Source organism: Phyllobates terribilis, unplaced genomic scaffold, assembly GCF_046119375.1.
Source record: "Phyllobates terribilis strain yellow unplaced genomic scaffold, ASM4611937v1 Scaffold_13__5_contigs__length_258822181, whole genome shotgun sequence".
Lineage (NCBI taxonomy): Eukaryota > Metazoa > Chordata > Amphibia > Anura > Dendrobatidae > Phyllobates > Phyllobates terribilis.
The window spans coordinates 13,463,969-13,608,147 of record NW_027362773.1 but is presented as its reverse complement, the minus strand read 5'-3'; positions in this window follow the sequence as shown (position 1 = coordinate 13,608,147).

Here is a 144,179-nt window from a genome sequence, read left to right as displayed (position 1 = left end):
AGAAGATATATCCCACGGGGGTAAAATTGAAAAAAGGTGAAAAAAATTTTTTTTGGACTTAGTCATTTTTCCGGCGTTTATCAGACTTTCAGATAGGGGAAATGTCAGTGAGCGTTCCGATTTCAGTTCCAGAGCGATTCGCCCGATGAGTCCTTCAGATTTAGTCGTTTTCGGCCAATTTTCAGAATTTTTGAAAATTTCACTTTTTTGTGAAAATATCCACTAAATGAGGGAATGTGTGAGGGTACCCCAGGAGAGTTCCAAATGTGTGTGGGTAGAATATATATCCCACGAGGGTAAAATTGAAAAAAGTTGAAAAAATTTTTTTGTTAGACTTAGTCATTTTTCCGGCGTTTAGAAGACTTTCAGATAGGGGAAATGTCAGTTAGCGTTCCCATTTCAGTTCCAGAGTGATTCGCCCGATGAGTCCTTCATATTTAGTCGTTTTCAGCCAATTTTTCAGAATTTTGAAAATTTCACTTTTTTGTGAAAATATCCACTAAATGAGGGAATAATATGTGTGAGGGTACCCCAGGAGAGTTCCAAATGTGTGTGGGTAGAATATATATCCCACGGGGGTAAAATTGAAAAAAGGTGAAAAAAATTTTTTTTGGACTTAGTCATTTTTCCGGCGTTTATCAGACTTTCAGATAGGGGAAATGTCAGCGAGCGTTCTTATTTCAGTTCCAGAGCGATTCGCCCGATGAGTCCTTCATATTTATTCGTTTTCAGCCAATTTTCTGAATTTTTGAAAATTTCACTTTTTTGTGAAAATATCCACTAAATGAGGGAATAATATGTGTGAGGGTACCCCAGGAGAGTTCCAAATGTGTGTGGGTAGAATATATATCCCACGGGGGTAAAATTGAAAAACGTTGAAAAAATTTTTTTTTTAGACTTAGTCATTTTTCCGGCATTTATCAGACTTTCAGATAGGGGAAATGTCAGTGAGCATTCCGATTTCAGTTCCAGAGCGATTCGCCCGATGAGTCCTTCATATTTAGTCGTTTTCAACCAATTTTCAGAATTTTTGAAAATTTCACTTTTTTGTGAAAATATCCACTAAATGAGGGAATAATATGTGTGAGGGTACCCCAGGAGAGTTCCAAATGTGTGTGGGTAGAATATATATCCCACGCGGGTAAAATTGAAAAAAGTTGAAAAAAAAATTTTGTTAGTTAGTCATTTTTCCGGCGTTTAGAAGACTTTCAGATAGGGGAAATGTCAGTGAGCGTTCCGATTTCAGTTCCAGAGCGATTCGCCCGATGAGTCCTACATATTTAGTCGTTTTCAGCCAATTTTCAGAATTTTGAAAATTTCACTTTTTTGTGAAAATATCCACTAAATGAGGGAATAATATGTGTGAGGGTACCCCAGGAGAGTTCCAAATGTGTGTCGGTAGAATATATATCCCACGGGGGTAAAATTGAAAAAAGGTGAAAAAATATTTTTTTGCACTTCGTCATTTTTCCGGCGTTTATCAGACTTTCAGATAGGGGAAATGTCAGTGAGCGCTCCGATTTCAGTTCCAGAGCGATTCGCCCAATGAGTCCTTCATATTTAGTCGTTTTCAGCAAATTTTTCAGATTTTTTGAAAATTTCACTTTTTTGTGAAAATATCCACTAAATGAGGGAATAATATGTGTGAGGGTACACCAGGAGAGTTCCAAATGTGTGTGGGTAGAATATATATCCCACGGGAGTAAAATTGAAAACAGATGAAAATTTTTTTTTTTGACTTCGTCATTTTTTCAGCGTTTATCAGACTTTCAGATAGGGGAAATGTCAGTGAGCGTTCCGATTTCAGTTCCAGAGCGATTCGCCCAATGAGTCCTTCATATTTAGTCGGTTTCAGCCAATTTTCAGAATTTTTGAAAATTTCACTTTTTTGTGAAAATATCCACTAAATGAGGGAATAATATGTGTGAGGGTACCCCAGGAGAGTTCCAAATGTGTGTGGGTAGAATATATATCCCACGGGGGTAAAATTGAAAAAAGGTGAAAACATTTTTTTTCGGACTTAGTCATTTTTCCGGCGTTTATCAGACTTTCAGATAGGGGAAATGTCAGTGAGCGTTCCGATTTCAGTTCCAGAGCGATTCTCCCAATGAGTCCTTCATATTTAGTCGTTTTCAGCCAATTTTTCAGATTTTTTGAAAATTTCACTTTTTTGTGAAAATATCCACTAAATGAGGGAATAATATGTGTGAGGGTACACCAGGAGAGTTCCAAATGTGTGTGGGTAGAATATATATCCCACGGGGGTAAAATTGAAAAAAGTTGAAAAAAAATTTTTTTTAGACTTAGTCATTTTTCCGGACTTTATCAGACTTTCAGATAGGGGAAATGTCAGTGAGCGTTCCGATTTCAGTTCCAGAGCGATTCGCCCGATGAGTCCTTCATATTTAGTCGTTTTCAGCCAATTTTCAGAATTTTTGAAAATTTCACTTTTTTGTGAAAATATCCACTAAATGAGGGAATAATATGTGTGAGGGTACCCCAGGAGAGTTCCAAATGTGTGTGGGTAGAATATATATCCCACGGGGGTAAAATTGAAAAAAGTTGAAAACAATTTTTTGTTGGACTTAGTCATTTTTCCGGCGTTTAGAAGACTTTCAGATAGGGGAAATATCAGTGAGTATTCCAATTTCAGTTCCAGAGCGATTCGCCCGATGAGTCCTTCATATTTAGTCGTTTTCAGTCAATTTTCAGAATTTTTGAAAATTTCACTTTTTTGTGAAAATATCCACTAAATGAGGGAATAATATGTGTGAGGGTACCCCAGGAGAGTTCCAAATGTGTGTGGGTAGAATATATATCCCACGGGGGTAAAATTGAAAAAAGTTGAAAAAAAATTTTTTTTAGACTTAGTCATTTTTCCGGCGTTTATCAGACTTTCAGATAGAGGAAATGTCAGCGAGCGTTCTTATTTCAGTTCCAGAGCGATTCGCCCGATGAGTCCTTCATATTTAGTCGTTTTCAGCCAATTTTCTGAATTTTTGAAAATTTCACTTTTTTGTGAAAATATCCACTAAATGAGGGAATAATATGTGTGAGGGTACCCCAGGAGAGTTCCAAATGTGTGTGGGTAGAATATATATCCCACGGGGGTAAAATTGAAAAAAGGTGAAAAAAATTTTTTTGGGACTTAGTCATTTTTCCGGCGTTTATCAGACTTTCAGATAGGGGAAATGTCAGTGAGCGTTCCGATTTCAGTTCCAGAGCGATTCGCCCGATGAGTCCTTCAGATTTAGTCGTTTTCAGCCAATTTTCAGAATTTTTGAAAATTTCACTTTTTTGTGAAAATATCCACTAAATGAGGGAATGTGTGAGGGTACCCCAGGAGAGTTCCAAATGTGTGTGGGTAGAATATATATCCCACGAGGGTAAAATTGAAAAAAGTTGAAAAAAATTTTTTGTTAGACTTAGTCATTTTTCCGGCGTTTAGAAGACTTTCAGATAGGGGAAATGTCAGTTAGCGTTCCGATTTCAGTTCCAGAGTGATTCGCCCGATGAGTCCTTCATATTTAGTCGTTTTCAGCCAATTTTCAGAATTTTGAAAATTTCACTTTTTTGTGAAAATATCCACTAAATGAGGGAATAATATGTGTGAGGGTACCCCAGGAGAGTTCCAAATGTGTGTGGGTAGAATATATATCCCACGGGTGTAAAATTGAAAAAAGGTGAAAAAATTTTTTTTTGGACTTAGTCATTTTTCCGGCGTTTATCAGACTTTCAGATAGGGGAAATGTCAGTGAGCGTTCCGATTTCAGTTCCAGAGCGATTCACCCAATGAGTCCTTCATATTTAGTCGTTTTCAGCCAATTTTTCAGAATTTTTGAAAATTTCACTTTTTTGTGAAAATATCCACTAAATGAGGGAATAATATGTGTGAGGGTACCCCAGGAGAGTTCCAAATGTGTGTGGGTAGAATATATATCCCACGGGGGTAAAATTGAAAAAAGTTGAAAAAATTTTTTTTTTAGACTTTGTCATTTTTCCGGCGTTTATCAGACTTTCAGATAGGGGAAATGTCAGTGAGCGTTCCGATTTCAGTTCCAGAGCGATTTGCCCGATGAGTCCTTCATATTTAGTCGTTTTCAGCCAATTTTCAGAATTTTTGAAAATTTCACTTTTTTGTGAAAATATCCACTAAATGAGGGAATAATATGTGTGAGGGTACCCCAGGAGAGTTCCAAATGTGTGTGGGTAGAATATATATCCCACGGGGGTAAAATTGAAAACGTTGAAAAAATTTTTTTTTTAGACTTAGTCATTTTTCCGGCGTTTATCAGACTTTCAGATAGGGGAAATGTCAGTGAGCATTCCGATTTCAGTTACAGAGCGATTCGCCCGATGAGTCCTTCATATTTAGTCGTTTTCAGCCAATTTTCAGAATTTTTGAAAATTTCACTTTTTTGTGAAAATATCCACTAAATGAGGGAATAATATGTGTGAGGGTACCCCAGGAGAGTTCCAAATGTGTGTGGGTAGAATATATATCCCACGGGGGTAAAATTGAAAACAGTTGAAAAAAAATTTTTGTTAGACTTAGTCATTTTTCCGGCGTTTAGAAGACTTTCAGATAGGGGAAATGTCAGTGAGCGTTCCGATTTCAGTTCCAGAGCGATTCGTCCAATGAGTCCTTCATATTTAGTCGTTTTCAGACAATTTTTCAGAATTTTTGAAAATTTCACTTTTTTGTGAAAATATCCACTAAATGAGGGAATAATATGTGTGAGGGTACACCAGGAGAGTTCCAAATGTGTGTGGGTAGAATATATATCCCACGGGGGTAAAATTGAAAAAAGGTGAAAAAATTTTTTTTTGTACTTAGTCATTTTTCCGGCGTTTATCAGACTTTCAGATAGGGGAAATGTCAGTGAGCATTCCGATTTCAGTTCCAGAGCGATTCGTCCAATGAGTCCTTCATATTTAGTCGTTTTCAGCCAATTTTCTGAATTTTTGAAAATTTCACTTTTTTGTGAAAATATCCACTAAATGAGGGAATAATATGTGTGAGGGTACCCCAGGAGAGTTCCAAATGTGTGTGGGTAGAATATATATCCCACGGGGGTAAAATTGAAAAAAGTTGAAAAAATTTTTTTGTTGGACTTAGTCATTTTTCCGGCGTTTAGAAGACTTTCAGATAGGGGAAATATCAGTGAGTATTCCAATTTCAGTTCCAGAGCGATTCGCCCGATGAGTCCTTCATATTTAGTAGTTTTCAGCCAATTTTCAGAATTTTTGAAAATTTCACTTTTTTGTGAAAATATCCAGTAAATGAGGGAATAATATGTGTGAGGGTACCCCAGGAGAGTTCCAAATGTGTGTGGGTAGAATATATATCCCACTGGAGTAAAATTGAAAACAGATGAAAAATTTTTTTTTTTGGACTTAGTCATTTTTTCAGCGTTTATCAGACTTTCAGATAGGGGAAATGTCAGTGAGCGTTCCGATTTCAGTTCCAGAGCGATTCGTCCAATGAGTCCTTCATATTTAGTCGTTTTCAGACAATTTTTCAGAATTTTTGAAAATTTCACTTTTTTGTGAAAATATCCACTAAATGAGGGAATAATATGTGTGAGGGTACACCAGTAGAGTTCCAAATGTGTGTCAGTAGAATATATATCCCACGGGGGTAAAATTGAAAAAAGGTGAAAAAAAATTTTTTGGGGACTTAGTCATTTTTTCAGCGTTTATCCGACTTTCAGATAGGGGAAATGTCAGTGAGCATTCCAATTTCAGTTCCAGAGCGATTCGTCCAATGAGTCCTTCATATTTAGTCGTTTTCAGCCAATTTTCAGAATTTTTGAAAATTTCACTTTTTTGTGAAAATATCCACTAAATGAGGGAATAATATGTGTGAGGGTACCCCAGGAGAGTTCCAAATGTGTGTGGGTAGAATATATATCCCACGGGGGTAAAATTGAAAAAAGTTGAAAAAAATTTTTTGTTAGACTTAGTCATTTTTCCGGCGTTTAGAAGACTTTCAGATAGGGGAAATGTCAGTGAGCGTTCCGATTTCAGTTCCAGAGCGATTCGCCCGATGAGTCCTTCATATTTAGTCGTTTTCAGCCAATTTTCTGAATTTTTGAAAATTTCACTTTTTTGTGAAAATATCCACTAAATGAGGGAATAATATGTGTGAGGGTACCCCAGGAGAGTTCCAAATGTGTGTGGGTAGAAGATATATCCCACGGGGGTAAAATTGAAAAAAGTTGAAAAAAATTTGTTTTTTCGACTTAGTCATTTTTCCGGCGTTTATCAGACTTTCAAATAGGGGAAATGTCAGTGAGCATTCCGATTTCAGTTCCAGAGCGATTCACCCGATGAGTCCTTCATATTTAATCGTTTTCAGCCAATTTTCTGAATTTTTGAAAATTTCACTTTTTTGTGAAAATATCCACTAAATGAGGGAATAATATGTGTGAGGGTACCCCAGGAGAGTTCCAAATGTGTTTGGGTAGAATATATATCCCACGGGGGTAAAATTGAAAAAAGATGAAAAAAATTTTTTTGGGACTTAGTCATTTTTCCGGCGTTTATCAGACTTTCAGATAGGGGAAATGTCAGTAAGCGTTCCGATTTCAGTTCCAGAGCGATTCGCCCGATGAGTCCTTCATATTTAGTCGTTTTCAGCCAATTTTCAGAATTTTTGAAAATTTCACTTTTTTGTGAAAATATCCACTAAATGAGGGAATAATATGTGAGAGGGTACCCCAGGAGAGTTCCAAATGTGTGTGGGTAGAATATATATCCCACGGGGGTAAAATTGAAAAAAGTTGAAAATTTTTTTTTGTTGGACTTAGTCATTTTTCCGGCGTTTATCAGACTTTCAGATAGGGAAAATGTCAGTGAGTATTCCAATTTCAGTTCCAGAGCGATTCGCCCGATGAGTCCTTCATATTTAGTCGTTTTCAGCCAATTTTCAGAATTTTGAAAATTTCACTTTTTTGTGAAAATATCCACTAAATGAGGGAATAATATGTGTGAGGGTACCCCAGGAGAGTTCCAAATGTGTGTGGGTAGAATATATATCCCACGGGGGTAAAATTGAAAAAAGTTGAAAAAAAATTTTTGTTAGACTTAGTCATTTTTCCGGCGTTTAGAAGACTTTCAGATAGGGGAAATATTAGTGAGTATTCCAATTTCAGTTCCAGAGCGATTCGCCCGATGAGTCCTTCATATTTAGTAGTTTTCAGCCAATTTTCAGAATTTTTGAAAATTTCACTTTTTTGTGAAAATATCCAGTAAATGAGGGAATAATATGTGTGAGGGTACCCCAGGAGAGTTCCAAATGTGTGTGGGTAGAATATATATCCCACTGGAGTAAAATTGAAAACAGATGAAAAATTTTTTTTTTTGGACTTAGTCATTTTTTCAGCGTTTATCAGACTTTCAGATAGGGGAAATGTCAGTGAGCGTTCCGATTTCAGTTCCAGAGCGATTCGTCCAATGAGTCCTTCATATTTAGTCGTTTTCAGACAATTTTTCAGAATTTTTGAAAATTTCACTTTTTTGTGAAAATATCCACTAAATGAGGGAATAATATGTGTGAGGGTACACCTGGAGAGTTCCAAATGTGTGTCAGTAGAATATATATCCCACGGGGGTAAAATTGAAAAAAGGTGAAAAAAAATTTTTTGGGGACTTAGTCATTTTTTCAGCGTTTATCCGACTTTCAGATAGGGGAAATGTCAGTGAGCATTCCAATTTCAGTTCCAGATCGATTCGTCCAATGAGTCCTTCATATTTAGTCGTTTTCAGCCAATTTTCAGAATTTTTGAAAATTTCACTTTTTTGTGAAAATATCCACTAAATGAGGGAATAATATGTGTGAGGGTACCCCAGGAGAGTTCCAAATGTGTGTGGGTAGAATATATATCCCACGGGGGTAAAATTGAAAAAAGTTGAAAAAAAATTTTTGTTAGACTTAGTCATTTTTCCGGCGTTTAGAAGACTTTCAGATAGGGGAAATGTCAGTGAGCGTTCCGATTTCAGTTCCAGAGCGATTCGCCCGATGAGTCCTTCATATTTAGTCGTTTTCAGCCAATTTTCTGAATTTTTGAAAATTTCACTTTTTTGTGAAAATATCCACTAAATGAGGGAATAATATGTGTGAGGGTACCCCAGGAGAGTTCCAAATGTGTGTGGGTAGAAGATATATCCCACGGGGGTAAAATTGAAAAAAGTTGAAAAAAATTTGTTTTTTCGACTTAGTCATTTTTCCGGCGTTTATCAGACTTTCAAATAGGGGAAATGTCAGTGAGCAATCCGATTTCAGTTCCAGAGCGATTCACCCGATGAGTCCTTCATATTTAATCGTTTTCAGCCAATTTTCTGAATTTTTGAAAATTTCACTTTTTTGTGAAAATATCCACTAAATGAGGGAATAATATGTGTGAGGGTACCCCAGGAGAGTTCCAAATGTGTGTGGGTAGAATATATATCCTACGGGGGTAAAATTGAAAAAAGTTGAAAAATTTTTTTTGTTGGACTTAGTCATTTTTCCGGCGTTTAGAAGACTTTCAGATAGGGAAAATGTCAGTGAGTATTCCAATTTCAGTTCCAGAGCGATTCGCCCGATGAGTCCTTCATATTTAGTCGTTTTCAGCCAATTTTCAGAATTTTGAAAATTTCACTTTTTTGTGAAAATATCCACTGAATGAGGGAATAATATGTGTGAGGGTACCCCAGGAGAGTTCCAAATGTGTGTGGGTAGAATATATATCCCACGGGGGTAAAATTGAAAAAAGATGAAAAATTTTTTTTTTTTACTTAGTCATTTTTCCGGCATTTATCAGACTTTCAGATAGAGGAAATGTCAGTGAGCGTTCCGATTTCAGTTCCAGAGCGATTCGCCCGATGAGTCCTTCATATTTAGTCGTTTTCAGCCAATTTTCAGAATTTTTGAAAATTTCACTTTTTTGTGAAAATATCCACTAAATGAGGGAATAATATGTGTGAGGGTACCCCAGGAGAGTTCCAAATGTGTGTGGGTAGAATATATATCCCACGGGGGTAAAATTGAAAAAAGTTGAAAAAATTTTTTTGTTGGACTTAGTCATTTTTCCGGCGTTTATCAGACTTTCAGATAGGGGAAATGTCAGTGAGCGTTTCGATTTCAGTTCCAGAATGATTCGCCCGATGAGTCCTTCATATTTAGTCGTTTTCAGCCAATTTTCAGAATTTTGAAAATTTCACTTTTTTGTGAAAATATTCACTAAATGAGGGAATAATATGTGTGAGGGTACCCCAGGAGAGTTCCAAATGTGTGTGGGTAGAATATATCCCACGGGGATAAAATTGAAAAAAGGTGAACAAAATTTTTTTTAGACTTAGTCATTTTTCCGGCGTTTATCAGACTTTTAGATAGGGGAAATGTCAGTGAGCATTCCAATTTCAGTTCCAGAGCGATTCGCCCGATGAGTCCTTCATATTTAGTCGTTTTCAGCCAATTTTCAGAATTTTTGAAAATTTCACTTTTTTGTGAAAATATCCACTAAATGAGGGAATAATATGTGTGAGGGTACCCCAGGAGAGTTCCAAATGTGTGTGGGTAGAATATATATCCCACGGGGGTAAAATTGAAAAAAGTTGAAAAAATTTTTTTTAGACTTAGTCATTTTTCCGCCGTCTATCAGACTTTCAGATAGGGGAAATGTCAGTGAGCGTTCCAATTTCAGTTCCAGAGCGATTCGCCCGATGAGTCCTTCATATTTATTCGTTTTCAGCAAATTTTCTGAATTTTTGAAAATTTCACATTTTTGTGAAAATATCCACTAAATGAGGGAATAATATGTGTGAGGGTACCCCAGGAGAGTTCCAAATGTGTGTGCGTAGAATATATCCCACGGGGGATAAAATTGAAAAAAGGTGAACAAAATTTTTTTTGGACTTAGTCATTTTTCCGGCGTTTATCAGACTTTCAGATAGGAGAAATGTCAGTGAGCGTTCCGATTTCAGTTCCAGAGCGATTCGCCGATCAGTCCTTCATATTTAGTCGTTTTCAGCCAATTTTCAGAATTTTGAAAATTTCACTTTTTTGTGAAAATATCCACTAAATGAGGGAATAATATGTGTGAGGGTACCCCAGGAGAGTTCCAAATGTGTGTGGGTAGAATATATATCCCACGGGGGTAAAATTGAAAAAAGATGAAAAAATTTTTTTTTTGACTTAGTCATTTTTCCGGCGTTTATCAGACTTTCAGATAGGGGAAATGTCAGTGAGCGTTTCGATTTCAGTTCCAGAGCGATTCGTCCAATGAGTCCTTCATATTTAGTCGTTTTCAGCCAATTTTCAGAATTTTTGAAAATTTCACTTTTTTGTGAAAATATCCACTAAATGAGGGAATAATATGTGTGAGGGTACCCCAGGAGAGTTCCAAATGTGTGTGGGTAGAATATATATCCCACGGGGGTAAAATTGAAAAAAGTTGAAAAAAATTTTTTGTTAGACTTAGTCATTTTTCCGGCGTTTAGAAGACTTTCAGATAGGGGAAATGTCAGTGAGCGTTCCGATTTCAGTTCCAGAGCGATTCGCCCGATGAGTCCTTCATATTTAGTCGTTTTCAGCCAATTTTCTGAATTTTTGAAAATTTCACTTTTTTGTGAAAATATCCACTAAATGAGGGAATAATATGTGTGAGGGTACCCCAGGAGAGTTCCAAATGTGTGTGGGTAGAAGATAGATCCCACGGGGGTAAAATTGAAAAAAGTTGAAAAAAATTTGTTTTTTCGACTTAGTCATTTTTCCGGCGTTTATCAGACTTTCAAATAGGGGAAATGTCAGTGAGCATTCCGATTTCAGTTCCAGAGCGATTCGCCCGATGAGTCCTTCATATTTAGTCGTTTTCAGCCAATTTTCAGAATTTTTGAAAATTTCACTTTTTTGTGAAAATATCCACTAAATGAGGGAATAATATGTGAGAGGGTACCCCAGGAGAGTTCCAAATGTGTGTGGGTAGAATATATATCCCACGGGGGTAAAATTGAAAAAAGTTGAAAAATTTTTTTTGTTGGACTTAGTCATTTTTCCGGCGTTTAGAAGACTTTCAGATAGGGAAAATGTCAGTGAGTATTCCAATTTCGGTTCCAGAGCGATTCGCCCGATGAGTCCTTCATATTTAGTCGTTTCCAGCCAATTTTCAGAATTTTGAAAATTTCACTTTTTTGTGAAAATATCCACTAAATGAGGGAATAATATGTGTGAGGGTACCCCAGGAGAGTTCCAAATGTGTGTGGGTAGAATATATATCCCACGGGGGTAAAATTGAAAAAAGATGAAAAATTTTTTTTTTTTACTTAGTCATTTTTCCGGCATTTATCAGACTTTCAGATAGGGGAAATGTCAGTGAGCGTTCCGATTTCAGTTCCAGAGCGATTCGCCCGATGAGTCCTTCATATTTAGTCGTTTTCAGCCAATTTTCAGAATTTTTGAAAATTTCACTTTTTTGTGAAAATATCCACTAAATGAGGGAATAATATGTGTGAGGGTACCCCAGGAGAGTTCCAAATGTGTGTGGGTAGAAGATATATCCCACGGGGGTAAAATTGAAAAAAGTTGAAAAAATTTTTTTGTTGGACTTAGTCATTTTTCCGGCGTTTATCAGACTTTCAGATAGGGGAAATGTCAGTGAGCGTTTCGATTTCAGTTCCAGAATGATTCGCCCGATGAGTCCTTCATATTTAGTCGTTTTCAACCAATTTTCAGAATTTTGAAAATTTCACTTTTTTGTGAAAATATTCACTAAATGAGGGAATATGTGTGAGGGTACCCCAGGAGAGTTCCAAATGTGTGTGGGTAGAATATATCCCACGGGGATAAAATTGAAAAAAGGTGAACAAAATTTTTTTTAGACTTAGTCATTTTTCCGGCGTTTATCAGACTTTTAGATAGGGGAAATGTCAGTGAGCGTTCCAATTTCAGTTCCAGAGCGATTTGCCCGATGAGTCCTTCATATTTAGTCGTTTTCAGCCAATTTTCAGAATTTTTGAAAATTTCACTTTTTTGTGAAAATATCCACTAAATGAGGGAATAATATGTGTGAGGGTACCCCAGGAGAGTTCCAAATGTGTGTGGGTAGAATATATATCCCACGGGGGTAAAATTGAAAAAAGTTGAAAAAATTTTTTTTAGACTTAGTCATTTTTCCGCCGTCTATCAGACTTTCAGATAGGGGAAATGTCAGTGAGCGTTCCAATTTCAGTTCCAGAGCGATTCGCCCGATGAGTCCTTCATATTTAGTCGTTTTCAGCCAATTTTCTGAATTTTTGAAAATTTCACATTTTTGTGAAAATATCCACTAAATGAGGGAATAATATGTGTGAGGGTACCCCAGGAGAGTTCCAAATGTGTGTGGGTAGAATATATCCCACGGGGGTAAAATTGAAAAAAGGTGAACAAAATTTTTTTTGGACTTAGTCATTTTTCCGGCGTTTATCAGACTTTCAGATAGGGGAAATGTCAGTGAGCGTTTCGATTTCAGTTCCAGAGCCATTCGCCCAATGAGTCCTTCATATTTAGTCGTTTTCAGCGAATTTTCAAAATTTTTGAAAATTTCACTTTTTTGGGAAAATATCCACTAAATGAGGGAATAATATGTGTGAGGGTACCCCAGGAGAGTTCCAAATGTGTGTGGGTAGAATATATCCCACGGGGATAAAATTGAAAAAAGTTGAACAAAATTTTTTTTGGACTTAGTCATTTTTCCGGCGTTTATCAGACTTTCAAATAGGGGAAATGTCAGTGAGCATTCCGATTTCAGTTCCAGAGTGATTCGCCCGATGAGTCCTTCATATTTAGTCGTTTTCAGCCAATTTTCTGAATTTTTGAAAATTTCACTTTTTCTTGAAAATATCCACTAAATGAGGGAATAATATGTGTGAGGGTACCCCAGGAGAGTTCCAAATGTGTGTGGGTAGAATATATATCCCACGGGGGTAAAATTGAAAAAAGATGAAAAATTTTTTTTTTTGACTTAGCCATTTTTCCGGCGTTTATCAGACTTTCAGATAGGGGAAATGTCAGTGAGCGTTCCGATTTCAGTACCAGAGTGATTCGCCCGATGAGTCCTTCATATTTAGTCGTTTTCAGCCAATTTTCAGAATTTTGAAAATTTCACTTTTTTGTGAAAATATCCACTAAATGAGGGAATAATATGTGTGAGGGTACCCCAGGAGAGTTCCAAATGTGTGTGGGTAGAATATATATCCCACGGGAGTAAAATTGAAAACAGATGAAAAATTTTTTTTTTTGGACTGTCATTTTTTCAGCGTTTATCAGACTTTCAGATAGGGGAAATGTCAGTGAGCGTTCCGATTTCAGTACCAGAGCGATTCGCCCGATGAGTCCTTCATATTTAGTAGTTTTCAGCCAATTTTCAGAATTTTTGAAAATTTCACTTTTTTGTGAAAATATCCACTAAATGAGGGAATAATATGTGTGAGGGTACCCCAGGAGAGTTCCAAATGTGTGTGGGTAGAATATATATCCCACGGGGGTAAAATTGAAAAAAGTTGAAAAAAAAATTTTGTTAGACTTAGTCATTTTTCCGGCGTTTAGAAGACTTTCACATAGGGGAAATGTCAGTGAGCGTTCCGATTTCAGTTCCAGAGTGATTCTCCCGATGAGTCCTTCATATTTAGTCGTTTTCAGCCAATTTTCAGAATTTTGAAAATTTCACTTTTTTGTGAAAATATCCACTAAATGAGGGAATAATATGTGTGAGGGTACCCCAGGAGAGTTCCAAATGTGTGTGGGTAGAATATATATCCCACGGGGGTAAAATTGAAAAAAGGTGAAAAAATATTTTTTTGGACTTCGTCATTTTTCCGGCGTTTATCAGACTTTCAGATAGGGGAAATGTCAGTGAGCGTTCCGATTTCAGTTCCAGAGCGATTCGCCCAATGAGTCCTTCATATTTAGTCAGTTTCAGCCAATTTTCAGAATTTTTGAAAATTTCACTTTTTTGTGAAAATATCCACTAAATGAGGGAATAATATGTGTGAGGGTACCCCAGGAGAGTTCCAAATGTGTGTGGGTAGAATATATATCCCACGGGGGTAAAATTGAAAAAAGGTGAAAAAATTTTTTTGGGGACTTAGTCATTTTTCCGGCGTTTATCAAACTTTCAGATAGGGGAAATGTCAGTGAGCATTCCGATTTCAGTTCCAGAGCAATTCGCCCAATGAGTCCTTCATATTTAGTCGTTTTCAGCCAATTTTTCAGATTTTTTGAAAATTTCACTTTTTTGTGAAAATATCCACTAAATGAGGGAATAATATGTGTGAGGGTACACCAGGAGAGTTCCAAATGTGTGTTGGTAGAATATATATCCCACGGGGGTAAAATTGAAAAAAGGTGAAAAAAAATTTTTTTGGGGACTTAGTCATTTTTTCAGCGTTTATCAGACTTTCAGATAGGGGAAATGTCAGTGAGCATTCCAATTTGAGTTCCAGAGCGATTCGCCCGATGAGTCCTTCATATTTAGTCGTTTTCAACCAATTTTCAGAATTTTTGAAAATTTCACTTTTTTTGTGAAAATATCCACTAAATGAGGGAATAATATGTGTGAGGGTACCCCAGGAGAGTTCCAAATGTGTGTGGGTAGAATATATATCCCACGGGGGTAAAATTGAAAAAAGTTGAAAAAATATTTTTTTGGACTTCGTCATTTTTCCGGCGTTTATCAGACTTTCAGATAGGGGAAATGTCAGTGAGCATTCCGATTTCAGTTCCAGAGCGATTCGCCCAATGAGTCCTTCATATTTAGTCGGTTTCAGCCAATTTTCAGAATTTTTGAAAATTTCACTTTTTTGTGAAAATATCCACTAAATGAGGGAATAATATGTGTGAGGGTACCCCAGGAGAGTTCCAAATGTGTGTGGGTAGAATATATATCCCACGGGAGTAAAATTGAAAACAGATGAAAAATATTTTTTTTTGGACTTAGTCATTTTTTCAGCATTTATCAGACTTTCAGATAGGGGAAATGTCAGTGAGCGTTCCGATTTCAGTACCAGAGCGATTCGCCCGATGAGTCCTTCATATTTAGTCGCTTTCATCCAATTTTCAGAATTTTTGAAAATTTCACTTTTTTGTGAAAATATCCACTAAATGAGGGAATAATATGTGTGAGGGTACCCCAGGAGAGTTCCAAATGTGTGTGGGTAGAATATATATCCCACGGGGGTAAAATTGAAAAAAGGTGAAAAAAAATTTTTTTTGGACTTAGTCATTTTTTCAGCGTTTATCAGACTTTCAGATAGGGGAAATGTCAGTGAGCGTTCCGATTTCAGTTCCAGAGCGATTCGCCCAATGAGTCCTTCATATTTAGTCGTTTTCAGCCAATTTTCAGAATTTTGAAAATTTCACTTTTTTGTGAAAATATCCACTAAATGAGGGAATAATATGTGTGAGGGTACCCCAGGAGAGTTCCAAATGTGTGTGGGTAGAATATATATCCCACGGGGGTAAAATTGAAAAAAGGTGAAAAATTTTTTTTTTGGACTTAGTCATTTTTCCGGCGTTTATCAGCCTTTCAAATAGGGGAAATGTCAGTGAGCATTCCAATTTCAGTTTCAGAGCGATTCGCCCGATGAGTCCTTCATATTTAGTCGCTTTCATCCAATTTTAAGAATTTTTGAAAATTTCACTTTTTTGTGAAAATATCCACTAAATGAGGGAATAATATGTGTGAGGGTACCCCAGGAGAGTTCCAAATGTGTGTGGGTAGAATATATATCCCACGGGGGTAAAATTGAAAAAAGGTAAAACATTTTTTTTTGGACTTAGTCATTTTTCCGGCGTTTATCAGACTTTCAGATAGGGTAAATGTCAGTGAGCGTTCCGATTTCAGTTCCAGAGCGATTCGCCCGATGAGTCCTTCATATTTAGTCGTTTTCAGCCAATTTTCAGAATTTTGAAAATTTCACTTTTTTGTGAAAATATCCACTAAATGAGGGAATAATATGTGTGAGGGTACCCCAGGAGAGTTCCAAATGTGTGTCGGTAGAATATATATCCCACGGGGGTAAAATTGAAAAAAGGTGAAAAAATTTTTTTTTCGGACTTAGTCATTTTTCCGGCGCTTAGAAGACTTTCAGATAGGGGAAATATCAGTGAGTATTCCAATTTCAGTTCCAGAGCGATTCGCCCGATGAGTCCTTCATATTTAGTCGGTTTCAGCCAATTTTCAGAATTTTTGAAAATTTCACTTTTTTGTGAAAATATCCACTAAATGAGGGAATAATATGTGTGAGGGTACCCCAGGAGAGTTCCAAATGTGTGTGGGTAGAATATATATCCCACGGGGGTAAAATTGAAAAAAGTTGAAAAAAAATTTCTTTTAGACTTAGTCATTTTTCCGGCGTTTATCAGACTTTCAGATAGGGGAAATGGTAGTGAGCGTTCCGATTTCAGTACCAGAGCGATTCGCCCGATGAGTCCTTCATATTTAGTCGCTTTCATCCAATTTTAAGAATTTTTGAAAATTTCACTTTTTTGTGAAAATATCCACTAAATGAGGGAATAATATGTGTGAGGGTACCCCAGGAGAGTTCCAAATGTGTGTGGGTAGAATATATATCCCACGGGGGTAAAATTGAAAAAAGGTAAAACATTTTTTTTTGGACTTAGTCATTTTTCCGGCGTTTATCAGACTTTCAGATAGGGGAAATGTTAGTGAGCATTCCAGTTTCAGTTCCAGAGCGATTCGCCCGATGAGTCCTTCATATTTAGTCGGTTTCAGCCAATTTTCAGAATTTTTGAAAATTTCACTTCTTTTGTGAAAATATCCACTAAATGAGGGAATAATATGTGTGAGGGTACCCCAGAAGAGTTCCAAATGTGTGTGGGTAGAATATATATCCCACGGGGGTAAAATTGAAAAAAGTTGAAAAAAAAATTTTGTTAGACTTAGTCATTTTTCCGGCGTTTAGAAGACTTTCAGATAGGGGAAATGTCAGTGAGCGTTCCGATTTCAGTTCCAGAGCGATTCGCCCGATGAGTCCTTCATATTTAGTCGTTTTCAGCCAATTTTCAGAATTTTGAAAATTTCACTTTTTTGTGAAAATATCCACTAAATGAGGGAATAATATGTGTGAGGGTACCCCAGGAGAGTTCCAAATGTGTGTCGGTAGAATATATCCACGGGGGTAAAATTGAAAAAAGGTGAAAAAATTTTTTTTTCGGACTTAGTCATTTTTCCGGCGCTTAGAAGACTTTCAGATAGGGGAAATATCAGTGAGTATTCCAATTTCAGTTCCAGAGCGATTCGCCCGATGAGTCCTTCATATTTAGTCGTTTTCAGCCAATTTTCAGAATTTTTGAAAATTTCACTTTTTTGTGAAAATATCCACTAAATGAGGGAATAATATGTGTGAGGGTACCCCAGGAGAGTTCCAAATGTGTGTGGGTAGAATATATATCCCACGGGGGTAAAATTGAAAAAAGATGAAAAAAATTTTTTTTTGACTTAGTCTTTTTTCCGGCGTTTATCAGACTTTCAGATAGGGTAAATGTCAGTGAGCGTTCCGATTTCAGTTCCAGAGCGATTCGCCAGATGAGTCCTTCATATTTAGTCGGTTTCAGCCAAGTTTCAGAATTTTGAAAATTTCACTTTTTTGTGAAAATATGCACTAAATGAGGGAATAATATGTGTGAGGGTACCCCAGGAGAGTTCCAAATGTGTGTAGGTAGAATATATATCCCACGAGGGTAAAATTGAAAAAAGTTGAAAAAAATTTTTTTTTAGACTTAGTCATTTTTCCGGCGTTTATCAGACTTTCAGATAGGGGAAATGTCAGTGAGCGTTCCGATTTCAGTACCAGAGCGATTCGCCCGATGAGTACTTCATATTTAGTCGGTTTCAGCCAATTTTCAGAATTTTTGAAAATTTCACTTTTTTGTGAAAATATCCACTAAATGAGGGAATAATATGTGTGAGGGTACCCCAGGAGAGTTCCAAATGTGTGTGGGTAGAATATATATCCCACGGGGGTAAAATTGTAAAAAGGTAAAAAAATTTTTTTTTAGACTTAGTCATTTTTTCAGCGTTTATCAGACTTTCAGATAGGGGAAATGTTAGTGAGCGTTCCGATTTCATTACCAGAGCGATTTGCCCGATGAGTCCTTCATATTTAGTTGCTTTCATCCAATTTTCAGAATTTTTGAAAATTTCACTTTTTTGTGAAAATATCCACTAAATGAGGGAATAATATGTGTGAGGGTACCCCAGGAGAGTTCCAAATGTGTGTGGGTAGAATATATATCCCACGGGGGTAAAATTGAAAAAAGGTAAAAAAAATTTTTTTTAGACTTAGTCATTTTTTCAGCGTTTATCAGACTTTCAGATAGGGGAAATGTCAGTGAGCGTTCCGATTTCAGTTCCAGAGCGATTCGCCCGATGTGTCCTTCATATTTAGTCGTTTTCAGCTAATTTTCAGAATTTTTGAAAATTTCACTTTTTTGTGAAAATATCCACTAAATGAGGGAATAATATGTGTGAGGGTACCCCAGGAGAGTTCCAAATGTGTGTGGGTAGAATATATATCCCACGGGGGTAAAATTGAAAAAAGTTGAAAAAAAAATTTTGTTAGACTTAGTCATTTTTCCGGCGTTTAGAAGACTTTCAGAGAGGGGAAATGTCAGTGAGCGTTCCCATTTCAGTTCCAGAGCGATTCGCCCAATGAGTCCTTCATATTTAGTCGTTTTCAGCCAATTTTTCAGAATCTTTGAAAATTTCACTTTTTTGTGAAAATATCCACTAAATGAGGGAATAATATGTGTGAGGGTACCCCAGGAGAGTTCCAAATGTGTGTCGGTAGAATATATATCCCACGGGGGTAAAATTGAAAAAAGGTGAAAAAAAATTTTGTTGGACTTAGTCATTTTTTCAGCGTTTATCAGACTTTCAGATAGGCGAAATGTCAGTGAGCATTCCAATTTCAGTTCCAGAGTGATTCGCCCGATGAGTCCTTCATATTTAGTCGGTTTCAGCCAATTTTCAGAATTTTTGAAAATTTCACTTTTTTTGTGAAAATATCCACTAAATGAGGGAATAATATGTGTGAGGGTACCCCAGGAGAGTTCCAAATGTGTGTGGGTAGAATATATATCCCACGGGGGTAAAATTGAAAAAAGGTAAAAAAATTTTTTTTTAGACTTAGTCATTTTTTCAGCGTTTATCAGACTTTCAGATAGGGGAAATGTTAGTGAGCGTTCCGATTTCATTACCAGAGCGATTTGCCCGATGAGTCCTTCATATTTAGTTGCTTTCATCCAATTTTCAGAATTTTTGAAAATTTCACTTTTTTGTGAAAATATCCACTAAATGAGGGAATAATATGTGTGAGGGTACCCCAGGAGAGTTCCAAATGTGTGTGGGTAGAATATATATCCCACGGGGGTAAAATTGAAAAAAGGTAAAAAAAATTTTTTTTAGACTTAGTCATTTTTTCAGCGTTTCTCAGACTTTCAGATAGGGGAAATGTCAGTGAGCGTTCCGATTTCAGTTCCAGAGCGATTCGCCCGATGTGTCCTTCATATTTAGTCGTTTTCAGCTAATTTTCAGAATTTTTGAAAATTTCACTTTTTTGTGAAAATATCCACTAAATGAGGGAATAATATGTGTGAGGGTACCCCAGGAGAGTTCCAAATGTGTGTGGGTAGAATATATATCCCACGGGGGTAAAATTGAAAAAAGTTGAAAAAAAAATTTTGTTAGACTTAGTCATTTTTCCGGCGTTTAGAAGACTTTCAGAGAGGGGAAATGTCAGTGAGCGTTCCCATTTCAGTTCCAGAGCGATTCGCCCAATGAGTCCTTCATATTTAGTCGTTTTCAGCCAATTTTTCAGAATCTTTGAAAATTTCACTTTTTTGTGAAAATATCCACTAAATGAGGGAATAATATGTGTGAGGGTACCCCAGGAGAGTTCCAAATGTGTGTGGGTAGAATATATATCCCACGGGGGTAAAATTGAAAAAAGGTGAAAAAAATTTTTTTTGGACTTAGTCTTTTTTCCGGCGTTTATCAGACTTTCAGATAGGGGAAATGGCAGTGAGCGTTCCGATTTCAGTTCCAGAGCGATTCGCCCGATGAGTCCTTCATATTTAGTCGTTTTCAGCCAATTTTCAGAATTTTTGAAAATTTCACTTTTTTGTGAAAATATCCACTAAATGAGGGAATAATATGTGTGAGGGTACCCCAGGAGAGTTCCAAATGTGTGTGGGTAGAATATATATCCCACGGGGGTAAAATTGAAAAAAGGTTAAAAATTTTTTTTTTAGACTTAGTCATTTTTTCAGCGTTTATCAGACTTTCAGATAGGGGAAATGTCAGTGAGCGTTCCGATTTCAGTACCAGAGCGATTCGCCCGATGAGTCCTTCATATTTAGTCGCTTTCATCCAATTTTCAGAATTTTTTAAAATTTCACTTTTTTTGTAAAAATATCCACTAAATGAGGGAATAATATGTGTGAGGGTACCACAGGAGAGTTCCAAATGTGTGTCGGTAGAATATATATCCCACGGGGGTAAAATTGAAAAAAGTTGAAAAAAAATTTTTGTTAGACTTAGTCTTTTTTCCGCCGTTTATCAGACTTTCAGATAGGGGAAATGGCAGTGAGCGTTCCGATTTCAGTTCCAGAGCGATTCGCCCGATGAGTCCTTCATATTTAGTCGTTTTCAGCCAATTTTCAGAATTTTTGAAAATTTCACTTTTTTGTGAAAATATCCACTAAATGAGGGAATAATATGTGTGAGGGTACCCCAGGAGAGTTCCAAATGTGTGTGGGTAGAATATATATCCCACGGGGGTAAAATTGAAAAAAGGTTAAAAATTTTTTTTTTAGACTTAGTCATTTTTTCAGCGTTTATCAGACTTTCAGATAGGGGAAATGTCAGTGAGCGTTCCGATTTCAGTACCAGAGCGATTCGCCCGATGAGTCCTTCATATTTAGTCGCTTTCATCCAATTTTCAGAATTTTTGAAAATTTCACTTTTTTTGTAAAAATATCCACTAAATGAGGGAATAATATGTGTGAGGGTACCACAGGAGAGTTCCAAATGTGTGTCGGTAGAATATATATCCCACGGGGGTAAAATTGAAAAAAGTTGAAAAAAAATTTTTGTTAGACTTAGTCATTTTTCCGGCGTTTAGAAGACTTTCAGATAGGGGAAATGTCAGTGAGTGTTCCCATTTCAGTTCCAGAGCGATTCGCCCAATGAGTCCTTCATATTTAGTCGTTTTCAGCCAATTTTTCAGAATTTTTGAAAATTTCACTTTTTTGTGAAAATATCCACTAAATGAGGGAATAATATGTGTGAGGGTACCCCAGGAGAGTTCCAAATGTGTGTCGGTAGAATATATATCCCACGGGGGTAAAATTGAAAAAAGGTGAAAAAATATTTTTTTGCACTTCGTCATTTTTCCGGCGTTTATCAGACTTTCAGATAGGGGAAATGTCAGTGAGCGTTCCGATTTCAGTTCCAGAGCGATTCGCCCAATGAGTCCTTCATATTTAGTCGGTTTCAGCCAATTTTCAGAATTTTGAAAATTTCACTTTTTTGTGAAAATATGCACTAAATGAGGGAATAATATGTGTGAGGGTACCCCAGGAGAGTTCCAAATGTGTGTAGGTAGAATATATATCCCACGAGGGTAAAATTGAAAAAAGTTGAAAAAAATTTTTTTTTAGACTTAGTCATTTTTCCGGCGTTTATCAGACTTTCAGATAGGGGAAATGTCAGTGAGCGTTCCGATTTCAGTACCAGAGCGATTCGCCCGATGAGTCCTTCATATTTAGTCGGTTTCAGCCAATTTTCAGAATTTTTGAAAATTTCACTTTTTTGTGAAAATATCCACTAAATGAGGGAATAATATGTGTGAGGGTACCCCAGGAGAGTTCCAAATGTGTGTGGGTAGAATATATATCCCACGGGGGTAAAATTGAAAAAAGGTAAAAAAATTTTTTTTTAGACTTAGTCATTTTTTCAGCGTTTATCAGACTTTCAGATAGGGGAAATGTTAGTGAGCGTTCCGATTTCATTACCAGAGCGATTTGCCCGATGAGTCCTTCATATTTAGTTGCTTTCATCCAATTTTCAGAATTTTTGAAAATTTCACTTTTTTGTGAAAATATCCACTAAATGAGGGAATAATATGTGTGAGGGTACCCCAGGAGAGTTCCAAATGTGTGTGGGTAGAATATATATCCCACGGGGGTAAAATTGAAAAAAGGTAAAAAAAATTTTTTTTAGACTTAGTCATTTTTTCAGCGTTTCTCAGACTTTCAGATAGGGGAAATGTCAGTGAGCGTTCCGATTTCAGTTCCAGAGCGATTCGCCCGATGTGTCCTTCATATTTAGTCGTTTTCAGCTAATTTTCAGAATTTTTGAAAATTTCACTTTTTTGTGAAAATATCCACTAAATGAGGGAATAATATGTGTGAGGGTACCCCAGGAGAGTTCCAAATGTGTGTGGGTAGAATATATATCCCACGGGGGTAAAATTGAAAAAAGTTGAAAAAAAAATTTTGTTAGACTTAGTCATTTTTCCGGCGTTTAGAAGACTTTCAGAGAGGGGAAATGTCAGTGAGCGTTCCCATTTCAGTTCCAGAGCGATTCGCCCAATGAGTCCTTCATATTTAGTCGTTTTCAGCCAATTTTTCAGAATCTTTGAAAATTTCACTTTTTTGTGAAAATATCCACTAAATGAGGGAATAATATGTGTGAGGGTACCCCAGGAGAGTTCCAAATGTGTGTGGGTAGAATATATATCCCACGGGGGTAAAATTGAAAAAAGGTGAAAAAAATTTTTTTTGGACTTAGTCTTTTTTCCGGCGTTTATCAGACTTTCAGATAGGGGAAATGGCAGTGAGCGTTCCGATTTCAGTTCCAGAGCGATTCGCCCGATGAGTCCTTCATATTTAGTCGTTTTCAGCCAATTTTCAGAATTTTTGAAAATTTCACTTTTTTGTGAAAATATCCACTAAATGAGGGAATAATATGTGTGAGGGTACCCCAGGAGAGTTCCAAATGTGTGTGGGTAGAATATATATCCCACGGGGGTAAAATTGAAAAAAGGTTAAAAATTTTTTTTTTAGACTTAGTCATTTTTTCAGCGTTTATCAGACTTTCAGATAGGGGAAATGTCAGTGAGCGTTCCGATTTCAGTACCAGAGCGATTCGCCCGATGAGTCCTTCATATTTAGTCGCTTTCATCCAATTTTCAGAATTTTTTAAAATTTCACTTTTTTTGTAAAAATATCCACTAAATGAGGGAATAATATGTGTGAGGGTACCACAGGAGAGTTCCAAATGTGTGTCGGTAGAATATATATCCCACGGGGGTAAAATTGAAAAAAGTTGAAAAAAAATTTTTGTTAGACTTAGTCTTTTTTCCGGCGTTTATCAGACTTTCAGATAGGGGAAATGGCAGTGAGCGTTCCGATTTCAGTTCCAGAGCGATTCGCCCGATGAGTCCTTCATATTTAGTCGTTTTCAGCCAATTTTCAGAATTTTTGAAAATTTCACTTTTTTGTGAAAATATCCACTAAATTAGGGAATAATATGTGTGAGGGTACCCCAGGAGAGTTCCAAATGTGTGTGGGTAGAATATATATCCCACGGGGGTAAAATTGAAAAAAGGTTAAAAATTTTTTTTTTAGACTTAGTCATTTTTTCAGCGTTTATCAGACTTTCAGATAGGGGAAATGTCAGTGAGCGTTCCGATTTCAGTACCAGAGCGATTCGCCCGATGAGTCCTTCATATTTAGTCGCTTTCATCCAATTTTCAGAATTTTTGAAAATTTCACTTTTTTTGTAAAAATATCCACTAAATGAGGGAATAATATGTGTGAGGGTACCACAGGAGAGTTCCAAATGTGTGTCGGTAGAATATATATCCCACGGGGGTAAAATTGAAAAAAGTTGAAAAAAAATTTTTGTTAGACTTAGTCATTTTTCCGGCGTTTAGAAGACTTTCAGATAGGGGAAATGTCAGTGAGTGTTCCCATTTCAGTTCCAGAGCGATTCGCCCAATGAGTCCTTCATATTTAGTCGTTTTCAGCCAATTTTTCAGAATTTTTGAAAATTTCACTTTTTTGTGAAAATATCCACTAAATGAGGGAATAATATGTGTGAGGGTACCCCAGGAGAGTTCCAAATGTGTGTCGGTAGAATATATATCCCACGGGGGTAAAATTGAAAAAAGGTGAAAAAAAATTTTGTTGGACTTAGTCATTTTTTCAGCGTTTATCAGACTTTCAGATAGGCGAAATGTCAGTGAGCATTCCAATTTCAGTTCCAGAGCGATTCGCCAGATGAGTCCTTCATATTTAGTCGGTTTCAGCCAATTTTCAGAATTTTTGAAAATTTCACTTTTTTTGTGAAAATATCCACTAAATGAGGGAATAATATGTGTGAGGGTACCCCAGGAGAGTTCCAAATGTGTGTGGGTAGAATATATATCCCACGGGGGTAAAATTGAAAAAAGGTGAAAAAATTTTTTTTTGGACTTAGTCTTTTTTCCGGCGTTTATCAGACTTTCAGATAGGGGAAATGGCAGTGAGCGTTCCGATTTCAGTTTCAGAGCGATTCGCCCGATGAGTCCTTCATATTTAGTCGTTTTCAGCCAATTTTCAGAATTTTTGAAAATTTCACTTTTTTGTGAAAATATCCACTAAATGAGGGAATAATATGTGTGAGGGTACCCCAGGAGAGTTCCAAATGTGTGTGGGTAGAATATATATCCCACGGGGGTAAAATTGAAAAAAGGTTAAAAATTTTTTTTTTAGACTTAGTTATTTTTTCAGCGTTTATCAGACTTTCAGATAGGGGAAATGTCAGTGAGCGTTCCGATTTCAGTACCAGAGCGATTCGCCCGATGAGTCCTTCATATTTAGTCGCTTTCATCCAATTTTCAGAATTTTTTAAAATTTCACTTTTTTTGTAAAAATATCCACTAAATGAGGGAATAATATGTGTGAGGGTACCACAGGAGAGTTCCAAATGTGTGTCGGTAGAATATATATCCCACGGGGGTAAAATTGAAAAAAGTTGAAAAAAATTTTTTGTTAGACTTAGTCTTTTTTCCGGCGTTTATCAGACTTTTAGATAGGGGAAATGGCAGTGAGCGTTCCGATTTCAGTTCCAGAGCGATTCGCCCGATGAGTCCTTCATATTTAGTCGTTTTCAGCCAATTTTCAGAATTTTTGAAAATTTCACTTTTTTGTGAAAATATCCACTAAATGAGGGAATAATATGTGTGAGGGTACCCCAGGAGAGTTCCAAATGTGTGTGGGTAGAATATATATCCCACGGGGGTAAAATTGAAAAAAGGTTAAAAAATTTTTTTTTAGACTTAGTCATTTTTTCAGCGTTTATCAGACTTTCAGATAGGGGAAATGTCAGTGAGCGTTCCGATTTCAGTACCAGAGCGATTCGCCCGATGAGTCCTTCATATTTAGTCGCTTTCATCCAATTTTCAGAATTTTTGAAAATTTCACTTTTTTTGTAAAAATATCCACTAAATGAGGGAATAATATGTGTGAGGGTACCCCAGGAGAGTTCCAAATGTGTGTCGGTAGAATATATATCCCACGGGGGTAAAATTGAAAAAAGTTGAAAAAAAATTTTTGTTAGACTTAGTCATTTTTCCGGCGTTTAGAAGACTTTCAGATAGGGGAAATGTCAGTGAGTGTTCCCATTTCAGTTCCAGAGCGATTCGCCCAATGAGTCCTTCATATTTAGTCGTTTTCAGCCAATTTTTCAGAATTTTTGAAAATTTCACTTTTTTGTGAAAATATCCACTAAATGAGGGAATAATATGTGTGAGGGTACCCCAGGAGAGTTCCAAATGTGTGTGGGTAGAATATATATCCCACGGGAGTAAAATTGAAAACAGCTGAAAAATTTTTTTTTTTGGACTGTCATTTTTTCAGCGTTTATCAGACTTTCAGATAGGGGAAATGTCAGTGAGCGTTCCGATTTCAGTACCAGAGCGATTCGCCCGATGAGTCCTTCATATTTAGTCGCTTTCATCCAATTTTCAGAATTTTTGAAAATTTCACTTTTTTGTGAAAATATCCACTAAATGAGGGAATAATATGTGTGAGGGTACCCCAGGAGAGTTCCAAATGTGTGTGGGTAGAATATATATCCCACGGGGGTAAAATTGAAAAAAGGTGAAAAATTTTTTTTTTGGACTTAGTCATTTTTCCGGCGTTTATCAGACTTTCAGATAGGGGAAATGTCAGTGAGCGTTCCGATTTCAGTTCCAGAGCGATTCGCCCGATGAGTCCTTCATATTTAGTCATTTTCAGCCAATTTTCAGAATTTTGAAAATTTCACTTTTTTGTGAAAATATCCACTAAATGAAGGAATAATATGTGTGAGGGTACCCCAGGAGTGTTCCAAATGTGTGTGGGTAGAATATATATCCCACGGGGGTAAAATTGAAAAAAGTTGAAAACAATTTTTTGTTGGACTTAGTCATTTTTCCGGCGTTTAGAAGACTTTCAGATAGGGGAAATATCAGTGAGTATTCCAATTTCAGTTCCAGAGCGATTCGCCCAATGAGTCCTTCATATTTAGTCGTTTTCAGCCAATTTTCAGAATTTTTGAAAATTTCACTTTTTTGTGAAAATATCCACTAAATGAGGGAATAATATGTGTGAGGGTACCCCAGGAGAGTTCCAAATGTGTGTGGGTAGAAGATATATCCCACGGGGGTAAAATTGAAAAAAGGTGAAAAAAATTTTTTTTGGACTTAGTCATTTTTCCGGCGTTTATCAGACTTTCAGATAGGGGAAATGTCAGTGAGCGTTCCGATTTCAGTTCCAGAGCGATTCGCCCGATGAGTCCTTCAGATTTAGTCGTTTTCGGCCAATTTTCAGAATTTTTGAAAATTTCACTTTTTTGTGAAAATATCCACTAAATGAGGGAATGTGTGAGGGTACCCCAGGAGAGTTCCAAATGTGTGTGGGTAGAATATATATCCCACGAGGGTAAAATTGAAAAAAGTTGAAAAAAAATTTTTGTTAGACTTAGTCATTTTTCCGGCGTTTAGAAGACTTTCAGATAGGGGAAATGTCAGTGAGTGTTCCCATTTCAGTTCCAGAGCGATTCGCCCAATGAGTCCTTCATATTTAGTCGTTTTCAGCCAATTTTTCAGAATTTTTGAAAATTTCACTTTTTTGTGAAAATATCCACTAAATGAGGGAATAATATGTGTGAGGGTACCCCAGGAGAGTTCCAAATGTGTGTCGGTAGAATATATATCCCACGGGGGTAAAATTGAAAAAAGGTGAAAAAAATTTTTTTTGGACTTAGTCATTTTTCCGGCGTTTATCAGACTTTCAGATAGGGGAAATGTCAGCGAGCGTTCTTATTTCAGTTCCAGAGCGATTCGCCCGATGAGTCCTTCATATTTATTCGTTTTCAGCCAATTTTCTGAATTTTTGAAAATTTCACTTTTTTGTGAAAATATCCACTAAATGAGGGAATAATATGTGTGAGGGTACCCCAGGAGAGTTCCAAATGTGTGTGGGTAGAATATATATCCCACGGGGGTAAAATTGAAAAACGTTGAAAAAATTTTTTTTTTAGACTTAGTCATTTTTCCGGCATTTATCAGACTTTCAGATAGGGGAAATGTCAGTGAGCATTCCGATTTCAGTTCCAGAGCGATTCGCCCGATGAGTCCTTCATATTTAGTCGTTTTCAACCAATTTTCAGAATTTTTGAAAATTTCACTTTTTTGTGAAAATATCCACTAAATGAGGGAATAATATGTGTGAGGGTACCCCAGGAGAGTTCCAAATGTGTGTGGGTAGAATATATATCCCACGCGGGTAAAATTGAAAAAAGTTGAAAAAAAAATTTTGTTAGTTAGTCATTTTTCCGGCGTTTAGAAGACTTTCAGATAGGGGAAATGTCAGTGAGCGTTCCGATTTCAGTTCCAGAGCGATTCGCCCGATGAGTCCTACATATTTAGTCGTTTTCAGCCAATTTTCAGAATTTTGAAAATTTCACTTTTTTGTGAAAATATCCACTAAATGAGGGAATAATATGTGTGAGGGTACCCCAGGAGAGTTCCAAATGTGTGTGGGTAGAATATATATCCCACGGGGGTAAAATTGAAAAAAGGTGAAAAAAATTTTTTTTGGACTTAGTCATTTTTCCGGCGTTTATCAGACTTTCAGATAGGGGAAATGTCAGTGAGCGTTCCGATTTCAGTTCCAGAGCGATTCGCCCGATGAGTCCTTCAGATTTAGTCGTTTTCGGCCAATTTTCAGAATTTTTGAAAATTTCACTTTTTTGTGAAAATATCCACTAAATGAGGGAATGTGTGAGGGTACCCCAGGAGAGTTCCAAATGTGTGTGGGTAGAATATATATCCCACGAGGGTAAAATTGAAAAAAGTTGAAAAAAAAATTTTGTTAGACTTTGTCATTTTTCCGGCGTTTAGAAGACTTTCAGATAGGGGAAATCTCAGTTAGCGTTCCGATTTCAGTTCCAGAGTGATTCGCCCGATGAGTCCTTCATATTTAGTCGTTTTCAGCCAATTTTCAGAATTTTGAAAATTTCACTTTTTTGTGAAAATATCCACTAAATGAGGGAATAATATGTGTGAGGGTACCCCAGGAGAGTTCCAAATGTGTGTGGGTAGAATATATATCCCACGGGGGTAAAATTGAAAAAAGTTGAAAACATTTTTTTTTTAGACTTTGTCATTTTTCCGGCGTTTAGAAAACTTTCAGATAGGGGAAATGTCAGTGAGTATTCCAATTTCAGTTCCAGAGCGATTCGCCCGATGAGTCCTTCATATTTAGTCGTTTTCAGCCAATTTTCTGAATTTTTGAAAATTTCACTTTTTTGTGAAAATATCCACTAAATGAGGGAATAATATGTGTGAGGGTACCCCAGGAGAGTTCCAAATGTGTGTGGGTAGAATATATATCCCACGGGGGTAAAATTGAAAAAAGATGAAAAAATTTTTTTTTTGACTTAGTCTTTTTTCCGGCGTTTATCAGACTTTCAGATAGGGTAAATGTCAGTGAGCGTTCCGATTTCAGTTCCAGAGCGATTCGCCCGATGAGTCCTTCATATTTAGTCGTTTTCAGCCAATTTTCAAAATTTTTGAAAATTTCACTTTTTTGTGAAAATATCCACTAAATGAGGGAATAATATGTGTGAGGGTACCCCAGGAGAGTTCCAAATGTGTGTCGGTAGAATATATATCCCACGGGGGTAAAATTGAAAAAAGGTGAAAAAATATTTTTTTGCACTTCGTCATTTTTCCGGCGTTTATCAGACTTTCAGATAGGGGAAATGTCAGTGAGCGTTCCGATTTCAGTTCCAGAGCGATTCGCCCAATGAGTCCTTCATATTTAGTCGTTTTCAGCAAATTTTTCAGATTTTTTGAAAATTTCACTTTTTTGTGAAAATATCCACTAAATGAGGGAATAATAAGTGTGAGGGTACACCAGGAGAGTTCCAAATGTGTGTGGGTAGAATATATATCCCACGGGAGTAAAATTGAAAACAGATGAAAATTTTTTTTTTTGGACTTCGTCATTTTTTCAGCGTTTATCAGACTTTCAGATAGGGGAAATGTCAGTGAGCGTTCCGATTTCAGTTCCAGAGCGATTCGCCCAATGAGTCCTTCATATTTAGTCGGTTTCAGCCAATTTTCAGAATTTTTGAAAATTTCACTTTTTTGTGAAAATATCCACTAAATGAGGGAATAATATGTGTGAGGGTACCCCAGGAGAGTTCCAAATGTGTGTGGGTAGAATATATATCCCACGGGGGTAAAATTGAAAAAAGGTGAAAACATTTTTTTTGGGACTTAGTCATTTTTCCGGCGTTTATCAGACTTTCAGATAGGGGAAATGTCAGTGAGCGTTCCGATTTCAGTTCCAGAGCGATTCGCCCAATGAGTCCTTCATATTTAGTCGTTTTCAGCCAATTTTTCAGATTTTTTGAAAATTTCACTTTTTTGTGAAAATATCCACTAAATGAGGGAATAATATGTGTGAGGGTACACCAGGAGAGTTCCAAATGTGTGTGGGTAGAATATATATCCCACGGGGGTAAAATTGAAAAAAGTTAAAACAATTTTTTGTTGGACTTAGTCATTTTTCCGGCGTTTAGAAGACTTTCAGATAGGGGAAATATCAGTGAGTATTCCAATTTCAGTTCCAGAGCGATTCGCCCGATGAGTCCTTCATATTTAGTCGTTTTCAGTCAATTTTCAGAATTTTTGAAAATTTCACTTTTTTGTGAAAATATCCACTAAATGAGGGAATAATATGTGTGAGGGTACCCCAGGAGAGTTCCAAATGTGTGTGGGTAGAATATATATCCCACGGGGGTAAAATTGAAAAAAGTTGAAAAAAAATTTTTTTTAGACTTAGTCATTTTTCCGGCGTTTATCACACTTTCAGATAGAGGAAATGTCAGCGAGCGTTCTTATTTCAGTTCCAGAGCGATTCGCCCGATGAGTCCTTCATATTTAGTCGTTTTCAGCCAATTTTCTGAATTTTTGAAAATTTCACTTTTTTGTGAAAATATCCACTAAATGAGGGAATAATATGTGTGAGGGTACCCCAGGAGAGTTCCAAATGTGTGTGGGTAGAATATATATCCCACGGGAGTAAAATTGAAAACAGCTGAAAAATTTTTTTTTTTGGACTTAGTCATTTTTTCAGCGTTTATCAGACTTTCAGATAGGGGAAATGTCAGTGAGCGTTCCGATTTCAGTACCAGAGTGATTCGCCCGATGAGTCCTTCATATTTAGTCGCTTTCATCCAATTTTCAGAATTTTTGAAAATTTCACTTTTTTGTGAAAATATCCACTAAATGAGGGAATAATATGTGTGAGGGTACCCCAGGAGAGTTCCAAATGTGTGTGGGTAGAATATATATCCCACGGGGGTAAAATTGAAAAAAGGTGAAAAAAATTTTTTTGGGACTTAGTCATTTTTCCGGCGTTTGTCAGACTTTCAGATAGGGGAAATGTCAGTGAGCGTTCCGATTTCAGTTCCAGAGCGATTCGCCCGATGAGTCCTTCAGATTTAGTCGTTTTCAGCCAATTTTCAGAATTTTTGAAAATTTCACTTTTTTGTGAAAATATCCACTAAATGAGGGAATGTGTGAGGGTACCCCAGGAGAGTTCCAAATGTGTGTGGGTAGAATATATATCCCACGAGGGTAAAATTGAAAAAAGTTGAAAAAAAATTTTTGTTAGACTTAGTCATTTTTCCGGCGTTTAGAAGACTTTCAGATAGGGGAAATGTCAGTTAGCGTTCCGATTTCAGTTCCAGAGTGATTCGCCCGATGAGTCCTTCATATTTAGTCGTTTTCAGCCAATTTTCAGAATTTTGAAAATTTCACTTTTTTGTGAAAATATCCACTAAATGAGGGAATAATATGTGTGAGGGTACCCCAGGAGAGTTCCAAATGTGTGTGGGTAGAATATATATCCCACGGGTGTAAAATTGAAAAAAGGTGAAAAAATTTTTTTTTGGACTTAGTCATTTTTCCGGCGTTTATCAGACTTTCAGATAGGGGAAATGTCAGTGAGCGTTCCGATTTCAGTTCCAGAGCGATTCACCCAATGAGTCCTTCATATTTAGTCGTTTTCAGCCAATTTTTCAGAATTTTTGAAAATTTCACTTTTTTGTGAAAATATCCACTAAATGAGGGAATAATATGTGTGAGGGTACCCCAGGAGAGTTCCAAATGTGTGTGGGTAGAATATATATCCCACGGGGGTAAAATTGAAAAAAGTTGAAAAAATTTTTTTTTTAGACTTTGTCATTTTTCCGGCGTTTATCAGACTTTCAGATAGGGGAAATGTCAGTGAGCGTTCTGATTTCAGTTCCAGAGCGATTTGCCCGATGAGTCCTTCATATTTAGTTGTTTTCAGCCAATTTTCAGAATTTTTGAAAATTTCACTTTTTTGTGAAAATATCCACTAAATGAGGGAATAATATGTGTGAGGGTACCCCAGGAGAGTTCCAAATGTGTGTGGGTAGAATATATATCCCACGGGGGTAAAATTGAAAACGTTGAAAAAATTTTTTTTTTTAGACTTAGTCATTTTTCCGGCGTTTATCAGACTTTCAGATAGGGGAAATGTCAGTGAGCATTCCGATTTCAGTTACAGAGCGATTCGCCCGATGAGTCCTTCATATTTAGTCGTTTTCAACCAATTTTCAGAATTTTTGAAAATTTCACTTTTTTGTGAAAATATCCAATAAATGAGGGAATAATATGTGTGAGGGTACCCCAGGAGAGTTCCAAATGTGTGTGGGTAGAATATATATCCCACGGGGGTAAAATTGAAAAAAGTTGAAAAAAAAATTTTGTTAGAGTTAGTCATTTTTCCGGCGTTTAGAAGACTTTCAGATAGGGGAAATGTCAGTGAGCGTTCCGATTTCAGTTCCAGAGCGATTCGCCCGATGAGTCCTTCATATTTAGTCGTTTTCAGCCAATTTTTCAGAATTTTTGAAAATTTCACTTTTTTGTGAAAATATCCACTAAATGAGGGAATTATATGTGTGAGGGTACCCCAGGAGAGTTCCAAATGTGTGTGGGTAGAATATATATCCCACGGGGGTAAAATTGAAAAAAGGTGAAAAAAATTTTTTTTGGACTTAGTCATTTTTCCGGCGTTTATCAGACTTTCAGATAGGGGAAATGTCAGTGAGCGTTCCGATTTCAGTTCCAGAGCGATTCACCCAATGAGTCCTTCATATTTAGTCGTTTTCAGCCAATTTTTCAGAATTTTTGAAAATTTCACTTTTTTGTGAAAATATCCACTAAATGAGGGAATAATATGTGTGAGGGTACCCCAGGAGAGTTCCAAATGTGTGTGGGTAGAATATATATCCCACGGGGGTAAAATTGAAAAAAGTTGAAAAAATTTTTTTTTTAGACTTTGTCATTTTTCCGGCGTTTATCAGACTTTCAGATAGGGGAAATGTCAGTGAGCGTTCCGATTTCAGTTCCAGAGCGATTCGCCCGATGAGTCCTTCATATTTAGTCGTTTTCAGCCAATTTTCAGAATTTTTGAAAATTTCACTTTTTTGTGAAAATATCCACTAAATGAGGGAATAATATGTGTGAGGGTACCCCAGGAGAGTTCCAAATGTGTGTGGGTAGAATATATATCCCACGGGGGTAAAATTGAAAAAAGTTGAAAAAAAAATTTTGTTAGACTTAGTCATTTTTCCGGCGTTTAGAAGACTTTCAGATAGGGGAAATGTCAGTGAGCGTACCGATTTCAGTTCCAGAGCGATTCGCCCGATGAGTCCTTCATATTTAGTCGTTTTCAGCCAATTTTCAGAATTTTGAAAATTTCACTTTTTTGTAAAAATATCCACTAAATGAGGGAATAATATGTGTGAAGGTACCCCAGGAGAGTTCCAAATGTGTGTGGGTAGAAGATATATCCCACGGGGGTAAAATTGAAAAAAGGTGAAAAAATTTTTTTTTGGGACTTAGTCATTTTTCCGGCGTTTAGAAGACTTTCAGATAGGGGAAATATCAGTGAGTATTCCAATTTCAGTTCCAGAGCGATTCGCCCAATGAGTCCTTCATATTTAGTCGGTTTCAGCCAATTTTCTGAATTTTTGAAAATTTCACTTTTTTGTGAAAATATCCACTAAATGAGTGAATAATATGTGTGAGGGTACCCCAGGAGAGTTCCAAATGTGTGTGGGTAGAATATATATCCCACGGGGGTAAAATTGAAAAAAGGTGAAAAATTTTTTTTTTTTGGACTTAGTCATTTTTTCAGCGTTTATCAGACTTTCAGATAGGTGAAATATCAGTGAGCGTTCCGATTTCAGTACCAGAGCGATTCGCCCGATGAGTCCTTCATATTTAGTCGCTTTCATCCAATTTTAAGAATTTTTGAAAATTTCACTTTTTTGTGAAAATATCCACTAAATGAGGGACTAATATGTGTGAGCGTACCCCAGGAGAGTTCCAAATGTGTGTCGGTAGAATATATATCCCACGGGGGTAAAATTGAAAAAAGTTGAAAAAATTTTTTTGTTGGACTTAGCCATTTTTCCGGCGTTTAGAAGACTTTCAGATAGGGGAAATATCAGTGAGTATTCCAATTTCAGTTCCAGAGCGATTTGCCCCATGAGTCCTTCATATTTAGTCGTTTTCAGCCAATTTTCTGAATTTTTGAAAATTTCACTTTTTTGTGAAAATATCCACTAAATGAGGGAATAATATGTGTAAGGGTACCCCAGGAGAGTTCCAAATGTGTGTGGGTAGAATATATATCCCACGGGGGTAAAATTGAAAAAAGTTGAAAAAAAAATTTTGTTAGACTTAGTCATTTTTCCGGCGTTTAGAAGACTTTCAGATAGGTGAAATATCAGTGAGCGTTCCGATTTCAGTACCAGAGTGATTCGCCCGATGAGTCCTTCATATTTAGTCGCTTTCATCCAATTTTAAGAATTTTTGAAAATTTCACTTTTTTGTGAAAATATCCACTAAATGAGGGAATAATATGTGTGAGGGTACCCCAGGAGAGTTCCAAATGTGTGTGGGTAGAATATATATCCCACGGGGATAAAATTGAAAAAAGTTGAAAAAATTTTTTTGTTGGACTTAGTCATTTTTCCGGCGTTTAGAAGACTTTCAGATAGGGGAAATGTCAGTGAGCGTTCCGATTTCAGTTCCAGAGCGATTTCCCGATGAGTCCTTCATATTTAGTCGTTTTCAGCCAATTTTCAGAATTTTTGAAAATTTCACTTTTTTGTGAAAATATCCACTAAATGAGGGAATAATATGTGTGAGGGTACCCCAGGAGAGTTCCAAATGTGTGTGGGTAGAATATATATCCCACGGGGGTAAAATTGAAAACGTTGAAAAAATTTTTTTTTTAGACTTAGTCATTTTTCCGGCGTTTATCAGACTTTCAGATAGGGGAAATGTCAGTGAGCATTCCGATTTCAGTTACAGAGCGATTCGCCCGATGAGTCCTTCATATTTAGTCGTTTTCAACCAATTTTCAGAATTTTTGAAAATTTCACTTTTTTGTGAAAATATCCACTAAATGAGGGAATAATATGTGTGAGGGTACCCCAGGAGAGTTCCAAATGTGTGTGGGTAGAATATATATCCCACGGGGGTAAAATTGAAAAAAGTTGAAAAAAAAATTTTGTTAGAGTTAGTCATTTTTCCGGCGTTTAGAAGACTTTCAGATAGGGGAAATGTCAGTGAGCGTTCCGATTTCAGTTCCAGAGCGATTCGCCCGATGAGTCCTTCAGATTTAGTCGTTTTCAGCCAATTTTCAGAATTTTTGAAAATTTCACTTTTTTGTGAAAATATCCACTAAATGAGGGAATGTGTGAGGGTACCCCAGGAGAGTTCCAAATGTGTGTGGGTAGAATATATATCCCACGGGGGTAAAATTGAAAAAAGTTGAAAAAAAAATTTTGTTAGACTTAGTCATTTTTCCGGCGTTTAGAAGACTTTCAGATAGGGGAAATGTCAGTGAGCGTACCGATTTCAGTTCCAGAGCGATTCGCCCGATGAGTCCTTCATATTTAGTCGTTTTCAGCCAATTTTCAGAATTTTGAAAATTTCACTTTTTTGTAAAAATATCCACTAAATGAGGGAATAATATGTGTGAAGGTACCCCAGGAGAGTTCCAAATGTGTGTGGGTAGAAGATATATCCCACGGGGGTAAAATTGAAAAAAGGTGAAAAAATTTTTTTTTGGGACTTAGTCATTTTTCCGGCGTTTAGAAGACTTTCAGATAGGGGAAATATCAGTGAGTATTCCAATTTCAGTTCCAGAGCGATTCGCCCAATGAGTCCTTCATATTTAGTCGGTTTCAGCCAATTTTCTGAATTTTTGAAAATTTCACTTTTTTGTGAAAATATCCACTAAATGAGTGAATAATATGTGTGAGGGTACCCCAGGAGAGTTCCAAATGTGTGTGGGTAGAATATATATCCCACGGGGGTAAAATTGAAAAAAGTTGAAAAAAAATTTTTTTTAGACTTAGTCATTTTTCCGGCGTTTATCAGACTTTCAGATAGGGGAAATGTCAGTGAGCGTTCCGATTTAAGTTCCAGAGCGATTCGCCCAATGAGTCCTTCATATTTAGTCGTTTTCAGTCAATTTTCAGAATTTTTGAAAATTTCACTTTTCTGTGAAAATATCCACTAAATGAGGGAATAATATGTGTGAGGGTACCCCAGGAGAGTTCCAAATGTGTGTGGGTAGAATATATATCCCACGGGGGTAAAATTGAAAAAAGGTGAAAAATTTTTTTTTTTTGGACTTAGTCATTTTTTCATCGTTTATCAGACTTTCAGATAGGTGAAATATCAGTGAGCGTTCCGATTTCAGTACCAGAGCGATTCGCCCGATGAGTCCTTCATATTTAGTCGCTTTCATCCAATTTTAAGAATTTTTGAAAATTTCACTTTTTTGTGAAAATATCCACTAAATGAGGGACTAATATGTGTGAGCGTACCCCAGGAGAGTTCCAAATGTGTGTCGGTAGAATATATATCCCACGGGGGTAAAATTGAAAAAAGTTGAAAAAATTTTTTTGTTGGACTTAGCCATTTTTCCGGCGTTTAGAAGACTTTCAGATAGGGGAAATATCAGTGAGTATTCCAATTTCAGTTCCAGAGCGATTTGCCCCATGAGTCCTTCATATTTAGTCGTTTTCAGCCAATTTTCTGAATTTTTGAAAATTTCACTTTTTTGTGAAAATATCCACTAAATGAGGGAATAATATGTGTAAGGGTACCCCAGGAGAGTTCCAAATGTGTGTGGGTAGAATATATATCCCACGGGGGTAAAATTGAAAAAAGTTGAAAAAAAAATTTTGTTAGACTTAGTCATTTTTCCGGCGTTTAGAAGACTTTCAGATAGGTGAAATATCAGTGAGCGTTCCGATTTCAGTACCAGAGTGATTCGCCCGATGAGTCCTTCATATTTAGTCGCTTTCATCCAATTTTAAGAATTTTTGAAAATTTCACTTTTTTGTGAAAATATCCACTAAATGAGGGAATAATATGTGTGAGGGTACCCCAGGAGAGTTCCAAATGTGTGTGGGTAGAATATATATCCCACGGGGATAAAATTGAAAAAAGTTGAAAAAATTTTTTTGTTGGACTTAGTCATTTTTCCGGCGTTTAGAAGACTTTCAGATAGGGGAAATATCAGTGAGTATTCCAATTTTAGTTCCAGAGCGATTCGCCCGATGAGTCCTTCATATTTAGTCGTTTTCAGCCAATTTTCTGAATTTTTGAAAATTTCACTTTTTTGTGAAAATATCCACTAAATGAGGGAATAATATGTGTGAGCGTACCCCAGGAGAGTTCCAAATGTGTGTCGGTAGAATATATATCCCACGGGGGTAAAATTGAAAAAAGGTGAAAAAATTTTTTTTTGGACTTAGTCATTTTTTCAGCGTTTATCAGACTTTCAGATAGGGGAAATGTCAGTGAGCGTTCCCATTTCAGTTCCAGAGCGATTCGCCCAATGAGTCCTTCATATTTAGTCGTTTTCAGCCAATTTTCAGAATTTTGAAAATTTCACTTTTTTGTGAAAATATCCACTAAATGAGGGAATAATATGTGTGAGGGTACCCCAGGAGAGTTCCAAATGTGTGTGGGTAGAATATATATCCCACGGGGGTAAAATTGAAAAAAGGTGAAAAATTTTTTTTTTTTGGACTTAGTCATTTTTTCAGCGTTTATCAGACTTTCAGATAGGTGAAATATCAGTGAGCGTTCCGATTTCAGTACCAGAGCGATTCGCCCGATGAGTCCTTCATATTTAGTCGCTTTCATCCAATTTTAAGAATTTTTGAAAATTTCACTTTTTTGTGAAAATATCCACTAAATGAGGGAATAATATGTGTGAGGGTACCCCAGGAGAGTTCCAAATGTGTGTGGGTAGAATATATATCCCACGGGGGTAAAATTGAAAAAAGTTGAAAAAATTTTTTTGTTGGACTTAGTCATTTTTCCGGCGTTTAGAAGACTTTCAGATAGGGGAAATATCAGTGAGTATTCCAATTTCAGTTCCAGAGCGATTCGCCCGATGAGTCCTTCATATTTAGTCGTTTTCAGCCAATTTTCTGAATTTTTGAAAATTTCAATTTTTTGTGAAAATATCCACTAAATGAGGGAATAATATGTGTGAGCGTACCCCAGGAGAGTTCCAAATGTGTGTCCGTAGAATATATATCCCACGGGGGTAAAATTGAAAAAAGTTGAAAAAATTTTTTTGTTGGACTTAGTCATTTTTCCGGCGTTTAGAAGACTTTCAGATAGGGGAAATATCATTGAGTATTCCAATTTCAGTTCCAGAGCGATTTGCCCGATGAGTCATTCATATTTAGTCGTTTTCAGCCAATTTTCTGAATTTTTGAAAATTTCACTTTTTTGTGAAAATATCAACTAAATGAGGGAATAATATGTGTAAGGGTACCCCAGGAGAGTTCCAAATGTGTGTGGGTAGAATATATATCCCACGGGGGTAAAATTGAAAAAATTTGAAAAAAAAATTTTGTTAGACTTAGTCATTTTTCCGGCGTTTAGAAGACTTTCAGATAGGGGAAATGTCAGTGAGCGTTCCCATTTCAGTTCCAGAGCGATTCGCCCAATGCGTCCTTCATATTTAGTCGTTTTCAGCCAATTTTTCAGAATTTTTGAAAATTTCACTTTTTTGTGAAAATATCCACTAAATGAGGGAATAATATGTGTGAGGGTACCCCAGGAGAGTTCCAAATGTGTGTGGGTAGAATATATATCCCACGGGGGTAAAATTGAAAAAAGGTGAAAAAATTTTTTTTTGGACTTGGTCATTTTTTCAGCGTTTATCAGACTTTCAGATAGGGGAAATGTCAGTGAGCGTTCCAATTTCAGTTCCAGAGCGATTCGCCCAATGAGTCCTTCATATTTAGTCGTTTTCAGCCAATTTTCAGAATTTTGAAAATTTCACTTTTTTGTGAAAATATCCACTAAATGAGGGAATAATATGTGTGAGGGTACCCCAGGAGAGTTCCAAATGTGTGTGGGTAGAATATATATCCCACGGGGGTAAAATTGAAAAAAGTCGAAAAAAATTTTTTTTTAGACTTAGTCATTTTTCCGGCGTTTATCAGACTTTCAGATAGGGGAAATGTCAGTGAGCGTTCCGATTTAAGTTCCAGAGCGATTCGCCCAATGAGTCCTTCATATTTAGTCGTTTTCAGTCAATTTTCAGAATTTTTGAAAATTTCTCTTTTCTGTGAAAATATCCACTAAATGAGGGAATAATATGTGTGAGGGTACCCCAGGAGAGTTCCAAATGTGTGTGGGTAGAATATATATCCCACGGGGGTAAAATTGAAAAAAGTTGAAAAAATTTTTTTGTTGGACTTAGTCATTTTTCCGGCGTTTAGAAGACTTTCAGATATGGGAAATATCAGTGAGTATTCCAATTTCAGTTCCAGAGCGATTCGCCCGATGAGTCCTTCATATTTAGTCGTTTTCAGCCAATTTTCTGAATTTTTGAAAATTTCACTTTTTTGTGAAAATATCCACTAAATGAGGGAATAATATGTGTGAGCGTACCCCAGGAGAGTTCCAAATGTGTGTCCGTAGAATATATATCCCACGGGGGTAAAATTGAAAAAAGTTGAAAAAATTTTTTTGTTGGACTTAGTCATTTTTCCGGCGTTTAGAAGACTTTCAGATAGGGGAAATATCAGTGAGTATTCCAATTTCAGTTCCAGAGCGATTTGCCCGATGAGTCATTCATATTTAGTCGTTTTCAGCCAATTTTCTGAATTTTTGAAAATTTCACTTTTTTGTGAAAATATCAACTAAATGAGGGAATAATATGTGTAAGGGTACCCCAGGAGAGTTCAAAATGTGTGTGGGTAGAATATATATCCCACGGGGGTAAAATTGAAAAAATTTGAAAAAAAAATTTTGTTAGACTTAGTCATTTTTCCGGCGTTTAGAAGACTTTCAGATAGGGGAAATGTCAGTGAGCGTTCCCATTTCAGTTCCAGAGCGATTCGCCCAATGCGTCCTTCATATTTAGTCGTTTTCAGCCAATTTTTCAGAATTTTTGAAAATTTCACTTTTTTGTGAAAATATCCACTAAATGAGGGAATAATATGTGTGAGGGTACCCCAGGAGAGTTCCAAATGTGTGTGGGTAGAATATATATCCCACGGGGGTAAAATTGAAAAAAGTTGAAAAAAATTTTTTTTTAGACTTAGTCATTTTTCCGGCGTTTATCAGACTTTCAGATAGGGGAAATGTCAGTGAGCGTTCCGATTTAAGTTCCAGAGCGATTCGCCCAATGAGTCCTTCATATTTAGTCGTTTTCAGTCAATTTTCAGAATTTTTGAAAATTTCTCTTTTCTGTGAAAATATCCACTAAATGAGGGAATAATATGTGTGAGGGTACCCCAGGAGAGTTCCAAATGTGTGTGGGTAGAATATATATCCCACGGGGGTAAAATTGAAAAAAGTTGAAAAAATTTTTTTGTTGGACTTAGTCATTTTTCCGGCGTTTAGAAGACTTTCAGATATGGGAAATATCAGTGAGTATTCCAATTTCAGTTCCAGAGCGATTCGCCCGATGAGTCCTTCATATTTAGTCGTTTTCAGCCAATTTTCTGAATTTTTGAAAATTTCACTTTTTTGTGAAAATATCCACTAAATGAGGGAATAATATGTGTGAGCGTACCCCAGGAGAGTTCCAAATGTGTGTCGGTAGAATATATATCCCACGGGGGTAAAATTGAAAAAAGTTGAAAAAATTTTTTTGTTGGACTTAGTCATTTTTCCGGCGTTTAGAAGACTTTCAGATAGGGGAAATATCAGTGAGTATTCCAATTTCAGTTCCAGAGCGATTTGCCCGATGAGTCATTCATATTTAGTCGTTTTCAGCCAATTTTCTGAATTTTTGAAAATTTCACTTTTTTGTGAAAATATCAACTAAATGAAGGAATAATATGTGTAAGGGTACCCCAGGAGAGTTCCAAATGTGTGTGGGTAGAATATATATCCCACGGGGGTAAAATTGAAAAAATTTGAAAAAAAAATTTTGTTAGACTTAGTCATTTTTCCGGCGTTTAGAAGACTTTCAGATAGGGGAAATGTCAGTGAGCGTTCCCATTTCAGTTCCAGAGCGATTCGCCCAATACGTCCTTCATATTTAGTCGTTTTCAGCCAATTTTTCAGAATTTTTGAAAATTTCACTTTTTTGTGAAAATATCCACTAAATGAGGGAATAATATGTGTGAGGGTACCCCAGGAGAGTTCCAAATGTGTGTGGGTAGAATATATATCCCACGGGGGTAAAATTGAAAAAAGGTGAAAAAATTTTTTTTTGGACTTAGTCATTTTTCCGGCGTTTATCAGACTTTCAGATAGGGGAAATGTCAGTGAGCGTTCTGATTTCAGTTCCAGAGCGATTCGCCCAATGAGTCCTTCATATTTAGTCGTTTTCAGTCAATTTTCAGAATTTTTGAAAATTTCACTTTTCTGTGAAAATATCCACTAAATGAGGGAATAATATGTGTGAGGGTACCCCAGGAGAGTTCCAAATGTGTGTCGGTAGAATATATATCCCACGTGGGCAAAATTGAAAAAAGGTGAAAAAAAATTTTTTTGGACTTAGTCATTTTTTCAGCGTTTATCAGACTTTCAGATAGGGGAAATGTCAGTGAGCATTCCAATTTTAGTTCCAGAGCGATTCGCCCGATGAGTCCTTCATATTTAGTCGTTTTCAGCCAATTTTCAGAATTTTTGAAAATTTCACTTTTTTGTGAAAATATCCACTAAATGAGGGAATAATATGTGTGAGGGTACCCCAGGAGAGTTCCAAATGTGTGTCGGTAGAATATATATCCCACGGGGGTAAAATTGAAAAAAGGTGAAAAAAAATTTTTTTGGACTTAGTCATTTTTTCAGCGTTTATCAGACTTTCAGATAGGGGAAATGTCAGTGAGCATTCCAATTTCAGTTCCAGAGCGATTCGCCCAATGAGTCCTTCATATTTAGTCGTTTTCAGCCAATTTTCAGAATTTTGAAAATTTCACTTTTTTGTGAAAATATCCACTAAATGAGGGAATAATATGTGTGAGGGTACCCCAGGAGAGTTCCAAATGTGTGTGGGTAGAATATATATCCCACGGGGGTAAAATTGAAAAAAGGTGAAAAAAATTTTTTTTTGACTTAGTCATTTTTCCGGCGTTTATCAGACTTTCAGATAGGGGAAATGTCAGTGAGCGTTCTGATTTCAGTTCCAGAGCGATTCTCCCAATGAGTCCTTCATATTTAGTCGTTTTCAGCCAATTTTTCAGAATTTTTGAAAATTTCACTTTTTTGTGAAAATATCCACTAAATGAGGGAATAATATGTGTGAGGGTACCCCAGGAGAGTTCCAAATGTGTGTGGGTAGAATATATATCCCACGGGGGTAAAATTGAAAAAAGGTAAAAAATTTTTTTTTTAGACTTAGTCATTTTTTCAGCGTTTATCAGACTTTCAGATAGGGGAAATGTCAGTGAGCATTCCGATTTCAGTACCAGAGCGATTCGCCCGATGAGTCCTTCATATTTAGTCGCTTTCATCCAATTTTCAGAATTTTTGAAAATTTCACTTTTTTGTTAAAATATCCACTAAATGAGGGAATAATATGTGTGAGGGTAGCCCAGGAGAGCTCCAAATGTGTGTCCGTAGAATATATATCCCACGGGGGTAAAATTGAAAAAAGTTGAAAAAATTTTTTGTTGGACTTAGTCATTTTTCCGGCGTTTAGAAGACTTTCAGATAGGGGAAATATCAGTGAGTATTCCAATTTCAGTTCCAGAGCGATTCGCCCGATGAGTCCTTCATATTTAGTCGTTTTCAGCCAATTTTCTGAATTTTTGAAAATTTCACTTTTTTGTGAAAATATCCACTAAATGAGGGAATAATATGTGTGAGCGTACCCCAGGAGAGTTCCAAATGTGTGTCCGTAGAATATATATCCCACGGGGGTAAAATTGAAAAAAGTTGAAAAAATTTTTTTGTTGGACTTAGTCATTTTTCCGGCGTTTAGAAGACTTTCAGATAGGGGAAATATCAGTGAGTATTCCAATTTCAGTTCCAGAGCGATTTGCCGGTGAGTCATTCATATTTAGTCGTTTTCAGCCAATTTTCTGAATTTTTGAAAATTTCACTTTTTTGTGAAAATATCAACTAAATGAGGGAATAATATGTGTAAGGGTACCCCAGGAGAGTTCCAAATGTGTGTGGGTAGAATATATATCCCACGGGGGTAAAATTGAAAAAATTTGAAAAAAAAATTTTGTTAGACTTAGTCATTTTTCCGGCGTTTAGAAGACTTTCAGATAGGGGAAATGTCAGTGAGCGTTCCCATTTCAGTTCCAGAGCGATTCGCCCAATGCGTCCTTCATATTTAGTCGTTTTCAGCCAATTTTTCAGAATTTTTGAAAATTTCACTTTTTTGTGAAAATATCCACTAAATGAGGGAATAATATGTGTGAGGGTACCCCAGGAGAGTTCCAAATGTGTGTGGGTAGAATATATATCCCACGGGGGTAAAATTGAAAAAAGGTGAAAAAATTTTTTTTGGGACTTAGTCATTTTTTCAGCGTTTATCAGACTTTCAGATAGGGGAAATGTCAGTGAGCGTTCCAATTTCAGTTCCAGAGCGATTCGCCCAATGAGTCCTTCATATTTAGTCGTTTTCAGCCAATTTTCAGAATTTTGAAAATTTCACTTTTTTGTGAAAATATCCACTAAATGAGGGAATAATATGTGTGAGGGTACCCCAGGAGAGTTCCAAATGTGTGTGGGTAGAATATATATCCCACGGGGGTAAAATTGAAAAAAGTTGAAAAAAATTTTTTTTTAGACTTAGTCATTTTTCCGGCGTTTATCAGACTTTCAGATAGGGGAAATGTCAGTGAGCGTTCCGATTTAAGTTCCAGAGCGATTCGCCCAATGAGTCCTTCATATTTAGTCGTTTTCAGTCAATTTTCAGAATTTTTGAAAATTTCACTTTTCTGTGAAAATATCCACTAAATGAGGGAATAATATGTGTGAGGGTAGCCCAGGAGAGCTCCAAATGTGTGTGGGTAGAATATATATCCCACGGGGGTAAAATTGAAAAAAGTTGAAAAAATTTTTTGTTGGACTTAGTCATTTTTCCGGCGTTTAGAAGACTTTCAGATAGGGGAAATATCAGTGAGTATTCCAATTTCAGTTCCAGAGCGGTTCGCCCGATGAGTCCTTCATATTTAGTCGTTTTCAGCCAATTTTCTGAATTTTTGAAAATTTCACTTTTTTGTGAAAATATCCACTAAATGAGGGAATAATATGTGTGAGCGTACCCCAGGAGAGTTCCAAATGTGTGTCCGTAGAATATATATCCCACGGGGGTAAAATTGAAAAAATTTGAAAAAAAAATTTTGTTAGACTTAGTCATTTTTCCGGCGTTTAGAAGACTTTCAGATAGGGGAAATGTCAGTGAGCGTTCCCATTTCAGTTCCAGAGCGATTCGCCCAATGCGTCCTTCATATTTAGTCGTTTTCAGCCAATTTTTCAGAAATTTGGAAAATTTCACTTTTTTGTGAAAATATCCACTAAATGAGGGAATAATATGTGTGAGGGTACCCCAGGAGAGTTCCAAATGTGTGTGGGTAGAATATATATCCCACGGGGGTAAAATTGAAAAAAGGTGAAAAAATTTTTTTTTGGACTTAGTCATTTTTTCAGCGTTTATCAGACTTTCAGATAGGGGAAATGTCAGTGAGCGTTCCAATTTCAGTTCCAGAGCGATTCGCCCAATGAGTCCTTCATATTTAGTCGTTTTCAGCCAATTTTCAGAATTTTGAAAATTTCACTTTTTTGTGAAAATATCCACTAAATGAGGGAATAATATGTGTGAGGGTACCCCAGGAGAGTTCCAAATGTGTGTGGGTAGAATATATATCCCACGGGGGTAAAATTGAAAAAAGTTGAAAAAAATTTTTTTTTAGACTTAGTCATTTTTCCGGCGTTTATCAGACTTTCAGATAGGGGAAATGTCAGTGAGCGTTCCGATTTAAGTTCCAGAGCGATTCGCCCAATGAGTCCTTCATATTTAGTCGTTTTCAGTCAATTTTCAGAATTTTTGAAAATTTCACTTTTCTGTGAAAATATCCACTAAATGAGGGAATAATATGTGTGAGGGTAGCCTAGGAGAGCTCCAAATGTGTGTGGGTAGAATATATATCCCACGGGGGTAAAATTGAAAAAAGTTGAAAAAATTTTTTGTTGGACTTAGTCATTTTTCCGGCGTTTAGAAGACTTTCAGATAGGGGAAATATCAGTGAGTATTCCAATTTCAGTTCCAGAGCGGTTCGCCCGATGAGTCCTTCATATTTAGTCGTTTTCAGCCAATTTTAAGAATTTTTGAAAATTTCACTTTTTTGTGAAAATATCCACTAAATGAGGGAATAATATGTGTGAGCGTACCCCAGGAGAGTTCCAAATGTGTGTCCGTAGAATATATATCCCACGGGGGTAAAATTGAAAAAAGTTGAAAAAATTTTTTTGTTGGACTTAGTCATTTTTCCGGCGTTTAGAAGACTTTCAGATAGGGGAAATATCAGTGAGTATTCCAATTTCAGTTCCAGAGCGATTTGCCCGATGAGTCATTCATATTTAGTCGTTTTCAGCCAATTTTCTGAATTTTTGAAAATTTCACTTTTTTGTGAAAATATCAACTAAATGAGGGAATAATATGTGTAACGGTACCCCAGGAGAGTTCCAAATGTGTGTGGGTAGAATATATATCCCACGGGGGTAAAATTGAAAAAAGTTGAAAAAAATTTTTTTTTAGACTTAGTCATTTTTCCGGCGTTTATCAGACTTTCAGATAGGGGAAATGTCAGTGAGCGTTCCGATTTAAGTTCCAGAGCGATTCGCCCAATGAGTCCTTCATATTTAGTCGTTTTCAGTCAATTTTCAGAATTTTTGAAAATTTCACTTTTCTGTGAAAATATCCACTAAATGAGGGAATAATATGTGTGAGGGTACCCCAGGAGAGTTCCAAATGTGTGTGGGTAGAATATATATCCCACGGGGGTAAAATTGAAAAAAGGTGAAAAATTTTTTTTTTTTGGACTTAGTCATTTTTTCAGCGTTTATCAGACTTTCAGATAGGTGAAATATCAGTGAGCATTCCGATTTCAGTACCAGAGCGATTCGCCCGATGAGTCCTTCATATTTAGTCGCTTTCATCCAATTTTAAGAATTTTTGAAAATTTCACTTTTTTGTGAAAATATCCACTAAATGAGGGAATAATATGTGTGAGGGTACCCCAGGAGAGTTCCAAATGTGTGTGGGTAGAAAATATATCCCAAGGGGGTAAAATTGAAAAAAGTTGAAAAAATTTTTTTGTTGGACTTAGTCATTTTTCCGGCGTTTAGAAGACTTTCAGATAGGGGAAATGTCAGTGAGCGTTCTGATTTCAGTTCCAGAGCGATTCGCCCAATGAGTCCTTCATATTTAGTCGTTTTCAGCCAATTTTCAGAATTTTTGAAAATTTCACTTTTTTGTGAAAATATCCACTAAATGAGGGAATAATATGTGTGAGGGTACCCCAGGAGAGTTCCAAATGTGTGTCGGTAGAATATATATCCCACGGGGGTAAAATTGAAAAAAGGTGAAAAAAAATTTTTTTGGACTTAGTCATTTTTTTCAGCGTTTATCAGACTTTCAGATAGGGGAAATGTCAGTGAGCATTCCAATTTCAGTTCCAGAGCGATTCGCCCAATGAGTCCTTCATATTTAGTCGTTTTCAGCCAATTTTCAGAATTTTGAAAATTTCACTTTTTTGTGAAAATATCCACTAAATGAGGGAATAATATGTGTGAGGGTACCCCAGGAGAGTTCCAAATGTGTGTGGGTAGAATATATATCCCACGGGGGTAAAATTGAAAAAAGGTGAAAAAAATTTTTTTTTGACTTAGTCATTTTTCCGGCGTTTATCAGACTTTCAGATAGGGGAAATGTCAGTGAGCGTTCTGATTTCAGTTCCAGAGCGATTCTCCCAATGAGTCCTTCATATTTAGTCGTTTTCAGCCAATTTTTCAGAATTTTTGAAAATTTCACTTTTTTGTGAAAATATCCACTAAATGAGGGAATAATATGTGTGAGGGTACCCCAGGAGAGTTCCAAATGTGTGTGGGTAGAATATATATCCCACGGGGGTAAAATTGAAAAAAGGTAAAAAATTTTTTTTTTAGACTTAGTCATTTTTTCAGCGTTTATCAGACTTTCAGATAGGGGAAATGTCAGTGAGCATTCCGATTTCAGTACCAGAGCGATTCGCCCGATGAGTCCTTCATATTTAGTCGCTTTCATCCAATTTTCAGAATTTTTGAAAATTTCACTTTTTTGTTAAAATATCCACTAAATGAGGGAATAATATGTGTGAGGGTAACCCAGGAGAGCTCCAAATGTGTGTGGGTAGAATATATATCCCACGGGGGTAAAATTGAAAAAAGTTGAAAAAAATTTTTTGTTGGACTTAGTCATTTTTCCGGCGTTTATCAGACTTTCAGATAGGGGAAATGTCAGTGAGCGTTCCGATTTAAGTTCCAGAGCGATTCGCCCAATGAGTCCTTCATATTTAGTCGTTTTCAGTCAATTTTCAGAATTTTTGAAAATTTCACTTTTCTGTGAAAATATCCACTAAATGAGGGAATAATATGTGTGAGGGTAGCCTAGGAGAGCTCCAAATGTGTGTGGGTAGAATATATATCCCACGGGGGTAAAATTGAAAAAAGTTGAAAAAATTTTTTGTTGGACTTAGTCATTTTTCCGGCGTTTAGAAGACTTTCAGATAGGGGAAATATCAGTGAGTATTCCAATTTCAGTTCCAGAGCGGTTCGCCCGATGAGTCCTTCATATTTAGTCGTTTTCAGCCAATTTTAAGAATTTTTGAAAATTTCACTTTTTTGTGAAAATATCCACTAAATGAGGGAATAATATGTGTGAGCGTACCCCAGGAGAGTTCCAAATGTGTGTCCGTAGAATATATATCCCACGGGGGTAAAATTGAAAAAAGTTGAAAAAATTTTTTTGTTGGACTTAGTCATTTTTCCGGCGTTTAGAAGACTTTCAGATAGGGGAAATATCAGTGAGTATTCCAATTTCAGTTCCAGAGCGATTTGCCCGATGAGTCATTCATATTTAGTCGTTTTCAGCCAATTTTCTGAATTTTTGAAAATTTCACTTTTTTGTGAAAATATCAACTAAATGAGGGAATAATATGTGTAACGGTACCCCAGGAGAGTTCCAAATGTGTGTGGGTAGAATATATATCCCACGGGGGTAAAATTGAAAAAAGTTGAAAAAAATTTTTTTTTAGACTTAGTCATTTTTCCGGCGTTTATCAGACTTTCAGATAGGGGAAATGTCAGTGAGCGTTCCGATTTAAGTTCCAGAGCGATTCGCCCAATGAGTCCTTCATATTTAGTCGTTTTCAGTCAATTTTCAGAATTTTTGAAAATTTCACTTTTCTGTGAAAATATCCACTAAATGAGGGAATAATATGTGTGAGGGTACCCCAGGAGAGTTCCAAATGTGTGTGGGTAGAATATATATCCCACGGGGGTAAAATTGAAAAAAGGTGAAAAATTTTTTTTTTTTGGACTTAGTCATTTTTTCAGCGTTTATCAGACTTTCAGATAGGTGAAATATCAGTGAGCATTCCGATTTCAGTACCAGAGCGATTCGCCCGATGAGTCCTTCATATTTAGTCGCTTTCATCCAATTTTAAGAATTTTTGAAAATTTCACTTTTTTGTGAAAATATCCACTAAATGAGGGAATAATATGTGTGAGGGTACCCCAGGAGAGTTCCAAATGTGTGTGGGTAGAAAATATATCCCAAGGGGGTAAAATTGAAAAAAGTTGAAAAAATTTTTTTGTTGGACTTAGTCATTTTTCCGGCGTTTAGAAGACTTTCAGATAGGGGAAATGTCAGTGAGCGTTCTGATTTCAGTTCCAGAGCGATTCGCCCAATGAGTCCTTCATATTTAGTCGTTTTCAGCCAATTTTCAGAATTTTTGAAAATTTCACTTTTTTGTGAAAATATCCACTAAATGAGGGAATAATATGTGTGAGGGTACCCCAGGAGAGTTCCAAATGTGTGTCGGTAGAATATATATCCCACGGGGGTAAAATTGAAAAAAGGTGAAAAAAAATTTTTTTGGACTTAGTCATTTTTTTCAGCGTTTATCAGACTTTCAGATAGGGGAAATGTCAGTGAGCATTCCAATTTCAGTTCCAGAGCGATTCGCCCAATGAGTCCTTCATATTTAGTCGTTTTCAGCCAATTTTCAGAATTTTGAAAATTTCACTTTTTTGTGAAAATATCCACTAAATGAGGGAATAATATGTGTGAGGGTACCCCAGGAGAGTTCCAAATGTGTGTGGGTAGAATATATATCCCACGGGGGTAAAATTGAAAAAAGGTGAAAAAAATTTTTTTTTGACTTAGTCATTTTTCCGGCGTTTATCAGACTTTCAGATAGGGGAAATGTCAGTGAGCGTTCTGATTTCAGTTCCAGAGCGATTCTCCCAATGAGTCCTTCATATTTAGTCGTTTTCAGCCAATTTTTCAGAATTTTTGAAAATTTCACTTTTTTGTGAAAATATCCACTAAATGAGGGAATAATATGTGTGAGGGTACCCCAGGAGAGTTCCAAATGTGTGTGGGTAGAATATATATCCCACGGGGGTAAAATTGAAAAAAGGTAAAAAATTTTTTTTTTAGACTTAGTCATTTTTTCAGCGTTTATCAGACTTTCAGATAGGGGAAATGTCAGTGAGCATTCCGATTTCAGTACCAGAGCGATTCGCCCGATGAGTCCTTCATATTTAGTCGCTTTCATCCAATTTTCAGAATTTTTGAAAATTTCACTTTTTTGTTAAAATATCCACTAAATGAGGGAATAATATGTGTGAGGGTAACCCAGGAGAGCTCCAAATGTGTGTGGGTAGAATATATATCCCACGGGGGTAAAATTGAAAAAAGTTGAAAAAAATTTTTTGTTGGACTTAGTCATTTTTCCGGCGTTTAGAAGACTTTCAGATAGGGGAAATATCAGTGAGTATTCCAATTTCAGTTCCAGAGCGATTCGCCCGATGAGTCCTTCATATTTAGTCGTTTTCAGCCAATTTTCTGAATTTTTGAAAATTTCACTTTTTTGTGAAAATATCCACTAAATGAGGGAATAATATGTGTGAGGGTACCCCAGGAGAGTTCCAAATGTGTGTGGGTAGAATATATATCCCACGGGGGTAAAATTGAAAAAAGGTGAAAAAAAATTTTTTTGGACTTAGTCATTTTTTCAGCGTTTATCAGACTTTCAGATAGGGGAAATGTCAGTGAGCATTCCAATTTCAGTTCCAGAGCGATTCGCCCGATGAGTCCTTCATATTTAGTCGTTTTCAGCCAATTTTCAGAATTTTTGAAAATTTCCCTTTTTTTGAAAATATCCACTAAATGAGGGAATAATATGTGTGAGGGTACCCCAGGAGAGTTCCAAATGTGTGTGGGTAGAATATATATCCCACGGGGGTAAAATTGAAAAAAGGTGAAAAAATTTTTTTTTTGACTTAGTCATTTTTCCGGCGTTTATCAGACTTTCAGATAGGGGAAATGTCAGTGAGCGTTCTGATTTCAGTTCCAGACCGATTCTCCCAATGAGTCCTCATATTTAGTCGTTTTCAGCCAATTTTTCAGAATTTTTGAAAATTTCACTTTTTGGGGAAAATATCCACTAAATGAGGGAATAATATGTGTGAGGGTACCCCAGGAGAGTTCCAAATGTGTGTTGGTAGAATATATATCCCACGGGGGTAAAATTGAAAAAAGTTGAAAAAAAAATTTTTTTGCACTTAGTCATTTTTTCAGCGTTTATCAGACTTTCAGATAGGGGAAATGTCAGTGAGCATTCCAATTTCAGTTTCACAGCGATTCGCCCGATGAGTCCTTCATATTTAGTCGTTTTCAGCCAATTTTCAGAATTTTTGAAAATTTCACTTTTTTGTGAAAATATCCACTAAATGAGGGAATAATATGTGTGAGGGTACCCCAGGAGAGTTCCAAATGTGTGTGGGTAGAATATATATCCCACGGGGGTAAAATTGAAAGAAGTTGAAAATTTTTTTTTGTTGAACTTAGTCATTTTTCCGGCGTTTAGAAGACTTTCAGATAGGGGAAATATCAGTGAGTATTCCAATTTCAGTTCCAGAGCGATTCGCCCGATGAGTCCTTCATATTTAGTCGTTTTCAGCCAATTTTCTGAATTTTTGAAAATTTCACTTTTTTGTGAAAATATCCACTAAATGAGGGAATAATATGTGTGAGCGTACCCCAGGAGAGTTCCAAATGTGTGTCGGTAGAATATATATCTCACGGGGGTAAAATTGAAAAAAGTTGAAAAAATTTTTTTGTTGGACTTAGTCATTTTTCCGGCGTTTAGAAGACTTTCAGATAGGGGAAATATCAGTGAGTATTCCAATTTCAGATCCAGAGCGATTTGCCCGATGAGTCCTTCATATTTAGTCGTTTTCAGCCAATTTTCTGAATTTTTGAAAATTTCACTTTTTTGTGAAAATATCCACTAAATGAGGGAATAATATGTGTAAGGGTACCCCAGGAGAGTTCCAAATGTGTGTGGGTAGAATATATATCCCATGGGGGTAAAATTGAAAAAAGTTGAAAAAAAAATTTTGTTAGACTTAGTCATTTTTCCGGCGTTTAGAAGACTTTCAGATAGGGGAAATGTCAGTGAGCGTTCCCATTTCAGTTCCAGAGCGATTCGCCCAATGCGTCCTTCATATTTAGTCGTTTTCAGCCAATTTTTCAGAATTTTTGAAAATTTCACTTTTTTGTGAAAATATCCACTAAATGAGGGAATAATATGTGTGAGGGTACCCCAGGAGTGTTCCAAATGTGTGTGGGTAGAATATATATCCCACGGGGGTAAAATTGAAAAAAGGTGAAAATTTTTTTTTTTGGACTTAGTCATTTTTTCAGCGTTTATCAGACTTTCAGATAGGGGAAATGTCAGTGAGCGTTCCAATTTCAGTTCCAGAGCGATTCGCCCAATGAGTCCTTCATATTTAGTCGCTTTCAGCCAATTTTCAGAATTTTGAAAATTTCACTTTTTTGTGAAAATATCCACTAAATGAGGGAATAATATGTGTGAGGGTACCCCAGGAGAGTTCCAAATGTGTGTGGGTAGAATATATATCCCACGGGGGTAAAATTGAAAAAAGGTGAAAAAATTTTTTTTTGGACTTAGTCATTTTTCCGGCGTTTATCAGACTTTCAGATAGGGGAAATGTCAGTGAGCGTTCTGATTTCAGTTCCAGAGCGATTCGCCCAATTAGTCCTTCATATTTAGTCGTTTTCAGCCACTTTTTCAGAATTTTTGAAAATTTCACTTTTTTGTGAAAATATCCACTAAATGAGGGAATAATATGTGTGAGGGTACCCCAGGAGAGTTCCAAATGTGTGTCGGTAGAATATATATCCCACGTGGGTAAAATTGAAAAAAGGTGAAAAAAAATTTTTTTGGACTTAGTCATTTTTTCAGCGTTTATCAGACTTTCAGATAGGGGAAATGTCAGTGAGCATTCCAATTTCAGTTCCAGAGCGATTCGCCCGATGAGTCCTTCATATTTAGTCGTTTTCAGCCAATTTTCAGAATGTTTGAAAATTTCACTTTTTTGTGAAAATATCCACTAAATGAGGGAATAATATGTGTGAGGGTACCCCAGGAGAGTTCCAAATGTGTGTCGGTAGAATATATATCCCACGGGGGTAAAATTGAAAAAAGGTGAAAAAAAATTTTTTTGGACTTAGTCATTTTTTCAGCGTTTATCAGACTTTCAGATAGGGGAAATGTCAGTGAGCGTTCTGATTTCAGTTCCAGAGCGATTCTCCCAATGAGTCCTTCATATTTAGTCGTTTTCAGCCAATTTTTCAGAATTTTTGAAAATTTCACTTTTTTGTGAAAATATCCACTAAATGAGGGAATAATATGTGTGAGGGTACCCCAGGAGAGTTCCAAATGTGTGTGGGTAGAATTTATATCCCACGGGGGTAAAATTGAAAAAAGGTAAAAAATTTTTTTTTTAGACTTAGTCATTTTTTCAGCGTTTATCAGACTTTCAGATAGGGGAAATGTCAGTGAGCATTCCGATTTCAGTACCAGAGCGATTCGCCCGATGAGTCCTTCATATTTAGTCGCTTTCATCCAATTTTCAGAATTTTTGAAAATTTCACTTTTTTGTTAAAATATCCACTAAATGAGGGAATAATATGTGTGAGGGTAGCCCAGGAGAGTTCCAAATGTGTGTGGGTAGAATATATATCCCACGGGGGTAAAATTGAAAAAGTTGAAAAAATTTTTTTGTTGGACTTAGTCATTTTTCCGGCGTTTAGAAGACTTTCAGATAGGGGAAATATCAGTGAGTATTCCAATTTCAGTTCCAGAGCGATTCGCCCGATGAGTCCTTCATATTAAGTCATTTTCAGTCAATTTTCTGAATTTTTGAAAATTTCACTTTTTTGTGAAAATATCCACTAAATGAGGGAATAATATGTGTGAGGGTACCCCAGGAGAGTTCCAAATGTGTGTGGGTAGAATATATATCCCACGGGGGTAAAATTGAAAAAAGGTGAAAAAAATTTTTTTTGGACTTAGTCATTTTTTCAGCGTTTATCAGACTTTCAGATAGGGGAAATGTCAGTGAGCGTTCCTATTTCAGTTCCAGAGCGATTCGCCCAATGAGTCCTTCATATTTAGTCGTTTTCAGCCAATTTTCAGAATTTTGAAAATTTCACTTTTTTGTGAAAATATCCACTAAATGAGGGAATAATATGTGTGAGGGTACCCCAGGAGAGTTCCAAATGTGTGTGGATAGAATATATATCCCACGGGGGTAAAATTGAAAAAAGGTGAAAAAATTTTTTTTTGGACTTAGTCATTTTTCCGGCGTTTATCAGACTTTCAGATAGGGGAAATGTCAGTGAGCGTTCTGATTTCAGTTCCAGACCGATTCTCCCAATGAGTCCTTCATATTTAGTCGTTTTCAGCCAATTTTTCAGAATTTTTGAAAATTTCACTTTTTGGGGAAAATATCCACTAAATGAGGGAATAATATGTGTGAGGGTACCCCAGGAGAGTTCCAAATGTGTGTCGGTAGAATATATATCCCACGGGGGTAAAATTGAAAAAAGGTGAAAAAAAAATTTTTTTGCACTTAGTCATTTTTTCAGCGTTTATCAGACTTTCAGATAGGGGAAATGTCAGTGAGCATTCCAATTTCAGTTCCAGAGCGATTCGCCCGATGAGTCATTCATATTTAGTCGTTTTCAGCCAATTTTCAGAATTTTTGAAAATTTCACTTTTTTGTGAAAATATCCACTAAATGAGGGAATAATATGTGTGAGGGTACCCCAGGAGAGTTCCAAATGTGTGTGGGTAGAATATATATCCCACGGGGGTAAAATTGAAAGAAGTTGAAAATTTTTTTTTGTTGAACTTAGTCATTTTTCCGGCGTTTAGAAGACTTTCAGATAGGGGAAATATCAGTGAGTATTCCAATTTCAGTTCCAGAGCGATTCGCCCGATGAGTCCTTCATATTTAGTCGTTTTCAGCCAATTTTCTGAATTTTTGAAAATTTCACTTTTTTTGTGAAAATATCCACTAAATGAGGGAATAATATGTGTGAGGGTACCCCAGGAGAGTTCCAAATGTGTGTGGGTAGAATATATATCCCACGGGGGTTAAATTGAAAAAAGTTGAAAAAAAAATTTTGTTAGACTTAGTCATTTTTCCGGCGTTTAGAAGACTTTCAGATAGGGGAAATGTCAGTGAGCGCTCCCATTTCAGTTCCAGAGCGATTCGCCCAATGAGTCCTTCATATTTAGTCGTTTTCAGCCAATTTTTCAGAATTTTTGAAAATTTCACTTTTTTGTGAAAATATCCACTAAATGAGGGAATAATATGTGTGAGGGTACCCCAGGAGAGTTCCAAATGTGTGTGGGTAGAATATATATCCCACGGGGGTAAAATTGAAAAAAGGTGAAAACATTTTTTTTTTGGACTTAGTCATTTTTTCAGCGTTTATCAGACTTTCAGATAGGGGAAATGTCAGTGAGCGTTCCGATTTCAGTTCCAGAGCGATTCGCCCAATGAGTCCTTCATATTTAGTCGTTTTCAGCCAATTTTCAGAATTTTGAAAATTTCACTTTTTTGTGAAAATATCCACTAAATGAGGGAATAATATGTGTGAGGGTACCCCAGGAGAGTTCCAAATGTGTGTGGGTAGAATATATATCCCACGGGGGTAAAATTGAAAAAAGTTGAAAAAAATTTTTTTTGGACTTAGTCATTTTTCTGGCGTTTATCAGACTTTCAGATAGGGGAAATGTCAGTGAGCGTTCTGATTTCAGTTCCAGAGCGATTCTCCCAATGAGTCCTTCATATTTAGTCGTTTTCAGCCAATTTTTCAGAATTTTTGAAAATTTCACTTTTTTGTGAAAATATCCACTAAATGAGGGAATAATATGTGTGAGGGTACCCCAGGAGAGTTCCAAATGTGTGTCGGTAGAATATATATCCCACGGGGGTAAAATTTAAAAAACGTGAAAAAAAATTTTTTTTGGACTTAGTCATTTTTTCAGCGTTTATCAGACTTACAGATAGGGGAAATGTCAGTGAGCATTCCAATTTCAGTTCCAGAGCGATTCGCCCGATGAGTCCTTCATATTTAGTCGTTTTCAGCCAATTTTCAGAATTTTTGAAAATTTCACTTTTTTGTGAAAATATCCACTAAATGAGGGAATAATATGTGTGAGGGTACCCCAGGAGAGTTCCAAATGTGTGTGGGTAGAATATATATCCCACGGGGGTAAAATTGAAAAAAGGTAAAAAAATTTTTTTTTTGACTTAGTCATTTTTCCGGCGTTTATCAGACTTTCAGATAGGGGAAATGTCAGTGAGCGTTCTGATTTCAGTTCCAGACCGATTCTCCCAATGAGTCCTCATATTTAGTCGTTTTCAGCCAATTTTTCAGAATTTTTGAAAATTTCACTTTTTGGGGAAAATATCCACTAAATGAGGGAATAATATGTGTGAGGGTACCCCAGGAGAGTTCCAAATGTGTGTCGGTAGAATATATATCCCACGGGGGTAAAATTGAAAAAAGGTGAAAAAAAATTTTTTTTGCACTTAGTCATTTTTTCAGCGTTTATCAGACTTTCAGATAGGGGAAATGTCAGTGAGCATTCCAATTTCAGTTTCACAGCGATTCGCCCGATGAGTCCTTCATATTTAGTCGTTTTCAGCCAATTTTCAGAATTTTTGAAAATTTCACTTTTTTGTGAAAATATCCACTAAATGAGGGAATAATATGTGTGAGGGTACCCCAGGAGAGTTCCAAATGTGTGTGGGTAGAATATATATCCCACGGGGGTAAAATTGAAAGAAGTTGAAAATTTTTTTTTGTTGAACTTAGTCATTTTTCCGGCGTTTAGAAGACTTTCAGATAGGGGAAATATCAGTGAGTATTCCAATTTCAGTTCCAGAGCGATTCGCCCGATGAGTCCTTCATATTTAGTCGTTTTCAGCCAATTTTCTGAATTTTTGAAAATTTCACTTTTTTGTGAAAATATCCACTAAATGAGGGAATAATATGTGTGAGTGTACCCCAGGAGAGTTCCAAATGTGTGTCGGTAGAATATATATCTCACGGGGGTAAAATTGAAAAAAGTTGAAAAAATTTTTTTGTTGGACTTAGTCATTTTTCCGGCGTTTAGAAGACTTTCAGATAGGGGAAATATCAGTGAGTATTCCAATTTCAGATCCAGAGCGATTTGCCCGATGAGTCCTTCATATTTAGTCGTTTTCAGCCAATTTTCTGAATTTTTGAAAATTTCACTTTTTTGTGAAAATATCCACTAAATGAGGGAATAATATGTGTAAGGGTACCCCAGGAGAGTTCCAAATGTGTGTGGGTAGAATATATATCCCATGGGGGTAAAATTGAAAAAAGTTGAAAAAAAAATTTTGTTAGACTTAGTCATTTTTCCGGCGTTTAGAAGACTTTCAGATAGGGGAAATGTCAGTGAGCGTTCCCATTTCAGTTCCAGAGCGATTCGCCCAATGCGTCCTTCATATTTAGTCGTTTTCAGCCAATTTTTCAGAATTTTTGAAAATTTCACTTTTTTGTGAAAATATCCACTAAATGAGGGAATAATATGTGTGAGGGTACCCCAGGAGTGTTCCAAATGTGTGTGGGTAGAATATATATCCCACGGGGGTAAAATTGAAAAAAGGTGAAAATTTTTTTTTTGGACTTAGTCATTTTTTCAGCGTTTATCAGACTTTCAGATAGGGGAAATGTCAGTGAGCGTTCCAATTTCAGTTCCAGAGCGATTCGCCCAATGAGTCCTTCATATTTAGTCGTTTTCAGCCAATTTTCAGAATTTTGAAAATTTCACTTTTTTGTGAAAATATCCACTAAATGAGGGAATAATATGTGTGAGGGTACCCCAGGAGAGTTCCAAATGTGTGTGGGTAGAATATATATCCCACGGGGGTAAAATTGAAAAAAGGTGAAAAAATTTTTTTTTGGACTTAGTCATTTTTCCGGCGTTTATCAGACTTTCAGATAGGGGAAATGTCAGTGAGCGTTCTGATTTCAGTTCCAGAGCGATTCGCCCAATTAGTCCTTCATATTTAGTCGTTTTCAGCCACTTTTTCAGAATTTTTGAAAATTTCACTTTTTTGTGAAAATATCCACTAAATGAGGGAATAATATGTGTGAGGGTACCCCAGGAGAGTTCCAAATGTGTGTCGGTAGAATATATATCCCACGTGGGTAAAATTGAAAAAAGGTGAAAAAAAATTTTTTTGGACTTAGTCATTTTTTCAGCGTTTATCAGACTTTCAGATAGGGGAAATGTCAGTGAGCATTCCAATTTCAGTTCCAGAGCGATTCGCCCGATGAGTCCTTCATATTTAGTCGTTTTCAGCCAATTTTCAGAATTTTTGAAAATTTCACTTTTTTGTGAAAATATCCACTAAATGAGGGAATAATATGTGTGAGGGTACCCCAGGAGAGTTCCAAATGTGTGTCGGTAGAATATATATCCCACGGGGGTAAAATTGAAAAAAGGTGAAAAAAAATTTTTTTGGACTTAGTCATTTTTTCAGCGTTTATCAGACTTTCAGATAGGGGAAATGTCAGTGAGCGTTCTGATTTCAGTTCCAGAGCGATTCGCCCGATGAGTCCTTCATATTAAGTCATTTTCAGTCAATTTTCTGAATTTTTGAAAATTTCACTTTTTTGTGAAAATATCCACTAAATGAGGGAATAATATGTGTGAGGGTACCCCAGGAGAGTTCCAAATGTGTGTGGGTAGAATATATATCCCACGGGGGTTAAATTGAAAAAAGTTGAAAAAAAAATTTTGTTAGACTTAGTCATTTTTCCGGTGTTTAGAAGACTTTCAGATAGGGGAAATGTCAGTGAGCGCTCCCATTTCAGTTCCAGAGCGATTCGCCCAATGAGTCCTTCATATTTAGTCGTTTTCAGCCAATTTTTCAGAATTTTTGAAAATTTCACTTTTTTGTGAAAATATCCACTAAATGAGGGAATAATATGTGTGAGGGTACCCCAGGAGAGTTCCAAATGTGTGTGGGTAGAATATATATCCCACGGGGGTAAAATTGAAAAAAGGTGAAAAAATTTTTTTTTTGGACTTAGTCATTTTTTCAGCGTTTATCAGACTTTCAGATAGGGGAAATGTCAGTGAGCGTTCCGATTTCAGTTCCAGAGCGATTCGCCCAATGAGTCCTTCATATTTAGTCGTTTTCAGCCAATTTTCAGAATTTTGAAAATTTCACTTTTTTGTGAAAATATCCACTAAATGAGGGAATAATATGTGTGAGGGTACCCCAGGAGAGTTCCAAATGTGTGTGGGTAGAATATATATCCCACGGGGGTAAAATTGAAAAAAGTTGAAAAAAATTTTTTTTGGACTTAGTCATTTTTCTGGCGTTTATCAGACTTTCAGATAGGGGAAATGTCAGTGAGCGTTCTGATTTCAGTTCCAGAGCGATTCTCCCAATGAGTCCTTCATATTTAGTCGTTTTCAGCCAATTTTTCAGAATTTTTGAAAATTTCACTTTTTTGTGAAAATATCCACTAAATGAGGGAATAATATGTGTGAGGGTACCCCAGGAGAGTTCCAAATGTGTGTCGGTAGAATATATATCCCACGGGGGTAAAATTTAAAAAACGTGAAAAAAAATTTTTTTTGGACTTAGTCATTTTTTCAGCGTTTATCAGACTTACAGATAGGGGAAATGTCAGTGAGCATTCCAATTTCAGTTCCAGAGCGATTCGCCCGATGAGTCCTTCATATTTAGTCGTTTTCAGCCAATTTTCAGAATTTTTGAAAATTTCACTTTTTTGTGAAAATATCCACTAAATGAGGGAATAATATGTGTGAGGGTACCCCAGGAGAGTTCCAAATGTGTGTGGGTAGAATATATATCCCACGGGGGTAAAATTGAAAAAAGTTGAAAAAAATTTTTTGTTGGACTTAGTCATTTTTCCGACGTTTATCAGACTTTCAGATAGGGGAAATATCAGTGAGCGTTCCGATTTCAGTTCCAGAGCGATTCGCCCAATGAGTCCTTCATATTTAGTCGTTTTCAGCCAATTTTTCAGAATTTTTGAAAATTTCACTTTTTTGTGAAAATATCCACTAAATGAGGGAATAATATGTGTGAGGGTACAGCAGGAGAGTTCCAAATGTGTGTGGGTAGAATATATATCCCACGGGGGTAAAATTGAAAAAAGGTGAAAATTTTTTTTTTTTGGACTTAGTCATTTTTTCAGCGTTTAGCAGACTTTCAGATAGGGGAAATGTCAGTGAGCGTTCCAATTTCAGTTCCAGAGCGATTCGCCCGATGAGTCCTTCATATTTAGTCGTTTTCAGCCAATTTTCAGAATTTTTGAAAATTTCACTTTTTTGTGAAAATATCCACTAAATGAGGGAATAATATGTGTGAGGGTACCCCAGGAGAGTTCCAAATGTGTGTGGGTAGAATATATATCCCACGGGGGAAAAATAGAAAAAAGGTGAAAAATTTTTTTTTTTGGACTTAGTCATTTTTTCAGCGTTTATCAGACTTTCAGATAGGGGAAATGTCAGTGAGCATTCCGATTTCAGTTCCAGAGTGATTCGCCCGATGAGTCCTTCATATTTAGTCGTTTTCAGCCAATTTTCAGAATTTTTGAAAATTTCACTTTTTTGTGAAAAAATCCACTAAATGAGGGAATAATATGTGTGAGGGTACCCCAGGAGAGTTCCAAATGTGTGTGGGTAGAATATATATCCCACGGGGGTAAAATTGAAAAAAGGTGAAAAAAATTTTTTTTGGACTTAGTCATTTTTCCGGCGTTTATCAGACTTTCAGATAGGGGAAATGTCAGTGAGCGTTCCGACTTCAGTTCCAGAGCGATTCGCCCGATGAGTCCTTCATATTTAGTCGTTTTCAGCCAATTTTCAGAATTTTTGAAAATTTCACTTTTTTGTGAAAATATCCACTAAATGAGGGAATAATATGTGTGAGGGTACCCCAGGAGAGTTCCAAATGTGTGTGGGTAGAATATATATCCCACGGGGGTAAAATTGAAAAAAGTTGAAAAAAAATTTTTGTTAGACTTAGTCATTTTTCCGGCGTTTAGAAGACTTTCAGATAGGGGAAATGTCAGTGAGCGTTCCGATTTCAGTTCCAGAGCGATTCGCCCGATGAGTCCTTCATATTTAGTCGTTTTCAGCCAATTTTCAGAATTTTGAAAATTTCACTTTTTTGTAAAAATATCCACTAAATGAGGGAATAATATGTGTGAAGGTACCCCAGGAGAGTTCCAAATGTGTGTGGGTAGAAGATATATCCCACGGGGGTAAAATTGAAAAAAGGTGAAAAAAATTTTTTTTGGGACTTAGTCATTTTTCCGGCGTTTAGAAGACTTTCAGATAGGGGAAATATCAGTGAGTATTCCAATTTCAGTTCCAGAGCGATTCGCCCGATGAGTCCTTCATATTTAGTCGGTTTCAGCCAATTTTCAGAATTTTTTAAAATTTCACTTTTTTGTGAAAATATCCACTAAATGAGGGAATAATATGTGTGAGGGTACCCCAGGAGAGTTCCAAATGTGTGTGGGTAGAATATATATCCCACAGGGGTAAAATTGAAAAAAGTTGAAAAAAAATTTTTTTTAGACTTAGTCATTTTTCCGGCGTTTATCAGACTTTCAGATAGGGGAAATGTCAGTGAGCGTTCCGATTTAAGTTCCAGAGCGATTCGCCCAATGAGTCCTTCATATTTAGTCGTTTTCAGTCAATTTTCAGAATTTTTGAAAATTTCACTTTTTTGTGAAAATATCCACTAAATGAGGGAATAATATGTGTGAGGGTACCCCAGGAGAGTTCCAAATGTGTGTGGGTAGAATATATATCCCACGGGGGTAAAATTGAAAAAAGGTGAAAAATTTTTTTTTTTTGGACTTAGTCATTTTTTCAGCATTTATCAGACTTTCAGATAGGTGAAATGTCAGTGAGCGTTCCGATTTCAGTTCCAGAGCGATTCGCCCGATGAGTCCTTCATATTTAGTCGCTTTCATCCAATTTTAAGAATTTTTGAAAATTTCACTTTTTTGTGTAAATATCCACTAAATGAGGGAATAATATGTGTGAGGGTAACCCAGGAGAGTTCCAAATGTGTGTGGGTAGAATATATATCCCACGGGGGTAAAATTGAAAAAAGGTAAAAAATTTTTTTTTTAGACTTAGTCATTTTTTCAGCGTTTATCAGACTTTCAGATAGGGGAAATGTCAGTGAGCATTCCGATTTCAGTACCAGAGCGATTCGCCCGATGAGTCCTTCATATTTAGTCGTTTTCAGCCAATTTTCTGAATTTTTGAAAATTTCACTTTTTTGTGAAAATATCCACTAAATGAGGGAATAATATGTGTGAGGGTACCCCAGGAGAGTTCCAAACGTGTGTGGGTAGAATATATATCCCACGGGGGTAAAATTGAAAAAAGTTGAAAAAAAAATTTTGTTAGACTTAGTCATTTTTCCGGCGTTTAGAAGACTTTCAGATAGGGGAAATGTCAGTGAGCGTTCCCATTTCAGTTCCAGAGCGATTCGCCCAATGCGTCCTTCATATTTAGTCGTTTTCAGCCAATTTTTCAGAATTTTTGAAAATTTCACTTTTTTGTGAAAATATCCACTAAATGAGGGAATAATATGTGTGAGGGTACCCCAGGAGAGTTCCAAATGTGTGTCGGTAGAATATATATCCCACGGGGATAAAATTGAAAAAAGGTGAAAAAAAATTTGTTTGGGACATAGTCATTTTTTCAGCGTTTAGCAGACTTTCAGATAGGGGAAATGTCAGTGAGCGTTCCAATTTCAGTTCCAGAGCGATTCGCCCGATGAGTCCTTCATATTTAGTCGTTTTCAGCCAATTTTTCAGAATTTTTGAAAATTTTACTTTTTTGTGAAAATATCCACTAAATGAGGGAATAATATGTGTGAGGGTACCCCAGGAGAGTTCCAAATGTGTGTGGGTAGAAGATATATCCCACGGGGGTAAAATTGAAAAAAGGTGAAAAAAAATTTTTTTGGGACTTAGTCATTTTTCCGGCGTTTAGAAGACTTTCAGATAGGGGAAATATCAGTGAGTATTCCAATTTCAGTTCCAGAGCGATTCGCCCGATGAGTCCTTCATATTTAGTCGGTTTCAGCCAATTTTCAGAATTTTTTAAAATTTCACTTTTTTGTGAAAATATCCACTAAATGAGGGAATAATATGTGTGAGGGTACCCCAGGAGAGTTCCAAATGTGTGTGGGTAGAATATATATCCCACAGGGGTAAAATTGAAAAAAGTTGAAAAAAATTTTTTTTTAGACTTAGTCATTTTTCCGGCGTTTATCAGACTTTCAGATAGGGGAAATGTCAGTGAGCGTTCCGATTTAAGTTCCAGAGCGATTCGCCCAATGAGTCCTTCATATTTAGTCGTTTTCAGTCAATTTTCAGAATTTTTGAAAATTTCACTTTTTTGTGAAAATATCCACTAAATGAGGGAATAATATGTGTGAGGGTACCCCAGGAGAGTTCCAAATGTGTGTGGGTAGAATATATATCCCACGGGGGTAAAATTGAAAAAAGGTGAAAAATTTTTTTTTTTTGGACTTAGTCATTTTTTCAGCATTTATCAGACTTTCAGATAGGTGAAATGTCAGTGAGCGTTCCGATTTCAGTTCCAGAGCGATTCGCCCGATGAGTCCTTCATATTTAGTCGCTTTCATCCAATTTTAAGAATTTTTGAAAATTTCACTTTTTTGTGTAAATATCCACTAAATGAGGGAATAATATGTGTGAGGGTACCCCAGGAGAGTTCCAAATGTGTGTGGGTAGAATATATATCCCACGGGGGTAAAATTGAAAAAAGGTAAAAAAATTTTTTTTTAGACTTAGTCATTTTTTCAGCGTTTATCAGACTTTCAGATAGGGGAAATGTCAGTGAGCATTCCGATTTCAGTACCAGAGCGATTCGCCCGATGAGTCCTTCATATTTAGTCGTTTTCAGCCAATTTTCTGAATTTTTGAAAATTTCACTTTTTTGTGAAAATATCCACTAAATGAGGGAATAATATGTGTGAGGGTACCCCAGGAGAGTTCCAAACGTGTGTGGGTAGAATATATATCCCACGGGGGTAAAATTGAAAAAAGTTGAAAAAAAAATTTTGTTAGACTTAGTCATTTTTCCGGTGTTTAGAAGACTTTCAGATAGGGGAAATGTCAGTGAGCGCTCCCATTTCAGTTCCAGAGCGATTCGCCCAATGAGTCCTTCATATTTAGTCGTTTTCAGCCAATTTTTCAGAATTTTTGAAAATTTCACTTTTTTGTGAAAATATCCACTAAATGAGGGAATAATATGTGTGAGGGTACCCCAGGAGAGTTCCAAATGTGTGTGGGTAGAATATATATCCCACGGGGGTAAAATTGAAAAAAGGTGAAAAAATTTTTTTTTTGGACTTAGTCATTTTTTCAGCGTTTATCAGACTTTCAGATAGGGGAAATGTCAGTGAGCGTTCCGATTTCAGTTCCAGAGCGATTCGCCCAATGAGTCCTTCATATTTAGTCGTTTTCAGCCAATTTTCAGAATTTTGAAAATTTCACTTTTTTGTGAAAATATCCACTAAATGAGGGAATAATATGTGTGAGGGTACCCCAGGAGAGTTCCAAATGTGTGTGGGTAGAATATATATCCCACGGGGGTAAAATTGAAAAAAGTTGAAAAAAATTTTTTTTGGACTTAGTCATTTTTCTGGCGTTTATCAGACTTTCAGATAGGGGAAATGTCAGTGAGCATTCTGATTTCAGTTCCAGAGCGATTCTCCCAATGAGTCCTTCATATTTAGTCGTTTTCAGCCAATTTTTCAGAATTTTTGAAAATTTCACTTTTTTGTGAAAATATCCACTAAATGAGGGAATAATATGTGTGAGGGTACCCCAGGAGAGTTCCAAATGTGTGTCGGTAGAATATATATCCCACGGGGGTAAAATTTAAAAAACGTGAAAAAAAATTTTTTTTGGACTTAGTCATTTTTTCAGCGTTTATCAGACTTACAGATAGGGGAAATGTCAGTGAGCATTCCAATTTCAGTTCCAGAGCGATTCGCCCGATGAGTCCTTCATATTTAGTCGTTTTCAGCCAATTTTCAGAATTTTTGAAAATTTCACTTTTTTGTGAAAATATCCACTAAATGAGGGAATAATATGTGTGAGGGTACCCCAGGAGAGTTCCAAATGTGTGTGGGTAGAATATATATCCCACGGGGGTAAAATTGAAAAAAGTTGAAAAAAATTTTTTGTTGGACTTAGTCATTTTTCCGGCGTTTAGAAGACTTTCAGATAGGGGAAATATCAGTGAGTATTCCAATTTCAGTTCCAGAGCCATTCGCCCGATGGGTCCTTCATATTTAGTCGTTTTCAGCCAATTTTCTGAATTTTTGAAAATTTCACTTTTTTGTGAAAATATCCACTAAATGAGGGAATAATATGTGTGAGGGTACCCCAGGAGAGTTCCAAATGTGTGTGGGTAGAATATATATCCCACGGGGGTAAAATTGAAAAAAGGTGAAAAATTTTTTTTTTTTGGACTTAGTCATTTTTTCAGCGTTTATCAGACTTTCAGATAGGGGAAATGTCAGTGAGCATTCCGATTTCAGTTCCAGAGCGATTCGCCCAATGAGTCCTTCATATTTAGTCGTTTTCAGCCAATTTTCAGAATTTTGAAAATTTCACTTTTTTATGAAAACATCCACTAAATGAGGGAATAATATGTGTGAGGGTACCCCAGGAGAGTTCCAAATGTGTGTGGGTAGAATATATATCCCACGGGGGTAAAATTGAAAAAAGGTGAAAAAAAATTTTTTTGGACTTAGTCATTTTTCCGACGTTTATCAGACTTTCAGATAGGGGAAATATCAGTGAGCGTTCCGATTTCAGTTCCAGAGCGATTCGCCCAATGAGTCCTTCATATTTAGTCGTTTTCAGCCAATTTTTCAGAATTTTTGAAAATTTCACTTTTTTGTGAAAATATCCACTAAATGAGGGAATAATATGTGTGAGGGTACAGCAGGAGAGTTCCAAATGTGTGTGGGTAGAATATATATCCCACGGGGGTAAAATTGAAAAAAGGTGAAAATTTTTTTTTTTTGGACTTAGTCATTTTTTCAGCGTTTAGCAGACTTTCAGATAGGGGAAATGTCAGTGAGCGTTCCAATTTCAGTTCCAGAGCGATTCGCCCGATGAGTCCTTCATATTTAGTCGTTTTCAGCCAATTTTCAGAATTTTTGAAAATTTCACTTTTTTGTGAAAATATCCACTAAATGAGGGAATAATATGTGTGAGGGTACCCCAGGAGAGTTCCAAATGTGTGTGGGTAGAATATATATCCCACGGGGGAAAAATAGAAAAAAGGTGAAAAATTTTTTTTTTTGGACTTAGTCATTTTTTCAGCGTTTATCAGACTTTCAGATAGGGGAAATGTCAGTGAGCATTCCGATTTCAGTTCCAGAGTGATTCGCCCGATGAGTCCTTCATATTTAGTCGTTTTCAGCCAATTTTCAGAATTTTTGAAAATTTCACTTTTTTGTGAAAAAATCCACTAAATGAGGGAATAATATGTGTGAGGGTACCCCAGGAGAGTTCCAAATGTGTGTGGGTAGAATATATATCCCACGGGGGTAAAATTGAAAAAAGGTGAAAAAAATTTTTTTTGGACTTAGTCATTTTTCCGGCGTTTATCAGACTTTCAGATAGGGGAAATGTCAGTGAGCGTTCCGACTTCAGTTCCAGAGCGATTCGCCCGATGAGTCCTTCATATTTAGTCGTTTTCAGCCAATTTTCAGAATTTTTGAAAATTTCACTTTTTTGTGAAAATATCCACTAAATGAGGGAATAATATGTGTGAGGGTACCCCAGGAGAGTTCCAAATGTGTGTGGGTAGAATATATATCCCACGGGGGTAAAATTGAAAAAAGTTGAAAAAAAATTTTTGTTAGACTTAGTCATTTTTCCGGCGTTTAGAAGACTTTCAGATAGGGGAAATGTCAGTGAGCGTTCCGATTTCAGTTCCAGAGCAATTCGCCCGATGAGTCCTTCATATTTAGTCGTTTTCAGCCAATTTTCAGAATTTTGAAAATTTCACTTTTTTGTAAAAATATCCACTAAATGAGGGAATAATATGTGTGAAGGTACCCCAGGAGAGTTCCAAATGTGTGTGGGTAGAAGATATATCCCACGGGGGTAAAATTGAAAAAAGGTGAAAAAAAATTTTTTTGGGACTTAGTCATTTTTCCGGCGTTTAGAAGACTTTCAGATAGTGGAAATATCAGTGAGTATTCCAATTTCAGTTCCAGAGCGATTCGCCCGATGAGTCCTTCATATTTAGTCGGTTTCAGCCAATTTTCAGAATTTTTTAAAATTTCACTTTTTTGTGAAAATATCCACTAAATGAGGGAATAATATGTGTGAGGGTACCCCAGGAGAGTTCCAAATGTGTGTGGGTAGAATATATATCCCACAGGGGTAAAATTGAAAAAAGTTGAAAAAAAATTTTTTTTAGACAGTCATTTTTCCGGCGTTTATCAGACTTTCAGATAGGGGAAATGTCAGTGAGCGTTCCGATTTAAGTTCCAGAGCGATTCGCCCAATGAGTCCTTCATATTTAGTCGTTTTCAGTCAATTTTCAGAATTTTTGAAAATTTCACTTTTTTGTGAAAATATCCACTAAATGAGGGAATAATATGTGTGAGGGTACCCCAGGAGAGTTCCAAATGTGTGTGGGTAGAATATATATCCCACGGGGGTAAAATTGAAAAAAGGTGAAAAATTTTTTTTTTTTGGACTTAGTCATTTTTTCAGCATTTATCAGACTTTCAGATAGGTGAAATGTCAGTGAGCGTTCCGATTTCAGTTCCAGAGCGATTCGCCCGATGAGTCCTTCATATTTAGTCGCTTTCATCCAATTTTAAGAATTTTTGAAAATTTCACTTTTTTGTGTAAATATCCACTAAATGAGGGAATAATATGTGTGAGGGTAACCCAGGAGAGTTCCAAATGTGTGTGGGTAGAATATATATCCCACGGGGGTAAAATTGAAAAAAGGTAAAAAATTTTTTTTTTAGACTTAGTCATTTTTTCAGCGTTTATCAGACTTTCAGATAGGGGAAATGTCAGTGAGCATTCCGATTTCAGTACCAGAGCGATTCGCCCGATGAGTCCTTCATATTTAGTCGTTTTCAGCCAATTTTCTGAATTTTTGAAAATTTCACTTTTTTGTGAAAATATCCACTAAATGAGGGAATAATATGTGTGAGGGTACCCCAGGAGAGTTCCAAACGTGTGTGGGTAGAATATATATCCCACGGGGGTAAAATTGAAAAAAGTTGAAAAAAAAATTTTGTTAGACTTAGTCATTTTTCCGGCGTTTAGAAGACTTTCAGATAGGGGAAATGTCAGTGAGCGTTCCCATTTCAGTTCCAGAGCGATTCGCCCAATGCGTCCTTCATATTTAGTCGTTTTCAGCCAATTTTTCAGAATTTTTGAAAATTTCACTTTTTTGTGAAAATATCCACTAAATGAGGGAATAATATGTGTGAGGGTACCCCAGGAGAGTTCCAAATGTGTGTCGGTAGAATATATATCCCACGGGGATAAAATTGAAAAAAGGTGAAAAAAAATTTGTTTGGGACATAGTCATTTTTTCAGCGTTTAGCAGACTTTCAGATAGGGGAAATGTCAGTGAGCGTTCCAATTTCAGTTCCAGAGCGATTCGCCCGATGAGTCCTTCATATTTAGTCGTTTTCAGCCAATTTTTCAGAATTTTTGAAAATTTTACTTTTTTGTGAAAATATCCACTAAATGAGGGAATAATATGTGTGAGGGTACCCCAGGAGAGTTCCAAATGTGTGTGGGTAGAAGATATATCCCACGGGGGTAAAATTGAAAAAAGGTGAAAAAAAATTTTTTTGGGACTTAGTCATTTTTCCGGCGTTTAGAAGACTTTCAGATAGGGGAAATATCAGTGAGTATTCCAATTTCAGTTCCAGAGCGATTCGCCCGATGAGTCCTTCATATTTAGTCGGTTTCAGCCAATTTTCAGAATTTTTTAAAATTTCACTTTTTTGTGAAAATATCCACTAAATGAGGGAATAATATGTGTGAGGGTACCCCAGGAGAGTTCCAAATGTGTGTGGGTAGAATATATATCCCACAGGGGTAAAATTGAAAAAAGTTGAAAAAAATTTTTTTTTAGACTTAGTCATTTTTCCGGCGTTTATCAGACTTTCAGATAGGGGAAATGTCAGTGAGCGTTCCGATTTAAGTTCCAGAGCGATTCGCCCAATGAGTCCTTCATATTTAGTCGTTTTCAGTCAATTTTCAGAATTTTTGAAAATTTCACTTTTTTGTGAAAATATCCACTAAATGAGGGAATAATATGTGTGAGGGTACCCCAGGAGAGTTCCAAATGTGTGTGGGTAGAATATATATCCCACGGGGGTAAAATTGAAAAAAGGTGAAAAATTTTTTTTTTTTGGACTTAGTCATTTTTTCAGCATTTATCAGACTTTCAGATAGGTGAAATGTCAGTGAGCGTTCCGATTTCAGTTCCAGAGCGATTCGCCCGATGAGTCCTTCATATTTAGTCGCTTTCATCCAATTTTAAGAATTTTTGAAAATTTCACTTTTTTGTGTAAATATCCACTAAATGAGGGAATAATATGTGTGAGGGTACCCCAGGAGAGTTCCAAATGTGTGTGGGTAGAATATATATCCCACGGGGGTAAAATTGAAAAAAGGTAAAAAAATTTTTTTTTAGACTTAGTCATTTTTTCAGCGTTTATCAGACTTTCAGATAGGGGAAATGTCAGTGAGCATTCCGATTTCAGTACCAGAGCGATTCGCCCGATGAGTCCTTCATATTTAGTCGTTTTCAGCCAATTTTCTGAATTTTTGAAAATTTCACTTTTTTGTGAAAATATCCACTAAATGAGGGAATAATATGTGTGAGGGTACCCCAGGAGAGTTCCAAACGTGTGTGGGTAGAATATATATCCCACGGGGGTAAAATTGAAAAAAGTTGAAAAAAAAATTTTGTTAGACTTAGTCATTTTTCCGGCGTTTAGAAGACTTTCAGATAGGGGAAATGTCAGTGAGCGTTCCCATTTCAGTTCCAGAGCGATTCGCCCAATGCGTCCTTCATATTTAGTCGTTTTCAGCCAATTTTTCAGAATTTTTGAAAATTTCACTTTTTTGTGAAAATATCCACTAAATGAGGGAATAATATGTGTGAGGGTACCCCAGGAGAGTTCCAAATGTGTGTCGGTAGAATATATATCCCACGGGGATAAAATTGAAAAAAGGTGAAAAAAAATTTGTTTGGGACATAGTCATTTTTTCAGCGTTTAGCAGACTTTCAGATAGGGGAAATGTCAGTGAGCGTTCCAATTTCAGTTCCAGAGCGATTCGCCCGATGAGTCCTTCATATTTAGTCGTTTTCAGCCAATTTTCAGAATTTTTGAAAATTTCACTTTTTTGTGAAAATATCCACTAAATGAGGGAATAATATGTGTGAGGGTACCCCAGGAGAGTTCCAAATGTGTGTGGGTAGAATATATATCCCACAGGGGTAAAATTAAAAAAAGTTGAAAAAATTTTGTTGTTGGACTTAGTCATTTTTCCGGCGTTTAGAACACTTTCAGATAGGGGAAATATCAGTGAGTATTCCAATATCAGTTCCAGAGCGATTCGCCCGATGAGTCCTTCATATTTAGTCGTTTTCAGCCAATTTCTCAGAATTTTTGAAAATTTTACTTTTTTGTGAAAATATCCACTAAATGAGGGAATAATATGTGTGAGGGTACCCCAGGAGAGTTCCAAATGTGTGTGGGTAGAATATATATCCCACGGGGGTAAAATTGAAAAAAGGTGAAAAAATTTTTTTTTTGGACTTAGTCATTTTTTCAGCGTTTATCAGACTTTCAGATAGGGGAAATGTCAGTGAGCATTCCGATTTCAGTACCAGAGCGATTCGCCCTATGAGTCCTTCATATTTAGTCGCTTTCATCCAATTTTCAGAATTTTTGAAAATTTCACTTTTTTGTGAAAATATCCACTAAATGAGGGAATAATATGTGTGAGGGTACCCCAGGAGAGTTCCAAATGTGTGTGGGTAGAATATATATCCCACGGGGGTAAAATTGAAAAAAGGTGAAAAAATTTTTTTTTTGGACTTAGTCATTTTTTCAGCGTTTATCAGACTTTCAGATAGGGGAAATGTCAGTGAGCGTTCCGATTTCAGTACCAGAGCGATTCGCCCTATGAGTCCTTCATATTTAGTCGCTTTCATCCAATTTTCAGAATTTTTGAAAATTTCACTTTTTTGTGAAAATATCCACTAAATGAGGGAATAATATGTGTGAGGGTACCCCAGGAGAGTTCCAAATGTGTGTGGGTAGAATATATATCCCACGGGGGTAAAATTGAAAAAAGGTGAAAAAATTTTTTTTTTGGACTTAGTCATTTTTTCAGCGTTTATCAGACTTTCAGATAGGGGAAATGTCAGTGAGCGTTCCGATTTCAGTACCAGAGCGATTCGCCCGATGAGTCCTTCATATTTAGTCGCTTTCATCCAATTTTCAGAATTTTTGAAAATTTCACTTTTTTGTGAAAATATCCACTAAATGAGGGAATAATATGTGTGAGGGTACCCCAGGAGAGTTCCAAATGTGTGTGGGTAGAATATATATCCCACGGGGGTAAAATTGAAAAAAGTTGAAAAAAAATTTTTGTTGGACTTAGTCATTTTTCCGGTGTTTAGAAGACTTTCAGATAGGGGAAATGTCAGTGAGTATTCCAATTTCAGTTCCAAAGTGATTCGCCCGATGAGTGCTTCATATTTAGTCGTTTTCAGCCAAATTTCAGAATTTTGAAAATTTCACTTTTTTGTAAAAATATCCACTAAATGAGGGAATAATATGTGTGAGGGTACCCCAGGAGAGTTCCAAATGTGTGTGGGTAGAATATATATCCCACGGGGGTAAAATTGAAAAAAGTTTAAAAAATTTTTTTTAGACTTAGTAATTTTTCCGGCGTTTATCAGACTTTCAAATAGGGGAAATGTCAGTGAGCGTTCCAATTTCAGTTCCAGAGCGATTCGCCCGATGAGTCCTTCATATTTAGTCGCTTTCAGCCAATTTTCTGAATTTTTGAAAATTTCACTTTTTTGTGAAAATATCCACTAAATGAGGGAATAATAAACAATAAACAATAAAATTACATCTTATGCTTAGTGATAGTTAATTAATCCAGATTGGTGTCGGGAAGTGAATTTTTTCCTCAATGATGTCAATTGGCCTATACCGCATGTTTTTTTTTTTTTTTGTTTGTTTTTTTTTTTGCGTTCCGCTGGATCAACGCTGCGGAATAGCTGCAGTGCACAAGAAATAGGCTGAACTGGATGGACGCTTGTCTTTTTTCGGCCTTATAAACTATGTAACTATGTAACTATGATTTCAGTTCCAGAGCGATTCGCCCGATGAGTCCTTCATATTTAGTCGTTTTCAGCCAATTTTCTGAATTTTTGAAAATTTCACTTTTTTGTGAAAATATCCACTAAATGAGGGAATAATATGTGTGAGGGTACCCCAATAGAGTTCCAAATGTGTGTGGGTAGAATATATATCCCACGGGGGTAAAATTGAAAAAAGATGAAAAAATTTTTTTTTTGACTTAGTCATTTTTCCGGCGTTTATCAGACTTTCAGATAGGGGAAATGTCCGTGAGCGTTCCGATTTCAGTTCCAGAGCGATTCGCCCGATGAGTCCTTCATATTTAGTCGTTTTCAGCGAATTTTCAAAAATTTTGAAAATTTCACTTTTTTTGGGAAAATATCCACTAAATGAGGGAATAATATGTGTGAGGGTACCCCAGGAGAGTTCCAAATGTGTGTGGGTAGAATATATCCCATAGGGATAAAATTGAAAAAAGTTGAAAAAAATTTTTTGTTGGACTTAGTCATTTTTCCGGTGTTTAGAAGACTTTCAGATAGGGGAAATGTCAGTGAGTATTCCAATTTCAGTTCCAGAGTGATTCGCCCGATGATTCCTTCATATTCAGTCGCTTTCATCCAATTTTCAGAATTTTTGAAAATTTCACTTTTTTGTGAAAATATCCACTAAATGAGGGAATAATATGTGTGAGGGTACCCCAGGAGAGTTCCAAATGTGTGTGGGTAGAATATATATCCCACGGGGGTAAAATTGAAAAAAGTTGAAAAAAAATTTTTGTTGGACTTAGTCATTTTTCCGGTGTTTAGAAGACTTTCAGATAGGGGAAATGTCAGTGAGTATTCCAATTTCAGTTCCAAAGTGATTCGCCCGATGAGTGCTTCATATTTAGTCGTTTTCAGCCAAATTTCAGAATTTTGAAAATTTCACTTTTTTGTAAAAATATCCACTAAATGAGGGAATAATATGTGTGAGGGTACCCCAGGAGAGTTCCAAATGTGTGTGGGTAGAATATATATCCCACGGGGGTAAAATTGAAAAAAGATGAAAAATTTTTTTTTTTGACTTAGTCATTTTTCCGGCGTTTATCAGACTTTCAGATAGGGGAAATGTCAGTGAGCGTTCCGATATAAGTTCCAGAGCGATTCTCCGATCAGTCCTTCATATTTAGTCGTTTTCAGCCAATTTTCAGAATTTTGAAAATTTCACTTTTTTGTGAAAATATCAACTAAATGAGGGAATAATATGTGTGAGGGTACCCCAGGAGAGTTCCAAATGTGTGTGGGTAGAATATATATCCCACGGGGGTAAAATTGAAAAAAGTTGAAAAAAATTTTTTGTTGGACTTAGTCATTTTTCCGGTGTTTAGAAGACTTTCAGATAGGGGAAATGTCAGTGAGTATTCCAATTTCAGTTCCAGAGTGATTCGCCCGATGAGTCCTTCATATTTAGTCGTTTTCAGCCAAATTTCAGAATTTTGAAAATTTCACTTTTTCTTGAAAATATCCACTAAATGAGGGAATAATATGTGTGAGGGTACCCCAGGAGCGTTCCAAATGTGTGTGGGTAGAATATATATCCCACGGGGGTAAAATTGAAAAAAGATGAAAAAAAATTTTTTTTGACTTAGTCATTTTTCCGGCGTTTATCAGACTTTCAGATAGGGGAAATGTCAGTGAGCATTCCGATTTCAGTTCCAGAGCGATTCGCCCGATGAGTCCTTCATATTTAGTCGTTTTCAGCCAATTTTCTGAATTTTTGAAAATTTCACTTTTTTGTGAAAATATCCACTAAATGAGGGAATAATATGTGTGAGGGTACCCCAATAGAGTTCCAAATGTGTGTGGGTAGAATATATATCCCACGGGGGTAAAATTGAAAAAAGATGAAAAAATTTTTTTTTTGACTTAGTCATTTTTCCGGCGTTTATCAGACTTTCAGATAGGGGAAATGTCAGTGAGCGTTCCGATTTCAGTTCCAGAGCGATTCGCCCGATGAGTCCTTCATATTTAGTCGTTTTCAGCGAATTTTCAAAATTTTTGAAAATTTCACTTTTTTGGGAAAATATCCACTAAATGAGGGAATAATATGTGTGAGGGTACCCCAGGAGAGTTCCAAATGTGTGTGGGTAGAATATATCCCACAGGGATAAAATTGAAAAAAGTTGAACAAAATTTTTTTTGGACTTAGTCATTTTTCCGGCGTTTATCAGACTTTCAGATAGGAGAAATGTCAGTGAGCGTTCCGATTTAAGTTCCAGAGCGATTCGCCGATCAGTCCTTCATATTTAGTCATTTTCAGCCAATTTTCAGAATTTTGAGAATTTCACTTTTTTGTGAAAATATCAACTAAATGAGGGAATAATATGTGTGTGAGGGTACCCCAGCAGAGTTCCAAATGTGTGTGGGTAGAATATATATCCCACGGGGGTAAAATTGAAAAAAGTTGAAAAAAATTTTTTGTTGGACTTAGTCATTTTTCCGGTGTTTAGAAGACTTTCAGATAGGGGAAATGTCAGTGAGTATTCCAATTTCAGTTCCAGAGTGATTCGCCCGATGAGTCCTTCATATTTAGTCGTTTTCAGCCAAATTTCAGAATTTTGAAAATTTCACTTTTTTGTAAAAATATCCACTAAATGAGGGAATAATATGCGTGAGGGTACCCCAGGAGAGTTCCAAATGTGTGTGGGTAGAATATATATCCCACGGGGGTAAAATTGAAAAAAGTTTAAAAAATTTTTTTTAGACTTAGTCATTTTTCCGGTGTTTATCAGACTTTCAAATAGGGGAAATGTCAGTGAGCGTTCCAATTTCAGTTCCAGAGCGATTCGCCCGATGATTCCTTCATATTTAGTCGTTTTCAGCCAATTTTCTGAATTTTTGAAAATTTCACTTTTTTGTGAAAATATCCACTAAATGAGGGAATAATATGTGTGAGGGTACCCCAGGAGAGTTCCAAATGTGTGTGGGTAGAAGATATATCCCATGGGGGTAAAATTGAAAAAAGTTGAAAAAATTTATTTTTTTCGACTTAGTCATTTTTCCGGCGTTTATCAGACTTTCAAATAGGGGAAATGTCAGTGAGCGTTCCAATTTCAGTTCCAGAGCAATTCACCCGATGAGTCCTTCATATTTATTCGTTTTCAGCCAATTTTCAGAATTTTGAAAATTTCACTTTTTTGTAAAAATATCCACAAAATGAGGGAATAATATATGTGAGGGTACCCCAGGAGAGTTCCAAATGTGTGTGGGTAGAATATATATCCCACGGGGGTAAAATTGAAAAAAGGTGAAAAATTTTTTTTTTTGGACTTAGTCATTTTTTCAGCGTTTATCAGACTTTCAGATAGGGGAAATGTCAGTGAGCGTTCCAATTTCAGTTCCAGAGCAATTCGCCCGATGAGTCCTTCATATTTAGTCGTTTTCAGCCAATTTTCAGAATTTTGAAAATTTCACTTTTTTGTAAAAATATCCACTAAATGAGGGAATAATATATGTGTGAGGGTACCCCAGGAGAGTTCCAAATGTGTGTGGGTAGAAGATATATCCCATGGGGGTAAAATTGAAAAAAGTTGAAAAAAATTTTTTTTTTCGACTTAGTCATTTTTCTGGCGTTTATCAGACTTTCAAATAGGGGAAATGTCAGTGAGCATTCCGATTTCAGTTCCAGAGCGATTCGCCCGATGAGTCCTTCATATTTATCCGTTTTCAGCCAATTTTCTGAATTTTTGAAAATTTCACTTTTTTGTGAAAATATCCACTAAATGAGGGAATAATATGTGTGAGGGTACCCCAGGAGAGTTCCAAATGTGTGTGGGTAGAATATATATCCCACGGGGGTAAAATTGAAAAAAGATGAAAAAAAATTTTTTTTGACGTAGTCATTTTTCCGGCGTTTATCAGACTTTCAAATAGGGGAAATGTCAGTGAGCGTTCCGATTTCAGTTCCAGAGCGATTTGCCTGATGAGTCCTTCATATTTAGTCGTTTTCAGCCAATTTTCAGAATTTTTGAAAATTTCACTTTTTTGTGAAAAAATCCACTAAATGAGGGAATAATATGTGTGAGGGTACCCCAGGAGAGTTCCAAATGTGTGTGGGTAGAATATATATCCCACGGGGGTAAAAGTGAAAAAATTTTAAAATTTTTTTTTAAGACTTAGTCATTTTTCCGGCGTTTATCAGACTTTCAGATAGGGGAAATGTCAGTGAGCATTCCAATTTCAGTTCCAGAGCGATTCGCCTGATGAGTCCTTCATATTTAGTCGTTTTCAGCCAATTTTCTGAATTTTTGAAAATTTCACTTTTTTGTGAAAATATCCACTAAATGAGGGAATAATATGTGTGAGGGTACCCCAGGAGAGTTCCAAATGTGTGTGGGTAGAAGATATATCCCACAGGGGTAAAATTGAAAAAAGTTGAAAAAATTTTTTTTTTCGACTTAGTCATTCTTCCTGCGTTTATCAGACTTTCAAATAGGGGAAATGTCAGTGAGTATTCCGATTTCAGTTCCAGAGCGATTCACCGATGAGTCCTTCATATTTAGTCGTTTTCAGCCAATTTTCAGAATTTTGAAAATTTCACTTTTTTGTGAAAATATTCACTAAATGAGGGAATAATATGTGTGAGGGTACCCCAGGAGAGTTCCAAATGTGTATGGGTAGAATATATCCCACGGGGATAAAATTGAAAAAAGGTGAACAAAATTTTTTTTAGACTTAGTCATTTTTTCAGCGTTTATCAGAATTTCAGATAGAGGATATGTCAGTGAGCATTCCATTTTCAGTTCCAGAGCGATTTGCCCGATGAGTCCTTCATATTTAGTCATTTTCAGCCAATTTTCAGAATTTTTGAAAATTTCACTTTTTTGTGAAAATATCCACTAAATGAGGGAATAATATGTGTGAGGGTACCCCAGGAGAGTTCCAAATGTGTGTGGGTAGAATATATATCCCACGGTGGTAAATTTGAAAAAAGTTGAAAAAAAATTTTTTTTTGACTTAGTCATTTTTCCGGCGTTTATCAGACTTTCAGATAGGGGAAATGTCAATGAGTGTTCCGATTTCAGTTCCAGAGCGATTCGCCCGATGAGTCCATCATATTTAGTCGTTTTCAGCCAATTTTCTGAATTTTTGAAAATTTCACTTTTTTGTGAAAATATCCACTAAATGAGGGAATAATATGTGTGAGGGTACCCCAGGAGAGTTCCAAATGTGTGTGGGTAGAAAATATATCCCACGGGGGTAAAATTGAAAAAAGCTGAAAATTTTTTTTTTTTTCGACTTAGTCATTTTTTCGGCGTTTATCAGACTTTCAAATAGGGGAAATGTCAGTGAGCATTCCGATTTCAGTTCCAGAGCGATTCGCCCGATGAGTCCTTCATATTTAGTCGTTTTCAGCCAATTTTCTGAATTTTTGAAAATTTCACTTTTTTGTGAAAATATCCACTAAATGAGGGAATAATATGTGTGAGGGTACCCCAGGAGAGTTCCAAATGTGTGTGGGTAGAATATATATCCCACGGGGGTAAAATTGAAAAAAGATGAAAAAAAAATTTTTTTGACGTAGTCATTTTTCCGGCGTTTATCAGACTTTCAGATAGGGGAAATGTCAGTGAGCGTTCCGATTTCAGTTCCAGAGCGATTCGCCCGATGAGTCCTTCATATTTAGTCGTTTTCAGCCAATTTTCAGAATTTTTGAAAATTTCACTTTTTTGTGAAAATATCCACTAAATGAGGGAATAATATGTGTAAGGGTACCCCAGGAAAGTTCCAAATGTGTGTGGGTAGAATATATATCCCACGGGGGTAAAATTGAAAAAAGTTGAAAATTTTTTTTTGTTGGACTTAATCATTTTTCCGGCGTTTAGAAGACTTTCAGATAGGGGAAATGTCAGTGAGCGTTTCGATTTCAGTTCCAGAACGATTCGCCCGATGAGTCCTTCATATTTAGTCGTTTTCAGCCAATTTTCTGAATTTTTGAAAATTTCACTTTTTTGTGAAAATATCCACTAAATGAGGGAATAATATGTGTGACGGTACCCCAGGAGAGTTCCAAATGTGTGTGGGTAGAATATATATCCCAAGGGGGTAAAATTGAAAAAAGGTGAAAAAATTTTTTTTTTTGGACTTAGTCATTTTTTCAGCGTTTATCAGACTTTCAGATAGGGGAAATGTCAGTGAGCGTTCCAATTTCAGTTCCAGAGCAATTCGCCCGATGAGTCCTTCATATTTAGTCGTTTTCAGCCAATTTTCAGAATTTTGAAAATTTCACTTTTTTGTAAAAATATCCACTAAATGAGGGAATAATATATGTGAGGGTACCCCAGGAGAGTTCCAAATGTGTGTGGGTAGAAGATATATCCCACGGGGATAAAATTGAAAAAAGGTGAACAAAATTTTTTTTGGACTTAGTCATTTTTTCAGCATTTATCAGACTTTCAGATAGGGGAAATGTCAGTGAGCATTCCAATTTCAGTTCCAGAGCGATTCGCCGATCAGTCCTTCATATTTAGTCGTTTTCAGCCAATTTTCAGAATTTTTGAAAATTTCACTTTTTGTGAAAATATCAACTAAATGAGGGAAAAATATGTGTGAGGGTACCCCAGGAGAGTTCCAAATGTGTGTGGGTAGAAAATATATCCCACGGGGGTAAAATTGAAAAAAGGTGAAAAATTTTTTTTTTTGGACTTAGTCATTTTTTCAGCGTTTGTCAGACTTTCAGATAGGGGAAATGTCAGTGAGCGTTCCAATTTCAGTTCCAGAGCAATTCGCCCGATGAGTCCTTCATATTTAGTCGTTTTCAGCCAATTTTCAGAATTTTGAAAATTTTACTTTTTTGTAAAAATATCCACTAAATGAGGGAATAATATATGTGAGGGTACCCCAGGAGAGTTCCAAATGTGTGTGGGTAGAAAATATATCCCACGGGGGTAAAATTGAAAAAAGGTGAAAAATTTTTTTTTTTGGACTTAGTCATTTTTTCAGCGTTTGTCAGACTTTCAGATAGGGGAAATGTCAGTGAGCGTTCCAATTTCAGTTCCAGAGCAATTCGCCCGATGAGTCCTTCATATTTAGTCGTTTTCAGCCAATTTTCTGAATTTTTGAAAATTTCACTTTTTTGTGAAAATACCCACTAAATGAGGGAATAATATGTGTGAGGGTACCCCAGGAGAGTTCCAAATGTGTGTGGGTAGAATATATATCCCACGGGGGTAAAATTGAAAAAAGATGAAAAAAAAATTTTTTTGACGTAGTCATTTTTCCGGCGTTTATCAGACTTTCAGATAGGGGAAATGTCAGTGAGCGTTCCGATTTCAGTTCCAGAGCGATTCGCCCGATGAGTCCTTCATATTTAGTCGTTTTCAGCCAATTTTCAGAATTTTTGAAAATTTCACTTTTTTGTGAAAATATCCACTAAATGAGGGAATAATATGTGTAAGGGTACCCCAGGAAAGTTCCAAATGTGTGTGGGTAGAATATATATCCCACGGGGGTAAAATTGAAAAAAGTTGAAAATTTTTTTTTGTTGGACTTAATCATTTTTCCGGCGTTTAGAAGACTTTCAGATAGGGGAAATGTCAGTGAGCGTTTCGATTTCAGTTCCAGAACGATTCGCCCGATGAGTCCTTCATATTTAGTCGTTTTCAGCCAATTTTCTGAATTTTTGAAAATTTCACTTTTTTGTGAAAATATCCACTAAATGAGGGAATAATATGTGTGACGGTACCCCAGGAGAGTTCCAAATGTGTGTGGGTAGAATATATATCCCAAGGGGGTAAAATTGAAAAAAGGTGAAAAAATTTTTTTTTTTGGACTTAGTCATTTTTTCAGCGTTTATCAGACTTTCAGATAGGGGAAATGTCAGTGAGCGTTCCAATTTCAGTTCCAGAGCAATTCGCCCGATGAGTCCTTCATATTTAGTCGTTTTCAGCCAATTTTCAGAATTTTGAAAATTTCACTTTTTTGTAAAAATATCCACTAAATGAGGGAATAATATATGTGAGGGTACCCCAGGAGAGTTCCAAATGTGTGTGGGTAGAAGATATATCCCACGGGGATAAAATTGAAAAAAGGTGAACAAAATTTTTTTTGGACTTAGTCATTTTTTCAGCATTTATCAGACTTTCAGATAGGGGAAATGTCAGTGAGCATTCCAATTTCAGTTCCAGAGCGATTCGCCGATCAGTCCTTCATATTTAGTCGTTTTCAGCCAATTTTCAGAATTTTTGAAAATTTCACTTTTTGTGAAAATATCAACTAAATGAGGGAAAAATATGTGTGAGGGTACCCCAGGAGAGTTCCAAATGTGTGTGGGTAGAAAATATATCCCACGGGGGTAAAATTGAAAAAAGGTGAAAAATTTTTTTTTTTGGACTTAGTCATTTTTTCAGCGTTTGTCAGACTTTCAGATAGGGGAAATGTCAGTGAGCGTTCCAATTTCAGTTCCAGAGCAATTCGCCCGATGAGTCCTTCATATTTAGTCGTTTTCAGCCAATTTTCAGAATTTTGAAAATTTTACTTTTTTGTAAAAATATCCACTAAATGAGGGAATAATATATGTGAGGGTACCCCAGGAGAGTTCCAAATGTGTGTGGGTAGAAAATATATCCCACGGGGGTAAAATTGAAAAAAGGTGAAAAATTTTTTTTTTTGGACTTAGTCATTTTTTCAGCGTTTGTCAGACTTTCAGATAGGGGAAATGTCAGTGAGCGTTCCAATTTCAGTTCCAGAGCAATTCGCCCGATGAGTCCTTCATATTTAGTCGTTTTCAGCCAATTTTCTGAATTTTTGAAAATTTCACTTTTTTGTGAAAATACCCACTAAATGAGGGAATAATATGTGTGAGGGTACCCCAGGAGAGTTCCAAATGTGTGTGGGTAGAATATATATCCCACGGGGGTAAAATTGAAAAAAGATAAAAAAAAAATTTTTTTGACTTAGTCATTTTTCCGGCGTTTATCAGACTTTCAGATAGGGGAAATGTCAGTGAGCCTTCCGATTTCAGTTCCAGAGCGATTCGCCCGATGAGTCCTTCATATTTAGTCGTTTTCAGCCAATTTTCAGAATTTTTGAAAATTTCACTTTTTTGTGAAAATATCCACTAAATGAGGGAATAATATGTGTGAGGGTACCCCAGGAGAGTTCCAAATGTGTGTGGGTAGAAAATATATCCCACGGGGGTAAAATTGAAAAAAGGTGAAAAATTTTTTTTTTTGGACTTAGTCATTTTTTCAGCGTTTATCAGACTTTCAGATAGGGGAAATGTCAGTGAGCGTTCCAATTTCAGTTCCAGAGCAATTCGCCCGATGAGTTCTTCATATTTAGTCGTTTTCAGCCAATTTTCTGAATTTTTGAAAATTTCACTTTTTTGTGAAAATATCCACTAAATGAGGGAATAATATGTGTGAGGGTACCCCAGGAGAGTTCCAAATGTGTGTGGGAAGAATATATATCCCACGGGGGTAAAATTGAAAAAAGATGAAAAAAATTTTTTTTGACTTAAGTCATCTTTCCAGCGTTTATCAGACTTTCAGATAGGGGAAATGTCAGTGAGCCTTCCGATTTCAGTTCCAGAGAGATTCGCCGATCAGTCCTTCATATTTAGTCGTTTTCAGACAATTTTCAGAATTTTTGAAAATTTCACTTTTTTGTGAAAATATTCACTAAATGAGGGAATAATATGTGTGAGGGTACCCCAGGAGAGTTCCAAATGTGTGTGGGTAGAATATATATCCCACGGGGGTAAAATTGAAAAAAAGTGAAAAAAAATTTTGTTTTGGACTTAGTCATTTTTCCGGCGTTTATCAGACTTTCAGATATGGGAAATGTCAGTGAGTATTCCAATTTCAGTTACAGAGCGATTCGCCCGATGAGTCCTTCATATTTAGTCGTTTTCAGCCAATTTTCAGAATTTTTGAAAATTTCACTTTTTGTGAAAATATCCACTAAATGAAGGAAAAATATGTGTGAGGGTACCCCAGGAGAGTTCCAAATATGTGTGGGTAGAATATATATCCCACGGGGGTAAAATTGAAAAAAGTTGAAAAAAATTTTTTTTAGATTTAGTCATTTTTCCGGCGTTTATCAGACTTTCAGATAGGGGAAATGTCAGTGAGCGTTCCAATTTCAGTTCCAGAGCGATTTGCCCGATGAGTCCTTCATATTTAGTCGTTTTCAGCCAATTTTCTGAATTTTTGAAAATTTCACTTTTTTGTGAAAATATCCACTAAATGAGGGAATAATATGTGTGAGGGTACCCCAGGAGAGTTCCAAATGTGTGTGGGTAGAATATATATCCCACAGGGGTAAAATTGAAAAATTTGAAAAAAAATTTTTGTTGGACTTAGTCATTTTTCCGGCGCTCATCAGACTTTCAGATAGGGGAAATGTCAGTGAGTATTCCAATTTCAGTTCCAGAGCGATTCGCCCGATGAGTCCTTCATATTTAGTCGCTTTCTGCCAATTTTCAGAATTTTGAAAATTTCACTTTTTTGTGAAAATATCCACTAAATGAGGGAATAATATGTGTGAGGGTACCCCAGGAGACTTCCAAATGTGTGTGGGTAGAATATACATCCCACGGGGGTAAAATTGAAAAAAGGTGAAAAAAAATTTTTTGGGACTTAGTCATTTTTCCGGCGTTTATCAGACTTTCAGATAGGGGAAATGCCAGTGAGCGTTCCGATTTCAGTTCCAGAGCGATTCACCGATGAGTCCTTCATATTTAGTCGTTTTCAGCCAATTTTCAGAATTTTTGAAAATTTCACTTTTTGGTAAAAATATCCACTAAATGAGGGAATAATATATGTGAGGGTACCCCAGGAGAGTTCCAAATGTGTGTGGGTAGAAGATATAACCCACGGGGGTAAAATTGAATAAAGTTGAAAAAATTATTTTTTTTCGACTTAATCATTTTTCCGGCGTTTGTCAGACTTTCAAATAGGGGAAATGTCAGTGAGCGTTCCAATTTCAGTTCCAGAGCAATTCGCCCGATGAGTCCTTCATATTTAGTCGTTTTCAGCCAATTTTCAGAATTTTTGAAAATTTCACTTTTTTGTGAAAATATCCACTAAATGAGGGAATAATATGTGTGAGGGTACCCCAGGAGAGTTCCAAATGTGTGTGGGATGAATATATATCCCACGGGGGTAAAATTGAAAAAAGATGAAAAAAAATTTTTTTTGACTTAAGTCATCTTTCCGGCGTTTATCAGACTTTCAGATAGGGGAAATGTCAGTGAGCCTTCCGATTTCAGTTCCAGAGCGATTCGCCGATCAGTCCTTCATATTTAGTCGTTTTCAGACAATTTTCAGAATTTTTGAAAATTTCACTTTTTTGTGAAAATATTCACTAAATGAGGGAATAATATGTGTGAGGGTACCCCAGGAGAGTTCCAAATGTGTGTGGGTAGAATATATATCCCACGGGGGTAAAATTGAAAAAAAGTGAAAAAAAATTTTGTTTTGGACTTAGTCATTTTTCCGGCGTTTATCAGACTTTCAGATATGGGAAATGTCAGTGAGTATTCCAATTTCAGTTCCAGAGCGATTCGCCCGATGAGTCCTTCATATTTAGTCGTTTTCAGCCAATTTTCAGAATTTTTGAAAATTTCACTTTTTGTGAAAATATCCACTAAATGAAGGAAAAATATGTGTGAGGGTACCCCAGGAGAGTTCCAAATATGTGTGGGTAGAATATATATCCCACGGGGGTAAAATTGAAAAAAGTTGAAAAAAATTTTTTGTTGGACTTAGCCATTTTTCCGGCGTTTAGAAGACTTTCAGATAGGTGAAATGTCAGTGAGCGTTCCAATTTCAGTTCCAGAGCCATTCGCCCGATGAGTCCTTCATATTTACTCGTTTTCAGCCAATTTTCTGAATATTTGAAAATTTCACTTTTTTGTGAAAATAACCACTAAATGAGGGAATAATATGTGTGAGGGTACCCCAGGAGAGTTCCAAATGTGTGTGGCTAGAATATATATCCCACGGGGGTAAAATTGAAAAAAGGTGAAAAATTTTTTTTTTTTGACTTAGTCATTTTTTCAGCGTTTATCAGACTTTCAGATAGGGGAAATGTCAGTGAGCATTCCAATTTCAGTTCCAGAGCGATTCGCCCGATGAGTCCTTCATATTTAGTCGTTTTCAGCCAATTTTCTGAATTTTTGAAAATTTCACTTTTTTGTGAAAATATCCACTAAATGAGGGAATAATATGTGTGAGGGTACCCCAGGAGAGTTCCAAATGTGTGTGGGTAGAATATATATCCCACGGGGGTAAAATTGAAAAAAGTTTAAAAAAAATTTTTTTAGATTTAGTCATTTTTCCGGCGTTTATCAGACTTTCAGATAGGGGAAATGTCAGTGAGCGTTCCAATTTCAGTTCCAGAGCGATTTGCCCGATGAGTCCTTCATATTTAGTCGTTTTCAGCCAATTTTCTGAATTTTTGAAAATTTCACTTTTTTGTGAAAATATCCACTAAATGAGGGAATAATATGTGTGAGGGTACCCCAGGAGAGTTCCAAATGTGTGTGGGTAGAATATATATCCCACAGGGGTAAAATTGAAAAATTTGAAAAAAAATTTTTGTTGGACTTAGTCATTTTTCGGGCGCTCATCAGACTTTCAGATAGGGGAAATGTCAGTGAGTATTCCAATTTCAGTTCCAGAGCGATTTGCCCGATGAGTCCTTCATATTTAGTCGCTTTCTGATAATTTTCAGAATTTTGAAAATTTCACTTTTTTGTGAAAATATCCACTAAATGAGGGAATAATATGTGTGAGGGTACCCGAGGAGACTTCCAAATGTGTGTGGGTAGAATATACATCCCACGGGGGTAAAATTGAAAAAAGGTGAAAAAAAATTTTTTGGGACTTAGTCATTTTTCCGGCGTTTATCAGACTTTCAGATAGGGGAAATGCCAGTGAGCGTTCCGATTTCAGTTCCAGAGCGATTCACCCGATGAGTCCTTCATATTTAGTCGTTTTCAGCCAATTTTCAGAATTTTTGAAAATTTCACTTTTTGTGAAAATATCCACTAAATGAGGGAAAAATATGTGTGAGGGTACCCCAGGAGATTTCCAAATGTGTGTGGGTAGAATATATATCCCACAGGGGTAAAATTGAAAAAAGGTGAAAAATTTGTTTTTTTTTACTTAGTCATTTTTCCGGCGTTTATCAGACTTTCAGATAGGGGAAATGCCAGTGAGCGTTCCGATTTCAGTTCCAGAGCGATTCGCCCGATGAGTCCTTCATATTTAGTCGTTTTCAGCCAATTTTCTGAATTTTTGAAAATTTCACTTTTTTGTGAAAATATCCACTAAATGAGGGAATAATATGTGTGAGGGTACCCCAGCAGAGTTACAAATGTGTGTGGGTAGAATATATATCCCACGGGGGTAAAATTGAAAAAAGTTGAAAAAAATTTTTTTTTTCGACTTAGTCATTTTTCCGGCGTTTATCAGACTTTCAAATAGGGGAAATGTCAGTGAGCATTCCGATTTCAGTTCCAGAGCGATTCGCCCGATGAGTCCTTCATATTTAGTCGTTTTCAGCCAATTTTCTGAATTTTTGAAAATTTCACTTTTTTGCGAAAATACCCACTAAATGAGGGAATAATATGTGTGAGGGTACCCCAGGAGAGTTCCAAATGTGTGTGGGTAGAAAATATATCCCACGGGGGTAAAATTGAAAAAAGATGAAAAAAAAATTTTTTTGACTTAGTCATTTTTCCGGCGTTTATCAGACTTTCAGATAGGGGAAATGTCAGTGAGCCTTCCGATTTCAGTTCCAGAGCGATTCGCCCGATGAGTCCTTCATATTTAGTCGTTTTCAGCCAATTTTCAGAATTTTTGAAAATTTCACTTTTTTGTGAAAATATCCACTAAATGAGGGAATAATATGTGTGAGGGTACCCCAGGAGAGTTCCAAATGTGTGTGGGTAGAAAATATATCCCACGGGGGTAAAATTGAAAAAAGGTGAAAAATTTTTTTTTTTGGACTTAGTCATTTTTTCAGCGTTTATCAGACTTTCAGATAGGGGAAATGTCAGTGAGCGTTCCAATTTCAGTTCCAGAGTAATTCGCCCAATGAGTCCTTCATATTTAGTCGTTTTCAGCCAATTTTCAGAATTTTGAAAATTTTACTTTTTTGTAAAAATATCCACTAAATGAGGGAATAATATATGTGAGGGTACCCCAGGAGAGTTCCAAATGTGTGTGGGTAGAAGATATAACCCACGGGGGTAAAATTGAAAAAAGTTGAAAAAATTATTTTTTTTCGACTTAGTCATTTTTCCGGCGTTTGTCAGACTTTCAAATAGGGGAAATGTCAGTGAGCATTCCGATTTCAGTTCCAGAGCGATTCGCCCGATGAGTCCTTCATATTTAGTCGTTTTCAGCCAATTTTCTGAATTTTTGAAAATTTCACTTTTTTGTGAAAATATCCACTAAATGAGGGAATAATATGTGTGAGGGTACCCCAGGAGAGTTCCAAATGTGTGTGGGTAGAATATATATCCCACGGGGGTAAAATTGAAAAAAGATGAAAAAAAATTTTTTTTGACTTAAGTCATCTTTCCGGCGTTTATCAGACTTTCAGATAGGGGAAATGTCAGTGAGCCTTCCGATTTCAGTTCCAGAGCGATTCGCCGATCAGTCCTTCATATTTAGTCGTTTTCAGCCAATTTTCAGAATTTTTGAAAATTTCACTTTTTTGTGAAAATATCCACTAAATGAGGGAATAATATGTGTGAGGGTACCCCAGGAGAGTTCCAAATGTGTGTGGGTAGAATATATATCCCACGGGGGTAAAATTGAAAAAAAGTGAAAAAAAATTTTGTTTTGGACTTAGTCATTTTTCCGGCGTTTATCAGACTTTCAGATAGGGGAAATGTCAGTGAGTATTCCAATTTCAGTTCCAGAGTGATTCGCCCGATGAGTCCTTCATATTTAGTCGTTTTCAGCCAATTTTCAGAATTTTTGAAAATTTCACTTTTTGTGAAAATATCCACTAAATGAAGGAAAAATATGTGTGAGGGTACCCCAGGAGAGTTCCAAATGTGTGTGGGTAGAATATATATCCCACGGGGGTAAAATTGAAAAAAGTTGAAAAAAATTTTTTGTTGGACTTAGCCATTTTTCCGGCGTTTAGAAGACTTTCAGATAGGGGAAATGTCAGTGAGCGTTCCAATTTCAGTTCCAGAGCCATTCGCCCAATGAGTCCTTCATATTTACTCGTTTTCAGCCAATTTTCTGAATATTTGAAAATTTCACTTTTTTGTGAAAATATCCACTAAATGAGGGAATAATATGTGTGAGGGTACCCCAGGAGAGTTCCAAATGTGTGTGGGTAGAATATATATCCCACGGGGGTAAAATTGAAAAAAGTTGAAAAAAATTTTTTGTTGGACTTAGTCATTTTTCCGGCGTTTAGAAGACTTTCAGATAGGGGAAATGTCAGTGAGCGTTCCGATTTCAGTTCCAGAGCGATTCGCCCGATGAGTCCTTCATATTTAGTCGTTTTCAGCCAATTTTCAGAATTTTTGAAAATTTCACTTTTTTGTGAAAATATCCACTAAATGAGGGAATAATATGTGTGAGGGTACCCCAGGAGAGTTCCAAATGTGTGTGGGTAGAATATATATCCCACGGGGGTAAAATTGAAAAAAGTTGAAAAAAATTTTTTTTTTCAACTTAGTCATTTTTCCGGCGTTTATCAGACTTTCAAATAGGGGAAATGTCAGTGAGCATTCAGATTTCAGTTCCAGAGCGATTCGCCGATAAGTCCTTCATATTTAGTCGTTTTCAGCCAATTTTCTGAATTTTTGAAAATTTCACTTTTTTGTGAAAATATCCACTAAATGAGTGAATAATATGTGTGAGGGTACCCCAGGAGAGTTCCAAATGTGTGTGGGTAGAATATATATCCCACGGGGGTAAAATTGAAAAAAGGTGAAAAAATTTTTTTTTTCGACTTAGTCATTTTTTCAGCGTTTATCAGACTTTCAGATAGGGGAAATGTCAGTGAGCGTTCCGATTTCAGTTCCAGAGCGATTCACCCGATGAGTGCTTCATATTTAGTCATTTTCAGCCAATTTTCAGAATTTTTGAAAATTTCACTTTTTTGTGAAAATATCCACTAAATGAGGGAATAATATGTGTGAGGGTACCCCAGTAGAGTTCCAAATGTGTGTGGGTAGAATATATATCCTACGGGGGTAAAATTGAAAAAAGTTGAAAAAAAATTTTTTTTAGAATTAGTAATTTTTCTGGCGTTTATCAGACTTTCAGATAAGGGAAATGTCAGTGAGCGTTCCGATTTCAGTTCCAGAGCGATTCGCCCAATGAGTCCTTCATAATTAGTCGTTTTCAGCCAATTTTCTGAATTTTTGAAGATATCACTTTTTTGTAAAAAAATATCCACTAAATGAGGGAATAATATGTGTGAGGGTACCCCAGGAGAGTTCCAAATGTGTGATGGGTAGAATATATATCCCACGGGGGTAAAATTGAAATAAGATGAAAAAAATTTTTTTTGGGATTAAGTCATTTTTTCAGCGTTTATCAGACTTTCAGATAGGGGAAATGTCAGTGAGCGTTCCGATTTCAGTTCCAGAGCGATTCGCCCGATGAGTCCTTCATATTTAGTCGTTTTCAGCCAATTTTCTGAATTTTTGAAAATTTCACTTTTTTGTGAAAATATCCACTAAATGAGGGAATAATATGTGTGAGGGTACCCCAGAAGAGTTCCAAATGTGTGTGGGTAGAATATATATCCCACGGGGGTAAAATTGAAAAAAGATGAAAAAAATTTTTTTTTGGATTAAGTCATTTTTTCAGTGTTTATCAGACTTTCAGATAGGGGAAATGTCAGTGAGCATTCCAATCTCAGTTCCAGAGCGATTCGCCCGATGAGTCCTTCATATTTAGTCGTTTTCAGCCAATTTTCTGAATTTTTGAAAATTTCACTTTTTTGTAAAAAAATATCCACTAAATGAGGGAATAATATGTGTGAGGGTACCCCAGGAGAGTTCCAAATGTGTGTGGGTAGAATATATATCCCACGGGGGTAAAATTGAAAAAAGATGAAAAAAATTTTTTTTTGGATTAAGTCATTTTTTCAGCGTTTATCAGACTTTCAGATAGGGGAAATGTCAGTGAGCATTCCAATCTCAGTTCCAGAGCGATTCGCCCGATGAGTCCTTCATATTTTGTCGTTTTCAGCCAATTTTCAGAATTTTTGAAAATTTCACTTTTTTGTGAAAATATCCACTAAATGAGGGAATAATATGTGTGAGGGTACCCCAGGAGAGTTCCAAATGTGTGTGGGTAGAATATATATCCCACGGGGGTAAAATTGAAAAAAGTTTTAAAAAAATTTTTTTTGGACTTAGTCATTTTTCCGGCGTTTATCAGACTTGCAGATAGGGGAAATGTCAGTGAGCGTTCCGATTTCAGTTCCAGAGCAATTCGCCCGATGAGTCCTTCATATTTAGTCGTTTTCAGCCAATTTTCAGAATTTTTGAAAATTTCACTTTTTTGTGAAAATATCCACTAAATGAGGGAATAATATGTGTGACGGTACCCCAGGAGAGTTCCAAATGTGTGTGGGTAGAATATATATCCCACGGGGGTAAAATTGAAAAAAGTTGAAAAAAATATTTTTTTTGACTTAGTCATTTTTCCGGCGTTTATCAGACTTTCAGATAGGGGAAATGTCAGTGAGCGTTCCGATTTCAGTTCCAGAGCGATTCGCCTGATGAGTCCTTCATATTTAGTCGTTTTCAGCCAATTTTCTGAATTTTTGAAAATTTCACTTTTTTGTGAAAATATCCACTAAATGAGGGAATAATATGTGTGACGGTACCCCAGGAGAGTTCCAAATGTGTGTGGGTAGAATATATATCCCACGGGGGTAAAATTGAAAAAAGATGAAAAAAATATTTTTTTGGACTTAGTCATTTTTTCAGCATTTATCAGACTTTCAGATAGGGGAAATGTCAGTGAGCGTTCCGATTTCAGTTCCAGAGCGATTCGCCCGATGAGTCCTTCATAATTAGTCGTTTTCAGCCAATTTTCAGAATTTTTGAAAATTTCACTTTTTTGTGAAAATATCCACTAAATGAGGGAATAATATGTGTGAGGGTACCCCAGGAGAGTTCCAAATTTGTGTGGGTAGAATATATATCCCACGGGGGTAAAATTGAAAAAAGATGAAAAAAATTTTTTTTTGGATTAAGTCATTTTTTCAGCGTTTATCAGACTTTCAGATAGGGGAAATGTCAGTGAGCGTTCCGATTTCAGTTCCAGAGTGATTCGCCCGATGAGTCCTTCATATTTAGTCGTTTTCAGCCAATTTTCTGAATATTTGAAAATTTCACTTTTTTGTGAAAATATCCACTAAATGAGGGAATAATATGTGTGAGGGTATCCCAGGAGAGTTCCAAATGTGTGTGGGTAGAATATATATCCCACGGGGGTAAAATTGAAAAAAGATGAAAAAATTTTTTTTTTGGACTTAGTCATTTTTTCAGCATTTATCAGACTTTCAGATAGGGGAAATGTCAGTGAGCGTTCCGATTTCAGTTCCAGAGCCATTCGCCCGATGAGTCCTTCATATTTAGTCGTTTTCAGCCAATTTTCTGAATATTTGAAAATTTCACTTCTTTGTGAAAATATCCACTAAATGAGGGAATAATATGTGTGAGGTTACCCCAGGAGAGTTTCAAATGTGTGTGGGTAGAATATATATCCCACAGGGGTAAAATTGAAAAAAGTTGAAAAAAAAATTTTTTTAGACTTAGTCATTTTTCCGGCGTTTATCAGACTTTCAGATAGGGGAAATGTCAGTGAGCATTCCTATTTCAGTTCCAGAGCGATTCGCCCGATGAGTCCTTCATATTTAGTCGTTTTCAGCCAATTTTCAGAATATTTGAAAATTTCACTTTTTTGTGAAAATATCCACTAAATGAGGGAATAATATGTGTGAGGGTACCCCAGGAGAGTTCCAAATGTGTGTGGGTAGAATATATATCCCACGGGGGTAAAATTGAAAAAAGTTGAAAAAAATTTTTTGTTGGACTTAGTCATTTTTCCGGCGTTTAGAAGACTTTCAGATAGGGGAAATGTCAGTGAGCGTTCCGATTTCAGTTCCAGAGCGATTCGCCCGATGAGTCCTTCATATTTAGTCGTTTTCAGCCAATTTTCAGAATTTTTGAAAATTTCACTTTTTTGTGAAAATATCCACTAAATGAGGGAATAATATGTGTGAGGGTACCCCAGGAGAGTTCCAAATGTGTGTGGGTAGAATATATATCCCACGGGGGTAAAATTGAAAAAAGTTGAAAAAAATTTTTTTTTTCAACTTAGTCATTTTTCCGGCGTTTATCAGACTTTCAAATAGGGGAGATGTCAGTGAGCATTCAGATTTCAGTTCCAGAGCGATTCGCCCGATAAGTCCTTCATATTTAGTCGTTTTCAGCCAATTTTCTGAATTTTTGAAAATTTCACTTTTTTGTGAAAATATCCACTAAATGAGTGAATAATATGTGTGAGGGTACCCCAGGAGAGTTCCAAATGTGTGTGGGTAGAATATATATCCTACGGGGGTAAAATTGAAAAAAGGTGAAAAAAATTTTTTTTTCGACTTAGTCATTTTTTCAGCGTTTATCAGACTTTCAGATAGGGGAAATGTCAGTGAGCGTTCCGATTTCAGTTCCAGAGCGATTCACCCGATGAGTGCTTCATATTTAGTCATTTTCAGCCAATTTTCAGAATTTTTGAAAATTTCACTTTTTTGTGAAAATATCCACTAAATGAGGGAATAATATGTGTGAGGGTACCCTAGTAGAGTTCCAAATGTGTGTGGGTAGAATATATATCCTACGGGGGTAAAATTGAAAAAAGTTGAAAAAAAATTTTTTTTAGAATTAGTAATTTTTCTGGCGTTTATCAGACTTTCAGATAAGGGAAATGTCAGTGAGCGTTCCGATTTCAGTTCCAGAGCGATTCGCCCAATGAGTCCTTCATAATTAGTCGTTTTCAGCCAATTTTCTGAATTTTTGAAGATATCACTTTTTTGTAAAAAAATATCCACTAAATGAGGGAATAATATGTGTGAGGGTACCCCAGGAGAGTTCCAAATGCGTGTCGGTAGAATATATATCCCACCGGGTAAAATTGAAAAAAGGTGAAAAATTTTTTTTTTGGACTTAGTCATTTTTTCAGCGTTTATCAGACTTTCAGATAGGGGAAATGTCAGTGAGCGTTCCGATTTCAGTTCCAGAGCGATTCGCCCGATGAGTCCTTCATATTTAGTTGTTTTCAGCCAATTTTCAGAATTTTTGAAAATTTCACTTTTTTGTGAAAATATCCACTAAATGAGGGAATAATATGTGTGAGGGTACCCCAGAAGAGTTCCAAATGTGTGTGGGTAGAATATATATCCCACGGGGGTAAAATTGAAAAAAGATGAAAAAAATTTTTTTTTGGATTAAGTCATTTTTTCAGCGTTTATCAGACTTTCAGATAGGGGAAATGTCAGTGAGCATTCCAATCTCAGTTCCAGAGCGATTCGCCCGATGAGTCCTTCATATTTAGTCGTTTTCAGCCAATTTTCTGAATTTTTGAAAATTTCACTTTTTTGTAAAAAAATATCCACTAAATGAGGGAATAATATGTGTGAGGGTACCCCAGGAGAGTTCCAAATGTGTGTGGGTAGAATATATATCCCACGGGGGTAAAATTGAAAAAAGAGGAAAAAAATGTTTTTTTGGACTTAGTCATTTTTTCAGCATTTATCAGACTTTCAGATAGGGGAAATGTCAGTGAGCGTTCCGATTTCAGTTCCAGAGCGATTCGCCCGATGTGTCCTTCATATTTAGTCGTTTTCAGCCAATTTTCAGAATTTTTGAAAATTTCACTTTTTTGTGAAAATATCCACTAAATGAGGGAATAATATGTGTGAGGGTACCCCAGGAGAGTTCCAAATGTGTGTGCGTAGAATATATATCCCACGGGGGTAAAATTGAAAAAAGTTTTAAAAAAATTTTTTTTGGACTTAGTCATTTTTCCGGCGTTTATCAGACTTGCAGATAGGGGAAATGTCAGTGAGCGTTCCGATTTCAGTTCCAGAGCGATTCGCCTGATGAGTCCTTCATATTTAGTCGTTTTCAGCCAATTTTCTGAATTTTTGAAAATTTCACTTTTTTGTGAAAATATCCACTAAATGAGGGAATAATATGTGTGACGGTACCCCAGGAGAGTTCCAAATGTGTGTGGGTAGAATATATATCCCACGGGGGTAAAATTGAAAAAAGTTTAAAAAAAATTTTTTTTAGACTTAGTCATTTTTCCGGCGTTTATCAGACTTTCAGATAGGGGAAATGTCAGTGAGCGTTCCGATTTCAGTTCCAGAGCCATTCGCCCGATGAGTCCTTCATATTTAGTCGTTTTCAGCCAATTTTCTGAATATTTGAAAATTTCACTTTTTTGTGAAAATATCCACTAAATGAGGGAATAATATGTGTGAGGGTATCGCAGGAGAGTTCCATATGTGTGTGGGTAGAATATATATCCCACGGGGGTAAAATTGAAAAAAGATGAAAAAATTTTTTTTTTGGACTTAGTCATTTTTTCAGCATTTATCAGACTTTCAGATAGGGGAAATGTCAGTGAGCGTTCCGATTTCAGTTCCAGAGCCATTCGCCCGATGAGTCCTTCAGATTTAGTCGTTTTCAGCCAATTTTCTGAATATTTGAAAATTTCACTTCTTTGTGAAAATATCCACTAAATGAGGGAATAATATGTGTGAGGTTACCCCAGGAGAGTTTCAAATGTGTGTGGGTAGAATATATATCCCACAGGGGTAAAATTGAAAAAAGTTGAAAAAAAAATTTTTTTAGACTTAGTCATTTTTCCGGCGTTTATCAGACTTGCAGATAGGGGAAATGTCAGTGAGCATTCCTATTTCAGTTCCAGAGCGATTCGCCCGATGAGTCCTTCATATTTAGTCGTTTTCAGCCAATTTTCAGAATATTTGAAAATTTCACTTTTTTGTGAAAATATCCACTAAATGAGGGAATAATATGTGTGAGGGTACCCCAGGAGAGTTCCAAATGTGTGTGGATAGAATATATATCCCACGGGGGTAAAATTGAAAAAAGATGAAAAAAATTTTTTTTTGGATTAAGTCATTTTTTCAACGTTTATCAGACTTTCAGATAGGGGAAATGTCAGTGAGCGTTCCAATTTCAGTTCCAGAGCGATTCGCCCGATGAGTCCTTCATATTTAGTCGTTTTCAGCCAATTTTCTGAATTTTTGAAAATTTCACTTTTTTGTAAAAAAATATCCACTAAATGAGGGAATAATATGTGTGAGGGTACCCCAGGAGAGTTCCAAATGTGTTTTGGGTAGAATATATATCCCACGGGGGTAAAATTGAAAAAAGGTGAAAAAAAAATTTTTTTAGACTTAGTAATTTTTCCGGCGTTTATCAGACTTTCAGATAGGCGAAATGTCAGTGAGCGTTCCGATTTCAGTTCCAGAGCGATTCTCCCGATGAGTCCTTCATATTTAGTCGTTTTCAGCCAATTTTCAGAATTTTTGAAAATGTCACTTTTTTGTGAAAATATCCACTAAATGAGGGAATAATATGTGTGAGGGTACCCCAGGAGAGTTCCAAATGTGTGTGGGTAGAATATATATCCCACGGGGGTAAAATTGAAAAAAGTTTAAAAAAAATTTTTTTTGGACTTAGTCATTTTTTCAGCATTTATCAGACTTTCAGATAGGGGAAATGTCAGTGAGCATTCCGATTTCAGTTCCATAGCGATTCGCCCCATGAGTCCTTCATATTTAGTCGTTTTCAGCCAATTTTCTGAATATTTGAAAATTTCACTTTTTTGTGAAAATATCCACTAAATGAGGGAACAATATGTGTGAGGGTACCCCAGGAGAGTTCCAAATGTGTGTGGGTAGAATATATATCCCACGGGGGTAAAATTGAAAAAAGATGAAAAAAATTTTTTTTGGACTTAGTCATTTTTTCAGCATTTATCAGACTTTCAGATAGGGGAAATGTCAGTGAGCGTTCCGATTTCAGTTCCATAGCGATTCGCCCCATGAGTCCTTCATATTTAGTCGTTTTCAGCCAATTTTCTGAATATTTGAAAATTTCACTTTTTTGTGAAAATATCCACTAAATGAGGGAACAATATGTGTGAGGGTACCCCAGGAGAGCTCCAAATGTGTGTCGGTAGAATATATATCCCACGGGGGTAAAATTGAAAAAAGATGAAAAAAATTTTTTTTTGGATTAAGTCATTTTTTCAGCGTTTATCAGACTTTCAGATAGGGGAAATGTCAGTGAGCGTTCCGATTTCAGTTCCAGAGCGATTCGCCCGATGAGTCCTTCATATTTAGTCGTTTTCAGCCAATTTTCAGAATTTTTGAAAATTTCACTTTTTTGTGAAAATATCCACTAAATGAGGGAATAATATGTGTGAGGGTACCCCAGGAGAGTTCCAAATGTGTGTGGGTAGAATATATATCCCACGGGGGTAAAATTGAAAAAAGTTTAAAAAAAATTTTTTTTGGGACTTAGTCATTTTTCCGGCGTTAATCAGACTTTCAATTAGGGCAAATGTCAGTGAGCGTTCCGATTTCAGTTCCAGAGCGATTCGCCGGATGAGTCCTTCATATTTAGTCGTTCTCAGCCAATTTTCTGAATATTTGAAAATTTCACTTTTTTGTGAAAATATCCACTAAATGAGGGAATAATATGTGTGAGGGTACCCCAGGAGAGTTCCAAATTTGTGTGGGTAGAATATATATCCCACGGGGGTAAAATTGAAAAAAGATGAAAAAAATTTTTTTTTGGACTTAGTCATTTTTTCAGCGTTTCTCAGACTTTCAGATAGGGGAAATGTCAGTGAGCGTTCCGATTTCAGTTCCAGAGCGATTCGCCCGATGAGTCCTTCATATTTAGTCGTTTTCAGCCAATTTTCAGAATATTTGAAAATTTCACTTTTTTGCGTAAATATCCACTAAATGAGGGAATAATATGTGTGAGGGTACCCCAGGAGAGTTCCAAATGTGTGTGGGTAGAATATATATCCCACGGGGGTAAAATTGAAAAAAGATGAAAAAAATTTTTTTTTGGATTAAGTCATTTTTTCAGCGTTTATCAGACTCTCAGATAGGGGAAATGTCAGTGAGCGTTCCAATTTCAGTTCCAGAGCGATTCGCCCGATGAGTCCTTCATATTTAGTCGTTTTCAGCCAATTTTCTGAATATTTGAAAATTTCACTTTTTTGTGAAAATATCCACTAAATGAGGGAATAATATGTGTGAGGGTATCCCAGGAGAGTTCCAAATGTGTGTGGGTAGAATATATATCCCACGGGGGTAAAATTGAAAAAAGATGAAAAAATTTTTTTTTTGGACTTAGTCATTTTTCCGGCGTTTATCAGACTTTCAGATAGGGGAAATGTTAGTGAGCATTCCGATTTCAGTTCCAGAGCGATTCTCCCAATGAGTCCTTCATATTTAGTCATTTTCAGCCAATTTTCAGAATTTTTGAAAATTTCACTTTTTTGTGAAAATATCCACTAAATGAGGGAATAATATGTGTGAGGGTACCCCAGGAGAGTTCCAAATTTGTGTGGGTAGAATATATATCCCACGGGGGTAAAATTGAAAAAAGATGAAAAAAATTTTTTTGGGATTAAGTCATTTTTTCAGCGTTTATCAGACTTTCAGATAGGGGAAATGTCAGTGAGCGTTCCGATTTCAGTTCCAGAGCGATTCGCCTGATGAGTCCTTCATAATTAGTCGTTTTCAGCCAATTTTCAGAATTTTTGAAAATTTCACTTTTTTGTGAAAATATCCACTAAATGAGGGAATAATATGTGTGAGGGTACCCCAGGAGAGTTCCAAATTTGTGTGGGTAGAATATATATCCCACGGGGGTAAAATTGAAAAAAGATGAAAAAAATTTTTTTTGGATTAAGTCATTTTTCAGCGTTTATCAGACTTTCAGATAGGGGAAATGTCAGTGAGCGTTCCAATTTCAGTTCCAGAGCGATTCGCCCGATGAGTCCTTCATATTTTGTCGTTTTCAGCCAATTTTCTGAATTTTTGAAAATTTCACTTTTTTGTAAAAAAATATCCACTAAATGAGGGAATAATATGTGTGAGGGTACCCCAGGAGAGTTCCAAATGTGTGTTGCGTAGAATATATATCCCACGGGGGTAAAATTGAAAAAAGTTTAAAAAAATTTTTTTTTAGACTTAGTCATTTTTCCGGCGTTTATCAGACTTTCAGATAGGGGAAATGTCAGTGAGCATTCCGATTTCAGTTCCAGAGCGATTCGCCCGATGAGTCCTTCATATTTAGTCGTTTTCAGCCAATTTTCAGAATATTTGAAAATTTCACTTTTTTGTGAAAATATCCACTAAATGAGGGAATAATATGTGTGAGGGTACCCTAGGAGAGTTCCAAATGTGTGTTGGGTAGAATATATATCCCACGGGGGTAAAATTGAAAAAAGTTGAAAAAAAAATTTTTTTAGACTTAGTCATTTTTCCGGCGTTTATCAGACTTTCAGATAGGGGAAATGTCAGTGAGCGTTCCAATTTCAGTTCCAGAGCGATTCTCCCGATGAGTCCTTCATATTTAGTCGTTTTCAGCCAATTTTCAGAATTTTTGAAAATTTCACTTTTTTGTGAAAATATCCACTAAATGAGGGAATAATATGTGTGAGGGTACCCCAGGAGAGTTCCAAATGTGTGTGGGTAGAATATATATCCCACGGGGGTAAAATTGAAAAAAGATGGAAAAAATTTTTTTTTGGACTTAGTCATTTTTTCAGCATTTATCAGACTTTCAGATAGGGGAAATGTCAGTGAGCGTTCCGATTTCAGTTCCAGAGCGATTCGCCCGATGAGTAGTGTTGAGCGATACCTTCCGATATCAGGAAATATCGTATCGGATTGAATCGGGCCGATACCCAAAAAGTATCGGATATCGCCGATTCCGATACCGGAAACCAATGCAAGTCAATGGGACACAAATATCGTAATGAAAATAAACCCTTTCTTTCCTTGTAGGTTAATTCTACATGAAGTAAAACAACTAAGAATAATGTAGAATGACATGAAAAGCCGTCAATTCATCAGCGGCATTCACCGGTACCCGACAATTTACAACAGAAAGAATAGAGCTTCACACATAGATTAGGTAGAGAGAACCATGTCAGTCACATATATATGAAGTACAGTGCCAGTGTTGCTTACTGTACTTGTCATTTAGTGTAAAGGATTTATTTTAAAAAATATTAGTGTTTTCGTGCACCGTCTCTTTAAAAAAGCCGGCCGGCAATTCAGCAGCGGTACCCGACAATTTATAACAGACAGAATAGAGCTTCACACATAGATTAGATAGATAGAAACATGTCAGTCACATATATATGAAGTACTGTGACAGTGTTGCTTACTGTACTTGTCATTTAGTGTAAAGGATTTATTTAAAAAAATATTAGTGTTTTCGTGCACCGTCTCTTTAAGAAAGCCGGCCGGCAATTCAGCATCTGTACCCGACAATTTAGAATAGAAAGAATAGAGAATCACACATAGATTAGATAGATAGAAACATGTCAGTCACATATATATGAAGTACAGTGACAGTGTTGATTACTGTACTTGTCATTTAGTGTTAAAATAAAGGATTTATTTTAAAAAAAATTGGCGTGGGGTTCCCCTTAATTTTAGGCTCTAGCGGAGGTTAAGCAGACAGCTGGGGCAAATGTTTGAAGCCTGGGAAGGAGGTAATACCCACCGAGCTTCCCAGGCAACTAATATCAGCCCCCAGCTGAATACCTAGCCTTTACTAGCTATTAAAATGGGGGAACCCCCCCAAAAAAATAACGTGGTGTCCCCCCTAATTTAATAGCTAGCAAAGGCTAGGCAGACAGCTGGGGGCTGATTTTAATAGCCCAGGAAGGGTGCCATGAATATTGGCCCCCTCCCAGGCTAGAAACACCAGCCGTCAGCCGCCCCAGAAATGGCGCATCCATAAGATGCGCCAATTCTGGCACTTAGCCTCGCTCTTCCCACTGCCCTGTAGCGGTGGCAGTGGGGTAATAGGGCTGAGGTTGATGTCAGCTTATAATGCCAGATGACATCAAGCCCAGGTTAGTAATGGAGAGGCGTCTATAAGACACCCCCATTACTAACCCCATAGTCAAAGTTAAAGAAAAACACAAACACCCAGAATAAAGTCCTTTAATTGAAATAAAGACACAATTCTTTATTGTTCTAAATTAAACCATACTTACCATCACACCCATTCCAGCTGAAGCCAACGACCTCCTGCAATAAAAGAAAAATAATAAAGCAACATCATCCTTACCTTTTGATGGTTCCCAGGACAGCTCCAGCTCTGCTACATCGAGATGACAGGCTGGACCGCAGCAGAACGCTGCCATCCAGCCTGTCATCCCGCAGACACTGAGAAGCGCAGGCTTGCTTGCGCTCCTCAGTGTCTCTCTGTGACGTCATCCAGATGAGCCGAGTTCATGTCCAATGAACTCAGCTCACCTCATGCACGTCACTGACAGCGTGGGAAAATTCTCCTGCACTCAGCGCTTCAGCGTGAGAATTCTCCCACGCTGTCAGTGACATACATGAGGTGAGGTCATGTCCAATGAACTCAGCTCACCTCATGCACGTCACTGACAGCGTGGGAAAATTCTCACGCTGAAGTGCTGAGTGCAGGAGAATTTTCCCACGCTGTCAGTGACGTGCATGAGGTGAGCTGAGTTCATTGGACATGACCTCGGCTCATCTTTATGCCGTCACAGCCAGACACTGAGGAGTGGAAGTATGCCTGCGCTTCTCAGTGTCTGCGGGATGACAGGCTGGATGGCAGCGTTCTCCTGCGGTCCAGCCTGTCATCTCGATGTAGCAGAGCTGAAGCTGTCGTGGGAGCCATGGAAAGGTAAGGATGAGGTTGCTTTATTATTTTACTTTTATTGTAGGAGATCGTTGGCTTCAGCTGGAATGGGCGTGACGGTAAGTATGGTTTAATTTAGAACAATAAAGAATTGTGTGTTTATTTCAATTAAAGGACTTTATTCTGGGTGTTGTGTTTTTTTAAATACTTTACTAGAAATTCATGGTGGTCATGTCTAATATTGGCGTGACCCCATGAATTTCGGGCTTAGGGCCAGCTGATAATGCCAAGCTGGCCTTAACCCCTTTATTACCCAGTGAGCCACCGCACCAGGGCCCTGGATGAGTTGGGTACAGCGCCAGAAGATGGCGCTTCTATGAACGCGCCATTTTCTGGGGCGGCTGCGGACTGCAATTTGCAGCGGGGGTGGCCCAGAAAGCTTGGGTCTCCCTGCGCTGTGGATTCCAGCCCCCAGCTGCCTAGTTGTACCTGGCTGGGCACAAAAATAGGGCGAAGCCCCACGCATTTTTTTTTAAAATTATTTTATGAATTTCATGGAATAATTAAGAAAAAAAGGGCTTCCCTATATTGTTGTGTCCAACCAGGTACAAATAGGCAGCTGGTGGTTGGGGGCAGCCCATTCCTGCCTGCTGTACCTGGCTGGACACAAATATAGTGCGAAGCCCCACGTCAATTTTTTTTTAATTATTTCATGAAATAATTTTTTTAAAAAAGGGCTTCCCTATATTGTTGTGTCCGGCCAGGTACAAATAGGCAGCTGGTGGTTGGGGGCAGCCTGTTCCTGCCTGCTGTACCTGGCTGGACACAAATATAGGGCGAAGCCCCACATCAATTTTTTTTAAAATAAATCCTTTATTTTAACACTAAATGACATTTGAGGAGTTAATAAAGATGCAGTCCCTAAATTATTATTTATTTTTTAATTAATTTTTCCCAAAACTTTTGACGTGGGCTTCGCCATATTTTTGCATGCCAGCCAGGTACAGCATCCAGCTTCTTTGAACGCGTCATTTTCCGGGGTGGCTGTGGACTGCAATTTTCAGCGGGGGGGGGCAGAAAGCTTGGGCCTCCCTGCGCTGCAGATTCCATCCCCCAGCTGCCTAGTTGTACCTGGCTGGACACAAAAATAGGGAGAAGCTTCACGTATTTTTTTTTTTAAATTATTTAATGAAATTCATGAAATAATTAAGAAAAAAAGGGCTTCCCTATATTGTTGTGTCCAACCAGGTACAAATAGGCAGCTGGTGGTTGGGGGCAGCCCGTTCCTGCCTGCTGTACCTGGCTGGACACAAATATAGTGCGAAGCCCCACGTCAATTTTTTTTAAATCATTTCAGGAAATTCATGAAATAATTAAAAAAAATTGATGTGGGGCTTCGCCCTATATTTGTGTCCAGTCAGGTACAGCAGGCAGGAATGGGCTGCCCCCAACCACCAGCTGCCTATTTGTACCTAGCCGGACACAACAATATAGGGAAGCCCTTTTTTTCTTAATTATTCCATGAATTTCATGAATTTAAAAAAAAAAATACGTGGAGCTTCGCCCTATTTTTGTGTCCAGCCAGGTACAACTAGGCAGCTGGGGGCTGGAATCTGCAGCGCAGGGAGGCCCAAGCTTTCTGGGCCCCACCCGCTACAAATTGCAGTCCGCAGCCGCCCCGGAAAATGGCGCGTTCATAGAAGCGCCATCTTCTGGCGCTGTACCCAACTCATCCAGGGCCCTGGTGCGGTGGCTCACTGGGTAATAAAGGGGTTAAGGCCAGCTTGGCATTATCAGCTGGCCCTAAGCCCGAAATTCATTGGGTCACGCCAATATTAGACATGACCACCATGAATTTCTAGTAAAGTATTTAAAAAAAACACAAACACCCAGAAAAAAGTCCTTTAATTGAAATAAACACACAATTCTTTATTGTTCTAAATTAAACCATACTTACAGTCACGCCCATTCCAGCTGAAGCCAACGATCTCCTGCAATAAAAGTAAAATAATAAAGCAACATCATCCTTACCTTTCCATGGCTCCCACGACGGCTCCAGCTCTGCTACATCGAGATGACAGGCTGGAATGCAGCATAACGCTGCCATCCAGCCTATCATCCCGCAGACACTGAGAAGCGCAGGCATGCTTGCGCTCCTCAGTGTCTGGCTGTGACGGCATCCAGATGAGCCGAGGTCATGTCCAATGAACTCGGCGCACCTCATGCACTTCACTGACAGCGTGGGAAAATTATCACGCTGAAGCGCTGAGTGCAGGAGAATTTTCCCACACTGTCAGTGACATGCATGAGGTGAGCTGAGTTCATTGGACATGACCTCACCTCATGTATGTCACTGACAGCGTGAGAGAAGTCTCACGCTGAAGCGTTGAGTGCAGGAGAATTCTCCCACGCTGTCAGTGACGTGCATGAGGTGAGCTGAAATAATTAAAAAAAAAAAAACGTGGAGCTTCTCCCTATTTTTGTGTCCAGCCAGGTACAACTAGGCAGCTGGGGGATGGAATCTGCAGCGCAGGGAGGCCCAAGCTTTCTGCCCCCCCACTGAAAATTGCAGTCCGCAGCCCCCCCGGAAAATGGCGCGTTCATAGAAGCTGGATGCTGTACCTGGCTGGCATACAAAAATATGGCGAAGCCCACGTCAAAAGTTTTGGGAAAAATTAATTAAAAAATAAACAATAATTTAGGGACTGCATCTTTATTAACTCCTCAAATGTCATTTAGTGTTAAAATAAAGGATTTATTTAAAAAAAAAATGGCGTGGGATCCCCCATAATTTTAGTCTCTAGCGGAGGTTAAGCAGACGGCTGGGGCAGATGTTTGAAGCCTGGGAAGGGGGTAAAACCCACGGAGCTTCCCAGGCTACTAATATCAGCCCCCAGCTGAATACCTAGCCTTTACTAGCTATTAAAATGGGGGACCCCCCCAAAAAAAATGACGTGGGGTCCCCCCTATTTTAATAGTTAACAAAGGCTAGGCAGACAGCTGGGGGCTGATATTAATAGCCCAGGAAGGGTGCCATGAATAATGGCCCCCTCCCAGGCTAGAAACACCAGCCGTCAGCCGCCCCAGAAATGGCGCATCCATAGGATGCGCCAATTCTGGCACTTAGCCTCGCTCTTCCACGCTGCCCTGGTGTGATGGCAGGGGGTAATAGTGGTGGGGTTCATGTCAGCGCCAGCTGCCATGAAGCCCAGGTTAGTAATGATGGCCGTCTATAAGACACCCCCATTACTAACCTACAAAGTGTTAAAAAGAAAAAACACACTACACCCAGAAAAAAATAATTTATTTGAAATAAAACACACCATTTTATTTAATTCTTAGTTTACTAAAAATAATAGTTACCTGTCCACGTTCCTGCGCTGATCTCCCATGCACAGCTGTCACATCTGGAGAAGGTGACAGCTGTGCATGGCTGCTGTAAGCTCACGCTGCCGGGAACACGTCCGCTCCCGGCAGCGGGAGCCACTGACTGAGGTCACCGGAGTGCATTCAGTCAGCGCAGCTCCGGAGACCTCCTTTACGGCACTGCTGTACCGTGGGAATTTCTCACGATACAGCAGGGCCGTAAAGGAGCTAACCGGAGCAGCGCTGCCTGAACTCCGGTGAACCCTTACGGCCCCGTCATTCTAGTGGTGGCAGCGGTTCAGAGCGGTCACATTCTATGTGGCTGCTCTGAACTGGAGATCTTCGTGGGACACTCGTGGACTACACCGGAGGGGTAAGGATAAGGTTGTGGTTTATTATTTTATATTTTATTACAGGAGATCGATGGCTTCAGGGAATTAGGTGTCTAGGTGAGTATAGGTGTAGTTTTTTATTTTTTACTTTATTTTAGGTGGCGATCGGGGGGGACAGGTAATGTATGAACTAATTTCTTTTAGGTAACCACTGGCCACCAATGACATGTATCTAACATTTATTGGGGACACAGTAGGGCAATTTAAATAGCAGGATCAGGCTGATGGGAACTACTGCTCCCATCGAGCTGATCCTGCTGGCACGAGTGGACGGGGGACAGACATAGGCCGATGGGAGTAGTAGTGTCACATCGGCCTATGTCTGCCTGCACGCACAGACACCGCGCACACCCGCACAAACATCGCACAGACACCCCGCACACACACACCGCACACACACCCGCACACACACCCCGCACACACACCCCGCACACACACCCCGCACACACACCCCGCACACACACACTGCACACACACCCGCACACACACTAATCATGACGGGTCTGGGAGGTGAGGCTGACCTGTGCGGCCGTGGGAAAGTTCATGTGAGTTCATGCAGTCAAGCATGAACTCACATGAACCCTCTGAGGGCAACGCGGCGACTTCAAATGAACAGCTGATCGGCATCAGCTGATACCTCAGCTGTTCATTTGAAATAACCGGCGGGAAAGCGCAGCACAGAACGGGAAAGCCGGCGGTGAAGTCTTTTCACTACCGGCTTCCCCGCCCGGGTCCTTTGCTCCTTGGTGCTGCGCTCCCCGCCCGGTCCTAATTTACGATTGGGATTGGAGGTGGAGAGGGGAGCGGAGGATTGGGGTGAGAGGCTGCGGGGAAGCAGTATGTGGCTGTGTAATTGTTTAAAAGCCGGCGGCTTTTTACCGCGCGCTGGCTTTTAAACAATCAGGAGAATTCTCCCCCGCTGGGATGGCATTCTGATGACAGGCTGGATCGCGCTGCCATCCAACTTGTCATCCTTCACAGACACTGCAGAGCGCAGGCATTATGGGAACTTCCGATTCCGGTATTCGATATTGTAAAAGTATCGGAATTAAGTATCGGAATTCCGATACCGCGAATATCAGCCGATACCCGATATTACAGTATCGGAATGCTCAACACTACCGATGAGTCCTTCATATTTAGTCGTTTTCAGCCAATTTTCTGAATATTTGAAAATTTCACTTTTTTGTGAAAATATCCACTAAATGAGGGAATAATATGTGTGAGGGTACCCCAGGAGAGTTCCAAATGTGTGTGGGTAGAATATATATCCCACGGGGGTAAAATTGAAAAAAGATGAAAAAAAATTTTTTTTAGACTTAGTCATTTTTCCGGCGTTTATCAGACTTTCAGATAGGGGAAATGTCAGTGAGCGTTCCGATTTCAGTTCCAGAGTGATTCGCCCGATGAGTCCTTCATATTTAGTCGTTTTCAGCCAATTTTCAGAATTTTTGAAAATTTCACTTTTTTGTGAAAATATCCACTAAATGAGGGAATAATATGTGTGAGGGTACCCCAGGAGAGTTCCAAATGTGTGTGGGTAGAATATATATCCCACGGGGGTAAAATTGAAAAAAGTTTAAAAAAATTTTTTTTCAGACTTAGCCATTTTTCCGGCGTTTATCAGACTTTCAGATAGGCGAAATGTCAGTGAGCATTCCGATTTCAGTTCCAGAGCAATTCGCCCGATGAGTCCTTCATATTTAGTCGTTTTCAGCCAATTTTCAGAATTTTTGAAAATTTCATTTTTTGTGAAAATATCCACTAAATGAGGGAATAATATGTGTGAGGGTAACCCAGCAGAGTTACAAATGTGTGTGGGTAGAATATATATCCCACGGGGGTAAAATTGAAAAAAGTTGCAAAAAAATTTTTTTTGGACTTAGTCATTTTTTCAGCGTTTATCAGACTTTCAGATAGGGGAAATGTCAGTGAGCGTTCCAATTTCAGTTCCAGAGCAATTCGCCCGATGAGTCCTTCATATTTAGTCGTTTTCAGCCAATTTTCAGAATTTTGAAAATTTCACTTTTTTGTAAAAATATCCACTAAATGGGGGAATAATATATGTGAGGGTACCCCAGGAGAGTTCCAAATGTGTGTGGGTAGAAGATATATCCCACGGGGGTAAAATTGAAAAAAGTTGAAAAAAATTTTTTTTTTCGACTTAGTCATTTTTCCGGCGTTTATCAGACTTTTCAAATAGGGGAAATGTCAGTGAGCATTCCGATTTCAGTTCCAGAGCGATTCGCCCGATGAGTCCTTCATATTTAGTCGTTTTCAGCCAATTTTCTGAATTTTTGAAAATTTCACTTTTTTGTGAAAATATCCACTAAATGAGGGAATAATATGTGTGAGGGTACCCCAGGAGAGTTCCAAATGTGTGTGGGTAGAATATATATCCCACGGGGGTAAAATTGAAAAAAGATGAAAAAAAATTTTTTTTGACTTAGTCATTTTTCCGGCGTTTAGAAGACTTTCAGATAGGGGAAATGTCAGTGAGTATTCCAATTTCAGTTCCAGAGCGATTCGCCCGATGAGTCCTTCATATTTATTCGTTTTCAGACAATTTTCTGAATTTTTGAAAATTTCACTTTTTTGTGAAAATATCCACTAAATGAGGGAATAATATGTGTGAGGGTACCCCAGCAGAGTTACAAATGTGTGTGGGTAGAATATATATCCCACGGGGGTAAAATTGAAAAAAGTTGAAAAAAAATTTTTGTTGGACTTAGTCATTTTTCCGGCGTTTAGAAGACTTTCAGATAGGGGAAATGTCAGTGAGTATTCCAATTTCAGTTCCAGAGCGATTCGCCCGATGAGTCCTTCATATTTAGTCGTTTTCAGCCAATTTTCAGAATTTTTGAAAATTTCACTTTTTGTGAAAATATCCACTAAATGAGGGAAAAATATGTGTGAGGGTACCCCAGGAGAGTTCCAAATGTGTGTGGGTAGAATATATATCCCACGGGGGTAAAATTGAAAAAAGGTGAAAAAATTTTTTTTGGGACTTAGTCATTTTTCCGGCGTTTATCAGACTTTCAGATAGGGGAAATGTCAGTGAGCGTTCCGATTTCAGTTCCAGAGCGATTCGCCCGATGAGTCATTCATATTTAGTCATTTTCAGCCAATTTTCAGAATTTTTGAAAATTTCACTTTTTTGTGAAAATATCCACTAAATGAGGGAATAATATGTGTGAGGGTACCCCAGGAGAGTTCCAAATGTGTGTGGGTAGAATATATATCCCACGGGGGTAAAATTGAAAAAAGTTTAAAAATTTTTTTTTTAGATTTAGCCATTTTTCCGACTTTTATCAGACTTTCAGATAGGGGAAATGTCAGTGAGCGTTCCAATTTCAGTTCCAGAGCGATTCGCCCGATGAGTCCTTCATATTTAGTCATTTTCAGCCAATTTTATGAATTTTTGAAAATTTCACTTTTTTGTGAAAATATCCACTAAATGAGGGAATAATATGTGTGAGGGTACCCCAGGAGAGTTCCAAATGTGTGTGGGTAGAATATATATCCCACGGGGATAAAATTGAAAAAAGTTTAAAAAATTTTTTTTTAGATTTAGCCATTTTTCCTGCTTTTATCAGACTTTCAGATAGGGGAAATGTCAGTGAGCGTTCCAATTTCAGTTCCAGAGCGATTCGCCCGATGAGTCCTTCATATTTAGTCGTTTTCAGCCAATTTTCAGAATTTTTGAAAATTTTACTTTATTGTGAAAATATCCACTAAATGAGGGAATAATATGTGTGAGGGTACCCCAGGAGAGTTCCAAATGTGTGTGGGTAGAATATATATCCCACGGGGGTAAAATTGAAAAAAGGTGAAAAAAAATTTTTTTTGGACTTAGTCATTTTTTCAACGTTTATCAGACTTTCAGATAGGGGAAATGTCAGTGAGCGTTCCAATTTCAGTTCCAGAGCGATTCGCCCGATGAGTCATTCATATTTAGTCATTTTCAGCCAATTTTCAGAATTTTTGAAAATTTCACTTTTTTGTGAAAATATCCACTAAATGAGGGAATAATATGTGTGAGGGTACCCCAGGAGAGTTCCAAATGTGTGTGGGTAGAATATATATCCCACGGGGGTAAAATTGAAAAAAGTTTAAAAATTTTTTTTTTAGATTTAGCCATTTTTCCGGCTTTTATCAGACTTTCAGATAGGGGAAATGTCAGTGAGCGTACCAATTTCAGTTCCAGAGCGATTCGCCCGATGAGTCCTTCATATTTAGTCGTTTTCAGCCAATTTTCTGAATTTTTGAAAATTTCACTTTTTTGTGAAAATATCCACTAAATCAGGGAATAATATGTGTGAGGGTACCCCAGGAGAGTTCCAAATGTGTGTGGGTAGAATATATATCCCACGGGGGTAAAATTGAAAAAAGGTGAAAAATTTTTTTTTTTGGACTTAGTCATTTTTTCAGCGTTTATCAGACTTTCAGATAGGAGAAATGTCAGTGAGCGTTCCGATTTCAGTTCCAGAGCGATTCGCCCGATGAGTCCTTCATATTTAGTCGTTTTCAGCCAATTTTCAGAATTTTTGAAATTTTCACTTTTTTGTGAAAATATCCACTAAATGAGGGAATATGTGTGAGGGTACCCCAGGAGAGTTCCAAATGTGTGTGGGTAGAATATATATCCCACGGGGGTAAAATTGAAAAAAGATGAAAAATTTTTTTTTTTCGACTTAGTCATTTTTTCAGCGTTTATCAGACTTTCAGATAGGGGAAATGTCAGTGAGCGTTCCGATTTCAGTTCCAGAGCGATTCGCCCGATGAGTCCTTCATATATAGTCGTTTTCAGCCAATTTTCAGAATTTTTGGAAATTTCACTTTTTTGTGAAAATATCCACTAAATGAGGGAATAATATGTGTGAGGGTACCCCAGGAGAGTTCCAAATGTGTGTGGGTAGAATATATATCCCACGGGGGTAAAATTGAAAAAAGTTTAAAAAATTTTTTTTTGAGATTTAGTCATTTTTCCGGCGTTTATCAGACTTTCAGATAGGGGAAATGTCAGTGAGCGTTCCAATTTCAGTTCCAGAGCGATTTGCCCGATGAGTCCTTCATATTTAGTCGTTTTCAGCCAATTTTCTGAATTTTTGAAAATTTCACTTTTTTGTGAAAATATCCACTAAATGAGGGAATAATATGTGTGAGGGTACCCCAGGAGAGTTCCAAATGTGTGTGGGTAGAATATATATCCCACGGGGGTAAAATTGAAAAAAGTTTAAAAATTTTTTTTTTAGATTTAGCCATTTTTCCGGCTTTTATCAGACTTTCAGATAGGGGAAATGTCAGTGAGCGTTCCAATTTCAGTTCCAGAGCGATTCGCCTGATGAGTCCTTCATATTTAGTCATTTTCAGACAATTTTCTGAATTTTTGAAAATTTCACTTTTTTGTGAAAATATCCACTAAATGAGGGAAAATGTGTGAGGGTACCCCAGGAGAGTTCCAAATGTGTGTGGGTAGAAGATATATCCCACGGGGGTAAAATTGAAAAAAGTTTAAAAAAATTTTTTTTTGGACTTAGTAATTTTTCCGGTGTTAATCAGACTTTCAATTAGGGGAAATGTCAGTGAGCGTTCCGATTTCAGTTCCAGAGCGATTTGCCCGATGAGTCCTTCATATTTAGTCGTTTTCAGCCAATTTTCAGAATTTTTGAAAATTTTACTTTATTGTGAAAATATCCACTAAATGAGGGAATAATATGTGTGAGGGTACCCCAGGAGAGTTCCAAATGTGTGTGGGTAGAATAAATATCCCACGGGGGTAAAATTCAAAAAAGTTTAAAAATTTTTTTTTAGACTTAGTCATTTTTTCGGCGTTTATCAGACTTTCAGATAGGGGAAATGTCAGTGAGCGTTCCGATTTCAGTTCCAGAGCGATTCGCCCGATGAGTCATTCATATTTAGTCATTTTCAGCCAATTTTCAGAATTTTTGAAAATTTCACTTTTTTGTGAAAATATCCACTAAATGAGGGAATAATATGTGTGAGGGTACCCCAGGAGAGTTCCAAATGTGTGTGGGTAGAATATATATCCCACGGGGGTAAAATTGAAAAAAGTTTAAAAATTTTTTTTTTAGATTTAGCCATTTTTCCGGCTTTTATCAGACTTTCAGATAGGGGAAATGTCAGTGAGCGTTCCAATTTCAGTTCCAGAGCGATTCGCCCGATGAGTCCTTCATATTTAGTCATTTTCAGCCAATTTTATGAATTTTTGAAAATTTCACTTTTTTGTGAAAATATCCACTAAATGAGGGAATAATATGTGTGAGGGTACCCCAGGAGAGTTCCAAATGTGTGTGGGTAGAATATATATCCCACGGGGGTAAAATTGAAAAAAGGTGAAAAATTTTTTTTTTTGGACTTAGTCATTTTTTCAGCGTTTATCAGACTTTCAGATAGGGGAAATGTCAGTGAGCGTTCCAATTTCAGTTCCAGAGCGATTCGCCCGATGAGTCCTTCATATTTAGTCGTTTTCAGCCAATTTTCTGAATTTTTGAAAATTTCACTTTTTTGTGAAAATATCCACTAAATGAGGGAATAATATGTGTGAGGGTACCCCAGGAGAGTTCCAAATGTGTGTGGGTAGAATATATATCCCACGGGGGTAAAATTGAAAAAAGTTTAAAAAATTTTTTTTTTAGATTTAGCCATTTTTCTGGCTTTTATCAGACTTTCAGATAGGGGAAATGTCAGTGAGCGTTCCAATTTCAGTTCCAGAGCGATTCGCCCGATGAGTCCTTCATATTTAGTCGTTTTCAGCCAATTTTCTGAATTTTTGAAAATTTCACTTTATTGTGAAAATATCCACTAAATGAGGGAATAATATGTGTGAGGGTACCCCAGGAGAGTTCCAAATGTGTGTGGGTAGAATATATATCCCACGGGGGTAAAATTGAAAAAAGGTGAAAAAAAATTTTTTTTGGACTTAGTCATTTTTTCAGCGTTTATCAGACTTTCAGATAGGGGAAATGTCAGTGAGCGTTCCAATTTCAGTTCCAGAGCGATTCGCCCGATGAGTCCTTCATATTTAGTCGTTTTCAGCCAATTTTCTGAATTTTTGAAAATTTCACTTTTTTGTGAAAATATCCACTAAATGAGGGAATAATATGTGTGATGGTACCCCAGGAGAGTTCCAAATGTGTCTGGGTAGAATATATATCCCACGGGGGTAAAATTGAAAAAACGTGAAAAATTTTTTTTTGGGACTTAGTCATTTTTCCGGCATTTATCAGACTTTCAGATAGGGGAAATGTCAGTAAGCGTTCCGATTTCAGTTCCAGAGCGATTCGCCCAATGAGTCCTTCATATTTAGTCATTTTCAGCCAATTTTCAGAATTTTTGAAAATTTCACTTTTTTGTGAAAATATCCACTAAATGAGGGAATAATATGTGTGAGGGTACCCCAGGAGAGTTCCAAATGTGTGTGGGTAGAATAAATATCCCACGGGGGTAAAATTCAAAAAAGTTTAAAAAAATTTTTTTAGACTTAGTCATTTTTCCGGCGTTTATCAGACTTTCAGATAGGGGAAATGTCAGTGAGCGTTCCGATTTCAGTTCCAGAGCGATTCGCCCGATGAGTCATTCATATTTAGTCATTTTCAGCCAATTTTCAGAATTTTTGAAAATTTCACTTTTTTGTGAAAATATCCACTAAATGAGGGAATAATATGTGTGAGGGTACCCCAGGAGAGTTCCAAATGTGTGTGGGTAGAATATATTTCCCACGGGGGTAAAATTGAAAAAAGTTTAAAAATTTTTTTTTTAGATTTAGCCATTTTTCCGGCTTTTATCAGACTTTCAGATAGGGGAAATGTCAGTGAGCGTTCCAATTTCAGTTCCAGAGCGATTCTCCCGATGAGTCCTTCATATTTAGTCGTTTTCAGCCAATTTTATGAATTTTTGAAAATTTCACTTTTTTGTGAAAATATCCACTAAATGAGGGAATAATATGTGTGAGGGTACCCCAGGAGAGTTCCAAATGTGTGTGGGTAGAATATATATCCCACGGGGGTAAAATTGAAGAAAGGTGAAAAAATTTTTTCTTTGGACTTAGTCATTTTTCCGGCGTTAATCAGACTTTCAATTAGGGGAAATGTCAGTGAGCGTTCCGATTTCAGTTCCAGAGCGATTCGCCCGATGAATCCTTCATATTGAGTCGTTTACAGCCAATTTTCAGAATTTTTGAAAATTTCACTTTTTTGTGAAAATATCCACTAAATGAGGGAATAATATGTGTGAGGGTACCCCAGGAGAGTTCCAAATGTGTGTGGGTAGAATATATATCCCACGGGGGTAAAATTGAAAAAAGATGAAAAAAAATTTTTTTTGACTTAGTCATTTTTCCGGCGTTTAGAAGACTTTCAGATAGGGGAAATGTCAGTGAGTATTCCAATTTCAGTTCCAGAGCGATTCGCCCGATGAGTCCTTCATATTTATTCGTTTTCAGACAATTTTCTGAATTTTTGAAAATTTCACTTTTTTGTGAAAATATCCACTAAATGAGGGAATAATATGTGTGAGGGTACCCCAGCAGAGTTACAAATGTGTGTGGGTAGAATATATATCCCACGGGGGTAAAATTGAAAAAAGTTGAAAAAAAATTTTTGTTGGACTTAGTCATTTTTCCGGCGTTTAGAAGACTTTCAGATAGGGGAAATGTCAGTGAGTATTCCAATTTCAGTTCCAGAGCGATTCGCCCGATGAGTCCTTCATATTTAGTCGTTTTCAGCCAATTTTCAGAATTTTTGAAAATTTCACTTTTTGTGAAAATATCCACTAAATGAGGGAAAAATATGTGTGAGGGTACCCCAGGAGAGTTCCAAATGTGTGTGGGTAGAATATATATCCCACGGGGGTAAAATTGAAAAAAGGTGAAAAAATTTTTTTTGGGACTTAGTCATTTTTCCGGCGTTTATCAGACTTTCAGATAGGGGAAATGTCAGTGAGCGTTCCGATTTCAGTTCCAGAGCGATTCGCCCGATGAGTCATTCATATTTAGTCATTTTCAGCCAATTTTCAGAATTTTTGAAAATTTCACTTTTTTGTGAAAATATCCACTAAATGAGGGAATAATATGTGTGAGGGTACCCCAGGAGAGTTCCAAATGTGTGTGGGTAGAATATATATCCCACGGGGGTAAAATTGAAAAAAGTTTAAAAATTTTTTTTTTAGATTTAGCCATTTTTCCGACTTTTATCAGACTTTCAGATAGGGGAAATGTCAGTGAGCGTTCCAATTTCAGTTCCAGAGCGATTCGCCCGATGAGTCCTTCATATTTAGTCATTTTCAGCCAATTTTATGAATTTTTGAAAATTTCACTTTTTTGTGAAAATATCCACTAAATGAGGGAATAATATGTGTGAGGGTACCCCAGGAGAGTTCCAAATGTGTGTGGGTAGAATATATATCCCACGGGGATAAAATTGAAAAAAGTTTAAAAAATTTTTTTTTAGATTTAGCCATTTTTCCTGCTTTTATCAGACTTTCAGATAGGGGAAATGTCAGTGAGCGTTCCAATTTCAGTTCCAGAGCGATTCGCCCGATGAGTCCTTCATATTTAGTCGTTTTCAGCCAATTTTCAGAATTTTTGAAAATTTTACTTTATTGTGAAAATATCCACTAAATGAGGGAATAATATGTGTGAGGGTACCCCAGGAGAGTTCCAAATGTGTGTGGGTAGAATATATATCCCACGGGGGTAAAATTGAAAAAAGGTGAAAAAAAATTTTTTTTGGACTTAGTCATTTTTTCAACGTTTATCAGACTTTCAGATAGGGGAAATGTCAGTGAGCGTTCCAATTTCAGTTCCAGAGCGATTCGCCCGATGAGTCATTCATATTTAGTCATTTTCAGCCAATTTTCAGAATTTTTGAAAATTTCACTTTTTTGTGAAAATATCCACTAAATGAGGGAATAATATGTGTGAGGGTACCCCAGGAGAGTTCCAAATGTGTGTGGGTAGAATATATATCCCACGGGGGTAAAATTGAAAAAAGTTTAAAAATTTTTTTTTTAGATTTAGCCATTTTTCCGGCTTTTATCAGACTTTCAGATAGGGGAAATGTCAGTGAGCGTACCAATTTCAGTTCCAGAGCGATTCGCCCGATGAGTCCTTCATATTTAGTCGTTTTCAGCCAATTTTCTGAATTTTTGAAAATTTCACTTTTTTGTGAAAATATCCACTAAATCAGGGAATAATATGTGTGAGGGTACCCCAGGAGAGTTCCAAATGTGTGTGGGTAGAATATATATCCCACGGGGGTAAAATTGAAAAAAGGTGAAAAATTTTTTTTTTTGGACTTAGTCATTTTTTCAGCGTTTATCAGACTTTCAGATAGGAGAAATGTCAGTGAGCGTTCCGATTTCAGTTCCAGAGCGATTCGCCCGATGAGTCCTTCATATTTAGTCGTTTTCAGCCAATTTTCAGAATTTTTGAAATTTTCACTTTTTTGTGAAAATATCCACTAAATGAGGGAATATGTGTGAGGGTACCCCAGGAGAGTTCCAAATGTGTGTGGGTAGAATATATATCCCACGGGGGTAAAATTGAAAAAAGATGAAAAATTTTTTTTTTTCGACTTAGTCATTTTTTCAGCGTTTATCAGACTTTCAGATAGGGGAAATGTCAGTGAGCGTTCCGATTTCAGTTCCAGAGCGATTCGCCCGATGAGTCCTTCATATATAGTCGTTTTCAGCCAATTTTCAGAATTTTTGGAAATTTCACTTTTTTGTGAAAATATCCACTAAATGAGGGAATAATATGTGTGAGGGTACCCCAGGAGAGTTCCAAATGTGTGTGGGTAGAATATATATCCCACGGGGGTAAAATTGAAAAAAGTTTAAAAAAATTTTTTTTGAGATTTAGTCATTTTTCCGGCGTTTATCAGACTTTCAGATAGGGGAAATGTCAGTGAGCGTTCCAATTTCAGTTCCAGAGCGATTTGCCCGATGAGTCCTTCATATTTAGTCGTTTTCAGCCAATTTTCTGAATTTTTGAAAATTTCACTTTTTTGTGAAAATATCCACTAAATGAGGGAATAATATGTGTGAGGGTACCCCAGGAGAGTTCCAAATGTGTGTGGGTAGAATATATATCCCACGGGGGTAAAATTGAAAAAAGTTTAAAAATTTTTTTTTTAGATTTAGCCATTTTTCCGGCTTTTATCAGACTTTCAGATAGGGGAAATGTCAGTGAGCGTTCCAATTTCAGTTCCAGAGCGATTCGCCTGATGAGTCCTTCATATTTAGTCATTTTCAGACAATTTTCTGAATTTTTGAAAATTTCACTTTTTTGTGAAAATATCCACTAAATGAGGGAAAATGTGTGAGGGTACCCCAGGAGAGTTCCAAATGTGTGTGGGTAGAAGATATATCCCACGGGGGTAAAATTGAAAAAAGTTTAAAAAAATTTTTTTTTGGACTTAGTAATTTTTCCGATGTTAATCAGACTTTCAATTAGGGGAAATGTCAGTGAGCGTTCCGATTTCAGTTCCAGAGCGATTTGCCCGATGAGTCCTTCATATTTAGTCGTTTTCAGCCAATTTTCAGAATTTTTGAAAATTTTACTTTATTGTGAAAATATCCACTAAATGAGGGAATAATATGTGTGAGGGTACCCCAGGAGAGTTCCAAATGTGTGTGGGTAGAATAAATATCCCACGGGGGTAAAATTCAAAAAAGTTTAAAAATTTTTTTTTAGACTTAGTCATTTTTTCGGCGTTTATCAGACTTTCAGATAGGGGAAATGTCAGTGAGCGTTCCGATTTCAGTTCCAGAGCGATTCGCCCGATGAGTCATTCATATTTAGTCATTTTCAGCCAATTTTCAGAATTTTTGAAAATTTCACTTTTTTGTGAAAATATCCACTAAATGAGGGAATAATATGTGTGAGGGTACCCCAGGAGAGTTCCAAATGTGTGTGGGTAGAATATATATCCCACGGGGGTAAAATTGAAAAAAGTTTAAAAATTTTTTTTTTAGATTTAGCCATTTTTCCGGCTTTTATCAGACTTTCAGATAGGGGAAATGTCAGTGAGCGTTCCAATTTCAGTTCCAGAGCGATTCGCCCGATGAGTCCTTCATATTTAGTCATTTTCAGCCAATTTTATGAATTTTTGAAAATTTCACTTTTTTGTGAAAATATCCACTAAATGAGGGAATAATATGTGTGAGGGTACCCCAGGAGAGTTCCAAATGTGTGTGGGTAGAATATATATCCCACGGGGGTAAAATTGAAAAAAGGTGAAAAATTTTTTTTTTTGGACTTAGTCATTTTTTCAGCGTTTATCAGACTTTCAGATAGGGGAAATGTCAGTGAGCGTTCCAATTTCAGTTCCAGAGCGATTCGCCCGATGAGTCCTTCATATTTAGTCGTTTTCAGCCAATTTTCTGAATTTTTGAAAATTTCACTTTTTTGTGAAAATATCCACTAAATGAGGGAATAATATGTGTGAGGGTACCCCAGGAGAGTTCCAAATGTGTGTGGGTAGAATATATATCCCACGGGGGTAAAATTGAAAAAAGTTTAAAAAATTTTTTTTTTAGATTTAGCCATTTTTCTGGCTTTTATCAGACTTTCAGATAGGGGAAATGTCAGTGAGCGTTCCAATTTCAGTTCCAGAGCGATTCGCCCGATGAGTCCTTCATATTTAGTCGTTTTCAGCCAATTTTCTGAATTTTTGAAAATTTCACTTTATTGTGAAAATATCCACTAAATGAGGGAATAATATGTGTGAGGGTACCCCAGGAGAGTTCCAAATGTGTGTGGGTAGAATATATATCCCACGGGGGTAAAATTGAAAAAAGGTGAAAAAAAATTTTTTTTGGACTTAGTCATTTTTTCAGCGTTTATCAGACTTTCAGATAGGGGAAATGTCAGTGAGCGTTCCAATTTCAGTTCCAGAGCGATTCGCCCGATGAGTCCTTCATATTTAGTCGTTTTCAGCCAATTTTCTGAATTTTTGAAAATTTCACTTTTTTGTGAAAATATCCACTAAATGAGGGAATAATATGTGTGATGGTACCCCAGGAGAGTTCCAAATGTGTCTGGGTAGAATATATATCCCACGGGGGTAAAATTGAAAAAACGTGAAAAATTTTTTTTTGGGACTTAGTCATTTTTCCGGCATTTATCAGACTTTCAGATAGGGGAAATGTCAGTAAGCGTTCCGATTTCAGTTCCAGAGCGATTCGCCCAATGAGTCCTTCATATTTAGTCATTTTCAGCCAATTTTCAGAATTTTTGAAAATTTCACTTTTTTGTGAAAATATCCACTAAATGAGGGAATAATATGTGTGAGGGTACCCCAGGAGAGTTCCAAATGTGTGTGGGTAGAATAAATATCCCACGGGGGTAAAATTCAAAAAAGTTTAAAAAAATTTTTTTAGACTTAGTCATTTTTCCGGCGTTTATCAGACTTTCAGATAGGGGAAATGTCAGTGAGCGTTCCGATTTCAGTTCCAGAGCGATTCGCCCGATGAGTCATTCATATTTAGTCATTTTCAGCCAATTTTCAGAATTTTTGAAAATTTCACTTTTTTGTGAAAATATCCACTAAATGAGGGAATAATATGTGTGAGGGTACCCCAGGAGAGTTCCAAATGTGTGTGGGTAGAATATATTTCCCACGGGGGTAAAATTGAAAAAAGTTTAAAAATTTTTTTTTTAGATTTAGCCATTTTTCCGGCTTTTATCAGACTTTCAGATAGGGGAAATGTCAGTGAGCGTTCCAATTTCAGTTCCAGAGCGATTCGCCCGATGAGTCCTTCATATTTAGTCGTTTTCAGCCAATTTTATGAATTTTTGAAAATTTCACTTTTTTGTGAAAATATCCACTAAATGAGGGAATAATATGTGTGAGGGTACCCCAGGAGAGTTCCAAATGTGTGTGGGTAGAATATATATCCCACGGGGGTAAAATTGAAGAAAGGTGAAAAAATTTTTTCTTTGGACTTAGTCATTTTTCCGGCGTTAATCAGACTTTCAATTAGGGGAAATGTCAGTGAGCGTTCCGATTTCAGTTCCAGAGCGATTCGCCCGATGAATCCTTCATATTGAGTCGTTTACAGCCAATTTTCAGAATTTTTGAAAATTTCACTTTTTTGTGAAAATATCCACTAAATGAGGGAATAATATGTGTGAGGGTACCCCAGGAGAGTTCCAAATGTGTGTGGGTAGAATATATATCCCACGGGGGTAAAATTGAAAAAAGTTGAAAAAAAATTTTTTTTGGACTTAGTCATTTTTTCAGCGTTTATCAGACTTTCAGATAGGGGAAATGTCAGTGAGCGTTCCAATTTCAGTTCCAGAGCGATTCGCCCGATGAGTCCTTCATATTTAGTCGTTTTCAGCCAATTTTCTGAATTTTTGAAAATTTCACTTTTTTGTGAAAATATCCACTAAATGAGGGAATAATATGTGTGAGGGTACCCCAGGAGAGTTCCAAATGTGTGTGGGTAGAATATATATCCCACGGGGGTAAAATTGAAAAAAGGTGAAAAAAATTTTTTTTTGGATTAAGTCATTTTTTCAGCGTTTATCAGACTTTCAGATAGGGGAAATGTCAGTGAGCGTTCCGATTTCAGTACCAGGGCGATTCACCCAATGAGTCCTTCATATTTAGTCGTTTTCAGCCAATTTTCTGAATTTTTGAAAATTTCACTTTTTTGCGAAAATATCCACTAAATGAGGGAATAATATGTGTGAGGGTACCCCAGGAGAGTTCCAAATGTGTGTGGGTAGAATATATATCCCACGGGGGTAAAATTGAAAAAAGGTGAAAAAATTTTTTCTTTGGACTTAGTCATTTTTCCGGCGTTAATCAGACTTTCAATTAGGGGAAATGTCAGTGAGCGTTCCGATTTCAGTTCCAGAGCGATTCGCCCGATGAATCCTTCATATTGAGTCGTTTTCAGCCAATTTTCAGAATTTTTGAAAATTTCACTTTTTTGTGAAAATATCCACTAAATGAGGGAATAATATGTGTGAGGGTACCCCAGGAGAGTTCCAAATGTGTGTGGGTAGAATATATATCCCACGGGGGTAAAATTGAAAAAAGTTGAAAAAAAATTTTTTTTGGATTAAGTCATTTTTTCAGCGTTTATCAGACTTTCAGATAGGGGAAATGTCAGTGAGCGTTCCGATTTCAGTACCAGGGCGATTCACCCAATGAGTCCTTCATATTTAGTTGTTTTCAGCCAATTTTCTGAATTTTTGAAAATTTCACTTTTTTGCGAAAATATCCACTAAATGAGGGAATAATATGTGTGAGGGTACCCCAGGAGAGTTCCAAATGTGTGTGGGTAGAATATATATCCCACGGGGGTAAAATTGAAAAAAGGTGAAAAAAAATTTTTTGGGGACTTAGTCATTTTTCCGGCATTTAGAAGACTTTCAGATAGGGGAAATGTCAGTGATTATTCCAATTTCAGTTCCAGAGCGATTCGCCCGATGAGTCCTTCATATTTAGTCGTTTTCAGCCAATTTTCTGAATTTTTGAAAATTTCACTTTTTTTGTGAAAATATCCACTAAATGAGGGAATAATATATGTGAGGGTACCCCAGGAGAGTTCCAAATGTGTGTGGGTAGAAGATATATCCCACGGGGGTAAAATTGAAAAAAGGTGAAAAATTTGGTTTTTTGGACTTAGTCATTTTTTCAGCGTTTATCAGACTTTCAGATAGGGGAAATGTCAGTGAGCGTTCCAATTTCAGTTCCAGAGCAATTCGCCCGATGAGTCCTTCATATTTAGTCGTTTTCAGCCAATTTTCAGAATTTTGAAAATTTCACTTTTTTGTAAAAATATCCACTAAATGAGGGAATAATATATGTGAGGGTACCCCAGGAGAGTTCCAAATGTGTGTGGGTAGAAGATATATCCCACGGGGGTAAAATTGAAAAAAGTGAAAAAAATTTTTTTTTTCGACTTAGTCATTTTTCCGGCGTTTATCAGACTTTCAAATAGGGAAAATGTCAGTGAGCATTCCGATTTCAGTTCCAGAGCGATTTGCCCGATGAGTCCTTCATATTTAGTCGTTTTCAGCCAATTTTCTGAATTTTTGAAAATTTCACTTTTTTGTGAAAATATCCACTAAATGAGGGAATAATATGTGTGAGGGTACCCCAGGAGAGTGCCAAATGTGTGTGGGTAGAATATATATCCCACGGGGGTAAAATTGAAAAAAGATGAAAAAAAATTTTTTTTGACTTAGTCATTTTTCCGGCGTTTATCAGACTTTCAGATAGGGGAAATGTCAGTGAGCGTTCCGATTTCAGTTCCAGAGCGATTCGCCCGATGAGTCCTTCATATTTAGTCGTTTTCAGCCAATTTTCAGAATTTTTGAAAATTTCACTTTTTTGTGAAAATATCCACTAAATGAGGGAATAATATGTGTGAGGGTACCCCAGGAGAGTTCCAAATGTGTGTGGGTAGAATATATCCCACGGGGATAAAATTGAAAAAAGGTGAAGAAAATTTTTTTTGGACTTAGTCATTTTTCCGGCGTTTATCAGACTTTCAGATAAGAGAAATGTCAGTGAGCGTTCCGATTTCAGTTCCAGAGCGACTCGCCGATCAGTCCTTCATATTTAGTCGTTTTCAGCCAATTTTCAGAATTTTGAAAATTTCACTTTTTTGTGAAAATATCCACTAAATGAGGGAATAATATGTGTGAGGGTACCCCAGGAGAGTTCCAAATGTGTGTGGGTAGAATATATATCCCACGGGGGTAAAATTGAAAAAAAGTGAAAAAAAATTTTGTTTTGGACTTAGTCATTTTTTCAGCGTTTATCAGACTTTCAGATAGGGGAAATGTCAGTGAGCATTCCAATTTCAGTTCCAGAGCGATTCGCCCGATGAGACGTTCATGTTTAGTCGTTTTCAGCCAATTTTCAGAATTTTTGAAAATTTCACTTTTTTGTGAAAATATCCACTAAATGAGGGAATAATATGTGTGAGGGTACCCCAGGAGAGGTCCAAATGTGTGTGGGTAGAATATATATCCCACGGTGGTAAAATTGAAAAAAGATGAAAAAATTTTTTTTTGGACTTAGTCATTTTTCCGGCGTTTATCAGACTTTCAGATAGGGGAAATGTCAGTGAGCGTTCCGATTTCAGTTCCAGAGCGATTCGCCCGATGAGTCCTTCATATTTAGTCGTTTTCAGCCAATTTTCAGAATTTTTGAAAATTTCACTTTTTTGTGAAAATATCCACTAAATGAGGGAATAATATGTGTGAGGGTACCCCAGGAGAGTTCCAAATGTGTGTGGGTAGAATATATATCCCACGGGGGTAAAATTGAAAAAAGTTGAAAAAAATTTTTTGTTGGACTTAGTCATTTTTCCGGCATTTAGAAGACTTTCAGATAGGGGAAATGTCAGTGATTATTCCAATTTCAGTTCCAGAGCGATTCGCCCGATGAGTCCTTCATATTTAGTCGTTTTCAGCCAATTTTCTGAATTTTTGAAAATTTCACTTTTTTTGTGAAAATATCCACTAAATGAGGGAATAATATATGTGAGGGTACCCCAGGAGAGTTCCAAATGTGTGTGGGTAGAAGATATATCCCACGGGGGTAAAATTGAAAAAAGGTGAAAAATTTGGTTTTTTGGACTTAGTCATTTTTTCAGCGTTTATCAGACTTTCAGATAGGGGAAATGTCAGGGAGCGTTCCAATTTCAGTTCCAGAGCAATTCGCCCGATGAGTCCTTCATATTTAGTCGTTTTCAGCCAATTTTCAGAATTTTGAAAATTTCACTTTTTTGTAAAAATATCCACTAAATGAGGGAATAATATATGTGAGGGTACCCCAGGAGAGTTCCAAATGTGTGTGGGTAGAAGATATATCCCACGGGGGTAAAATTGAAAAAAGTGAAAAAAAATTTTGTTTTGGACTTAGTCATTTTTTCAGCGTTTATCAGACTTTCAGATAGGGGAAATGTCAGTGAGCATTCCAATTTCAGTTCCAGAGCGATTCGCCCGATGAGTCCTTCATATTTAGTCATTTTCAGCCAATTTTCAGAATTTTTGAAAATTTCACTTTTTTGTGAAAATATCCACTAAATGAGGGAATAATATGTGTGAGGGTACCCCAGGAGAGTTCCAAATGTGTGTGGGTAGAATAAATATCCCACGGGGGTAAAATTCAAAAAAGTTTAAAAAAATTTTTTTAGACTTAGTCATTTTTCCGGCGTTTATCAGACTTTCAGATAGGGGAAATGTCAGTGAGCGTTCCGATTTCAGTTCCAGAGCGATTCGCCCGATGAGTCATTCATATTTAGTCATTTTCAGCCAATTTTCAGAATTTTTGAAAATTTCACTTTTTTGTGAAAATATCCACTAAATGAGGGAATAATATGTGTGAGGGTACCCCAGGAGAGTTCCAAATGTGTGTGGGTAGAATATATTTCCCACGGGGGTAAAATTGAAAAAAGTTTAAAAATTTTTTTTTTAGATTTAGCCATTTTTCCGGCTTTTATCAGACTTTCAGATAGGGGAAATGTCAGTGAGCGTTCCAATTTCAGTTCCAGAGCGATTCGCCCGATGAGTCCTTCATATTTAGTCGTTTTCAGCCAATTTTATGAATTTTTGAAAATTTCACTTTTTTGTGAAAATATCCACTAAATGAGGGAATAATATGTGTGAGGGTACCCCAGGAGAGTTCCAAATGTGTGTGGGTAGAATATATATCCCACGGGGGTAAAATTGAAGAAAGGTGAAAAAATTTTTTCTTTGGACTTAGTCATTTTTCCGGCGTTAATCAGACTTTCAATTAGGGGAAATGTCAGTGAGCGTTCCGATTTCAGTTCCAGAGCGATTCGCCCGATGAATCCTTCATATTGAGTCGTTTACAGCCAATTTTCAGAATTTTTGAAAATTTCACTTTTTTGTGAAAATATCCACTAAATGAGGGAATAATATGTGTGAGGGTACCCCAGGAGAGTTCCAAATGTGTGTGGGTAGAATATATATCCCACGGGGGTAAAATTGAAAAAAGTTGAAAAAAAATTTTTTTTGGACTTAGTCATTTTTTCAGCGTTTATCAGACTTTCAGATAGGGGAAATGTCAGTGAGCGTTCCAATTTCAGTTCCAGAGCGATTCGCCCGATGAGTCCTTCATATTTAGTCGTTTTCAGCCAATTTTCTGAATTTTTGAAAATTTCACTTTTTTGTGAAAATATCCACTAAATGAGGGAATAATATGTGTGAGGGTACCCCAGGAGAGTTCCAAATGTGTGTGGGTAGAATATATATCCCACGGGGGTAAAATTGAAAAAAGGTGAAAAAAATTTTTTTTTGGATTAAGTCATTTTTTCAGCGTTTATCAGACTTTCAGATAGGGGAAATGTCAGTGAGCGTTCCGATTTCAGTACCAGGGCGATTCACCCAATGAGTCCTTCATATTTAGTCGTTTTCAGCCAATTTTCTGAATTTTTGAAAATTTCACTTTTTTGCGAAAATATCCACTAAATGAGGGAATAATATGTGTGAGGGTACCCCAGGAGAGTTCCAAATGTGTGTGGGTAGAATATATATCCCACGGGGGTAAAATTGAAAAAAGGTGAAAAAATTTTTTCTTTGGACTTAGTCATTTTTCCGGCGTTAATCAGACTTTCAATTAGGGGAAATGTCAGTGAGCGTTCCGATTTCAGTTCCAGAGCGATTCGCCCGATGAATCCTTCATATTGAGTCGTTTTCAGCCAATTTTCAGAATTTTTGAAAATTTCACTTTTTTGTGAAAATATCCACTAAATGAGGGAATAATATGTGTGAGGGTACCCCAGGAGAGTTCCAAATGTGTGTGGGTAGAATATATATCCCACGGGGGTAAAATTGAAAAAAGTTGAAAAAAAATTTTTTTTGGATTAAGTCATTTTTTCAGCGTTTATCAGACTTTCAGATAGGGGAAATGTCAGTGAGCGTTCCGATTTCAGTACCAGGGCGATTCACCCAATGAGTCCTTCATATTTAGTTGTTTTCAGCCAATTTTCTGAATTTTTGAAAATTTCACTTTTTTGCGAAAATATCCACTAAATGAGGGAATAATATGTGTGAGGGTACCCCAGGAGAGTTCCAAATGTGTGTGGGTAGAATATATATCCCACGGGGGTAAAATTGAAAAAAGGTGAAAAAAAATTTTTTGGGGACTTAGTCATTTTTCCGGCATTTAGAAGACTTTCAGATAGGGGAAATGTCAGTGATTATTCCAATTTCAGTTCCAGAGCGATTCGCCCGATGAGTCCTTCATATTTAGTCGTTTTCAGCCAATTTTCTGAATTTTTGAAAATTTCACTTTTTTTGTGAAAATATCCACTAAATGAGGGAATAATATATGTGAGGGTACCCCAGGAGAGTTCCAAATGTGTGTGGGTAGAAGATATATCCCACGGGGGTAAAATTGAAAAAAGGTGAAAAATTTGGTTTTTTGGACTTAGTCATTTTTTCAGCGTTTATCAGACTTTCAGATAGGGGAAATGTCAGTGAGCGTTCCAATTTCAGTTCCAGAGCAATTCGCCCGATGAGTCCTTCATATTTAGTCGTTTTCAGCCAATTTTCAGAATTTTGAAAATTTCACTTTTTTGTAAAAATATCCACTAAATGAGGGAATAATATATGTGAGGGTACCCCAGGAGAGTTCCAAATGTGTGTGGGTAGAAGATATATCCCACGGGGGTAAAATTGAAAAAAGTGAAAAAAATTTTTTTTTTCGACTTAGTCATTTTTCCGGCGTTTATCAGACTTTCAAATAGGGAAAATGTCAGTGAGCATTCCGATTTCAGTTCCAGAGCGATTTGCCCGATGAGTCCTTCATATTTAGTCGTTTTCAGCCAATTTTCTGAATTTTTGAAAATTTCACTTTTTTGTGAAAATATCCACTAAATGAGGGAATAATATGTGTGAGGGTACCCCAGGAGAGTGCCAAATGTGTGTGGGTAGAATATATATCCCACGGGGGTAAAATTGAAAAAAGATGAAAAAAAATTTTTTTTGACTTAGTCATTTTTCCGGCGTTTATCAGACTTTCAGATAGGGGAAATGTCAGTGAGCGTTCCGATTTCAGTTCCAGAGCGATTCGCCCGATGAGTCCTTCATATTTAGTCGTTTTCAGCCAATTTTCAGAATTTTTGAAAATTTCACTTTTTTGTGAAAATATCCACTAAATGAGGGAATAATATGTGTGAGGGTACCCCAGGAGAGTTCCAAATGTGTGTGGGTAGAATATATCCCACGGGGATAAAATTGAAAAAAGGTGAAGAAAATTTTTTTTGGACTTAGTCATTTTTCCGGCGTTTATCAGACTTTCAGATAAGAGAAATGTCAGTGAGCGTTCCGATTTCAGTTCCAGAGCGACTCGCCGATCAGTCCTTCATATTTAGTCGTTTTCAGCCAATTTTCAGAATTTTGAAAATTTCACTTTTTTGTGAAAATATCCACTAAATGAGGGAATAATATGTGTGAGGGTACCCCAGGAGAGTTCCAAATGTGTGTGGGTAGAATATATATCCCACGGGGGTAAAATTGAAAAAAAGTGAAAAAAAATTTTGTTTTGGACTTAGTCATTTTTTCAGCGTTTATCAGACTTTCAGATAGGGGAAATGTCAGTGAGCATTCCAATTTCAGTTCCAGAGCGATTCGCCCGATGAGACGTTCATGTTTAGTCGTTTTCAGCCAATTTTCAGAATTTTTGAAAATTTCACTTTTTTGTGAAAATATCCACTAAATGAGGGAATAATATGTGTGAGGGTACCCCAGGAGAGGTCCAAATGTGTGTGGGTAGAATATATATCCCACGGTGGTAAAATTGAAAAAAGATGAAAAAATTTTTTTTTGGACTTAGTCATTTTTCCGGCGTTTATCAGACTTTCAGATAGGGGAAATGTCAGTGAGCGTTCCGATTTCAGTTCCAGAGCGATTCGCCCGATGAGTCCTTCATATTTAGTCGTTTTCAGCCAATTTTCAGAATTTTTGAAAATTTCACTTTTTTGTGAAAATATCCACTAAATGAGGGAATAATATGTGTGAGGGTACCCCAGGAGAGTTCCAAATGTGTGTGGGTAGAATATATATCCCACGGGGGTAAAATTGAAAAAAGTTGAAAAAAATTTTTTGTTGGACTTAGTCATTTTTCCGGCATTTAGAAGACTTTCAGATAGGGGAAATGTCAGTGATTATTCCAATTTCAGTTCCAGAGCGATTCGCCCGATGAGTCCTTCATATTTAGTCGTTTTCAGCCAATTTTCTGAATTTTTGAAAATTTCACTTTTTTTGTGAAAATATCCACTAAATGAGGGAATAATATATGTGAGGGTACCCCAGGAGAGTTCCAAATGTGTGTGGGTAGAAGATATATCCCACGGGGGTAAAATTGAAAAAAGGTGAAAAATTTGGTTTTTTGGACTTAGTCATTTTTTCAGCGTTTATCAGACTTTCAGATAGGGGAAATGTCAGGGAGCGTTCCAATTTCAGTTCCAGAGCAATTCGCCCGATGAGTCCTTCATATTTAGTCGTTTTCAGCCAATTTTCAGAATTTTGAAAATTTCACTTTTTTGTAAAAATATCCACTAAATGAGGGAATAATATATGTGAGGGTACCCCAGGAGAGTTCCAAATGTGTGTGGGTAGAAGATATATCCCACGGGGGTAAAATTGAAAAAAGTGAAAAAAAATTTTGTTTTGGACTTAGTCATTTTTTCAGCGTTTATCAGACTTTCAGATAGGGGAAATGTCAGTGAGCATTCCAATTTCAGTTCCAGAGCGATTCGCCCGATGAGTCGTTCATGTTTAGTCGTTTTCAGCCAATTTTCAGAATTTTTGAAAATTTCACTTTTTTGTGAAAATATCCACTAAATGAGGGAATAATATGTGTGACGGTACCCCAGGAGAGTTCCAAATGTGTGTGGGTAGAATATATATCCCACGGTGGTAAAATTGAAAAAAGATGAAAAAATTTTTTTTTGGACTTAGTCATTTTTCCGGCGTTTATCAGACTTTCAGATAGGGGAAATGTCAGTGAGCGTTCCGATTTCAGTTCCAGAGCGATTCGCCCGATGAGTCCTTCATATTTAGTCGTTTTCAGCCAATTTTCAGAATTTTTGAAAATTTCACTTTTTTGTGAAAATATCCACTAAATGAGGGAACAATATGTGTGAGGGTACCCCAGGAGAGTTCCAAATGTGTGTGGGTAGAAGATATATCCCACGGGGGTAAAATTGAAAAAAGTTGAAAAATTTTTTTTTTTTCGACTTAGTCATTTTTCCGGCGTTTATCAAACTTTCAGATAGGAGAAATGTCAGTGAGCGTTCCGATTTCAGTTCCAGAGCGATTCGCCGATGAGTCCATCATATTTATTCGTTTTCAGCCAATTTTCAGAATTTTGAAAACTTCACTTTTTTGTGAAAATATCCACTAAATGAGGGAATAATATGTGTGAGGGTACCCCAGGAGAGTTCCAAATGTGTGTGGGTAGAATATATATCCCACGGGGATAAAATTGAAAAAAGGTGAAGAAAATTTTTTTTGGACTTAGTCATTTTTCCGGCGTTTATCAGACTTTCAGATAAGAGAAATGTCAGTGAGCGTTCCGATTTCAGTTCCAGAGCGACTCGCCGATCAGTCCTTCATATTTAGTCGTTTTCAGCCAATTTTCAGAATTTTGAAAATTTCACTTTTTTGTGAAAATATCCACTAAATGAGGGAATAATATGTGTGAGGGTACCCCAGGAGAGTTCCAAATGTGTGTGGGTAGAATATATATCCCACGGGGGTAAAATTGAAAAAAAGTGAAAAAAAATTTTGTTTTGGACTTAGTCATTTTTTCAGCGTTTATCAGACTTTCAGATAGGGGAAATGTCAGTGAGCATTCCAATTTCAGTTCCAGAGCGATTCGCCCGATGAGTCGTTCATGTTTAGTCGTTTTCAGCCAATTTTCAGAATTTTTGAAAATTTCACTTTTTTGTGAAAATATCCACTAAATGAGGGAATAATATGTGTGAGGGTACCCCAGGAGAGTTCCAAATGTGTGTGGGTAGAATATATATCCCACGGTGGTAAAATTGAAAAAAGATGAAAAAATTTTTTTTTTGACTTAGTCATTTTTCCGGCGTTTATCAGACTTTCAGATAGGGGAAATGTCAGTGAGCGTTCCGATTTCAGTTCCAGAGCGATTCGCCCGATGAGTCCTTCATATTTAGTCGTTTTCAGCCAATTTTCTGAATTTTTGAAAATTTCACTTTTTTGTGAAAATATCCACTAAATGAGGGAATAATATGTGTGAGGGTACCCCAGGAGAGTTCCAAATGTGTGTGGGTAGAATATATATCCCACGGGGGTAAAATTGAAAAAAGTTGAAAAAAATTTTTTGTTGGACTTAGTCATTTTTCCGCCGTTTAGAAGACTTTCAGATAGGGGAAATGTCAGTGAGCGTTCCGATTTCAGTTCCAGAGCGATTCGCCCGATGAGTACTTCATATTTAGTGGTTTTCAGCCAATTTTCTGAATTTTTGAAAATTTCACTTTTTTGTGAAAATATCCACTAAATGAGGGAATAATATGTGTGAGAGTACCCCAGGAGAGTTCCAAATGTGTGTGGGTAGAATATGTATCCCACGGGGGTAAAATTGAAAAAAGGTGAAAATTTTTTTTTTTTTGACTTAGTCATTTTTTCAGCGTTTATCAGACTTTCAGATAGGGGAAATGTCAGTGAGCGTTCCGATTTCAGTTCCAGAGCGATTCGCCCGATGAGTCCTTCATATATAGTCGTTTTCAGCCAATTTTCAGAATTTTTGAAAATTTCACTTTTTTGTGAAAATATCCACTAAATGACGGAATAATATGTGTGAGGGTACCCCAGGAGAGTTCCAAATGTGTGTGGGTAGAATATATATCCCACGGGGGTAAAATTGAAAAAAGGTGAAAAAAATTTCTTTTAGATTTAGTCATTTTTTCAGCGTTTATCAGACTTTCAAATAGGGAAAATGTCAGTGAGCATTCCGATTTCAGTTCCAGAGCGATTTGCACGATGAGTCCTTCATATTTAGTCGTTTTCAGCCAATTTTCTGAATTTTTGAAAATTTCACTTTTTTGTGAAAATATCCACTAAATGAGGGAATAATATGTGTGAGGGTACCCCAAGAGAGTTCCAAATGTGTGTGGGTAGAATATATATCCCACCGGGGTAAAATTGAAAAAAGATGAAAAAAAATTTTTTTTGACTTAGTCATTTTTCCGGCGTTTATCAGACTTTCAGATAGGGGAAATGTCAGTGAGCGTTCCGATTTCAGTTCCAGAGCGATTCGCCCGATGAGTCCTTCATATTTAGTCGTTTTCAGCCAATTTTCAGAATTTTTGAAAATTTCACTTTTTTGTGAAAATATCCACTAAATGAGGGAATAATATGTGTGAGGGTACCCCAGGAGAGTTCCAAATGTGTGTGGGTAGAATATATCCCACGGGGATAAAATTGAAAAAAGGTGAAGAAAATTTTTTTTGGACTTAGTCATTTTTCCGGCGTTTATCAGACTTTCAGATAGGACAAATGTCAGTGAGCGTTCCGATTTCAGTTCCAGAGCGATTCGCCGATGAGTCCATCATATTTATGCGTTTTCAGCCAATTTTCAGAATTTTGAAAATTTCACTTTTTTGTGAAAATATCCACTAAATGAGGGAATAATATGTGTGAGGGTACCCCAGGAGAGTTCCAAATGTGTGTGGGTAGAATATATATCCCACGGGGATAAAATTGAAAAAAGGTGAAGAAAATTTTTTTTGGACTTAGTCATTTTTCCGGCGTTTATCAGACTTTCAGATAAGAGAAATGTCAGTGAGCGTTCCGATTTCAGTTCCAGAGCGACTCGCCGATCAGTCCTTCATATTTAGTCGTTTTCAGCCAATTTTCAGAATTTTGAAAATTTCACTTTTTTGTGAAAATATCCACTAAATGAGGGAATAATATGTGTGAGGGTACCCCAGGAGAGTTCCAAATGTGTGTGGGTAGAATATATATCCCACGGGGGTAAAATTGAAAAAAAGTGAAAAAAAATTTTGTTTTGGACTTAGTCATTTTTTCAGCGTTTATCAGACTTTCAGATAGGGGAAATGTCAGTGAGCGTTCCAATTTCAGTTCCAGAGCGATTCGCCCGATGAGTCCTTCATATTTAGTCGTTTTCAGCCAATTTTCAGAATTTTTGAAAATTTCACTTTTTTGTGAAAATATCCACTAAATGAGGGAATAATATGTGTGAGGGTACCCCAGGAGAGTTCCAAATGTGTGTGGGTAGAATATATATCCCACGGGGGTAAAATTGAAAAAAGTTGAAAAAAAATTTTTGTTGGACTTAGTCATTTTTCCGGCGTTTAGAAGACTTTCAGATAGGAGAAATGTCAGTGAGCGTTCCGATTTCAGTTCCAGAGCGATTCGCCGATCAGTCCTTCATATTTAGTCGTTTTCAGCCAATTTTCAGAATTTTGAAAATTTCACTTTTTTGTGAAAATATCCACTAAATGAGGGAATAATATGTGTGAGGGTACCCCAGGAGAGTTCCAAATGTGTGTGGGTAGAATATATATCCCACGGGGGTAAAATTGAAAAAAAGTGAAAAAAAATTTTGTTTTGGACTTAGTCATTTTTTCAGCGTTTATCAGACTTTCAGATAGGGGAAATGTCAGTGAGCATTCCAATTTCAGTTCCAGAGCGATTCGCCCGATGAGTCGTTCATGTTTAGTCGTTTTCAGCCAATTTTCAGAATTTTTGAAAATTTCACTTTTTTGTGAAAATATCCACTAAATGAGGGAATAATATGTGTGAGGGTACCCCAGGAGAGTTCCAAATGTGTGTGGGTAGAATATATATCCCACGGTGGTAAAATTGAAAAAAGATGAAAAAATTTTTTTTTTGACTTAGTCATTTTTCCGGCGTTTATCAGACTTTCAGATAGGGGAAATGTCAGTGAGCGTTCCGATTTCAGTTCCAGAGCGATTCGCCCGATGAGTCCTTCATATTTAGTCGTTTTCAGCCAATTTTCAGAATTTTTGAAAATTTCACTTTTTTGTGAAAATATCCACTAAATGAGGGAATAATATGTGTGAGGGTACCCCAGGAGAGTTCCAAATGTGTGTGGGTAGAATATATATCCCACGGGGGTAAAATTGAAAAAAGTTGAAATTTTTTTTTTTTTTCGACTTAGTCATTTTTCTGGCGTTTATCAGACTTTCAGATAGGAGAAATGTCAGTGAGCGTTCCGATTTCAGTTCCAGAGCGATTCGCCGATGAGTCCATCATATCTATTCGTTTTCAGCCAATTTTCAGAATTTTGAAAATTTCACTTTTTTGTGAAAATATCCACTAAATGAGGGAATAATATGTGTGAGGGTACCCCAGGAGAGTTCCAAATGTGTGTGGGTAGAATATATATCCCACGGGGGTAAAATTGAAAAAAGTTGAAAAAAATTTTTTGTTGGACTTAGTCATTTTTCCGGCGTTTAGAAGACTTTCAGATAGGGGAAATGTCAGTGAGCGTTCCAATTTCAGTTCCAGAGCGATTCGCCCGATGAGTCCTTCATATTTAGTCGTTTTCAGCCAATTTTCTGAATTTTTGAAAATTTCACTTTTTTTGTGAAAATATCCACTAAATGAGGGAATAATATGTGTGAGGGTACCCCAGCAGAGTTACAAATGTGTGTGGGTAGAATATATATCCCACGGGGGTAAAATTGAAAAAAGTTGAAAAAAATTTTTTGTTGGACTTAGTCATTTTTCCGGCGTTTAGAAGACTTTCAGATAGGAGAAATGTCAGTGAGCGTTCCGATTTCAGTTCCAGAGCGATTCGCCGATCAGTCCTTCATATTTAGTCGTTTTCAGCCAATTTTCAGAATTTTGAAAATTTCACTTTTTTGTGAAAATATCCACTAAATGAGGGAATAATATGTGTGAGGGTACCCCAGGAGAGTTCCAAATGTGTGTGGGTAGAATATATATCCCACGGGGGTAAAATTGAAAAAAAGTGAAAAAAAATTTTGTTTTGGACTTAGTCATTTTTTCAGCGTTTATCAGACTTTCAGATAGGGGAAATGTCAGTGAGCATTCCAATTTCAGTTCCAGAGCGATTCGCCCGATGAGTCGTTCATGTTTAGTCGTTTTCAGCCAATTTTCAGAATTTTTGAAAATTTCACTTTTTTGTGAAAATATCCACTAAATGAGGGAATAATATGTGTGAGGGTACCCCAGGAGAGTTCCAAATGTGTGTGGGTAGAATATATATCCCACGGTGGTAAAATTGAAAAAAGATGAAAAAATTTTTTTTTTGACTTAGTCATTTTTCCGGCGTTTATCAGACTTTCAGATAGGGGAAATGTCAGTGAGCGTTCCGATTTCAGTTCCAGAGCGATTCGCCCGATGAGTCCTTCATATTTAGTCGTTTTCAGCCAATTTTCAGAATTTTTGAAAATTTCACTTTTTTGTGAAAATATCCACTAAATGAGGGAATAATATGTGTGAGGGTACCCCAGGAGAGTTCCAAATGTGTGTGGGTAGAATATATATCCCACGGGGGTAAAATTGAAAAAAGTTGAAATTTTTTTTTTTTTTCGACTTAGTCATTTTTCTGGCGTTTATCAGACTTTCAGATAGGAGAAATGTCAGTGAGCGTTCCGATTTCAGTTCCAGAGCGATTCGCCGATGAGTCCATCATATCTATTCGTTTTCAGCCAATTTTCAGAATTTTGAAAATTTCACTTTTTTGTGAAAATATCCACTAAATGAGGGAATAATATGTGTGAGGGTACCCCAGGAGAGTTCCAAATGTGTGTGGGTAGAATATATATCCCACGGGGGTAAAATTGAAAAAAGTTGAAAAAATTTTTTTGTTGGACTTAGTCATTTTTCCGGCGTTTAGAAGACTTTCAGATAGGGGAAATGTCAGTGAGCGTTCCAATTTCAGTTCCAGAGCGATTCGCCCGATGAGTCCTTCATATTTAGTCGTTTTCAGCCAATTTTCTGAATTTTTGAAAATTTCACTTTTTTTGTGAAAATATCCACTAAATGAGGGAATAATATGTGTGAGGGTACCCCAGCAGAGTTACAAATGTGTGTGGGTAGAATATATATCCCACGGGGGTAAAATTGAAAAAAGTTGAAAAAAAAATTTTGTTGGACTTAGTCATTTTTCCGGCGTTTAGAAGACTTTCAGATAGGGGAAATGTCAGTGAGCGTTCCGATTTCAGTTCCAGAGCGATTCGCCCGATGAGTACTTCATATTTAGTCGTTTTCAGCCAATTTTCTGAATTTTTGAAAATTTCACTTTTTTGTGAAAATATCCACTAAATGAGGGAATAATATGTGTGAGGGTACCCCAGGAGAGTTCCAAATGTGTGTTGGTAGAATATATATCCCACGGGGGTAAAATTGAAAAAAGGTGAAAAATTTTTTTTTTTTGACTTAGTCATTTTTTCAGCGTTTATCAGACTTTCAGATAGGGGAAATGTCAGTGAGCGTTCCGATTTCAGTTCCAGAGCGATTCGCCCGATGAGTCCTTCATATATAGTCGTTTTCAGCCAATTTTCAGAATTTTTGAAAATTTCACTTTTTTGTGAAAATATCCACTAAATGACGGAATAATATGTGTGAGGGTACCCCAGGAGAGTTCCAAATGTGTGTGGGTAGAATATATATCCCACGGGGGTAAAATTGAAAAAAGGTGAAAAAAATTTCTTTTAGATTTAGTCATTTTTTCAGCGTTTATCAGACTTTCAAATAGGGAAAATGTCAGTGAGCATTCCGATTTCAGTTCCAGAGCGATTTGCCCGATGAGTCCTTCATATTTAGTCGTTTTCAGCCAATTTTCTGAATTTTTGAAAATTTCACTTTTTTGTGAAAATATCCACTAAATGAGGGAATAATATGTGTGAGGGTACCCCAAGAGAGTTCCAAATGTGTGTGGGTAGAATATATATCCCACCGGGGTAAAATTGAAAAAAGATGAAAAAAAATTTTTTTTGACTTAGTCATTTTTCCGGCGTTTATCAGACTTTCAGATAGGGGAAATGTCAGTGAGCGTTCCGATTTCAGTTCCAGAGCGATTCGCCCGATGAGTCCTTCATATTTAGTCGTTTTCAGCCAATTTTCAGAATTTTTGAAAATTTCACTTTTTTGTGAAAATATCCACTAAATGAGGGAATAATATGTGTGAGGGTACCCCAGGAGAGTTCCAAATGTGTGTGGGTAGAATATATCCCACGGGGATAAAATTGAAAAAAGGTGAAGAAAATTTTTTTTGGACTTAGTCATTTTTCCGGCGTTTAGAAGACTTTCAGATAGGAGAAATGTCAGTGAGCGTTCCGATTTCAGTTCCAGAGCGATTCGCCGATCAGTCCTTCATATTTAGTCGTTATCAGCCAATTTTCAGAATTTTGAAAATTTCACTTTTTTGTGAAAATATCCACTAAATGAGGGAATAATATGTGTGAGGGTACCCCAGGAGAGTTCCAAATGTGTGTGGGTAGAATATATATTCCACGGGGGTAAAATTGAAAAAAGTTGAAAAAATTTTTTTGTTGGACTTAGTCATTTTTCCGGCGTTTAGAAGACTTTCAGATAGGGGAAATGTCAGTGAGCGTTCCAATTTCAGTTCTAGAGCGATTCGCCCGATGAGTCCTTCATATTTAGTCGTTTTCAGCCAATTTTCTGAATTTTTGAAAATTTCACTTTTTTTGTGAAAATATCCACTAAATGAGGGAATAATATGTGTGAGGGTACCCCAGCAGAGTTACAAATGTGTGTGGGTAGAATATATATCCCACGGGGGTAAAATTGAAAAAAGTTGAAAAAAAATTTTTGTTGGACTTAGTCATTTTTCCGGCGTTTAGAAGACTTTCAGATAGGGGAAATGTCAGTGAGCGTTCCGATTTCAGTTCCAGAGCGATTCGCCGATCAGTCCTTCATATTTAGTCGTTATCAGCCAATTTTCAGAATTTTGAAAATTTCACTTTTTTGTGAAAATATCCACTAAATGAGGGAATAATATGTGTGAGGGTACCCCAGGAGAGTTCCAAATGTGTGTGGGTAGAATATATATCCCACGGGGGTAAAATTGAAAAAAGTTTAAAAATTTTTTTTTTAGATTTAGTCATTTTTCCGGCGTTTAGAAGACTTTCAGATAGGGGAAATGTCAGTGAGCGTTCCGATTTCAGTTCCAGAGCGATTCGCCCGATGAGTACTTCATATTTAGTCGTTTTCAGCCAATTTTCTGAATTTTTGAAAATTTCACTTTTTTGTGAAAATATCCACTAAATGAGAGAATAATATGTGTGAGGGTACCCCAGGAGAGTTCCAAATGTGTGTGGGTAGAATATATATCCCACGGGGGTAAAATTGAAAAAAGGTGAAAAATTTTTTTTTTTTTGACTTAGTCATTTTTTCAGCGTTTATCAGACTTTCAGATAGGGGAAATGTCAGTGAGCGTTCCGATTTCAGTTCCAGAGCGATTCGCCCGATGAGTCCTTCATATATAGTCGTTTTCAGCCAATTTTCAGAATTTTTGAAAATTTCACTTTTTTGTGAAAATATCCACTAAATGACGGAATAATATGTGTGAGGGTACCCCAGGAGAGTTCCAAATGTGTGTGGGTAGAATATATATCCCACGGGGGTAAAATTGAAAAAAGGTGAAAAAAATTTCTTTTAGATTTAGTCATTTTTTCAGCGTTTATCAGACTTTCAGATAGGGGAAATGTCAGTGAGCGTTCCAATTTCAGTTCCAGAGCGATTTGCCCGATGAGTCCTTCATATTTAGTCGTTTTCAGCCAATTTTCTGAATTTTTGAAAATTTCACTTTTTTGTGAAAATATCCACTAAATGAGGGAATAATATGTGTGAGGGTACCCCTGGAGAGTTCCAAATGTGTGTGGGTAGAATATATATCCCACGGGGGTAAAATTGAAAAAAGTTTAAAAATTTTTTTTTTAGATTTAGTCATTTTTCCGGCGTTTATCAGACTTTCAGATAGGGGAAATGTCAGTGAGCGTTCCAATTTCAGTTCCAGAGCGATTTGCCCGATGAGTCCTTCATATTTAGTCGTTTTCAGCCAATTTTCAGAATTTTTGTAAATTTCACTTTTTTGTGAAAATATCCACTAAATGAGGGAATAATATGTGTGAGGGTACCCCAGGAGAGTTCCAAATGTGTGTGGGTAGAATATATATCCCACGGGGGTAAAATTGAAAAAAGGTGAAAAATTTTTTTTTTTTGAATTAGTCATTTTTTCAGCGTTTATCAGACTTTCAGATAGGGGAAATGTCAGTGAGCGTTCCGATTTCAGTTCCAGAGCGATTCGTCCGATGAGTCCTTCATATATAGTCGTTTTCAGCCACTTTTCAGAATTTTTGAAAATTTCACTTTTTTGTGAAAATATCCACTAAATGAGGGAATAATATGTGTGAGGGTACCCCAGGAGAGTTCCAAATGTGTGTGGGTAGAATATATATCCCACGGGGGTAAAATTGAAAAAAGGTGAAAAAAATTTTTTTTTGGACTTAGTCATTTTTTCAGCGTTTATCAGACTTTCAGATAGGGGAAATGTCAGTGAGCATTCCAATTTCAGTTCCAGAGCGATTCGCCCGATGAGTCCTTCATATTTAGTCGTTTTCAGCCAATTTTCTGAATTTTTGAAAATTTCACTTTTTTGTGAAAATATCCACTAAATGAGGGAATAATATGTGTGAGGGTACCCCAGGAGAGTTCCAAATGTGTGTGGGTAGAATATATATCCCACGGGGGTAAAATTGAAAAAAGTTTAAAAAATTTTTTTTTAGATTTAGTCATTTTTCCGGAGTTTATCAGACTTTCAGATAGGGGAAATGTCAGTGAGCGTTCCAATTTCAGTTCCAGAGCGATTCGCCCGATGAGTCCTTCATCTTTAGTCGTTTTCAACCAATTTTCTGAATTTTTGAAAATTTCACTTTTTTGTGAAAATATCCACTAAATGAGCGAATAATATGTGTGAGGGTACCCCAGGAGAGTTCCAAATGTGTGTGGGTAGAATATATATCCCACGGGGGTAAAATTGAAAAAAGGTGAAAAAAAATTTTTTGGGGACTTAGTCATTTTTTCAGCGTTTATCAGACATTCAGATAGGGGAAATGTCAGTGAGCATTCCAATTTCAGTTCCAGAGCGATTCGCCCGATGAGTCCTTCATATTTAGTCGTTTTCAGCCAATTTTCTGAATTTTTGAAAATTTCACTTTTTTGTGAAAATATCCACTAAATGAGGGAATAATATGTGTGAGGGTACCCCAGGAGAGTTCCAAATGTGTGTGGGTAGAATATATATCCCACGGGGGTAAAATTGAAAAAAGGTAAAAAAATTTTTTTTGGGACTTAGTCATTTTTCCGGCGTTTATCAGACTTTCAGATAGGGGAAATGTCAGTGAGCGTTCCGATTTCAGTTCCAGAGCGATTCGCCCGATGAGTCCTTCATATTTAGTCGTTTTCAGCCAATTTTCTGAATTTTTGAAAATTTCACTTTTTTGTGAAAATATCCACTAAATGAGGGAATAATATGTGTGACGGTACCCCAGGAGAGTTCCAAATGTGTGTGGGTAGAATATATATCCCACGGGGGTAAAATTGAAAAAAGTTGAAAAAAAATTTTTTGGGACTTAGTCATTTTTCCGGCGTTTATCAGACTTTCAGATAGGGGAAATGTTAGTGAGCGTTCCGATTTCAGTTCCAGAGCGATTCGCCTGATGAGTCCTTCATATTTAGTCGTTTTCAGCCAATTTTCTGAATTTTTGAAAATTTCACTTTTTTGTGAAAATATCCATTAAATGAGGGAATAATATGTGTGACGGTACCCCAGGAGAGTTCCAAATGTGTGTGGGTAGAATATATATCCCACGGGGGTAAAATTGAAAAAAGTTGAAAAAAATTTTTTTTGGACTTAGTCATTTTTCCGGCGTTTATCAGACTTTCAGATAGGGGAAATGTCAGTGAGCGTTCCGATTTCAGTTCCAGAGCGATTCGCCCGATGAGTCCTTCATATTTAGTCGTTTTCAGCCAAGTTTCTGAATACTTGAAAATTTCACTTTTTTGTGAAAATATCCACTAAATGAGGGAATAATATGTGTGAGGGTACCCCAGGAGAGTTCCAAATGTGTGTGGGTAGAATATATATCCCACGGGGGTAAAATTGAAAAAAGTTTAAAAAAAATTTTTTTTAGACTTAGCCATTTTTCCGGCGTTTATCAGACTTTCAGATAGGGGAAATGTCAGTGAGCGTTCCAATTTCAGTTCCAGAGCGATTCGCCCGATGAGTCCTTCATATTTAGTCGTTTTCAGCCAATTTTCAGAATTTTTGAAAATTTCACTTTTTTGTGAAAATATCCACTAAATGAGGGAATAATATGTGTGAGGGTACCCCAGGAGAGTTCCAAATGTGTGTGGGTAGAATATATATCCCACGGGGGTAAAATTGAAAAAAATTTTAAAATTTTTTTTTTAGATTTAGCCATTTTTCCGGCTTTTATCAGACTTTCAGATAGGGGAAATGTCAGTGAGCGTTCCAATTTCAGTTCCAGAGCGATTCGCCCGATGAGTCCTTCTTATTTAGTCGTTTTCAGCCAATTTTCTGAATTTTTGAAAATTTCACTTTTTTGTGAAAATATCCACTAAATGAGGGAATAATATGTGTGAGGGTACCCCAGGAGAGTTCCAAATGTGTGTGGGTAGAATATATATCCCACGGGGGTAAAATTGAAAAAAGTTGAAAAAAATTTTTTGTTGGACTTAGTCATTTTTCCGGCGTTTAGAAGACTTTCAGATAGGGGAAATGTCAGTGAGTATTCCAATTTCAGTTCCAGAGCAATTCGCCCGATGTGTCCTTCATATTTAGTCGTTTTCAGCCAATTTTCTGAATTTTTGAAAATTTCACTTTTTTGTGAAAATATCCACTAAATGAGGGAATAATATGTGTGAGGGTACCCCAGGAGAGTTCCAAATGTGTGTGGGTAGAATATATATCCCACGGGGGTAAAATTGAAAAAAGGTGAAAAAATATTTTTTTTGAACTTAGTCATTTTTTCAGCGTTTATCAGACTTTCAGATAGGGGAAATGTCAGTGAGCGTTCCGATTTCAGTACCAGAGCGATTCACCCAATGAGTCCTTCATATTTAGTCGTTTTCAGCCAATTTTCTGAATTTTTCAAAATTTCACTTTTTTGTGAAAATATCCACTAAATGAGGGAATAATATGTGTGAGGGTACCCCAGGAGAGTTCCAAATGTGTGTGGGTAGAATATATATCCCACGGGGGTAAAATTGAAAAAAGTTTAAAAAATTTTTTTTTAGATTTAGTCATTTTTCCGGAGTTTATCAGACTTTCAGATAGGGGAAATGTCAGTGAGCGTTCCAATTTCAGTTCCAGAGCGATTCGCCCGATGAGTCCTTCATCTTTAGTCGTTTTCAACCAATTTTCTGAATTTTTGAAAATTTCACTTTTTTGTGAAAATATCCACTAAATGAGGGAATAATATGTGTGAGGGTACCCCAGGAGAGTTCCAAATGTGTGTGGGTAGAATATATATCCCACGGGGGTAAAATTGAAAAAAGTTAAAAAATTTTTTTTTTAGATTTAGTCATTTTTCCGGAGTTTATCAGACTTTCAGATAGGGGAAATGTCAGTGAGCGTTCCAATTTCAGTTCCTGAGCGATTCGCCCGATGAGTCTTTCATCTTTAGTCGTTTTCAACCAATTTTCTGAATTTTTGAAAATTTCACTTTTTTGTGAAAATATCCACTAAATGAGGGAATAATATGTGTGAGGGTACCCCAGGAGAGTTCCAAATGTGTGTGGGTAGAATATATATCCCACGGGGGTAAAATCGAAAAAAGTTGAAAAAAAATTTTTTTTAGACTTATTCATTTTTCCGGCGTTTATCAGACTTTCAGATAGGGGAAATGTCAGTGAGCGTTCTGATTTCAGTTCCAGAGTGATTCGTCCGATGAGTCCTTCATATTTAGTCGTTTTCAGCCAATTTTCTGAATTTTTGAAAATTTCACTTTTTTGTGAAAATATCCACTAAATGAGGGAATAATATGTGTGAGAGTACCCCAGGAGAGTTCCAAATGTGTGTGGGTAGAATATATATCCCACGGGGGTAAAATTGAAAAAAGTTTAAAAAATTTTTTTTTAGATTTAGTCATTTTTCCGGAGTTTATCAGACTTTCAGATAGGGGAAATGTCAGTGAGCGTTCCAATTTCAGTTCCAGAGCGATTCGCCCGATGAGTCCTTCATCTTTAGTCGTTTTCAACCAATTTTCTGAATTTTTGAAAATTTCACTTTTTTGTGAAAATATCCACTAAATGAGGGAATAATATGTGTGAGGGTACCCCAGGAGAGTTCCAAATGTGTGTGGGTAGAATATATATCCCACGGGGGTAAAATTGAAAAAAGTTAAAAAATTTTTTTTTTAGATTTAGTCATTTTTCCGGAGTTTATCAGACTTTCAGATAGGGGAAATGTCAGTGAGCGTTCCAATTTCAGTTCCAGAGCGATTCGCCCGATGAGTCCTTCATCTTTAGTCGTTTTCAACCAATTTTCTGAATTTTTGAAAATTTCACTTTTTTGTGAAAATATCCACTAAATGAGGGAATAATATGTGTGAGGGTACCCCAGGAGAGTTCCAAATGTGTGTGGGTAGAATATATATCCCACGGGGGTAAAATCGAAAAAAGTTGAAAAAAAATTTTTTTTAGACTTATTCATTTTTCCGGCGTTTATCAGACTTTCAGATAGGGGAAATGTCAGTGAGCGTTCTGATTTCAGTTCCAGAGTGATTCGCCCGATGAGTCCTTCATATTTAGTCGTTTTCAGCCAATTTTTTGAATTTTTGAAAATTTCACTTTTTTGTGAAAATATCCACTAAATGAGGGAATAATATGTGTGAGGGTACCCCAGGAGAGTTCCAAATGTGTGTGGGTAGAATATATATCCCACGGGGGTAAAATTGAAAAAAGTTGAAAAATTTTTTTTTTTTCGACTTAGTCATTTTTCCGGCGTTTATCAGACTTTCAGATAGGGGAAATGTCAGTGAGCGTTCCGATTTCAGTTCCAGAGCGATTCGCCCAATGAATCCTTCATATTTAGTCATTTTTAGCCAATTTTCAGAATTTTTGAAAATTTCACTTTTTTGTGAAAATATCCACTAAATGAGGGAATAATATGTGTGAGGGTACCCCAGGAGAGTTCCAAATGTGTGTGGTTAGAATATATATCCCACAGGGGTAAAATTGAAAAAAGTTTAAATAAAATTATTTTTAGACTTAGTCATTTTTCCGGCGTTTATCAGACTTTCAGATAGGGGAAATGTCAGTGAGCGTTCCAATTTCAGTTCCAGAGCGATTCGCCCGATGAGTCCTTCATATTTAGTCGTTTTCTGCCAATTTTCTGAATTTTTGAAAATTTCACTTTTTTGTGAAAATATCCACTAAATGAGGGAATAATATGTGTGAGGGTACCCCAGGAGAGTTCCAAATGTGTGTGGGTAGAATATATATCCTACGGGGGTAAATTGTAAAAAGTTGAAAATTATTTTTTTTTTCGACTTAGTCATTTTTCCGGCGTTTATCAGACTTTCAGATAGGGGAAATGTCAGTGAGCGTTCCGATTTCAGTTCCAGAGCGATTCGCCTGATGAGTCCTTCATATTTAGTCGTTTTCAGCCAATTTTCTGAATTTTTGAAAATTTCACTTTTTTGTGAAAATATCCACTAAATGAGGGAATAATATGTGTGACGGTACCCCAGGAGAGTTCCAAATGTGTGTGGGTAGAATATATATCCCACGGGGGTAAAATTGAAAAAAGTTGAAAAAAAATTTTTTTGGACTTAGTCATTTTTCCGACGTTTATCAGACTTTCAGATAGGGGAAATGTTAGTGAGCGTTCCGATTCCAGTTCCAGAGCGATTCGCCCGATGAGTCCTTCATATTTAGTCGTTTTCAGCCAATTTTCAGAATTTTTGAAAATTTCACTTTTTTGTGAAAATATCCACTAAATGAGGGAATACTATGTGTGAGGGTACCCCAGGAGAGTTCCAAATGTGTGTGGGTAGAATATATATCCCACGGGGGTAAAATTGAAAAAAGTTTAAAATTTTTTTTTTTAGATTTAGCCATTTTTCCGGCTTTTATCAGACTTTCAGATAGGGGAAATGTCAGTGAGCGTTCCAATTTCAGTGCCAGAGCGATTCGCCCGATGAGTCCTTCTTATTTACTCGTTTTCAGCCAATTTTCTGAATTTTTGAAAATTTCACTTTTTTGTGAAAATATCCACTAAATGAGGGAATACTATGTGTGAGGGTACCCCAGGAGAGTTCCAAATGTGTGTGGGTAGAAGATATATCCAAAGGTGGTAAAATTTAAAAAAGTTGAAAAAATTTTTTTTTTCGACTTAGTCATTTTTCCGGCGTTTATCAGACTTTCAGATAGGGGAAATGTCAGTGAGCGTTCCGATTTCAGTTCCAGAGCGATTCGCCTGATGAGTCCTTCATATTTAGTCGTTTTCAGACAATTTTCTGAATTTTTGAAAATTTCACTTCTTTGTGAAAATATCCACTAAATGAGGGAATAATATGTGTGAGGGTACCCCAGGAGAGTTCCAAATGTGTGTGGGTAGAATATATATCCCACGGGGGTAAAATTGAAAATAGGTGAAAAAAATTTTTTTTGGACTTAGTCATTTTTCCGGCGTTTATCAGACTTTCAGATAGGGGAAATGTCAGAGAGCGTTCCGATTTCAGTTCCAGAGCGATTCGCCCGATGAGTCCTTCATATTTAGTCGTTTTCAGCCAATTTTCTGAATTTTTGAAAATTTCACTTTTTTGTGAAAATATCCACTAAATGAGGGAATAATATGTGTACCCCAGGAGTGTTCCAAATGTGTGTGGGTAGAATATATATCTCACGGGGGTAAAATTGAAAAAAGTTGAAAAAAATTTTTTTTGGACTTAGTCATTTTTCCGGCGTTAATCAGACTTTCAATTAGGGCAAATGTCAGTGAGCGTTCCGATTTCAGTTCCAGAGCGATTCGCCCGATGAGTCCTTCATATTTAGTCGTTTTCAGACAAGTTTCTGAATACTTGAAAATTTCACTTTTTTGTGAAAATATCCACTAAATGAGGGAATAATATGTGTGAGGGTACCCCAGGAGAGTTCCAAATGTGTGTGGGTAGAATATATATCCCACGGGGGTAAAATTGAAAAAAGTTTAAAAAAAATTTTTTTTAGACTTAGTCATTTTTCCGACGTTTATCAGACTTTCAGATAGGGGAAATGCTAGTGAGCGTTCCGATTTCAGTTCCAGAGCGATTCGCCCGATGAGTCCTTCATATTTAGTCGTTTTCAGCCAATTTTCTGAATTTTTGAAAATTTCACTTTTTTGTGAAAATATCCACTAAATGAGGGAATAATATGTGTGAGGGTACCCCAGGAGAGTTCCAAATGTGTGTGGGTAGAATATATATCCCACGGGGGTAAAATTGAAAAAAGTTTAAAAATTTTTTTTTTAGATTTAGCCATTTTTCCGGCTTTTATCAGACTTTCAGATAGGGGAAATGTCAGTGAGCGTTCCAATTTCAGTTCCAGAGCGATTCGCCCGATGAGTCCTTCATATTTAGTCGTTTTCAGCCAATTTTATGAATTTTTGAAAATTTCACTTTTTTGTGAAAATATCCACTAAATGAGGGAATAATATGTGTGAGGGTACCCCAGGAGAGTTCCAAATGTGTGTGGGTAGAACATATATCCCACGGGGGTAAAATTGAAAAGATTTGAAAAAAATTTTTTGTTGGACTTAGTCATTTTTCCGGCGTTTAGAAGACTTTCAGATAGGGGAAATGTCAGTGAGTATTCCAATTTCAGTTCCAGAGCGTTTCGCCCCGATGAGTCCTTCATATTTAGTCGTTTTCAGCCAATTTTCAGAATTTTTGAAAATTTCACTTTTTTGTGAAAATATCCACTAAATGAGGGAATAATATGTGTGAGGGTACCCCAGGAGAGTTCCAAATGTGTGTGGGTAGAATATATATCCCACGGGGGCAAAATTGAAAAAAGTTTAAAAATTTTTTTTTTAGATTTAGCCATTTTTCCGGCTTTTATCAGACTTTCAGATAGGGGAAATGTCAGTGAGCATTCCAATTTCAGTT